The 119,994-nt window shown below is 42.3% G+C and overlaps 3 protein-coding genes, 1 long non-coding RNA gene and 2 pseudogenes across 15 annotated transcripts; 2 read left to right on the forward strand and 4 right to left on the reverse strand.

Annotated features, from left to right (window-relative positions):
* Nucleotides 1-2,873: 2,873 nt before the first annotated feature.
* On the reverse strand, nt 2,874-7,702 carry LOC110350386 (uncharacterized). Its single transcript, XR_015452721.1, has 3 exons — nt 4,785-7,702; nt 4,005-4,085; nt 2,874-3,249 (listed from the first exon to the last, which is right to left on the reverse strand). It is a non-coding gene; the product is annotated as an uncharacterized LOC110350386 (long non-coding RNA).
* Nucleotides 7,703-19,536: 11,834 nt separating this feature from the next.
* On the forward strand, nt 19,537-20,577 carry LOC147827183 (cytoplasmic polyadenylated homeobox-like protein 2; annotated as a pseudogene).
* A 6,173-nt stretch (nt 20,578-26,750) lies between these two features.
* On the forward strand, nt 26,751-41,048 carry Col9a2 (collagen type IX alpha 2 chain). Of its 5 annotated transcripts, none has more exons than XM_013074401.3 (32): nt 26,751-26,768; nt 28,496-28,570; nt 29,682-29,717; nt 29,801-29,863; nt 30,836-30,889; nt 31,002-31,037; nt 31,134-31,157; nt 31,494-31,547; nt 31,881-31,934; nt 32,037-32,084; nt 32,257-32,313; nt 32,398-32,451; nt 32,762-32,815; nt 33,177-33,230; nt 33,330-33,383; nt 33,491-33,544; nt 34,593-34,646; nt 35,057-35,110; nt 35,293-35,346; nt 36,312-36,356; nt 36,695-36,748; nt 37,000-37,053; nt 37,291-37,344; nt 37,428-37,499; nt 37,824-37,859; nt 38,015-38,059; nt 38,145-38,177; nt 38,297-38,443; nt 38,648-38,702; nt 38,986-39,174; nt 39,891-39,968; nt 40,329-41,048. In XM_013074401.3, the coding sequence occupies exons 2-32, from the start codon at nt 28,547-28,549 to the stop codon at nt 40,526-40,528; spliced, it is 1,944 nt and encodes a 647-aa protein (XP_012929855.1). In that variant the 5' UTR covers nt 26,751-26,768; nt 28,496-28,546; the 3' UTR covers nt 40,529-41,048. The 5 variants fall into 5 exon arrangements, with proteins under 5 accessions (XP_012929855.1, XP_004851107.1, XP_012929856.1 ...); XM_004851050.4 differs by lacking the exon at nt 26,751-26,768 and adding an exon at nt 27,310-27,453; XM_013074400.3 differs by lacking the exons at nt 26,751-26,768; nt 38,986-39,174 and adding an exon at nt 27,962-28,244.
* Nucleotides 41,049-45,734: 4,686 nt separating this feature from the next.
* Nucleotides 45,735-99,495, reverse strand: Zmpste24 (zinc metallopeptidase STE24). 8 transcript variants are annotated; one of them, XM_087215221.1, is made up of 12 exons: nt 99,329-99,451; nt 95,333-95,479; nt 80,577-80,663; nt 74,762-74,861; nt 72,212-72,316; nt 70,908-71,024; nt 70,371-70,523; nt 68,181-68,322; nt 62,447-62,631; nt 52,361-52,465; nt 49,872-50,015; nt 45,735-47,212 (listed from the first exon to the last, which is right to left on the reverse strand). In XM_087215221.1, exons 3-12 carry the CDS (start codon nt 80,600-80,602, stop codon nt 46,988-46,990), a joined length of 1,302 nt encoding a protein of 433 aa, XP_087071347.1. In that variant the 5' UTR covers nt 80,603-80,663; nt 95,333-95,479; nt 99,329-99,451; the 3' UTR covers nt 45,735-46,987. The 8 variants fall into 8 exon arrangements, with proteins under 8 accessions (XP_087071347.1, XP_087071346.1, XP_021119067.1 ...); XM_087215220.1 differs by lacking the exon at nt 99,329-99,451 and adding an exon at nt 98,836-99,047; XM_021263408.2 differs by lacking the exon at nt 74,762-74,861 and having other exon boundaries at nt 99,329-99,460.
* A 7,306-nt stretch (nt 99,496-106,801) lies between these two features.
* Nucleotides 106,802-110,832, reverse strand: Tmco2 (transmembrane and coiled-coil domains 2). Its single transcript, XM_004851047.3, has 2 exons — nt 110,028-110,832; nt 106,802-107,199 (listed from the first exon to the last, which is right to left on the reverse strand). Exons 1-2 carry the CDS (start codon nt 110,268-110,270, stop codon nt 106,882-106,884), a joined length of 561 nt encoding a protein of 186 aa, XP_004851104.2. The 5' UTR covers nt 110,271-110,832; the 3' UTR covers nt 106,802-106,881.
* A 4,253-nt stretch (nt 110,833-115,085) lies between these two features.
* Nucleotides 115,086-117,477, reverse strand: LOC147827184 (transmembrane protein 65 pseudogene; annotated as a pseudogene).
* Between the last annotated feature and the right edge of the window lie 2,517 nt (nt 117,478-119,994).

Raw genomic sequence — 119,994 nt, forward strand, 5'->3', positions numbered from 1 at the left:
TTATCATAAAATTGTTTCACATTATAGTTTGCTATCTGTCCTAGCAGCTACTGGAAACAGTTTAGTTGCATTGTGTCTATGGATTTCAGAAAATTGGAAGGAATCAAAGAGTCATATCATATCATATCATGTCATGCTTCACTCCCAGATGATTTCTCTTCTTCATTTCTAAATCAGAGTATTTTTCAACTCCTGCTCACATAAATAAGAAGCCAAGGGCCGGGGATTTAGCTCAGTGGTTCTGCCGCCTGCCTCGAAAGTGGAAGGACCCGAGTTCAATTCCCGGTACCAAAAAAAAAAAAAAGAAGCCAAAAGAGAAATCAGGTTTTCAAACTGTTATATTAGAGTTAACCATGGTAGTAAATGTTCAGAATATTACCCAAAAGGTGGCAAAGTGAATAGTTTTGGACTATTGCCAGAGGAGATTCTCATTAGTGTATCTTCTAGCTAATAGATCAAATCTCTCAGATCATACATTGAACTAAAACTGTTTCAGATCCACTGGTCAGTCACTTTATTAATTCAGGGTGATATTAACAAAATGGGTTTTTCATTAGGAAAGCTGGATAATATCCTCTCCATTTTGCTGTCAGTTCTGTACTATTTATCACATTAAGTGAACTAAGGATCTCAACGAATCACAGTCCATTCACGGGCTGGGGATTTAGCTCAGTGGTTCTGGCGCCTGCCTTGCAAGTGCAAGGTCCCGAGTTTGATCCCTGGTACCAAAAAAGTAAAATAAAAAAACAATAATAATCATAGTCCATTCAATCAACTCTCTTCCAACAACTCTCTAACCTTTTTTAGTGCCAAGAACTTGTCATATTAGTAAGTCCCTACTGCCTTTCAGGGAATGGTGTTTGCAGCCTTGAAAACAGGTCTCCCCCGGAAGCCAGCTCTGGGGGGCTCCACCACCTGCTCCTTCTCTCCTACACTTGCATATGTCCATGCCACAGCCTGCCTCTCTTGGAAGTGCCTCCATTTCCCATTGCTAACAGTGCTCACCTTGACAAAGCCAGTATCTTTCCCAATGATACTGGTTCCTGATGCTCAGGATTCCAGGAGAACAGTGATCAGCAGCCACTGTTCTCTTACAAAGAGAGAATGGCCTTTTCCCCAACTCTGTGTCACACTTTGTCATCTGGCCCCAAACCAGCCCTACTTGTGTGCAGTCTCACTAAGTCTTAGACAGTGTGGCCCTAAGGACTCAGGCCCAATACCAGGACCAGGGAGCAAGATGGGAGGAGACTTCACACTGTGCCAACCCACCTACCTACCATTTACTCCAGAAAACTTGCAGCCCCTCCCTCTACCAAATTTCTCCCTCTTCCCTTCTCTGCCCTGATTGCATAGTGAAACCTCCATGACTGTTCCCTGACAGAGATCCTAGAGAGGAGGCATGGCCATTTGCACCCAGTGTCCTAATCCTGGCTCAGCCTACCACTGAGGCAACCTCAATATGTCATCCACAGGTGCACAATGATGGGCAGGATCCACTAGCAGCTGTATTGTGCTCTATGATGACACAGGAAAATGACATCTACCACAAGAGGTCCTGTATGTTCAGGGCCTAGGAGAAACTGGGCAGGTATACCTGCCAGTGCCTAGTCCAGGGACTCTAGAATAAGAAAATAGAAAATCACCCCACACCAAAACACATCATTTCAAAATAGCACAAACTAGGAAGGAAGGCAAGATCTGAAGTTTCCAGAGAGGAAAAACAAACCACAGGGAAAAAGGATTGGGCATCAGAATAGCATAGAGTTCTCAACAGCAACTGTGGAAGCCAGAAGGCAGTGGAACCAAGTTCCAAACTTCTGAGAGAAAGTGGTCACCAGCCCAGAATTCTATACCAGTCAAATCACCATGCTAGAGGGAGTATGGAGTAAAGACACTTTCAGATGCACTCGGTTTCAGAATTCTACTTCCTGTGCTGGCTTATGTTTTGTTGCCTTCCACATTCTCTCTCTGCCCTTCACCCTGCTCCAGGCCCCAAGAGGTGACTTTGACGGGTAGGGTAGGCTTCGTCCCTGCACACTGGTTTCTCTTTTGTTCAGCTTTCAGGGGAGGAAGAAGAAGAAAGAAGTGTCCCTAATCTTGTAATTCCAGATGCTTGTTTTATCAGGAAAATTGAAGTTTTCCCAGAGGGTCCTCTTATCGGGAGGATAAAGCAGGAGGATCACAAGTTCGAGGCTAGCCTGGGCTACATAGTGAGGCCCTATCTCACACATACACACACACAAAACCCCACTAATCTAATACAAAATTCCCCAATGCCCGTGGTCTCTCAGACATGGCTCTAAGCATTTCCTGTTGACAGTTTTCAGATACCAAGTCAGAGGCAGGAGTAGAGAGAAGCTGAGTTGTTTATTTTTTCCACTTTCTTCCAGCTGGCACAGTGACTTCCTCTAGTGACAGCCAGAATGTCTGGGAGGGTGGCCTCTCCCACAGCCTCGGCTCTCATCACAGACCCATAATGCTCTCCCCTCTTTCCCCCTCAGGCTTTGGGAAGTAATAGCTTTCTGCTGCTGCTAGTCTCTAGGCACATCACAGTTTTCTATAACCTTTGAGCTCTCCTCAATTGCTTGTTTTGCATGGCTATGTGCTTCCTACTGGAGCCCAACCAACGCACACACCTGCCATCCACATTTTGTCAAAAATGACAGGATAGGCCTGGTGTGATGGCTCACACCTGTAATCCCAGCACTCAGGAGGCTGAGGCAGGAGGACTGCTGTGAGTTCAAGACCAGCTGAATTACATGGAAAGACCCTCTCTCAAAAATAATTACATAAATAAAAGACAGTAAACCAACAAAAGAGAAAACACCCAAAATAGAAAATTAACCCCCAAATGGAGCAATTATTGGCTGCAAGAAAACAGAAGGTTTAAGCAGAGGAGGGAAAATGTAACCAACAAATATAAGGTACAACAGTCAATAATATTTAATCAAATTATAAAATTAGCCAGGCATAGTGGTGCATGCCTGTAATTCCACCACTCGGGAGGGTGAGGCAGGAGAATCACCATGAATTCCAGGCCAGCTTAGTGAGTTTCCAGGGTTACATAATGAGTTTGAGGCCAGCCTAAACTGCATGGAGAGCCTCTGACTCAAAAACAAAAATCATAAAATTGACATTAACAAAATATTGTTACTTAACTATATCAGGTAAATGGGGGGGCACTGAGAATATATTCAGTGGTAGAGCACTTGCCTGGCACACATGAGGCCCTGGTGTCAGTCCTCAGCCCTGCAAAACAAACAGATAAGAAAGATACAGAGGATGGAGATAATAAAGCCTGTGTTTAGCATGCAGGAAGCCCTGGGTTTAACCCCCTGCACCAAAAAATAAAAAATATGGGAGAGGAAGTCTGGAGAACAGTATAAAGAAATATAAATCCTCATTGTCCATAGCAGAAAGTGAATAAACAAAGCTGGAGAGGTAATGCTGGTATAAGGATGTCATTTAGATAAATTCATAAATTACAGAAGAAACCAGCAGCTGGGCATGGTAATTCCAGCACTCAAGAGGATAAGGCAGGAGGATCACAAGTTCAAGGCCAGCCTGGGTCATGTAGTGAGGCCCTACCTCAAAAAAAAAATTAACCTAATAAAAAAACTCTACAGTCTCTGTTATCAATACCCAAGGTCTCTCAGAGAGGGTTCCAAGCATTTCCTGTTGACACGATTTTCAGGGCCCAAGTCTGCCAGGTGAGCATCTCTCTGAACTCCTTTCCTTCCGTCCTCACTGCACTCCAGCCCTCAGAAAGTTCAGTATTTAGCTCAACTAATTGTAGCTTAAACAGGGCTGGGGATTTAGCTCAGTGACACCATGCCTGCCTCGAAAGCACAAGGTCCTGAGTTTGATCCCTGGTACCGGGAAAAAAAAAAAGAAAAAAAAAATTGTAGCTTAAACAAGTAGTGGTTTATTTTCTCACAGAACAAGAAATCCAGAGGCTGGGCAGTTGTTTACATGGACTCTGTTACCTGACAAGGCCCAATTACCTGGACTCTGACATTCTGCTCTTCGTCTTCCTGTTCGTGGGTCTCAGAGTGTGGTCTCCAGATAAGCAGCATCAGCATTGCCTGAAAGTTGTTAGATATGAAAATTCTCACACTTGCTACAGACCTATGAATCAGAAATTGAGGTACAGCCCAGAAGTGTTTTAAGAAGCCCTCTGGGTGATTCTGACATACTCCAGTTTGAAAATCATTTCTTAGTGCTAATCACCTCATGGTCACAAGATAGTCCCCACAGCTCCAAACATTACATCATCTTTCAGGGGAGGAAGAAGAAAGAAGTGTCTGGATGCTCATTTTATCAGGAAAACAAAAGCTTTCCCAGAGACTCTCAGCAGATATTTCCTTAAGACTCCATGGCTTGCTGGACATAGTATAATCCTAGCACTCTGGGAGGCTGAGGCAGGAGGAGGATCACAAGTTTGAATCCAGTTTTGACAGCTTAGAGCTTATCTCAAAATAAAAAATTTATAAAAAGGGCTGGGATTATGGCTCAGTGGGAAGGCTCTGGGTTCGATTCCCAGTACCACAAGGGGGTTGTAGGGGGAGGACTGAGATAATGAGTAACCCGATCCCAGCCTACCAGCTAATCCTTAAAAGCTGGCCTCTGCCTTTGCAGGTAGACTGCCTGAGCCTCTTTATCAGTGTGTCCTTCTGACTACTAGCCCAGCTGTGGAGTTCCCGCCTCATCTCCTCTTATCTTTCCAGTAAAGCTCTTTTTTTCCGGTGGGCCCAGGAGCACAGCTGCAGTGGTTTGAGTTTTACCAGAACTTTTCTAGGTGGCAGCCAGTCCTGAGTCCAGGTCCTGAGCAATCAGATCCGCGTTCTTTCTGAGCAGGGTGTATTATGTTGTCCTGCACCACTGCCCAGAATGAGCTCCAGGCAGGGCTGAAGCATAGCCCTGGAGGGTGGTGTGGTTCGGAGGGCAAAAAGGCCCAGACGAGCATGCTAGCACAGAACTCCTACAAGAGAAAGTAGATGTTTTCTGCAGTGGCAAAAATAGTCCTGTTTACAGAGAGAAATTCGAGAGAGGAGAGAGGAAGAGAAAGGAAACTCTAGAAAAAAGTGTTGAAAGAACTATGGGAATCAAGTAAAAATTTCACTGAGAAAAGAATTACTGATTCCAAGTAACTGAATCTGCCAAGAAGCATCCAGGCAATAATGGTGGTGAGTCTGTCACCAGTGTGGCTACAGAGGTTTTTTTTTTTTGGTACCAGGGATTGAACTTGGGACCTTGCTCTTGCAAGGCAGGCATGGTGCATACCGGGGATCAAACTCAGGCCCTTGCACTTGCAAGGCAGGCGGCAGCACCACTAAGCTAAATCCCTGGCCCCTTAAATACATACTTAAAAAAAAAAGAAAAACCATATACTTTTGCCAGGTGTGGTGGTGCACATCCGTAATCCCAGCATGTGGGAGGCTAAGGAAGGAGGATCTCAAACTGGCTACCAGCCCGAGCCACATAGTGCGACCCTATCTTCAATAAATACATAAATGAAATAAAATGAATTTTTGACAGACTTAAAAGACATCAAAGTTTTCAAATGATGGACAAAACTATATGGATATTGATACACATTTTGAAAGTAAAACTATAAAAAATCTATAAAGAAAAAAGCTTTTTCCTGCAAATTTGTGCTTTAGTTTTAATTTCCATTTCTACTAACACAAGGACTTGGGCTAGCTGGTGACAAGAAAATCAATGAGACACAGATACCTCTCTCTTGTTAGTATGGTTGCACTCTGTGGTGTGGTCTTGGTGGCATTGCATGCATTATGCTAGAAGAATCCCTTGCCATCAAAACCTAGCCAGGGAGGGAACAGGAGAGAAAAGAGGGCGAATTGACACACTGGTTTGAAGATAAGTTGTTTTGCATTCTGACACAGAGATTTCCTTGTGGAGATTTGATATTGTGGCTGCTTTGATACTGTTAATCAAACAACTCATCAAAACCCCTGCTTTCAGGGCTCTGAGGCCTGCAGGTGTTGCTCAGTGGTCCAGTGCTTGCCTGGCATACATGAGGCCCTGGGTTTGATCCCCAGAACTGAGCGGGGGAAGTTCTGTTTTGGCACACATGCTACACAAAAAGAAATGCTTAGTGATTAGTGTGCATGAAAGTGCAGAGGTGAGAAAGGAGAACTGTGGATTGTTAAAGGGCCCTGTGCAACATGAACTAGGAGAAACAAGAGAGCAAAGGCCAGAATACTAAGGGTCTTGTGTGCTGTGCTCAGGTGCTTCACTTATTTTTCTTTCTTTTTATTGATTGATTGATTGATTGACTGTTCAGGGTATTTTTTTTTTTTTCAGTACTGGGGATCGAACTCAGGACCTTGTGCTTTCGAGACAGGAGGTGGTACCACTGAGCTAAATCCTCAGCCCCAATTGATTGACTGTTGTAGTGAGGATTGAACCCTTTTTTAAAAAAATTTAAATTTTGGGCTGGGCATTTAGCTCAGTGGTGCCACCGCCTCCCAAGCACAAGGTCCCGAGTTCGATCCCTGGTACCAAAAAAAAAATTTAAATTTTGAGACAGGATTTTATTAGTCATTAAATTGCTTAGGCTGAGGTCAAATTTTCAATCCTCCTGCCTCAGCCTCCCAGAGTGCTGAGAGTAAGGCGTGCACCACCACACTCAGCCCATTTATTTTTCCTGATCCAAAGAGAAATTACTTCACAAAAATTACACCAAGCAGCTGTGCATGATGGGAGCAACTTAGCAACTCAGAAAGACCCCATCTCTAAATAAATAAATAAATAAATAAATAAATAAATAAATAAATAAATATTTAAAAGGTCGGGGATATAGTTCAGTCCAAAGAACTTGGGGTCAATCTCCAATACCACACACACACACACACACACACATACACACACACACACACACAACAACTACAACAACAACAACAACAGAATAAAAAATTGTTTTAGAACAAGATACAGATTCTTCACATGCCTAGACCTGTTCACTAGTGTTATCTGGGTTCTTTCTGAGGAAGTCCTGAGTTTAAGAAGCCCTTTAGGTGCCACACACGATCTCCTCCCAAGTAGACGCCACAGACCAGAAAGCACCTACATTGGCCACTTCCCTTAGGCCCCCGGCCCCGGCCCTGCCCGTCCTAGTGTGCTATCCAACTGGTTCCTGCGCAGGAAGTGGCTCAGATTTGCAAATCACCACCCAAATTCAGATCTGCCCCAGCAACACTGTCTTCCTCTTGGCTTTGTCTCTCGCCAGGAAGCAGATGTGTCCCCGTCAGTGTCAGCCCGCTTTCGGGCCTCACGGTCCTCCCTGCCACCTGGGCCTCATCTGGTGCTGCTCTGCGGCAGAGTGGAGGGCAGGGACCGCAGGCGCACACCGCCCTCGCGCCGCTCCCTGCAAGGCGCTGGGGGCCGACTGGACTTCCCTGCGTCTGGCCATGAGGTGTGGCTCATTCATCGGGAGCCGCTGACCCCGCGCAGGTCCACGACTCAGAAACCAGTAGCTTCCTCTTGCTGGGTCGGCTCGTCCGGCCTGCTCTCCGGCATGAACGATGCCTCCCTGTTGGCTTCGTCGTGTGACCCATCCAGCGCCCCCACCTGGGCAGCCACGCAAATGCAGCTGTTTGAGCGGGAGCCGGTGGCCGCACACCTGACCCTCCTCACTGGCAGGGTGGCTCAGAGAGGTTGGGGTGCTGTCCAGCCCCCACCCAGGCGCTCTGGAAAGGTGGGAGATGGTCCAGCCCGCTGCATTTCCAACCGACTGCCAACATGGAAATACCGCGGCGGGCAAGGTGCTCCTGTAAGTGAATTTAGAAAGGAGGGGAAACTTGAAATGCAGAGAAAACAACATTGAACAAGTTGTGATGAGGACTCAAACTGAGTAGGACAGGTGCTACTGATGCCATTTCCTTGCTGTGTGACTTCAGGCAAGATACTTAAACCCTAGGTGCCTTCATTTCATCTGTAGCATGAAGATAAATGCTTATAAAAATTAGAAAAGGGCCGGGGATTTAGCTCAGTGGTTTCGCCCCCTGCTGCGCAAGCGCAAGGACCCGAGTTCGATCCCTGGTACCCAAAATAAATAAATAAAAAAAATTAGAAAACATGTATATGAGAACTATCTGGGATATTGGCATCTTAACAAATTGCACCTTTTTTTTTTTTTTTTTTTTTTTTGGAGTGCTGGGAATCAAACCCAGGGCCTTGGGGGCCGGGGATTTAGCTCAGTGGTTTAGCCGCCTGCTGCACAAGTGCAAGGACCCAAGTTCGATCCCCGGTACCAAAAAAAACCAAACAAACCCAGGGCCTTACACATGCTAGGCAAACCGGGTGTGGGGCCGCACACCTGTAACCCCAGCACTCAGAAGGCTGAGGCTGAAAGATTGCCATGAGTTCAAGGCCAGCCTGGACTACCTAGTGAGTTCAAGGCCAGCTTGAACTACATAGCAAGACCCTGTCTCAAAAAACAGAAACGAACACATGGTAGGCCAGTGCTCTACCACTGAACCACACCCTAGCCCCTATCATTACTATTGACTATGAACAGCAGGCCTATTTCTTATGCCAGCTTTATGGGTGAAGTCACAAAATTTTATGTATTAAACATAGCAACAAGCTGAGTGGCGTACCACATGCTTGTAATCTCAGCGCTCAGGAGGCTGAGACAGGAAGATCACAAGTATGAGGCCAGCCTGGGCTACATAGCAAGTTCGAGGAGATCCTGTCTCAGGAAAAAACAAACAAACAAACAAACAGGACAAAAAACTTAACCTAAGGTCTTGGAATGTAGGAGTAGCTCAGTGGTAAAATACAGTACTTGCCTAGTGCCCATGAGGCTCTGAGTTTGATCCCCAGAACGTTCACACACACACACACACACACACACACGTGCGCGTGCACAGACACATTTTATCCTAAAGCAATGATTATATGGTAAGCATGATTTGCAATGCTGAGAAACTGAAAACACACGAAAATAGACTTGAAAAAAAAAAGTGCGGGCTGGGGATTTAGCTCAGTGGTTTTGCTGCCTGCTGCGCAAGAACAAGGACTCGAGTTTGATCCCCAGTACCAAAAAAAAAAAGTATGACTATCTTAGAAGACACTGTTACCTGCCACTCATGATCGTTTGCTCCCTGCTCTCTAAGCCTCCAAACAAAGCTGGGAGCTGTGATGAAAAGGCTTTTCCCAGAGCCAGTCCTAGGGAGGAGGAGGGGGCTCGTGTGGTCACATCACCATCTCCCTTTGTTCCAGTGGGTGAGGGACTTTTACAGTAGGAAGAGAGGAAGAACACAGTGAGACATAGGCAACTCCAGGGCCTTTTCATCTCCATCCCTTTCCTCATGGAAGCCACAGTGGACCTGGTGCCAGCATCTGCATACATACTCTGTCCCTTCATCCACGCTAAGGAGGGGAGGAAAGGGGTGCAGTTTCTGCCCTAGGCCTGAGGAAGTTTGGGCAAGCTGCTGGTATCTAAGGAAAATAATTCTATTTTCTTTCTTTCTTTTTCTTTTTTTTTTTTTTTTTTTTTTGGTTTTTTGAGACAGGGTCTCACTCTGTAGCCCAAGCTGGCCTTGAACTCGTGGTTATCCTCCTGCCTCAGCTACCTGAGTGCTGGGATTAAGCATGTGCCACCTAGCAGGAGATTTAGCTCAGTGGCACCATACCTGCTTTGCAAGTGTAAGGTCCTGAGTTTGATCCCTGGTACCAAAAAAAAATCTAATTTTTAAAGTTCCATTTTCTTCTCAACATAAAGTCATAGAATAAATTAACATATATACAAATTTTAATCTATATTTTTTAAATTGTAAACTATATTAAATGTAATTATGGAAAGCCTCAGAAAGGTAGACAAGGAAAGGAAATGGACTCTCCTCTAGAGCTTCCAGAAAAGAACCCAGCCCTGCTCACATCCTGATTTTAGCTCAGTGTCATCCAAGCTTCCAGTCACAGAACAGTAAAATAATAAATCTGAGCTGGACACGGTGGTACACACTGGTAATCCCAGCACTCTGGGAAGCTGGGGCAGGAGCATCATGAGTTTAAGCCTAGTCTGAGCAACTCAGAAACTTAGCAAGACCCTGTCTCAAAATTTAACATTTTCTGAATGGAGCTGAGGATGTAGATCAGTGCAAAGACTTTGGGTTCAATCCTCAGCACCAAAAGAAAAATATTGTTCTGTGTTCAGCCACTAAGGTTTGTGATACTTTCTTAGAGGACGAACAGAAAATGAATACAGGTTTTGGTGCCACCAAATCAGATGCTAGGAAGTGGCAGGAAAAATTCTGAGGTGCATGATTTTTATAAGCCTAGATTGCCATGAACAGACCATTAGCAGAAATGGGAATATTAATGATCGGCTAGTGAAGGCTATGAAGAATCTGGGGAGTGTGGGAAAGAAAATACAAACCAGCTAAGAGAGTCCCTGAGTGGTGGTGAAGAGACTTGGCAGAAATACGGATGTTGAAGCAGCTGCTGATGAGGGCTCAGAAGGAAGTTGTGAATATGTTACTGGAAACTGTGCTCTGCAGTTACATAGAAAGCAGAACTTGGGCTGGGGATGTAGCTCAGTGGCACGATGCCTGCTTGGCAATCCCAAGATCCTGAGTTTGATTCCCAGTCCTGGAAAAAAGAAAGAAAGGAAAAAAAGAAAGCAGAACTTAACAAACCATTAACATGACTCTAGAGCTGAGGAGACTTCCAAGCCAAGTGTTGTAGGGTGTGGCCTGGCTTCTTGCTGCTTATAATAAAATGTGAGGGCACAGGATATATTGAGAAAATAACTGCTAAAATAGCTTCTTTTCAGGACCTGGTGAGTTGGGGAAATACCAGCATATCCAGTTTGCAAAAGATGTTAAAAAGTCAATGTTTGCCGGGGATTTAGCTCAGTGGTTCTGGCGCCTGCCTTACAAGCACAAGGTCCCAAGTTCAATCCCCGGTACCAAAAAAAAAGGGAAAAGAAAAAATATGAGAAAAGGAAAAAAATGGAAACAAAGTCTTTGCAAATAGGGAAGGGTGGAGGGGGTGAAGGGAGGGCGGGGGAAGGGGAAAAAATAAGAATCAAGATACTCATGTAATGGTACAAGATCCCAATGATGAATGCAACTGTATTTTATACCGAAAATGTACCAATAAACTTAATGGGGAAAAAAATGTGAATGTTTACTGTCAGGAAAGTTACGTGTTAGAGAAAAAGCTAACGATACTGCTCATATCTCAGTAAGATCAAAAGATCAGAGTATTCTCTCACATAAAAGGCTTTTTGAAGAGATTGTGTGATTCTCTTATTCCCTCAGCTACCACAGTGGAAGCCAAAACTAGAAATGGGTTATCTAGGGAAACTCTTCAAGGGAATCTTTTGTCTAACGGAGTGAATCCCCAGGACATACACAAGAGACCCACAAAGTTGTTGAGAATTTAATACCAACAGAAACACTGGAGCTTGAACTAAAAGGCATAGAAAGAATATGAAATGAAGGAAGACTGTAGGATCCCCCAAATCCTGCAGGCAGAAAACAGGTTGACAAGGCTACATAGCTGCAATCACATGCTCCCTGTTAGGAAGGAAGAAAAATATCTCCCTCAGCGGACAGGCTGCAAACCCAATGAGTAGAGTTCACACCACAGGTTAGTCCCAGGTCTGGAAACCTAATGGAATTTGGCTTCATTTTGAATTGTTCAGGACTGACTGCTCTATTTCTTCTATTTCCTCTTTCTGTGTAGAGCTGCTGTCCTATGTCAGTCCTACCACTGTATTTTGGGAGTAGATAGTTTGTTTTCTAGTTTCCTGTGTCCATGGATGGAAAGGGATGTGGCCTCACAGTAGAATGTGTATGACAAGTCCCCTCCAGTACCTAATTTGGCTAATTTTGAAGCAGTTAATTTTGTATAAATCTGAGCTTGTCAATTCATAAAGTTGAAGAATGAGATCACAGACAAAAGGAGGGTGTTGGAAGAGTATTTATTGGAAATATGAAGAAGAGAAATAGCTGCTTTCACCAGCAGGGAATTCCAAATGGCAGTCCACATTGTTTTCTGTGTCCTCCTCTTATATGAATAGGCAGAGCAGGTTGGGGAGCTCATTTCAAAAGAAAAGTGTTCAAAGGAAACCAGTTATATTGCATTTCTAATGTTTCTGGAAGTCTAGACTGGAGGTAGGGAGGAACTTCAACTAACTTAGCATACTCTGCATACAAACCTTCTTCCTGCGAGGAAAGGTCCTTATCTCTCCACCCCTCTACACCCCCCCACACACACTGGGGATCAAACTTAGGACCTTGCACTTACAAGGCAGGGATGGGGCCACTGAGTTAAATCCCCACCAGCCCTAATATTTTATTTCGTTTTTCTTGTGTTTTCTTCTTTTACATAGTTAGTTCTTCTAACTAAGCTTAACTTGCTGTTTGAATTAGCTCTTAACTGGGTATATGCTATTTTCTTTTATCCAGCTCTATCTTAGGCTGTCCTAAGCGAAATAGCTAAACTATCACAATTTCAATTTTTGTGGTGATGAGATTTGGATGAATCCCTAACTTTGAACTTTGATACTTTAATGAGTTCAGACTTTTGGGAACCTTGGAATGAGAGAATATATTTTGCACATAGGACAGATATCTATGTTGGGGACGGTTAGCAAACCATGGCAAGCAAAACAATGGCCCTTCAAACATGTTCATGTCCTTAAACCCCAGAACTTGTGAATCTGCTACCTGACATGGCAAAAATGGGCTTTGCAGATGTGATCAAGATAAGGATCTTGGGAAGGGAAGATTATCTTGGATTAACTGCATGGGCTTAGTGTAAACACAAGGGTCTTTTAGGTATAAGAGGAAGATAGAGGAGAGAAGCAGAGGGAGGTTTTACTAATGAAGAATGATCAGAAAGAGATATAGTTTTGTTGGCTTTGAAGATGGAGGAAGGGGGTAATAAACCAGGAAAGCAGGAAGGTTCTAGAAGGTGGAAAATGCTAGGAAATTGACCCTTAGAGTCTCTAAAGAGAAACAAAGCAGGCAACAAAGGGTAAAAAACTGGAAGCAAGGAGTAAAATCAAGAGGCACATGCAATAACCTAAGCAAAAGAGGATACCAGGCTGAGTGAGCCAGTTGAAGTAGGGATGGAGAGAAGCAGGTGGAGTAGATAAACATACGTGCAGTACAGTCCCTGGGACATGGTGATAATACCTCTGGTGGAGGAGAGACAGAATAGTCAAGACTGACATCCATATTTCTGGTTTAAGCAACAGGGCAGAAGGTGGAACCACTGACTGTGTAGACCATATAGGAAGAGGAACAGGTTTGTGGGTAAGAAGATAATTTCATTTGGGACATGGCCAGTCTGTGGTGTCTGTGGATTATTCAAGAGGCAGTTGGATAAGTAGGTCTCAGGGCCTGGGGAAAGCAAATGAGTTACAGTGAAAGTCAACTGAATGGATGAAATGGCCCAGGAAGAGTATGGGGAGTAAAAAGGGAAGGACAAGACAGGACCTTGAAGAATGCTAAGTAAGGGTGTTCCGAGAGAAGAGACTTACAAAAGGGCCCAGGAAGGAACAGTGAGAGAGGCAGGAGGAAACCAAGAGAATATAGCTCATTGTGCCAGCACTGAAGCTTATCAGTGTTGGACCAGAACCAGGGAAGAATCAGATGGAGCAAGGGTGTTATGATTAGATCTAAAATGTCCCCCAAAAGTCTTGTATTCAGAGGTGGGGCCTGATCAGAAGGGGTGAGTTACTGGGGGTGTGACCTAGAAGGGTATATTCTTTTTGCCAGCTCCTCTTTTTTCTCTCTGCTTCCTGGCTGCCGTGAGGTGACCAGCTTTCTTCTGCCTAGCCCTTTCTGCTCTGGACCCGGCTAACCATGGACTGACCCCCCAAACCATGAGCCAAAACAAACCTCTCTTTAAGTTATGGGTGCCAGGTATTTTCTCCCACAACAGGGGACGAATAATATACAGGGTCAGGCCTAGCAGTTTGGAGGGGTCTGGAGGAGCTCTGCCCTATCTGGAGAATGAAGCATAGGTGGGAAGCAGATGTTTGGCATTTCCTGCCTAGGTACCTGAGCACCGCCTGAGTCCAGGTGAGCCAACCTGAGGCCGGAGATTAGAACATGGCCCACCATTGGGGCAAGTAGGTGTGACCCGTCAATCACGAAGATCCAGCCCCAAGCCCTGCATGTGGGACCGATCAGACAACGCTATCTTCTGACATCAAAATGGGGGATGCAAAAGACCGTGGCCCATAACTTTGTGGCCACTGTAAACTCTTTCAGTAGCCCCAGTCTACACTCTACAGAACGTACTCCTTTTCCCACCTTTAATAATGTAAATAATGTAAAACCTCACTACCTTTTGTGTGTTTCTTGTCCTATTCTTTGTTCAGGGCAAGAAACTGGAAAGGATCAGCACCCCAAGCCCTGGTAACAAACCTGCTTGGGACCGAGGCTCAGCCTAGAATGGACAGCTGTTTCCAAGAAGGGGCCCAGTTCCTCTCACATGCTGTGATACCTCCCCCGCTTCAGTTTTGGGGATTGAACCCAGGCCCTGAGCTGCATCCCCAGCCCTCCTGCCTCAGCCTGCCAGAGTGCTGGGATTACAGGCACGGGCCACTATGCTTCGGTTCACGTGCTCTGATTAAGAGATCCATCCCTTGCTTCCTGGGCCTTACCAGCTGCAACTTCTCTTCCTTAGCAACAAAAAGGGATCCACCGTCACCTACTCTATTTTCTGAACACGTGCCCTGTTCCCTGTCCTTGCTTACCACCTTCCTTCTGTCTGAAATAAATGTCCAAAGCTTTCCGGGCGCTGTGTTAAGCATTGTACGGACTCAAAAAGGTACTGGTATTCTCCTCATTCTGCAAGAAGGGTCACAGGCTGGAAGAGATTTGCCCAAGATCACACAATCAGTATGTGGTCGAATTGGTATCAAATTCTAGCTGAATCCAAAGCCTAGGTCTTAGAAGCTATTATACTAGAAGGCATGATCTCTCCATCATTGAGTTCTCAGTGCTTGCTTGATTGGCCTCTCTCCCCTTCCTTCTCCCTGGAGCTCCCGGAGAAAAGTTTTTTGTTTTGTTTTATTTTTACTCAATTTGTGATTGTCTGAATGATGTGCTGTGGACGATGACCATTAGGTGGCGCCAGAGCACCGCCCAGCCAGATTCACAGCGACCGGGGAGCGAGACCAGCTGGGAAGCCAGAGGTCATTGTCCTCCGGCTTCAGCCCTCCATCCTATCAAAACTGAGGAGAGAGATTGGAAGGTTAGCGTCTGGAGGTCTGAGGGGTGTGAAATAGATTTTCCCAGGCTTCAAGTCAAACAGAAGAGTAGAAATGCTTCTCTGAGAAAAGTTAGGACTAGAAAATAAAAACCTGCAGCAAGCTCTCCCACCGCAACCCATTCATTTTTTTGTGCAGAGCCCAAAACCACCACTCTGTGCTGTAGTCTTAGCGGAATGGAAGGACGTGCACACAAGCGGGACTGACCCCAAACCCCAAAGTCCCCAGTGGGCCCACAGGTGTGTGCTCTTAGGAAACACTGCGTTCCTCTGAGCCTCGGTTTTCTTGTATATAAAATGGGCATCATCGAGGGACCTGCTCCCGAGTGGTTATGAAGGATTAGCGGGGTTCAAGCTGGCCATTTAGCCCGCGCTGCCTCTAAGAGAGAGTGATCGAAGCACTCACAGCAGGGATTCGGTGCTCAGGTGTTCAGAGGCCCCCAAGGAGACGGCAGACTGTTACAAAAGGTGTGGAGTCTTATTTGTACAGTTTGCAGTAGTTACAAATTTACCAAACCAAGAATCTCAAGTGGGGCATAGGTCCGTAATGCTAACACCCTGGGAGGCTGAGCCCGGACGATGGGCAAGTTCCAGCCTAGTGGCTTGGCAAGACCCTGTCTCAAAATTTAAAAATAAGGGCTGGGGAGTTAGTTCAGTGGTTCTGGCGCCTGCCTCACAAGTGCAAGGTCCTGAGTTCGATCCCCGGTACCAAAAAAAAAAATTTTTTTTAATAAAATAAAAAGGGCTGGGGATGTAGCTCAGTGACAGAGTGCTTGCCTAGCATATGTGAGCTCCTGGGTTCAATCCCCAGTACTGCAAGGAAAGAAAATACAAAGGTCCTACCTGTGGTTCCATGAAAGTAAAACCTAACTAGGAAATAATCAGCCTTGAAAACTACAGGTAAAAATGCCAGCTCTAACCAGCCTATCCCTGCCTTAACTGCCATTGCTATTCTCTTACTCAATGGCTGTTCTGTAAGTCAATGAAAGCAAAGATAGGCTCCTTGGGGCTGGCATTTTTATCTCCAATTTTCAAGGCTGATTATTTTCCAGTTAGGTCTTATTTTGAGGGAAAGAGGTAGTACTGGAGTAGAAAAAGGTAACAGGTCCTTCAATTCATGAAATTATCCCTTAAGTGAATGCAAAATGAAAAGCAGTTAAACATTTGATAAGAAACAGCCCTTGAAGTTGCCACAAGGATTTCCGACAGCGGAGAACATGACTAACATGTCTCAAGAGCACCGGGCTGGGGCATGGTGTGTGGTAGAGAGCGTGCTTGACCTGTGTCAGTAAAACACTGTGGAATCTCAGGTGCAGGCCTCCTAGAACCTGTGAGCAGGAACCAATTAAGCTTTGATGCCACAGTAGCTACAGATTTTTTTTTTTCAGTATGGAAATTGAGCCCAGGACCTTCACACTAAGCTACATCCCCCTCCCTTTTTAATTTTTTTAAATGTCAAAATAGGGTTTCACTAAGTCACTAAATTTCCCAGGCTAGGCTTCAACTCACAATCCTGTCTCAGCCTCCCAGGGTGCTGGTGTTATAGTCATGCATCACAGATATCAATCACCATGCCCAGCTTGGTTTTTTGTGTGTGTTTTTTTTTAGATAGGGTCTGACTATGTAGCCCAGGGTGGCCTCAAACTCACAATCCTCCTGCCTCAGCCTCCCTAGTGCTGGGACTATAGGCATATACCAGCATGCCTGGCTAGCTTCAGATTTTTTAAAAATGCAAAAATATTTTTATCAAAAGTTGGTGAAAATTGTTTTTATCTTTAAACTATATATATATATATATATATATATATATGTATGTATATAGTTTTTTTTTGAGACAGGGTCTTGCTATGCAGGTCAGGCTGGCCTTGAACTCACTAAGTACCCCAGGTTGGCCTTGAACTTGAGGTGATCCTCCTGCCTCCACCTCCCAAGTGCTGGGATTATAAAATGTATTTTTAAAAATGTGCATAACATACTAGCACAATATCTTTGATATAACAAGTACTCATTAAATATTATAAACACATAATAATTATGTATTAATAATATAAAATATAAATGACAGATATTATTGTTATATTTATTAGGGTTCTCAAGAGAAACAGAACTGATAGGATAAATAGATAATGTAAGAGATTAATTATGGGAGCTGGTTCACTCAATTATGGGGCCAAGACATCCCATAATATGCAGTTGCCTGGGGAACAATGGGGGTGTGTAAGTCTCTGAGTCCAAACGTCCAAAAACCAGGAGCTCCAATGTCCAAGGGCAGGAAGTGGATGTCCCAGCTCAAGATGGGAGAGAGAACTCTTTTCCTCTTTTTTGTCTACTCTGACTGCCAATGGACTCACTGGTGAGGATGGATCTTCTTCACTCAGTCCACAGATTTAAATGCTAAACTCTTTCAGAAACATCCTCAAAGACATGCTCAGAATAATGTCCCATAAGCTCTCCGAGCATCCCTTAGTTCATCAGCTGACACAGGAAATCAGCCATCACACTCACTAATAAGTAGTAATCCCTCTGCCCCTTTTCATGATTGTGCCATTTATTTATTTTCTCAATTATAGACCTGACACATAACAAATTCTCAAAAAATATTTTTGGGATGAAAAGAAGATTTTTGAGATAGGGTCTTGCTATGTCATCCAGGCTAGCCTCGAACTCACAGTCCTCCCTCAGCCTCATGAGTGCTGGGATGATAGGTGTGCGCCACTTTGCTCCACTTAGATGAAAAATTAAACATAGATCAGTCATGATCTCTAGACTAATCCAGTTTATTGAGCCTGGAGAGGCTTTCTGGGTGTTCTGTCTGTTTCTTTTTTGGTGTTGCTGGGTTTGAGCTGTAGGTTCTGCACATGCTAAAGCACATAGCTGCCACTGAGCTGCGACCCCAGCCATTGGGAGACTTCTGGAGTAGACCCTTGAAGGACCCACAGGAGTTAGCCAAGGAGAGCCACACTGCTGCAGGAAGTAAAACAGTGCCCGGGGCAGACAGCATGCTCAGTACATATTTTGGAAATAAGGAAGGGGAAGAGGAAGAAAGGAAAGAAGGAAAAGGGGAAGAAAGAGAAAAGCAAAGAGAATGACAGAAAAGCTCAAGGAGGGCTGAGGACCCGTGAGATGGATTGAGGTACAAAGAGGATATCCAGCAAACTCTTTCTCCTTTTTTTTTGCTATCGTGGGCACCAAACTCAATGTCTTCACACTGAGCTGCACCCCAGCTTTATTTTTATTTTTATTTTTATTTTGGAGACAGGGGCTGGCTAAGTTACTATATTGCCCAGCCTGGGCTTGATCTTGCAAACCACCTGCCTCAGCCTCCCAGAGTGCTGGAATTACAGGATGCGGCACTACATCCAGCTGAATACAGTTTTTTAGAGAGTTGATATCAATACATTTTGTCACCATAGTCCTCCCAGCTTTCCCAAAGTTCAGTACACTTCTGTCTTTCTTTTCTTCCTCAGTGCCGAGGATCCAACAACCCTGGATATCTGTGCATGCTAGGCATGCATTCTACCACTAAGTCACACCCTCAGTCCTTTTTGTTTTATTTTATGACTGGGTCTGGCTAAGTGGTCCAGACTGGTCTTGAACCTGCCATCTTCTTTCCTCAGTCTGAGTGGCTAGGATTAAGGCAGGCACCATCACACCTGGCTTCCATGCTTCTGACTTAGCCCTCAAGCCCTGATATGAGCTCTGCCAAGGCAAAGACTGCACCTGTTTTGTCCTCTATGATACATACCTAGTATAATAAGAAGGCATGAGCTGGGGATTTAGCTCAGTGGTTTTGCTGCCTGCTGCGAAAGTGCAAGGACCCGAGTTCAATCCCCGGTACCAAAAAAAAAGAAGGCATTCATTAGGCCAGGGATTTAGCTTAGTGGTTCTGCCACCTGCCTTGAAAGCGCAAGGTCCTGAGTTCGATCACTGGTACCAAAAAAATAAAAAAAGGTACTCAATAAATGTTAAATTCTTAAATTAGGTTGAATTCTACTTCTGGTAATGGTGGAGTTAGATTGTTTCAAACACTCCCTAGATAACAACAATAAAGTTCATTCATAATATTTAATGACCAAAAAATGAACTGAATTAAAGGAACAGGAAAGTGACCAAAAGTAGATAAAAACTGGAAGGGAAATCGGTTTTTAAAGTAAAGGACCCATACTGGGTGTAATATACATTTACATAGTCCACACTCACCTCACCTGGGACAGCAGTTCTCAGAGCGACCTTGGAGAGCAGTGTTACTTGGAGGGGGTACACTGGATATTTGACATGGCTTCCAAAGGATCTTCAGGCAAAAAAGATGATCTTAAAGCACAAGAAAGACAACGTGGAAGATGGAAAACAAGACCTCCACACCGATTTACAGAGGATGAATTACAGATTCTGAAACAAGCATTTGAACAGAATCCTTACCCTACTTTCACAACCAAGCAAGAACTTGCCAAGCGACTTCACTACCATTTGTATGTCATTCAGAATTGGTTCCAAAATAGAAGATACAGACTACCACCTAGAGAGAAAAAGAGAATCTTTGCCATTTGGAAATTAAATGGGTTTTGTGTCAAAAGGTTTCAGCCCCTGGGGTCCCCAAATAGCCAGGTACAATCCGACAACTCTTCCATGAATCAGATATCCTTGCATGACCAGGAGACACTACTACATAGAGCTGGCTACTCTTCCCTGGAAACACAAATGATTCCCAGTGGTCATGCTGGCTCAGGTGACTCTTTGGTCACAGGCATTAACAGGGAGCCAAGATGTCCCCTGGAGTATAAAGGTGCCCCAGCAAGTGGACCTTCTTCCACCTACACACCATATTCATTTACTTATCCTAATACAGGTATGCAATATTTTGAAAGTGCTGGGTCTGAGGCAGGACAAAGCCACCATGCTCTGCCTTTTCTTTCCTATTATGCTTTTACTGGGCAGGGTATAGGCCAGCAGCAAGAAGAGCACAAGGCCCCTTATCAATATTCACTATTTCAAGGACAGCAGCCAAACCACTGGGGATACCATCTGCACCAGCTGTCACAGCCTCAGTATTACCAAGAGAATTACTAGTTGACATTCCAGGGCCAATTTTTGCCATACCAGAATCCAAGTGATTTAGAGCAACAGGAGCCCAATCTTCCATCAGAGCAGCAAAGTAATGAAGGTGCCCTGAGCTCTCTGCTGCAGCAGGCACTTGTGCAAAGAACAAACAGATCTCCACAACCTCTTGGGCAAGGGAAGCAGCAAGTTCATGCAGAGCATTCCAGGTTTGAAATCCAGCACCTTCAGAATGGGGTTTTTCCAGATGTCCACTGCTGAACCCATAATCGTGGCTCCAGGAAATGGAAGCCCCGAGAAACAGCTGTAGATCAGATCACCCTGTCTACACATAGGGAAGGGAAGAGAAACATCTTCTCCTTTGGAGACACTGTCATTGTCTTTACATGAACCCTTCCAGGCTGACTACTGCAAAGAGCTTGTAAATGTGTATGAAACAGCACTATGTTTTGAGTGACTGAATTGCATATGTATGCCATTACCACATTTGTCAAAAATGACACTTATTTCTAACAGTTGCATTTATTTTATTTATTGCACTGGTGAGAACTACAGTAGAATAAAGAATCAGAACAGTGAGAGGCCTCAGGAGTGTCTGCATTTCCTCATTTCAAGTTCCATTTAACTTGTGTATTATCAATTTCACCAAAGAACCCCTTTGGTTTCTCTTTCAGGTTTTTAGTGCCCTCCATTTGTATAATATTGGGTTTTTAAATGCCTTCTATCTTGTATTGCGAGAATTGTGATTCTTCTTTAAAGTTTCTGTAGTCATTTAAATAGATTTTTCTTACAATAAATACATATTTTTTGGAACTGGATATTGCATACTAGGGAATTCTACCTCTGATATATCAACAGACCCTTTTTTAAGTGAATAACTTGTACCTGAATAATTTTCCCAGGCTGCCTTTGAACTTATCCTTTTCTCTCACTCAGTTGCCCATGTAGCTGGACCTACAGCCATGAAGCTCCATGCCAGCCTAAAGAACATTCTGTTCTAGGGCCAGGGATTTAGCCCAGTGGTTCTGTCGCCTGCCTCACAAGCGCAAGGACCTGAGTTTGATCCCCGATACCAAAAAAACAAACAAACAAACAAAAAGAACATTCTGTTCTGCCATAACTCAATTAATACAAGCATATGTACTTCTGTATTGCTGGATTACTTTTCCTAATATTTTAATTCAAAACATTCCATGTTATGTTCGTAAATAAGTTATACTCAATTTTTTTTCCACTAGGATTATCTTTGGGGTTTGCTGGCTAAGTTAATACGAATTTCACACGTTTTTCACTATTTTCTTAAATTCTTTTACAAAATGTTATTTCTTCATTACATTTTCAAAAAAATATATACATGTAGATAGATGTTCTGCCAAAGAAAATTCCTCAGTCTTCATAGCACACACAGAAAGGGTAAAGCTCAAAAAGAAATTGAGACCCTTACTGGTCTGATGAAACAGAGAACAGAGTTCAGGCTACTGCAGTGGTTGAAACTGAGGGAGAAGCCCCTGACAGGAGCCGCACAGAGGAATAAGCTGGAGTCTGCATTTAACTCCCCTCAGATCCTTGGCCACAGCCTGTGACAAGGGCTGCAAGTAACCCGGGGAGAAGCCAAGCACTGGGAGGGCGAAAGTTGTGAGCACAGATGTTAGTTGCTGCTCCTTCAGGGAGGAGTTTGGAGTTTAAATTCTGCCAAGTTGTGAGGGTTTGATAAAGGATATCCCATAAGAGCTGGATGTGGTGGCACATGCCTGTGATCCTAGCACTCAGGAGGTCAAGGCAGGAGGATCGCCATGAGTTCGAGGCCAGCCTGGGCTACATAGTGAGTTCAAGGCCAGCCTGAACTACACAGTGAGACCCTGTCTAAATAAATAAAGAAATAGTTTCTTAGGAAAATAAATTACCTTTGTTCTTTTCTCTTGAAAAAGCCAATGGACTAGTTAAAGCAAAATTATTAATAATGTGTTGTACAATTCAAAACATGTGCAGAAATAAAATATATGACAAATCAGTGCCGTGAAGAGAGGTGTGAGAATGGAATAATATTACTGTAAAGTTCTTACAGTGTACATGAGGTGGCACAATATTACTGCTAGATGGACTATGGAAGTAAGTATTCCTATTGTAACTGTAGATGAACCACTAAAAAAGATTACAAAGAGATATAGTTAAAATACTAATAGAGGAGACTAAATAAAAGACTAAATATTCTCAATTCTATCAAAAGAAGACAGGAAATAAGGAAAGCCTTTACCCCATCCCCTCACCCCCCGTACCAGGGATCAAACTCAGGACCTTGTGCTTGCCAGGCAGGCGCAGTCCTGCTAAGCTACATTCCTGGCCCTACATGTTATTTTAAAAGAAAAAAAATTTTTAATTTAAGATCACAGGAAACAAATACATGAAAGAAAATTTTGAGTGGGAATCAATAAGATAGAAAACAAACAGTGGAAAAGGAAAAAAAAAATAGTTCTTTGAAATACCTAATAAATTTTATAACTGGTAGGGTAGATTAAGCAAGAGAAAATATGAAATATGGTTGTGGAGTATGATAAAGGGAACATCACTACAGATCCTACAGACAATGAAAGAGTGATAAGGAAATGTCATGCTAATAAATTGTACAGGTTATATTTAATGGATAAATTATTTGAAAAACACAACAAACCCAAGGAGAAAAAATCTGAAGCTGGGCATGGTGGCCAACACCTGTAATTCATCTACTTGTGAGGCTGAGGCAGGAACATTGCAAGTTTGAGATTAGCCTGGGCAACTTAGTAAAACCTTGCCTCAAAATACAAATTTTAAAAGGGCTGGGGATGTAGCTCAGCATTGCTTGGGTTTAATCCCCAGCAATTAGGCAGGAGGGGGAACAAGGGGACAAAGAAGAGGGGAGACATCTAAATCTGAAGAGTTCTATATTATTAGATTAATTGCATTCAAAATTATTTTAAAATTTCCAAGTAAAGGGCTGGGGATTTAGCTCAGTGGTTTCACTGCCTGCTTTGCAAGCGCAAGGACCCGAGTTCCATCTCCAGTACCAAAAATAAAAAATAAAAAAAATTCCAAGTAAATAAATCTCCAAATCCCAGATGACTCCACTGGTGACTTTTATTCAATATTTAAGGAAAAAATACAAACTTTTCAAAAATTCTTTCAAATGCCAGAATAAAAGAGAACACTTCCCAAGTTATTTTATGAGACTACTTTTACCCTGTTATCAATATCTGACAAGGATATATGAACAACAAGCCAGGCGTGGTGGTGCATGCCTGTAATCCCAGCACTCAGGAGGCTGATGCAGGAGGATCACCATGAGTCAGAGGTCAGCTCAGGATACACAGTGAGTTCCAGGCCAGACTGAACTACATAGCAAGACCCTGTCTCAAACAGCAACAACAAGAACAACAAAGAATATACCGACAACAAAATTACCAATTAGTCCTCATGAATGCAGATGCAAAAATCTTAACTAATCAGATACAGAAAAATACCAAACATGATTACACTAAATTATTTGAGTCATAGAAGAAAAACAAGATGTAGTTTTTGGACTAGGGTACAGGCTGGCAAGCACAACCAGAGTGGGATGGGGGGATAAAGCAAGAAGTTCTCCCAGAAGTCTGGCCTACATCTCTCCTGTAATTGACAACTCTAAGCCAAGTGATTTATAAAGGAGAGATCAGTAGGCAAGATCTCAGGAAGGAATTGGTCAGTGTGTGGCCATCGTCATGGTCAGAGCTATCCCTTGTGGGACACAGCATATTCGAGCCCATCCTCATCTTTCAATACCCAGCTCTGGTGTTTCATCCTCGCAGGGCTCTTCCTTAACGTCTACATAAACCAAAGGATCAATATTGCAGGAGCTACAGGAGCTGAGCTGTCTCACCCTTTCTCAGTTGGGATTCCGAGCGCCACCTACACACTGAGAGTTGCAAATGGGATCAAATCAAATTGAAAAGCTTCTGCATAGCAAAAGAAATGACAGAGTGAAGAGACAGCCTACAGAATAGGAAAAAAAATTGCCAGCTATTCCTCAGACAGTGGACTGATATTTAGAATACATAACTAATATTTAGAATATATAAAGAACTAAAAATATTAGACTCCCTCCAAAAATAAAAGACCCAATCAAAATGGACATCTGAAATGAATAGACACTTCTTGGAAGAAGTGCAAATGGTCAATAAATACATTTTTAAAATGTTGAACATCTCTGGTCACTAGAGAAATGCAAACAAAACAACACTGAGATTCCAGCTTATTCCAGAAAGAATGGCCATCGTCAAGAACTCAAATGATAGGGCTGGGGATTTAGCTCAATAGCACCTTGCCTGCCTCACAAGCACAAGGTCCTGAGTTCGATGTCTGGTACCACACACAAAAAAACAAGAAATCAAATGGTAAATTGGGTGTGGTGGTACACACCCATAATCCCAGCACTCTTGAGGCTGAGGCAGGAGAATCACCATGAGTTTGAGGACAGCCTACGTAGTGAATTCAAAACCAGTCTGAACTACACCTTGAAACTTTGTCTCAAAAAACAAAACAAAACAAAAAATCAAATAATAACAAATGCTGTGCGACTACAGGAGAAAAGGAACCCTTCTACATTGTTAGTGGAATGTAAACTAGTACAGTCACAATGGAGATTCCTCAAAAAACTAAAACAGTATGGAGATTATTCAAAAAACCTAAAGCTAGAAATTTCATTTGATCCACCTATTTCCCTTCTAAGTATCTTTCTGAAAGAGTTAAAGACATCATACAGTGATACATGCATATCCATATTTATAGAAGCACAGCTCATAATAACTAAATCTTAGAAGTGGCCCATATCTCCATCAGCAGATGAATGGATAAAAAAATGTAGTATTTATACACAATGGACTACTCCTCTGCCATAAAGGATGCACTTGAGTCATTTGTAGGAAAATGGATGCACCTTGAGACTATAATGTTAAGTGAAATAAATTAGACACACAAGTGCAAATACTGCATGATTTCTCTTACATGAGGAACCCAAAGTATAAATAAATTCAAGAGCAAAATAAAAGATAGATAATAGCAAATAGGGGGATAGATCTTCTGCAAAAGGGATGAAGACCAAGAGATGGTGGGTGGGGGAGGGAAAGGAGGAGAGTGATCAAAAAATATTTAAGATGTGTTACATACGTGCACCAGCTCCCCACAATGAGTGTAATCATTGTGTACTGCAAACATGTAGGTACTGGGTCAGTGGTCCTGCTGCCTGCCTCGCAAGCACAAGGTCCCGAGTTCAATCCCCAGTACCAAAACAAAACAAAACAAAAAAAACATGCAGGTACTAATAAAAAAATTTTTTAAAAATGGAAGTTGAGTAGGAAGGAAGAGAAACAGTTAGATATTTTCTTAGGGAGATGTTTTCTGGGGAGGGGCCAGTGGAGAGAAAGGAGTGTCACTATAAAGGGGGAGGATGAGGGAGCACGAGGGAGCTCTGGGGTGATGGGACAGCCCTCTCCCTTGACTGTGGTGGTTACACTCATCTACGCAGTGATAAAATCGCGTAGGACCATACGTGCATATACACATGTATGCACATATGTAGAATTGGTGTGATCTGAATAAAGTATGAGGAAGTTACTGTCAATGTCCTCCTTTTGTTACGCTCTACAGTTGGTAAGATGTTACCATTGAAAAAAATTGGATAAAGGCTTTGTACGCTCTTTCTGTACTGTTTTTGAAACTTCCTATGAACACATAAATATTTCAAAATAAGAAGTTTAAATTTTTTAATGCTTTACAACTTATCATTACCTACTGTGTGCTAGTGCTATGTTAAACACCTTACAAGCACCCACTCATTCAATTTTTATAAAACCTTTTTAAGACTAAGACTCTCATTATCCTCATTTTACAGTTGAGCAAACTGTAATTTGAATCTGACAAGGTCAGACTCCAAAGGGCTTTAGCAGTATGGCTTAATGAATGCAAGGGAAGGGAAGAGACCTTGGACAAAGGCTGCTAGACAGGTAGGTTTTAGACATTACTCTGAATAAGGTGGTAGTTGTTCTCATGGAGATGGGGTAGATCACTTGGAAAAGGTTAGGACGAAGATACCAGTGGCAAAGCAAAAAGGTGGTATCGTCATGCCTCGAATAATGATGTTTGGTGGGTAATGGTCACATAAGATTATGCAGACTTGTGACATCATAGCTGTCGAGTTTGTGTAACTGCACTCTGATTTGTGATCTGATTACACAACAATCAAATTCACATTAACGACACTTTTCTTAAAATGTAGCCCCTGCTTAAGAGAGAGGTTGGAGAAGAGGGACTGGACAGCGGAAGCTTGGCCGGGAAGACCTGAAGGGCACAATGGCCGTGGGCAGATCGCGTTGCCAACAGCCTCTGCCTGGAAGACCTAAGCGGGTTGGGCCTCACTGGTGACCTCCAGGAGCACAGCCTGCTAGGTGGGCAGAAGCAGGGAGGTGGGAAGGGGTTTGAGGTTTAGAGGCGGGATGGAGTATTTACCAGATGGCTGGTCCAGAAGGGCTTCGGTTTGGTCTAGCAAGGAGAAGGCCCATCTGTCCCTGGAGAGAAAGGAGTCGATGGGGGCAGGAGCAAGGAGGGGAGGGCCGGGAAGCGCCTGTGTTGCCCTCGAACCCCGGGCCCAGGCCAGGCCCGGGCTCGTGGGGACACAGGGAAAGTGATGGGACTGAGGATCGGAGGAAGGTGCTAGGCGAAGAAGTTAAGCGGAGCAAGGCTTCAGGCGGCCCCCTGCCTCCTCCCAGAGAAACCAGATCCTAGTCTCAGGGCCCCACGCGGGACGCCCCTCGGATTTCCGGGCGCCGGGGTCCCGCAGGCCGGAGGCGAGGACCCGAGGGCCGAGGGTGGGCGCGGGGCGGAGCTGGGCAGAGGACTCGGCCTCCTCCCGGGCGGGCGGGCGCTCTCAGGTGACAGCCCCAAAGCCCCCGCCCCGCCCCGTCGCATATTCGGGAGGCCCGGCCCCCCGAGTCCCAGAGCAGCCTTGCCGTCGGTGCGAGCCTGGACCAGGCCCCGCCGCTCCAGACCCCGCCGCGGGCCATGGCCGCAGCCGCAGCCCCCAGAGGCCTCCTCATTCTGCTCCAGGTGCTCGGGCTCGCGCTGGCGCAGATCGTAAGTCCTGGCACCACTCGGGGGCCACGGGGCGGGTCCCTCTGCCGACGCCCGCTCGCCCGAGGGGCCGCCGAGCACAGTCCCGGGCGCGGGACCCTCGGTGACGCCCGCACTGTGCACAGTGCCTCACCGGGAAAGGAGGTGGTTGTGCTGGGAGCCAGGCGCCCGCTCCAGCGATGCTCGGCCTTGCCCAGATAGGCAGCGCGGGGCCCGAGCTGGCGCCCGGTCCTGGCAGCCGGGAGAGCCCAGGTGGCGGGGAGACAATAGTGCCATTCACGCGGCTGCCGAGCCCCCGCCTGGCCGCCCCCCGGGGCCGCCGGCTCCAGCCAGACGCCGCTGTCCACCCGCGGCGGCCTCCGGGCGGGCTGGAGTGACCCGACCGCGCAGAATGCAGGCTGCAGCTTCCCGCCCTGGGGCGGCGGGGACCTGGTTCCCACCGGACCCCTGCTTGGGGCGCAGCTGGCCCCAACAGCGCCACCCTGCGGAGGACGAGGCGGCGGTGCTGGGGGTTCGGAGGGGGATACTCGCTCCCGCTCCCTGCGCCTCCTTTCTCTGCGCCTCCCCTACTTTCCCGTCGGGTTTTACCTACGCCAGGGGAAGGAGGAGATGTCTGCTCACCTTTGATACCTATAGCTCGTCTAAAAATGATAATACGAGCTGCATTCATTGAGGACCAAAGTGGCCTGGGCGCCACCTCGCGCGCCGTCTGTGATTTCCGCAGCCGTTGCCATCTCCAACTAGCCTCCCCACCAAACCGCAACGTGGTACACAGAAAAGAGTCGGCCGATCTAGTGAGCATGGATCTGTAATATTTCTGGGCCTGTTTCTTCACCCTCAAAACTGGTCCCCAGGGGCATCGGCCTTGGATTTCTGAGTATTTGATAAGATAACAATCGCTGTGGCCCACAGTACCCGGTGCAGCATGGCTTCTCAGTGCGCGGGAGTTCTCTGCCTCCAGGACCCCGCTCCCACGGCCACCTGCAACCCCTGACACGCCCAGCTAGCTCCCCACAGTCTGAGCTTTTCTCTCGTGTGTTTTCAGAAAGGTCTGCCTGGAGAGCGGGGTCCTCCGGGCCCCCCGGGGCCACCGGGAATGCCTGGATCGGATGGCATCGACGTGAGTTTCTAAACTTGGGACTGGATAGGGAGGAAGGGAGGGAAGCGGCGGACAAAGAGAAACTTTGTGAGCTCTGGGGTTGGGCGCCTCGAGATGTAGTGCTTTATGTCTCCAGTAGGCGGCGCCAGCCAGCACTACAAGGAGCCTGTTTGTTCAGCAAAAACCTCAAACCAGCCCTGAAATGCAGAGCCTGTTACAGTCACCCCGGGACAAGGGACTGCTGTTCGGTCTACCAGCCACTGCTCACAGACAGTCCTTATCTCCCTTCCCTCCTTTCCTCTCCTTCTAGGGTAGGAGACACCCAAACTTCTTCAGGATAGCTGGGGGCCTTGGCCAGACTGCTGCCCAGCTCCTGTCTCTTCCCTTCCCTTTCTCCAGATTTAGAATCAGCTGGGCTTGTTCCCTGCTCTCTCTGCCATGGTGAGGGTTAAATACCTCACTCTGGAGGCTCCCCCAGGAGGTCAGCACCATGTTTACCGTCTGGACAGACTTCTATTCAATCTGGTGCCTCCCCTCAAACACAGGATGCTGGACTCCAGCCAGGCACTGGCTGTTGCAGGCTGAAACGGCTGCGGGCCTCTCTGGAGCTGAGTCTGACTCCACTAGCCCAGCTTGTCTTCCACCGAGGGGCCTTTGTCACTCAGGAACAAGGTCCTTCCCTCTTCGGGAACATTTTGAATTTTGTCCCCTAATTGGCTCCTTGGTCCCTGCCCCTGCTCCAGCCTCTGCTTTTCCTCCCCACAGTTTAGAGCAGAGCTGCCACCCACCCCTCAAATTTTTCTAAAAGCCCCAGCCTTCTGCCCGCTGTGATCCAAGGGGCAATCCTCTTCCAGCTAACTCCAAAGCCCACGGCTCCATTTTGTGGACCTCATAACAGTCACTTTACCAACATTAACATGTTTAAAACCCACTTGCATGGAGATATCCTCCTCCCCAGCAGGCTGGGGTTGGTTTTCAGACCTTTACAATTTTTTGTGTTTGAGAAAGGAGGCTGTTTTCCTAAAAATTACAAGGCCAAGGGGATCCAAGACTGGCCCCCCAGGCCCTTGGATGCCTACTTGGGGAAGCATGAACCATACATGCAGTACTGTCTTACACTTGTATCTTGCAGGGTGACAAGGGGCCCCCTGGGAAAGCTGGCCCTGCGGTGAGTGCTTTTTCCCTGTGATCTTTCACCTTTCAGGTCCTTGCTGTTATCTGGCTAATATTTGCTCCACTTCTGTTTTTAAGGGGCCCAAGGGAGAGTCTGGCAGGCTGGGGCCAGATGGGCCAGATGGGAAGCCAGGGATTGATGTGAGTGCCTTCGTATCGTGTAGAACAGGGGAGGGCTCCAACTCCTGACTGTGAAGCCTGGTTTGGCTTCCTTCCTTACCTGTTCAGGGTGGAGACCACCCAACTGTGAGCCTCTGTAGTTTTACATGACTTGTGGCCTTACTGGAACCTCACACCCTCCTCTGGGGCACTGAATCACAGGAACTGGGGTCCAGAGGCTTCCACTCTCTGTGAGGTGCACGGTTGTCCTGTTTGTCAGCAGCCCTCAGAGCTGAGTGTCACATTTCTGGCTTATAGGAATCAGACTGACTAACCTGGGTGGGGCTGTCCTTGTGTGTTCTCTTTTCTTTTCCCCAACCCCTCTGTGGCCCCAGGAACAGCTCAGTAGAAGAGCATTGTTTAGTTGATACCACGGAACTCGAAGAAGCCCCCAAGCCTCCAGCCCCAGGGGCATGGGGACAGTCATCTGCTGGGGGATACACTTGTGTAGTCACTACAAGATGAGAGGAAGATGAGGCCCTCATGAGTTGCATCTGTCCCCCTGGCTCAATAGATGTGACCAGGGCTGGGAACAGGGCCTCCCTGCAGATTGCAAAGCCTTCTGCTAGCACAGGGCTCTCACATCCACCCAGAGGGTTAAGCATGACCAACTCATTTTGCAGATGAGAAAACTAAGACCTCCCCCCTCAAAATGGCCAAGGGCAAACATCAAGTCCGTGGCCAATCCAGACCCACATCTAGGTCTTCTAGACTCCTGAACTGGGAGCTCTGAGGCTTGGGTTGATTAGTCCTTCAAAAGAGAAGAATTTTCCTGCCTTCAGGGCCATGCTGGGAACTAGGGAAAGGGAAAAGGAGGCATTAAGGTCCCTAGGCTTTCATGGGGTGCGATGAAAAGAAGCCTGGGCCCAGCCAGGGGAGGCCTCTGGACCTTCCCCACCCTGTGGGTCAGGGAACAGGTTGCCCCTCGTGATCCTACCTTCTCTTTCTGCCCAGGGTTTAACTGGAGCCAAGGGAGAGCCTGGTCCCATGGGAACACCTGGAGTCAAGGCAAGTGGCCTGCTGGGGACTCTGTGGGCAATCTAGGGCCTAGTCTCTGGAAGGGGCTGCAGTGGAGACCAGGACCCCCACAGTCTCTGAGCCTCTCCCATCGTTCCTACAGGGCCAGCCTGGGCTCCCAGGTCCCCCTGGCCTGCCGGTGAGTACCACCTGTGAGGGCTTTGAGGGATCTTCCACAGGTAAGGAGGACAGGTGGAGGGAGCCATGAACCCAATTTCCTTTCCTTCTATTGCAGGGCCCTGGTTTTGCTGGACCTCCTGTAAGTCCTCAGTGGTAGGGCAGGGTCCCAGAACTGTAAGGAAAAGAGGGGACAACAGAAGGACTTGGGAGGTGGGACAGCCATCTTGGGGAGGCGCCAGCATGCTGTGACAGTACCAGGGATGGGTGGGCTTTCTGAGACTTGGGGCCAACCCACTCTGGCCCTATTCACTGACCCCGGAATTCTCTGGCCCCGAGAGCCCAAATCTGTCGGTCTCTCTGGGTCTGGCCAAAAAGTCAGAGTGGAGAAGGGCTTTGGTTGCCTGTCCCTACCTTCTTGTCCTGGGTAGGCTGAATCCCCTGGGGCATCCTGGACATCTGAATCTCTGCTCCCCAGGGGCCACCCGGACCTGTTGGCCTCCCCGGTGAGATCGGAATCCCAGGCCCCAAGGTGAGCCCCAGGCTTGCTCTGTTCACTCTGCCTCCTGCCCTCTGCCTGCAGGATGGGGAGCTGGAGTGGGCTCTTCAGGAGTTTCCAGGCCTGCTTCTGGCCAGAGGGGAGCTCCCCAGGTCTGATGCAGAAGTCTGTCCTGCTGAGCCCACCCTCCTCTTTCAGGGAGGCTAAGGGCTGGCACCATCTCCTGCCAGTCTCCCTGATCTCCCCACACTGGTGACTCACAGCAAGTGCCCTGCGGGGAAGTGGGGGGAGTGCAGTGGCAGGAGGGGGCAAAGATCACCAGGGCTGGGCTGGATGGTGCAATGATTGGGCTCTTCTTGCTTCCAGGGGGATCCAGGACCACAGGGACCATCAGGGCCCCCAGGGCCTCCTGGGAAAGCAGTGAGTGTCCTCAGATGTCCCACGTGGCCATGTGCTCCTGTGGAAGGGGCTTGGGGTGGGGGAAGGGTCAGGTCAGACTGCATCTTCATATGTCTCTTCTAGGGGCGCCCAGGAACCATCCAGGGCCTGGAAGGGAGTGCTGATTTCCTGGTGAGAAGGGGGGTCTGGGGCAGGGACGATGGGAGGCATCATGGGGATAGGGTCAGTGGGTGGGGCAGGGGCAGCAATGGGGACCTCAACCAGAGGTTGGCAAGATGGAGACGCGCTGCCTAGCTGGCCTGGCCAGGCAAGTGACCCCAGGGCCATGAGATTGTCTTTCCAGTGTCCGACCAACTGTCCAGCGGGTGTCAAAGGCCCCCCAGGGCTGCAGGGAGTTAAGGTGAGGCCTCCTGGTCTGTGTCTTGGGAGGGTGGGGCAGGTGACCAGGAGGGGACCTCATAGTGAGCTCTGGCCTTCCCTGCAGGGGCATCCAGGCAAACGTGGGGTTCTGGGGGATCCTGGCCGTCAGGGGAAGCCGGTGAGTGTGAAGGCTGAGGGCTGTGGGCTGGGGCTATGTGGGAGGAGCCTGACTCCTAGTTCATCTCTTCTCGAGTCCCTCTAGGACAGAGCTTTGAGCTGGGAGGCAAGAGGCCTATGTTCTAGGCCATTGTATCTGTGGGCAAGTCCCTTTTCCTCACTCAGCCTCAATTTCCCCACCTGTAGCACGGGACTGTATGGTATCTAAGGGCCTTTCCCGGCTGGTCTTGCTGGGGGTGCTGGCTGGTATCTTTCCCTGTGTGTTTATTTTACCATCTCCTGCCTGTCTGATAGCTCATCCCTGCTCTTAGGGTCCCAAAGGAGATGTGGGTGCCTCTGGAGAGCAAGGCATCCCTGGACCACCGGTAAGGAACCCTTTCCCTGAGCCCAGCCCGTCTCATGCTGGAAGCCCTTACTGGGGTCATTCCCCTTCTCAGGCCTCTAGCTTATGAAAGAGGCCTGTGTCCACCTGGGAATGTTTCCGGGTGGGAGAGGAGGGATTAAGGGGCAGGAATCAAAGCTGCCACCAAAGCCTGGCTGAGGTCCAGGCCGTGCCACTTTGCATGACCCTTGTGAGTACCCTCCATTTCTGAGCTTCAACATTCCATCTATGAGCTAGAGACTAGGCTGCCTACTTCAAAGGGGCATTGTGAAAAGGGGTGGGGTCAGAGAAGGTATCAGGAAGTGCGCCTTGGAATTGCTCTGTCATTTTTTTTGTCTTGACAGGGTCCCCAGGGCATCAGGGGCTACCCAGGAATGGCAGGACCCAAGGGAGAGATGGTAAGTGAATCTAAGGGTGTCCTGCAAGAACTGCAATGACCAGCCCCCTGGTCTGTGGGGTCCAGCCAGCACTGACCTACAAATGTTTCCTCTGCCCAGGGTCCTCAAGGGTATAAAGGCATGGTGGGCTCCATTGGTGCTGCTGGGTCACCGGTAAGCTTGCTCCTGTCCCCCGGCTCTAGGCTGGAGCTCCTCCGGCTGCAAAGCAGGTACTGTTCTCCTGAGCCCATGTAATGTGGATTCCTGTCTGTCCTTGCCAGGGTGAGGAAGGTCTGAGGGGACCACCAGGCCAAGCTGGGGAGAAGGGCGACATGGTGAGTGCTCGGGCACCTGTCACCTGATCAGGGCCTGGACGCAACACCAGGCAGGACTCAGCCCCACCTAAGGCTGGCACGTGTGTGCATACTCGTGTGTGTGTGTGTGTGTGTGTGTGTGTGTGTGTATGTATGTATGTACGCGCGCACGCATCTGTGCCCATGGGTGACAGCTGGGGGAGATCAGATCATCTGGCGAGAGCCCAGGTGACTCTAATCCAGACTTTGGGATCCAGCCCTGTGGTCACTGGGGCCAGGACAATGACATTCCAGCAAATCAACCAGGGGGCTAAGGGGATCTGGTCTGGCTCCCAGTTCTCCTAATTCTTTATTTTTAATTAACAGATAATTTTAGGTTTACAATTTTTAGGTTTTTAATTTTAGGTACAGCAATTTTAGGTTTACAGAAAAACCGAGCAGAAAGTATGGTTTTTTGAAAATTCTGTAATGCAAGTTTTAAAATATACATAAAAGTAGAGGCTGATATAAGGGATCCCATCTGGCAGTCTCGCAGGTTCCACAGATATTGACATCTTGCCATAGTCCCTACGTCTGTCTCCCTCTCCCCTTTCCTCCACGGTTACTGCCTTGCTCTGATGTTTCCAAGCAAATCATCAGCATTACTTCATTTTACCCCTAAACATTTATGAATGTATCTGTAAAAAATAAATGACTTTTCCCCTCACATAATCACATCACTCTCACAAGTAACAAAACAATTATTCCGTGCCCTTACCTAATAACCAGTCTGCCTTCAGTTTTTTGCAATTATCTCAAAACTGTCCACAGTTCTTCAAATCCAGACAACCTCCCTCCCCCTAAAAATAAGCCCACACATTGTCTCTAGTGGTCGTGTTCCTTGGCCAACAGAGCTGTCGTCTCAGTGAATGCCAGCTCCGCCCTCCTCCTTAACTCCAGCCCTTGCACCGTTCAGCTTGTGCCACAGGGAGTCTGGGACCCCAAAGCCACCAGCTCAGATACGCTCCTCTCCAAACAGCCAGGTGGTCTCAGCATCCTGGCAGGGACCTGACCTCTGTCTACTTTGCAGGGCAGCCAAGGTGTTCGAGGACCTCAGGGCATAGCAGGCCCAAAGGGAGCAACCGTAAGTGCCAGAGGCCCAGGCCCACACCCACAGGGACAGGTCAGGGTCAGGTGTGAGTGTCCACAGCACCCAAGGAAGAGGAGAATGGGTTCTAGACTGAACTCTGCTGCAGGCGGGTTGGCTCTGTAATCTCAGCAGTGCCTTCTTTTCTGCACTTTAGTTTCTCCACCTGTAAATAGGAGTGATGCTATGAAAGAGGTCATGGGCTGCTTGTAGCCAACTGGGACACTTTCATCCACCTGAGGAAGGGCCAGGGTCCATCTTCCTCAGCTCCCTTCCAGCAGTGGGCAAGTGGGTTTCCTGAGATGGCCAGATCTGTTCTGTACCTGTACGTTGCAGCTGTCGTGGGTGGATGCCTCAACTCCAGCCATCTCCCCATTGTGAGGCTCCCTGTATTTCTTCCTGAGCAGGGCTCCCCAGGCATCGATGGCAAGGACGGGACCCCAGGCACACCTGGCATGAAAGTAAGAGGGGACTCGGGAATGAGGACCCCCTCTGCTCAGGGCTTTGGGTCCCATCATGTGATCCCGGGGACCTCCAGTGTATCTCCCTGTCTCCAGACCTGTTCCCCACCTGCACTGGGGTGGAGGCCATGGACTCTCTGGCTGGGCTTCTAATTTGTGCTTCTGGTTCTCGGTTTTTCCAGGGCAGCGCAGGACAGGCAGGGCGTCCAGGGAACCCAGGCCACCAAGGCCTAGCGGTGAGTATCAGATGGAGCCACACAGGCTGCTCCATGGTCAGACTGCTTCTCCTTGGGCTCAGAGAGGCCAGGCACTGTTATCCACCTCCCCACGAGGCTGTGAGTGGCTGATGAGGTAACAATCCACACCTGGGCTCTCGCTGTGTCACCGCCTCTTGCTTCATTACCACCTCTGTGCCCTATGTCTGGGCTTAGCCTTCATTATTTGTACAACTGCTTCAGCTTTCTCTGTTATTCCAGTCCTTCTTGGTGGCTAAATGGAATCTAACCATTTCCCTGCTAAAGCACTTTCCATGGCTCCTCTTCGCCTCCAGGAAAGTCATCCAGTCTAGTCATTCAGTGAATAGTTATGGGCACTTGAGGCAAACAGTTACAAACAGCACAGACAGATGCAATCCTTACTTCACAGCTCATCTAGCATTCAACGACCACCATAATCTGAGCCCAGCCTACTTTTCTTACTCCATTGGCCACTATCACTGTCCTCACCTCTTCTCTATATGTGTGGCTTTTCTGTCTGCACACTGTCAGGCTTTTCCTGGACCCTCTGTTTGGAATACCCTTCCTTGTTCTCTCCATGCCTTCTCCGAATACAGATCCATCTCCACCCCCTACCTTCCGGAGCCCAATCCTGGGAGCACCCCTGCCTGCTGGGGGCATGGACTGGCCAGTCTGCCGAGCTATGCATGTGCAGACTTGAGTTCCTGTACACACTCACGGTGTACCCAGGAATCCCTTTTGCCCACAGTCACAGGCCTTACAGGCAGTGTTCCCCTGTACCCTGTACCCCACTCCTCTCCCACCAGGGCACTGGGAAGGGGTTGAGAATACAGTCATGTTCATGAACCCACAGCTGGGTCTCCCATAAGGTGGAGGAAACCTGGATTGGGGATGGGAGGCAAAGCAGCAGGTGCATGGGGCTCCCCCATGCCAGGGCAGAAACCGACGTCAACTTCTGTCTGCAGGGTGTGCCAGGCCAGTCTGGAACAAAAGGAGGTCCGGGGGACAAGGTGAGATGACCCCAAGCTGGGGGCAGAATTGGTCCCATCTGAGCAGGGGAAGCACAAGGCAGAGACCAAGGCATGACCCAGGCCTCACCCCAGACCTGAGACAACCTGAACACCAGCCACCTCCCTCCTGCCACCCCCCACCCCCTCCCACACCCCTCAGCCTGGCTTAGTAGAGACAGGATGGATGGCTTTAAATCCAAAGGCAATACAAACACAGGACAATCAGTGGAGCCCAGAGAACTTGCCAAGAATACCCTTTCCCTTTGGCCACTCATTTGGCTGCAGACTGTTCAGGGTCCATGGGGCTTAGCTGACTGACCTGAGCTGTTTTCCTGCAGGGCGAGCCAGGCCAGCAGGGCCTCCCTGGATTCTCTGGTCCCCCTGGGAAGGAGGTAAGTGGCCCCCTCCACTGACACAATGTGGCTTTGGCCCTCCCAGGCCTGAGGGCCTGCTCTGACTACAAAGCCAGGTTGGAGCCATGGGTGGAGCCCCAACCTAGGGATCCACTGGGTGGGGAAAGAAGCACTGTCTCTTTTCTAGGAAGCCAATTAGCTGAGATCTAAGAGTGGGGAGGAGTGAGCCAGGTGTGAAAGGGAGAGTCCCACCAGGCCTACCCCTTACCCTGGATTTCTCCTGTCTCCAGGGAGAGCCAGGGCCTCAAGGAGAAACTGGTCCCCGGGGCACTGTGGGGGAGAAGGTAAGTGCCTGTAGCAGGGATCCCTCCCTCAAGGTCCTTGCAACAGCTGGCACTGTTGGCTTCAGGGGCTGGGTCCTCTGGCAAGGCCTCAATTTGCTGGTTTGTGAAATGGACCAAAGGTCCCCCTGCTGCTGACAACAAAACTGGAAGGCACCAGAACTTGCCACGGTCTAAGGAGTGGCCTGGGGAGGCTGCCCCTGCTGAAAGCATGGGTGTGACCTTCTCTTTCCATTTCAGGGTGATCAGGGTGAGAGGGGGCCCGTGGGGCAGCCAGGCCCTCAAGGACGACAGGTGAGTGCAGCCCAGCAGGGGTGGGCGGTGGGGAGCACATCCGGGCGCCTCGTTTGATTCACTCCTCTGTCTTCTCTTCTCAGGGCCCCAAGGGGGAACAGGGCCCCCCTGGAATTCCAGGGCCCCAAGGCTTGCCAGGCATCAAGGGAGACAAGGTGCCAAATGGGGCTGGAAAACACCAGGAAAAGGAGCTCACGACTGGGGTGGGGGTGGGGTCGCTGGAGCTCAGTTAGATTTTGAGTTCTCCAAGTCTCCGGGTTCCTCTGGGGAAGTATAGTGCTTGCTTAGCATGTGCGAGGCCCCAAGTTCAATCCCCAGTACAAAAAAAGGAAAGAAAAAAAGTGCTGGTCCCAGGGATCTGGTCTGGTGGGCGAGGTGGGGCTGGCGAGAGGGGTGCGGTGGGGAGCCGGGTCAGGGGACCCCTGCACCACTCCTGCCTGGAGAGGGAACTGGCAAGCCCCTCATCTGCTTTTCTCCAGGGCTTCCCAGGGAAGACCGGGCCCCGCGGCGGAGTGGTGAGTCTCAGCGCCCGCCCACTGCCCGCCTCCAAGCGTCTGGCAGGCGGGGCGTCCGGCCGGCGGGGCATCCGGTGCGCCCACCCCGGGTTGCGACGCTTTCTCCTCCGTGCTGCTATCGCGGGCCTGACCCGCGGTTCTCGGTTCTCTTGCAGGGAGACCCAGGAGTGGCCGGCCTCCCCGGAGAGAAAGGCGAGAAGGTAAGCGCGGCGCAGGTGGTGAGGGGAGCGGGGGCTGGGCGCAGCGGTCCCCACCGTTCCGTCACTGCCCTCCCTGTGCCTACAGGGCGAGTCTGGCGAGCCTGGGCCCAAGGGACAGGTGAGTCCACCCTTCCCCGGGCCGCTAGTCTGCAGTCCCTACTTCCGGGCCCCTCCCCTCCTCCAGCCTCCCGCCCTGGCCTGCTCACCTTTGCCTTTCACCCACCCGCCCCCTGGCAGCAAGGAGTCCGAGGAGAACCTGGCTACCCTGGCCCCAGCGGGGATGCAGGTGCCCCAGGGGTGCAGGGCTACCCTGGGCTGCCCGGCCCTCGAGGACTGGCTGGAGACCGAGGTCTGCCAGGACAGCCCGGGAGACAGGGCGTAGCGGTGAGTTACCCCAGGGCAGGGCGATTCTGGTTGATTGGAGATTCGGTGGTATGGGGCCCCGGATTCCTTAGGTTAGTTCCACACTCAGATAAGAGAGGATGGGGTACCACGTGCAGCTCCTGGGAGAGGGTGGGAACAGGAGGGTCAGAGGTTGCAGGTCAGCCCCGGGGCCCAGGGGTTCTTCCTAAAGACCTCTGCTTTCAGGGCCGAGATCCCAGTGACCAGCACATTGTGGACGTGGTGCTGAAGATGATGCAAGGTGAGGGGAGGGCGGCCACCCTCTGGAGCCTCGCCAGGGTTACCTGGGCCCTGGAGTCCCCGATGGTCTTTCCAGCTCTGCTTCCAAGGGGCTATGGAACCCTTGGATAATAAATCACTCTGCATCTTTAACCAGTAAAACAGGGCCTGGGGAAGGGAGAGAGCAAACCCCAGGCTTTTCTGTCTGCAAACCTAGGGGCCAGGAGCTGTCAGGATGCCTTGCTTCTGAAGTGTTGAGGAGTTGACACCTGTCTCACAGACCTCTGTCCCCCTCCTCCCTCTAGAGCAACTGGCAGAGGTGGCTGTGAGTGCCAAGCGGGAAGCCCTAGGTGCAGCAGGGATGATGGGTCCTCCAGGACCCCCTGGGCCACCTGGGTACCCAGGCAAGCAGGGACCCCATGGGCACCCTGGCCCTCGGGGGATTCCTGGTGTCATAGGAGCTGTGGGTCAGATTGGCAACACAGGACCCAAGGGTGAGTACTGCTCTTTGAAGGGAGTAGGGCTGGGCAGTGGGGACTTGGCCAAGGGCCACCCAGGGGCCTCGGGTGGCTGAATGCGCAGCCTCCATTGTCCCACTAGGTCTCACCATTCTCGTTCCCAGGATGAGACTGGGCATTTCCCCATCCCTCAGCAAACTCTCCAGGGTGGAGATGAATGGAAATGAACATACTATTTTACAGCTTTGGATGTTTTAATTTGTTTCATGGTATCTCATAGACATCTTTCCATGTCTCTGGGCCTTAAATTTGTTGTCTGTGGAGTGGAGACATTAATAGTACCAACCTTATAGTGTCAAAACATTTAGAGGTGATTTATATAGAATTGTTAGTTCACTGGTTGGTACGTGGTAAATACTAAGTATTGTTGTTGGACACTTTGCTGTAATAAAATTTATCAGATACATAACTGTCCATCCTTTGTCTTTACTTCCCTCTATTTAACCAGCCTTCCTAGGTCATTTATAACCTGCCCCCCCCTTTTTTTTTTGGTACCGGGGATCGAACTCGGGACCTTGCGCTTTTGAGGCAGGTGGTCGAACCACTGAGCTAAATCCCCAGCCCCAACTTCCCCTTATTTTAAACTAGCACAGTACTGGAATAATACTTGCGTGAAACAAATTAAATAACAAACAAAATGGGAAGATCATTTTTTAATCTGGAAAAACTGAGACTCACTTTTTTGTCTACAGGAAAGCGTGGAGAGAAAGGTGACCAAGGTGAAGTAGGACGAGGGCACCCAGGGATGCCTGGTCCCCCAGGGATCCCAGGTAAGACCTTGGCCCTGCACAGCTACCATTCTGTCCTTGAGCTTGGGGATTCAGGACCCACAGACACCGGGCTCTCTTCCATGGAGGCCTCACACTCAGCCCAGTCTAGCTGGGAACTGGAAGCTGGGACTCTGAGGACTTCCTGGGATGCACCACAGTCACTTCACAGAGGGGAAGGAAGAGCATTCACTGATTGGGAGTTGTGAGGAATGGAAACTACAGAATCTGTTTTTGGGGCAGAGCTCCTTCTTCCTATGCTGTCCTTGGTCTTGTTTTTCCCACCTGAAAAATATCCCAGCTTAAGAATGCTAGGGCAGGATAGGAGGAGGCCCTGATGCCTTGACTTTGTCCCTTTTACAGGACTCCCTGGCCGGCCTGGCCAGGCAATCAATGGCAAGGATGGAGACCGAGGGTCCCCAGGGGCTCCAGGAGAAGCAGGCCGACCTGGCCTGCCAGGCCCTGTGGGGCTGCCAGGGTTCTGTGACCCTGCAGCCTGCCTTGGAGCATCAGCCTATGCCTCTGCCCGCCTCACAGAGCCTGGATCCATTAAGGGACCGTGAGCCGCAGTCCAGGACAGAGCCTGCCAGCATCCTGGGTCCTCTGCAGGTGGACATGCTCCCCACCCAGGGACCTTTGGTAGAGGTCCTGAGGACAAGGAGTTCTAAAATGCAAGGGAAGGGAAGGGAGGGCATTAGAGTGAAAAGGTGAGGCCGACAGAGCGAGTGTTGCTGGAAAGTCAAAGCTCTGAGGCAACAGGGTCACTGTCCTTCCTGGAGCACCACCAGATGTTACGAGATGTTTCCTTAATCTGCACCTTTTTCCATCTCATCACTGGGGCAGGTGGACTGAGGTCTCTGCTGGTTCCTGACCTCCTTCTCTGGACTTACTGGGTGACTGCTGATGGGTGACCACCCTGAGGTAGCCATCTTTAAGCCAGTCCACCCCTTCCTTCCTGCTTCCTATCTGAGTATTTAAACACCCATCTCCTTTCTCTTTCTGGCATTACTCTCCTACCTCCTTCTCCCCATATCCATTCTGGTCTCTGTGTAAATAAAAGCCCTCAACTTGGGTACAAATCAGGATGTGAGTTGCTGGGCTTGGTCTTTTGGTGAGTGTGGTGGAAAGTTACTGAGCCTCAATTGTCTGGACAGAGTGGTCAGGGGCTCTGGAAGGGAAGGAAGGTGTGGGACTCCTTCATCTGGGGACATCCTGAATGGTGAGCATTGGGACGGCATAGCCTGTTGAGGACCATCCTTGGGGACAGCCTGGGGCACAGGCAGGATGGTGATCTGCTGTCTAACTTTGGGCAAACCATGCTGAGCCTTTGTATTGCTATGGCAAGGATTTAGTTGTGCCATCACCAGATACAGCACACCCGCTGTCTCACCAGAGTCTGGCAGCTGGGAAGTGAGTTTCAGTATGCAGTGTGATGACCCTGGAGCAGAAGCTTGGCTGTGGCCTTCCAGGGGCTCCTAGGCCTGTGAGAAAAACAGACATGGGCCTGGATGATGAAAGTCTAGGGGAGGCTGGCTTGGATCTGATATGTACCCTCCTGGCCTATTGTTCTATAGTCCAGCCAGGAGTTTTTGAAATTCAGGGAGTGATCAATTCCTTTGCTCCGAGATTGATTTGTTGTTTTATTTATTTTTAGAAAAAAACATTTATTGGTACATTTTAGATATACATAGAGATAACATGCATCATAGGGAATTTGTACCAGTACATGATATATCATTTGGATATGTGTTGTTTCCCAGTGAAGCCCTCTGCCAACCTCAGACTTACTGGAGGCAGGCACGCAACTCTAGCCTGAGGCCCAAGCATCTGCTAAAGCCTAGGCCCCACCACCTCTCACCACAGACTGGCCCATCCTCACTTCTCCCTGCCCCTCAACATACACATTTTCCACTAGGGACATCTCAGCTCTCTTAACCCAACCCAGTCATAGCCAAGAAGGACAAGGTGCAGTAGTACCGAGGGGCCACTAAGTGGTTATCTCCAGTCCCTTGGCAAACCCTGAGTTACAGTGTCTCAGGCCCCACAGAAGGCCCTGAGCTGTGTGGCTGCCAGGGAGCTCAGGGATGTGGAGAATCCAGGGGCCAATGGAGGAAGAGAAGAGGATAGTTGCCCTAGCTCAGGGCACTCCTGTGGCATGAGAGGGTTCTCATTTCCTTAGGGAGGGTCACAGTCTTGCTCCTATCCTAACTCTTGGATTTAGGGTCTACTCCTTAAAGTTGCCCACACACTGGCCCAGGGATCCTCCCTCCCCTGTCCCTTTCTGTGACTTTCTGAGACTGGGCCGCAGAGAAGCTGATGATTCACAGATCTCAAAGAGTTATACCTCATTTCTTACAATTCAGGTAGTTGAAGGAGCTGAAAGGGAACTAATTCTGATGGACCAGGGGCTGCTACGTTTTAAGACTTCCTGGTAAATAAATGTCACTCTGATCACTTAGTGCCATTGACAAGTCTCCCATGTGCCTCTCTTATCTTCTGACCACTGTGTGCTCAGACCCTGGTCCATTCCACTCCTGCAATGCCAGCCCTGAGCTGTTCCTCAAACATGATGTCGCATGCTATGCCGCTGTTTGGAATCCCTACAATTTTACCACTGCCAGCCTCCTTGCTGCAGATCTTTCCTCTCTACCCTGATATTCCAGATCCTCTCCCAAGCTTGACTGTTTCTCCTCAGCACTTCTCACTGTCCATACAAGACACTAGAGTATGAGCTCCGCCAAGACAGGAACTTTGATCTCTTATTTCCTCTTCTTTCTCCAGCACACAGACCAGTGTCTGGCACGCAGCAGGTGCCCAATAAATGTAATCTTGTCAGGATGCTCAAGAAAAAAGACCCCAACAATCATAACCCCAGGAAGGAAGGGACTTGTACTCAGTTTGTGTGTGGCTGAGGTGTGTTCTAGATGGCCTGAGTATCTGGTTATTCTTCCCACTGCCGAGAATAGGGACTGGGCCCTCGACAACCAAATCTTGAAAGGCCAAAAAAATCTAGTGCGACATTAATGAAGTAGGAAGTCAACTCTCCTGTTTGCACTTAGGAAAAGGAGGATTTAGGGAAGCTTAACAGAAAGGACATTGCAGCAAGACAGCCCAGCCCCTTCCAGAGTTCAACACCGCTCCTCCAGGATACAGCCTGACCCCTGACCACCACTGTAGCCTAGCACCAGGACTTCTTGCCAAAAGCAGAGAAGACCTACCAACGAGTCCCTTTGTTCCTAATATAGAAGCCAGAATGAGTCTGCTAAATTCAGTCAGATCATGTCAGCTTTTGACTCCAAACCTTCCATGGCTTCTCACCACACCCAAGTAAGGCTTGAATTCTTTCGTTTGTTTTTTGGTACTGGGGATTGAACTTGGGACCTTGTGCTTGCGAGGCAGGCATCAGAACCACTGAGCTAAATCCCCGGCCCTAAGGCTTGAATTCTTAACATGGCCCACAAAGCCCTACAAAATCTGCTCTCTCCCAACTTTACCTCCCACTCCTCCCCTCTTGCACACAGCATCCCAGACTCTCTGGTCTTTGGTGTTTCTTCAACACCAAGCTGGCTCCCGCATCAAGGCCTTTACACTTGCGCTTCCATGACACCTGCTCAGGCAAGTCCTATTAATAGTTTTTTTCTCTAAAATTTACCTTATAAATTAGGCACAGTGGGCCAGGGATTCAGCTCAGTGGTTCCACCACCTGCCTCGCAACCACAAGGTCCTGAGTTCGATCCCCGGTACAAAAGGGAAAAAAAAAAAGATTAGGCTATAAATTAGACACAGTAAGAGGTTAACAATTACTACTAATAAAATAAAGCAATTATTATAATATACTATAATGAAAGTTACATGAATGTGATGTCTCTTGAAAGCCTCAAGACAAATACTAGTATTTTCGCATCGTGGTCAGAAAGCCTGCTGTGGCTTACCTGTCACTATCATCTAGAGTCAGAGGGCTCTGACTGAAGGCAGGGCAGTTGTCTCCTAACCAGGTGTAAGCAGTCTGGAAAGCTTCTTAGATAAAAGAAGAGCCCAAGATTCGCCTGGCCATGTTGTCTGAATATTCCAGAATGTATTATTTTTGCTTTACAAACAGACTATACTTGGCCTGACCCACACATGCTTTCAAGTTACTTGCTCACGTCATTGCGGGTGTATTATTTGCAGTACTGGAATCAAATCCAGGGCCAGGCAAATACTGTACCATTGGGCTATATCCCCAACCCAATTGTGGTTTTAAATCAAGTTTTTTGCTGAGCTGGGGATATCGGTCAGTAGTAGAGTGCTTGCCTAGATGCATGAGGCCCTGGGTTCAATGCCCAGCACCCCCCCCCCCAAGTTTTTTGTTACAAATTTAGATACAAATTTTAGATTACAAGTTCTTGGTAATTTTCTTTGTACAGCCTCTGAAGACAGAACTTCAGGAGGCCTTCAATTGCTATTTAGTAAGTTTCCTGCTAGTGATAGAATACTCAAAACAAAAGCTAAAGTCAAAAGCTAAAGGATATATGTACAAAAGTATGCAAAACATTGATGGAAAAGACCATCTACACAAAGGATAGGCAGTAATGGTGAGCATATAAAGTATAAGGAGAAAGCTGAGACATCAGTGGTACTAAAATCAATTTACTTCAGCATTTACTAGCAGCTCTTAGATTTCAGCAATGGGTCAACTCAGATAAAGGCAGTACATAGACACAGCGCAGACTCCACCTTGGAATCAGAGATCAACCTTGCCAGAGTCATGCCTCTTCACACAAGATCTGAGCTACTCAACCCTGGTTGTACCTGTCTGCCAAGTCTTAGAGTGCAGAGTGCCACTCTTTCCTTCCTTGGTTGGCTTCTCTCTTCTTTCCCCGATTGGCCAGTATCTCAGGACCCCACCAGTCTTCTTTTACCCTCCCTGTGCCTCTGCCACCTGGACACTGAGGGTGACTAGGGCAGTCACATTAAAAAGCTAATATCTGGGCCGGGGATTTAGCTCAGTGGTTCTGGCACCTGCCTCAAAAACACAAGGTCCCGAGTTTGATCCCTGGTACCAAAAAAAAAAAAAAAAGCTAATAACTGCGGCCATACTTGTAAGTCAGGAAGACCAGAGGCAACTGGAGCACACCAGGCAGGCTGAGATAATTTGAAATTAAAAAATGGAGAAGGAATGACTCCAAGTGAATCTTCTCAGCAAACATCAGCAAGAACCACTGTCAATGGAGGGAGGAAGTCATGAAGAGGACTCTGTGAGGGCTGGGGACAGTGTTGACGCCATTCAGCATTAGGGCTATTTCTTCATACGGCTGACTCTTCATATACTAGCATCCCATTCTTCTAGGGTTAAAAAACACACATGTAGGGGCTGGGGATTTAGCTCAGTGGTTCCGCCTCCTGCCTCGAAAGCGGAAGGACCCAAGTTTGATCCCCGGTACCAGAAAAAACAAAAACAAAAAACACAAATGAGGGGGCAAGGATTTAGCTCAGTGGTTCCTGCCTTGCAAGCGCAAGGTCCTGAGTTTGATCCCCGGTACCAAAAAAACTCTACACATGTGGGGAATACATGACACACAAATGACATCAAATTAAAGACAAGGTACACAAGTCTACATTGCCCATTTTTAATATTTTACTTGTGCAGAACTGGACTTTGCATTTAAAGGCACAGAAGGAAGAGAAGGCAGTTCTCAGAGCCTGAAGTCACAAGAAAAAGACACTGGATAACAACCACAGGGGCTGCCCCACTTTAGCTGTAGGAAAATAAACAATGCAATACTAAACTAGATTTTAATTTTTATTATATTTCCATGTGAAGACATCACTCAAATGTCAGCTGAGCAAAAGACTTTACAGCCAGATACCAAAGGTACATAGTTAATCCCACTTTGGAGTAAATCTCCAGAAAGTAAACGTTATCAGTGAAAGGGAGACTTAGGCACAAAATAAGTTCTCATTCAGAAAGTGGACAGATTTGAAGCAGTCAAACATACAGCTTTTAAAAGCAGGAATCTTTCATGACAATTTTTTGAAAGTAAACATCTGCATATCAAGAATTATTAATTTTTAAAAATGGCACCAGCCCCAATAGTACTTATGACTATTGATAAAAATTATAAAAAACCAACTCTTCTGTCCTTGAAAGATAGAAAACTATATTTTTCCTGTAATATTCTAAGAGAATCATTAGTATGTCCCTTATGTCTCCTGAAATGTAATTTCTTTTTTTTCCATATTCTGCCACTTTTAACATTACAAAACCTGTTCAATATGGCAATTTCTGCTAAATGGAAGAATACGCTATTTATTGAATAAAAGAGAATGAATGAAAAAAAGCTAATATACCCCTAATGGGACCATACCTATAAGGTGGAAGGAAAAGCAAAAACTGAGATTTTATTTTTTTAAAAAATCATTGATTAAAAACATCCTACATGTAATTTCTAATTTCAAAGCTCTATTAGAAATTCCTGATCAGTGGGCAGCAAGAGAGGGAAAGAAAAGATTTGAAATTTGGTAGAACAGAGCATACTTCTGACAACTTTATTTAAATAACACCACCCTTACCAAACATTATCTTCCTCATTGAAAACACTGATTGGCCAAGTTACATCACAACAGGATGAAGGTAAAAACAAATTTCAACCTAGCCGTGAGCTCAGTGATTCAGGACTGTCGCCTTGCAGAAAGGATCCGAGGAGGTACATGCACCCCACACACCTTACAAGCAGACCCATATGAGTGAATACATAAAACAAGTTCTCCACTTTCTTAAATAAACTGATGGTAAATCAGATGCCAAAGATAAAACTATGCCTTTAAAAACATCAAGCTTCAAAATTATATCCAGTGTTTTAAGAAACTGATTACTAAAATCATTTTTGAAATGAGATATTAAATGTATTTAAATCTGGGCTTTTCTGTACCTAATTGTTTCTCTTTCTCTTAAAAAAAAAAGTTAAAAAATATCAAGAGCAGAAACATGCTGCCAGGACGGAAATAATCAGAAATATCTTCGGTCACAGACCCTGGGCATCTCAGTCTTGTTTCATATTTTTCAAAGCCTGAAGTCTCTCTAATAGCGGAGGATGAGAATAATGCCACATTGAAAACAGCCAGTCAGAGACAGGGAATCCCAAATTATCTTTGTTTAGTTTGATCAAAGCAGAATATAAGTCTTCAGCCTTTCCAAGTTTCTTGGCAAATGCATCAGCTTGAAACTCAAATCTGCGGCTCAGGACTGTGAGGCAGAAAGAAAGAACCTGGAAAAGGAAAGCAAAGGGCTTTAGTGGGCTCTGCTGTTACTGAAGGGCTCCAAAGCTGCTGACTATTGAGGCCTGTGGGTCAGCATAAGAGAAAGGCAGGTGAATGGGGACTAGGGTGGGGTGATTATTATCAATTGAGCCTTTTGTGCTACAAGCAAACAGACCAGAAACAGATACATAAATACGAATATCATCCTTACTAAAACAGCTGCAGTATTTTTTAGTTGGGCGTGGTGGCACATGCCTTTAATTCTAGCACTCTGGAGGCTGAGGCAAGAGGATCACTGCGAGTTTGAGGAGTAGCTGGGCTACACAGTGAGTTCAAGGCTAGCCTGAACTACAGAGTGAGACCCTGTTTTTGTTTTTTTTTAAATGCAGGGCTTTAAAAAAAAAAATTGTAGTTTTTGAGACTCTGGCATGCACCAAACACTGAGGCAGGCATTTTATATGTTCTCCAGCAATCTCTTACTTCTGCTCTAAGGCTGAGGCAGATAAAGCTCAGAGACATCAGACAGCTTTCGGGAAGCCACACAGCTGGGTGTGCTGCTGCCCTTCTCAGGGACTCCAAAGCCAATGCACAGACTTGCCAGAGTCAGACAGAAGTCCTGGTAATTTGTATGCAGACTTCGGGCTGGGAATGCAGGCTCAGTGGCAGAGTCCACACATCATGTGCAAGGCCCTGGGTTCTCATCACCTACCCATATCTAAAGGAGACTGACAGTCTTCACTGAGACTATTCCAAAAAACTGCCACAGCCCCGATAGCCTCAAAACTCAATTTTCTGACCTATGACAGTATCACCAGAATAAGTACACAATTTATGAAGACTATTATGACATGGAAATTTCCATCTGAAAATATAAATCCTGCCAAGTGTTGTAGCACATGCCTGTAACCCAGCACTCTGGGAGCCTGAAGCAGGAGAATCGTGGGTTCACACCCAGATAGTCCAATTTAGTGATTTACTGAGACTCTATCTCAAAATAAGAAAAAATTATAAAGGACTAGGATGTAGCTTGGTGCAAAAGCCCTGGTTTCCATATCTGGTGGAAGGAAGGAGGGAGGGAAGGAGGGAAGGAAGAAACCAGAAAAGAAGGGAAGGATGGGAGAAAGAGAAAAAGGAGAGAGGGAGGGAAAAAAGGAGGGAGGAGAAAGAAAATATAAGTTCTGAGGGGACAAACTTCTCTATAAACTGAAGTACTTCAGGTACTTGAAATATTTCAACATAAAAAATTTTAGAAAGGTTAAAAAAAAAGCAGCTATTAATATGTCAGTAGCAGAGTTTCAAAATAGTCTGGGAATCCCCTAAATACTTTCTAATTTTGTCTGAAATTTCCTTTCAAATCTTGATATACTTTTTGGAGCAGAATCATTAACTGAGCTGGGCATGATGGCACCCGTTTATGATCCTATGTAGCTGGAAGATGATAGAGTGGTTGGTTACTTCTGTAGCCCTTTTTTATTTTGAGACAGGGTCTTGATAAATTGCCTTGGCTGGCCTTGAACTTGTAATCCTTCTGTTTCAGCATCCTGAGTAGCTGGGATTACAGGCATATACCACTATGCCTGGGTTTAATTTATGCTTTTTTGAGACAGAGCTGCACCACTTAGTTCAGGCTGGCCTCAAACTCTTGATCTTACTGCCTCAGCTTCCTGAATGCTAGGATTATACTGGTAAGCAAGTGCCCCCATACCTGACTTAGATAATTTTTTTTGTTTCTTCCCTTGTTGAGCTGATGATTGTCACTACTATCAGTGTGATTTCCCATGACAGTCTGTTCAGTTTTCTTCTTCTTCTTCTTTATTTGAGACAGGGTCTCACTATGTAGTCTAGGCTAGCTCTGAACTCACTATGTAGCTCAGGCTGGCCTCAAACTTTCAGCAATCCTCCTGCTTCAGCTTCCCGAGTGCTGGATTACAGGCATGCACCACCACACCTGGCCAGTTTTCTTCTTTAACTGCCTTATAGTGGACTGGGAAGTCAGGTAACTGAGCTCATTAAGTAATAGCTGCTAGACTCCAACTGAACAGGCTGGTCTTCTCTAAGTAAAGGTGGGAGTGTTGCTGCTGATTATCCTTGGTGACCTCTGCTTGCATTGCTCAGAGGTGTTTTTCCCCACTCCCCTTATATTCAGTAGTTGAGTTCACTTCCAAAAATACCTAAATAAAGATGAGATATTTGAGCCATTTTAGGCAGGAGGTCATAAAACAATCAGAGGAATACAGTCATACAGCCTCTCTTAATCTGGCCATACTTATACTCCATTATTATTGGTTTTGTCCCCTCACACAAAAGACTTCTGCCCATGCACTGGTGAATACATGGCACAGGGCACCTAGGACGTGGCATCTCAAGGGTTAGTCTCCATTTACTAAATCTCTGAGGTATGTGTAATATCAAGGTTTTCACCGCCTAAGTCTAAAAGTCTAATTCTCTACCCCCCCCCACCCCAACAGCATGCAAGCATTATTTATTTGTGCTTGTATTTTCCTGTTACTTTTTCATTATGGCCTGTCAATCAAGGGACTAAAAGACTATTTCAACTACTTGTTAAGGCTGTATAGCTTTGTTGATTTCTTTTTATACTACCCTAAAGAGCTTAGATTTGCAACAGGCAAAGTGTTACTTGAGATAATTTCAAAGATTATACATTACCTCATTGTAAGGTGAAAAAATAAACTGGAAGATGATCAATAGTCCAATTAGAGTAGGTTGGCTATCATAAAAACCAAATGCAGCAAAAAGCTCCTTTCGACGAATTAATACAGCAAACAAGAAAAAACATAGGAAAGAATTCATCTAGAAAACAGGACATGAAGTTTTAGTTGTTGCTAAGCATTTCATTGTGGGATAAGTAGCACCAAAAAAGCACAACAGGAAATCACAGTGGAATTTTAAGTAAGATATTAGTGTGAACATAGCAAAAATTATTTAGGTAGTTGTATAGTTTCCTTTTTTTCCAAAGGGAAAATAAAATTTCCATAATGTTTAAATATCAATGTTAAATGTTTTCTACAATGGGAGGCTTCAGTTGATCTCTTATAACCGAAGGTCTGATGTAATCAATAGCAATGGGATATTTTCTTTCCAAAGTTAAAGAGCTAGAATGATTCTGGATTTGTTTCATAAGACCACAATCAGACACAAGGCTTCTGACCCAACCATAATGTGAGGCTCCAAAGCAGCAGGTTTCCCTTGAGTCCTCTTTAGGACTACTGGAGATGTATGGAATAGTTAGAAAGATTAAAGAAAAAAACCCCAATCCTTACCAATACACAAGAAAGGGGGAAAAAAATTGAAAGCATTTACCAGACCAGAAACTTCTTCAAGTAAACATGGAGAATGAATACCATTCTTTTTGTTTTGTTTTGTTACCGGGGATCAAATTTGGGACCTTGCATTTGTGAGGCAGACACCGGAACCACTGAGCTAAATCCCTGGACCAAATGCCATTCTTTTAGCAAGTCAGAAACTTGGAGATCACACATAACACAATTAAGTGCAATCCTCCAAGCCATTTACCAAGTTAATCTAGACACTACTCTTAGCACAGGACTGAGAAAGAAAGAAGCTCACCAGGGGTCCAGCCTCTGCGACTCAGCCCCAGTCACACAGTGGGTCCATGTGACAAGCTCCAACAGAAAACTCACAATGAAGATACCCAGATGTATAGTTTGTCTATTTTTATCAAGTAACTTTTTTTTTTTTTTGGTACCGGGGATCGAACTCAGGTCCTTGTGCTTGCTCCGCAGGCAGTGAAACCACTGAGCTAAATCCCCGGCCCTATCAAGTAACTTTTGAAAATAACATTTGGGTTGCTACTGGGCGTTCCTAGCTTGAGACTGAATTGCTGACCATGGGATATCTGAGTTGCTCCTCCTGAGCTTGATGCTATGTGGAACCACCTGGCCAGAAACTGGTATGCCCAGGGCATCCATCACCAAGTGAATGTATACACAAAGGTGTGTAAATGAAGCAAAGCAGAAGGCAGGAGTAAGCTAACAAGCAGGGGTTCCTACTCTAATATGGGGATTCCTGATGCTGTTTTACCCCTCAATCAATCTTTCCTCATGGGGAGTGCCCTAGTCACTCAATTGAGGAAAGGAAAACACTGGAGCCTGTTATACACACAACAATACAACATGCCACCTTGGAAGGCAGTAAGGGAAGCACTCTCAGCCAGGGCAACTTTAAGTAGACTGTCTCACTGTCCACTCAGTGACAGAGACAGGGCCTGAGCTAAGGACATACAGTGATTTACGGACAGATGGATGAGGGCTTTGGAACAAACTAGAGCAGTGACAATAAATCTTTTAGAGCTTTCAATGATAACAGTGAAATTACTTTGAAATGAGAAAAAAATTATTAAAAAGTATGTTAAAGGCTGGGAGTGTAGCTCAGTGGTACAGCGTTTGTTTAGTGCGCCTAAGGGCCTGGGTTTTATACTCAGCTCTGGGGGGGGGGGCGGCAAGCATTTAATATCCAATTTATCCATGCTTGCTCCTTTTGATTGTCACAGCTCTTACATCTGAGCAACTCTGAATGTGGTGACAATGATGCTGAAAACAATAAGCATTCATATAATAGTTACCTCATGCCAGGCACACCTCCAAACTCAGTACAGTATGACTCATTTAATTCTTAGTCCTATGAGGTATCATCATTCAGTGAAGGAAGAATGGCTGAGAGAAGTTAAGGAACTTGCCTGAGGTCACAGAGGGAATTAAGGCAGGGAGCCTCAATGGGAGTCTCTGCAGGAAACCTGGCTATGAAGTTTGTCCATTTTTGTGGTACCTGGGATTGAACCCGGGGATGTTCTATGACTGAGCTACACTCCCAACCCATTAATTTATTTATGTTTTTATGGTACTAAGGATTGAACCCAGGCCCTTCATACTAAGCTATATTCCAAGACTCTTTTTTTTTTTTAAATTTTGAGACAGAGTCTTGTTACATTACCCAGCCTGGGCTTGAACTTGTTATCCTCCTGCCTCAGCCTCCTGAAAAGCTAGGATTACAGGAATGTGCTGCCACCCTGGGCTCAAGTCTGTCTTAACCTCTCCAGTATATGACCTCTTGTGCCTGCCATACTTCTAAATTGACCACAATGCTGTAAAAATAAATAATTGTCACTCCAAACTTACCTGGCTAATAATAATATTTTTGACTGTGTGTCCCAACTTCCAGTGGCCCAGTTCATGGCCTAGTACAGCAAGCACCTCCTCATTTTTACATCCTTGTTTCTTAATCTGAATCAAAGAGTAAAAGGAAATTAAATTATCAACAATCTGCAAAAAGCTTGTACCTTCTAGTTTAATAATATCTCTTCATAGACTTTTGTGCTTAACAAAAGAGTCCCTAAACCACCATTCCACGTGAAACATGGGTTAAGCAATGAAGATACAATCACCCACCAGATAGATATTCCCTGACTTTGCTAAGATTATAGTCTATAGCAGTGGTGGTGAAACTATGCCATGTGTACCACAGTGGGCTGTTTGTTATCACTGAAAGCTCTAAAAGGTTCATCACTGGTCTAGAGTAATTTAGATTCAGGAAAAAAAAGGAAAACATGTAAATTTTTATCAATAATCAAATCAATAAAATCATATGAAGACCGTATTATAAACTCTTTAGAATTTTTTTTTTTTTCAGTACCGGGGATCAAACTCAGGACCTTGTGCTTGCGAGGCAGGCTCGGCACCACTGAGCTAAATCCCTGGCCCTAGAATTTTTTTTTGACAGCTCATACTTTTCTTTATAATGATTTTAAATTACTGACAAACAAAAAAATCTCCAAAAGACATATGCCAATGGCACTGTTTTATTTAAGCAACTGGCCATATTATAAACCCATTAGAAATTTTGTTTTCAAAGGTTGTATTCTGACATAGGGAATTGCTCGTGATATATACAATCAAATTACAATTATACAGAGGTTGGGCCAGGGATTTAGCTGAGTGGTTCCACTGCCTGCCTCACAAACATGAGGTCCCGAGTTTGATCCCTGGTACCGAAAAAAAGAGAAAAAAACCCAATTATACAGATGTGATCAAAATATACCTGAATCTTTAATTTAAAAATTATTACAGTAAAAGATATTGCCATTAATCTCCCTCAAAATACTCCCTGTCACTTCAAACACATTTATCCCATTTGCTTGCCACTTTTCAAAGCAGTTCTGAAGTCCCCTTTCATGAGTGTTTTTACAAGATGTGATTAAAAAATATGGTGAATGCTGGTGCTATGTGCCATCCAACAGAAAAGCAGGCTCAAAAAACACTACAGTGTGTCCTCATCCTTATTCACTGGATCTGACACTGTATGACTTCTGGCTCTTCTCCAAAGTCAACAATGGCCACAAAAGGTAAATATTTTGAATCAATTCAGGATATCATGACAGCCATGACAGTACAACTAAAGTCACCCACGAAAGAGGACTTCCAAAATTGCTTTAGAAAATGGCAAGGATGATGGGATAAGTGTGTTTGAAGGAAAAGGGAGTATTTTTGGGGGGATTAATGGCAATGTGTCTTTTACTGTGATACATTTTAAAAACTTAAACATTCACTGTATTTTTCAATCATAACTTGTACATTTGTTAGAAATGTTTTCAAAGATGTTCTCAAGTGGGAAAAAAACTAACAAAGTGTAACAAAGTATTAATAGTTATTTCTATATGGTTAGACTATAATAATGTAAAACTATTAGATATCTATTTTTCAAATTACAGTGGACTCTCGAGTTACAATCAGCTTGACATATGAACAACTTGGGTTACAACTGGAATTTTAGTTTTAACTTATGAACAAAGTCTTGAGTTATGACCCGAATGCTGGCTGCTTGTGCTTCCAGATGGTCACAGATACAGATTTAACTCTTAAAGAGTTCTGGAAAGAATATTACAACAATCTTTCTTGTGTGGGGTTAATAGAGAAATCCTGGGCCAATGTCTCTCTAAGGACACAGATCTGCCTGTATATAGGAGAGAGACATTGAAGGCTGTGTAGAGGAACCTGAGCCTTCAGTTGACCATCTTGAGTTACAAACAGCCCTGGGCATGTTGGTGTATGTCTGTAATCCCAGCACTTGGGAGGCTGAAGCAGGAGGATCGCCCTGAGTTCAAGGGCAGCCTGAACTACATAGGGAGACTTTGTCTCAAAAAAAAGGGCCGGGGGTTTAGCTCAGTGGCACTGTGCCTGCCTCATAAGCACAAGGTCCTGAGTTCAATCCCCAGTACCAAAAAAAAAAAAATTTAAATCTAATAGGGCTGGGGATTTAGCTCAGTGGTTCTGCCACAAGCACAAGGGAGTTCGATTCCCAGTACCAAAACAAAACCAAAACCAAAAACAAAAACAAACCCCAAAACAAAAATATAAGAAAAATAAAGTTAAAACTAAAAAAGATAAATTAGATAATGGTTTAGAAATTAAGGACACACACATAACTAAAAATCTTACATGAATTTTACCTAAGTAAATTTTTTTAAAGAAAAAGGATGACATCCAGCAAATATTAACCATTAGAAAGATGAGGTAGTGGGGCTGGGGATTTAGCTCAATGGCAACACACCCGCCTTGCAAGCACAAGGTCCTGAGTTTGATCCCTGGTACCAGAAAAAAAAAAAAGCTGTACTAATATTACTAATATTAGCTGTACTAATAAACTCAACTTAAAGGGAAAAAGCATTATTAAAGAATGTTACAGTCAGGCTTGGTGGTACAGCCTATCCCAGCTACTGGGTTTGCTGAGGCAGGAAGACAGCAAGTTTGAGGCCAACATGGGCAACTCAGCAAGATTGTCTCAACACAAAATAAAAAAGGGCTGTAGTGCAGCTCAGCACTAGAACCTTTAAGACAACAAACAAAAGAAAAAAATTGAAACATCAAGAAAATATTAATATAAGTTTGACCTACTAGATATATGTAGTACCTGACAATAATCAATAGAAACTATATCCTAGAAAACGAAGGCTAACAGTTTGGAAATAAAATTCAACTACTCAAAAGGGTGAATTTTTCTAAAAGAAGAAAAAGATGAATACGGAATCAATTTTGTTTTGTACAGCTTAGAAAAATAAGACATACAGCCAGGCGTGGTGGCACACACCTGTAATCCCAACACTCCAGAGGCTGAGGCAAGAAGGTCACCACAAGTTCAAGGGCCAGCCTAGTCTACATAATGAGTTCAAGAGCAGCCTGAACTACATAGCAAGACACTGTCTCAAATAAATAAACAGGAAAAATAGAACAACCTAATGGGAACACAAGATTTACTGGAATCTTGATATTTTATTACTTTTCCTTTCACCATGTTTAAGGAAAATAACCATTTAGAGGGAAGGGAGCAAGGAGGTTCATATGTATAAGAAAGAGGGACATACATATAAATTTGCAAGATAGTGGGCCGGGGATGTAGCTCAGTGGCACACCTCTCCTGCCTTGAAAGCACAAGGTCCTGAGTTCGATCTCCAGTACCACAAAAAAATAAAATAAAATTGCAAGATAGTATTGACAATTACAATCTCTTTTCCTTTTAAATTTTAAAGTTTTGAACAAAGTACATTTGGCAGAGAAAGAAAAGACTCACATAACTAACCTCCTTCCTTAAATGGTTAAGAGACACACAGGTACCTGTACCCTCAGGAAATGGCCATTAAGGAGCAATTAGAGCACCTATTAATAGACATCTACTCTATGAGGAAAATTAAGAGTACAAATGAAGATTTATACACATACCAGGATACTCATGGAAGGAAAATTTTAATAGCAAAAATCTGGAAGCAATCCATATATCCAAAAAGAAGAGAATGAATGATAATTAGAAAGACTAAAAATATATCTACTAAGGTACTCATTGTTTTTCAGGACTGATTTTTGTTTTTGATATTTTCTGACAAGCAAAGCAAAATTATAGCTAATGTGCTTGGTTAAAAATAACAATGACCCCAATGAGAAATGTAATTGTGTTGTATACCTACAATGTACCAATAAAAGAATTTAATACAAAAAAAAAAATAACAATGATAACAGCTTCTACTTACTAATGACCTATATATCAGGCACTATATATCAGACATTTTAGATACGGTTCAATAATCTTCACTACTATAAAGCAGGCATTATTAGCCTTTTTGGAGGAGGGTACTGGGGATTGAACCCATGACCCGTGCACTGAGCTACATCTCCAGCCCTTTTTTAATTTTTAATTTTGAGAAAGGGTCCCTCTAAGGTACCTAAGCTGAGCTCAAACTTACAATCCTCCTGCCTCAGTATCCTGCAGTGCTGGGATCACAGGTGTGTGCCACCATGCCCAGGTTCTTAGCCAAAATATATATACATACCTAGTCCTTAGGCTCCTGTTTTTTTACCAGTCACCTGTTTTTGCAGTATGAATTTGTCAGGCCTGGCCTAAACAAACAGAACAAAGCAAACAGGCTGCTTTCAGCAAACAGCAGCAGCTTCTCAGTAAATAGGCCAAATGAACTCAAAACAAAGTATACAGCCCCCCTGGTGCCAAAAAGTCCAGTAACTGTCTACACACCTGAGCAGGCCACCCTTGGGCATCCAAGTCATAAACATTTTATCCCAGATTCCTTAGCCCCTTCAATACCTACATAAGCCTAATTCTTTCCCCAGTTAGTTGCTAATATCTCTCTCTCCTAGTGTGACCCCATCCACTCAAGGATGAAATATCTCCCAGCTAGCTGCTCTCTCTCTCCCAATGTCAGCCCATCCATTCATGGATGGCTTTTCCCAGCTAGCTGCTAGAATCTCCTGATTTTAGTCCCTGTTAACTGGAATAAACTTTTCTTTCTCTCACAACAAAAAGGCCTGTTTTGACAAGTTGATTCTTTATAACAGGATTATGAGTTCTTTTATAAAATAATCAATCTTAGCTCAGTATAGGTTTTTATCTCTTGGTTTGATGCCTGGGTTTAGACAACATGGGAGTCACAGTCAAAGTTATGCTGATTTAGAACAAAGATAGCTTCATAAGGGTCACTGCACAGAAAGAAAACTTACTGATTCAGTCTTAAACTGAACTGGATTTTCTTTTTCTCCCACTAATTTTACATGAAAGAACAGAAATGAGTACCCTTGTATTTCCTTTATAGCAATTTCTGTTATATAAAATTCATATACTGCCTCATTTGACCTCATAACACCAAGCAAGGCAAGATAAAAAATATTATCAGGGGGCCGGGGATTTAGCTCAGTGGTTTTGCCACCTGCTGCGCAAGCGCAAGGACCCAAGTTCAATACCCAGTACAAAAAAAAAAAAAATTAAAAAAAAAAAAAAAAAAAAATATATATATATATATATATATATAATCAGTATTTTAGAGATGAAGGAAAGGAAGCTGAGAAATGACAATGCCTTGCTGGTAAACAATAGGTAATTAGATGGGTAAAGCCTGCTTCTCTATGGAGTTTGCTTCCTTTCTATTATAGTTAACAGCTGGACTTCCACATAACTAGCACTTGCTGGGAAAATATTTGCTTTCTTATACAAAAGGGTAGCTTTTATACATTTCTTTAAATTGCATTATTCTTTTTTTTTTTTTTTTTTTTTTTGGTACCGGGGATCGAACTCAGGTCCTTGCGCTTGCAGGGCAGGTGGCGTAAATTGCATTATTCTATTTGTCTTCTGAAGGGTAAAATTTCAGAGTAAATTTCCCAGGTATCTCTTAGAATAGCCAGGATAGAGACATTCATCAAAATGTTAATAATAATTACTTACTCCTAAGTAGTAGTTACCCTCTCCTAAGAGGGGAGATTCTAGATAATTTTAGTTTTCTTTTTTTTTTTTTGGTACCGGGGATCGAACTCAGGACCTTGCACTTGTGAGGCAGGTGGCGCCACCACTGAGCTAAATCCCTGGCCCAATTTTCTTCTTTTTTTAAAAAAAATGTTTATTAGTTCATGTTTGTAATACATAATGACTACATTCATCATGGGGAGTTGGTACATGTACATAATACATCAACTGTTTTTATGTCCAAATTTCCTTCTTTAAACTTGTTAAAAATAAAATGCTTGGGCCAGGTGTGGTGATATATGCCTATAATCTCAGCTACATGGGAACCTAAAGCTGGAGAATGGCAAGTTCAAGTTCAGCCTGAGCAACTAAACAAGACTCAGCCTCAAAATAAAACTTTAAAAAGCCAGGGCAGGAGGATCATGAGTTTGAGGCCATCCTGGGCTAAAGTGAGTTTGAAGCCAAAATGATCTACACAGTGAGATCGTGCCCCCAAAAAACAGGACTGGGGATGTAGCTCAGTGGCTAGCATGAGGCCCTGTATTCAATTCATAGTACTTGGGCCAGGGATTTAGCTCAGTGGTGCCACCACCTGCCTCGCAAGTGCAAGGTCCCGAGTTTGATCCCCGGTACCTGACTAGCATGTGTAACCTGGGTTCTATCCCCAACTCTGGGGAAGGGAGAGGGAGCTTCATCTTCTCTAATAATCCAGGCTAAAAACTGTCATTGTATCCCCCACTGCATTGTACATAGTAGGCCATCAGTAGCAGGTGCTAAATAAATCAGATTCTTAAACTTGTCACATTTGTGTACTTTTCACTTATTAATTCCATCCTCTCTCTGCCACCCCACCCCATCCCTCTCTGCTCTGGATCAAACCTAGAACCTCACACATGTTGGAGAAGTACCCTACTATTGAGCTATATCTCCAGCCCTTTATTTTGAGATAGGGCCTTGCTAAGTTGTCCGAGCTGGCCTCAAAATTGTGATTTTCCTGCTTCAGGTCTCTGAGTGGCTGGGATTATAACATACACCACTACACCCAGCCTTAATACCTTTAAGTAAATTTATTTATTTTTTAGTACCAGGCATTGAACTCAGGACCTTGTGCTTGCAAGGCAGGAGTGGCACCATTGGGCCAAATCCCCTGCCCCTTTATCTTGTTTTCGCTGACTTTTTTTTTTTTTTTTTTGGTACCGGGGATTGAATTCAGGTCCTTGCGCTTGCAGGGCATGTAGCGGAACCACTGACCTAAATCCCCAGCCCTTTATCTTGTTTTTGAAACAGGGTTTAAGTATATAGTTCAGGTGGGCCTTGAACTGGCAGTGATCCGCCTGCCTCAGCCTCTGGAATACTGGGATTACAAGCAAGTGCCAGTACACCTGGCATAAATTCACTTTTTAAAGCATTCCAAATAATAATGTATGTGAAATCATGTTTGATATGCTAATTTCATCTTTTTCCTTATGTATGTTAATAGACATGTAACTATTCAAATTTAAAATACTGTCAGGCTACATAAAATCATCTCATCAGTGGTACACACAATGGAAAGCAATACTTTCTACGGAGTGGAAAGTTAATTGTTGTTGAGTCACTCTTGTCATCTCTTAACTTCCCTAACATCAATCACCAAGTACTTTAAAATAATACATCCTTAATAATGATTTTTGCACTTATTCTGACCTCGAATTCTAGTGTAAGCCCTCATTATTTTCTGCTTGAGGCCCTGGAAGTCTCCCTGCCTACAATCTTTGCTCAGTCTTCTGAAAACAAGAACTGCTTTTACCCAAATCGATCTCAACCCTCCAGGCCACTGGAAACAACCACTTTATGTCTTTAGGAAAATGTATTCTACAAACTGGACCTGGCCTACCTTCCTATTCCCATGTGTGCAAATCCATTTTTTTTTGTTGTTTTTTTTTAATTTTTTTTTTGCAAATCCATTTAATCACTAATTTCAGAGCAGGAATTATTTTGTCTCCCTGGCTTTATTCATTCCTTATCTTCATCCCAAAAATCCTATCCCCAAGCCAAACTTCTGCCTAGTTCATACATCTTCTAAGAAACTTATTTGAAATAAAGAGATATACTGTACTACAAAAAAAAAAGAAACCTATTTGACTATTAAATCTGTATCAGTACTTGAATTTCCAAAAGCTACACTATTTCAGGCACTTACCATATTTACTACACTATACCTAAAACATGGGCATTTGCTCATTAGTGTGGGCTACATCTAATGTATCTATCATATAACTTGCATGTAGATGCTAAAATATTTATAGTTAATGAAATAAAGCAACCTCTTCAAGAAGCCAGCATAAGAAATCAAATCCCATTCAACACACTACCAATGACCAGCCAATTATTATGTTGTTTGTTTGTTTGTTTGTTTTTTGGTACTGGGGATCGAACTTGGGTCCTTGTACTTGCGCAGCAGGTAGTGAAACCACTGAATCCCCAGCCCAAGCCAATTATTTTTGTAGTCAAAGAAAACTGTCTTCATAGATATTTTCATTACACTGCTTGAAATTAGTAGATCACTAGCTGATCACTAGCTAATATCTAGGTTTAACTATAATGTAACCCACCCTATATGTGGATGCTAAACTTGCATGAATCTCCAGTGTTATCACTGAATTAGTGAATTACCTTTTTTGGATTGCAGTTCTCCTATCTATAAAAATGACCTTAAAATCTATTTTCAAGCTTTAAATTCTATTATTTTTGTGCAGACCAAAGTGGCTTTTATTCAAATATCCCATCTAGCAGGATAATGCCACTTAAAAATAACCCTGTACAATGCTACCTAATTCCTCCACAGAATTTTGTTTCATATAGATATTTAGAATAGGCTAGGCACTTTACTAGATTATCTTTTGAGTCAAAAGAGATGCTCAAATGATAATCATTATTTTCTGGTACTTAAAATATAGAGTATATTTTACATATTTTATTTAAATCGCACAACCCTAAAAGGTGGGGATCTTTAGCACAGTATTTCCCAACAAGAAGATATCTTGCCCCCTTACCCACACACACTTCATGGACATCTGGTGTTATCTGGAGATAATTATGGTTTTTTGGGGTTTTTTTGGTACCGGGGATCGAACTTGGGACCTTGTGCTTGTGAAGCAGCCACTGGAACCACTGAGCTGAATCTCTGGCCCAACAATTATGGTTTTTATGGGGGGAATCAGAGGAATTGTCACTGGTCTCTAGTGCAGACAGGCCAATGATGCTGCTAAATAGCCTCTTACATACCAGATATCTTCCACAACAAGAAAATTGCCCAGGTTGAGAAACTTTTCCAGCCTCATGTTCCAGCTAAGAAATGAAAGATTTAGCAAGCTTAACTTACTTACTCAGAGCCATACAGATGATAAATGAACAGATCTAAAATCATCTCTGTACGTCAACAAAGCCATCTCCATACCAGCACAGACACAAACATTGGTGATGGCTTCTGCTGAAGTTTGTATTATTTGACATTATTGCCCTCTTTCTTCCAACTGCTCTTGGTACTTTAAATGTCACCAGTAAGCATCAGCAGGCCTCATCCAGGAAAGGATTCAGAAGCAGCGCTCTCAGACTTTCAGGTCAGATTTAAGAACACCTTCTTTGTGCTCCCATGTGCCCAGTATCTAAAGCTTCCCAGCGCAATTCCACATAAGTGGACTTGTGTGACTGTGTTCCCTTTACACTACAAGTTTGTGAAGGTTTGCATCTTTACTTTTGTATTCCTAATGCCAAGCTAAGTATCTCTTCACAGAGGACACATTTCCTAAATACATGTTAAACAAATAAAACTGACTAAATTATATAATATACCAAAGGGCACACAGCTACAAAAAGACAGAACCAGGACTGAAATCCAAGTCTCTCCATTGACAAGGCTGATAATTGCTATCTCACAGAAGCTAAAAATTAGATGTTTATCTTTTCTTTTATCTTGCCTGTGAGAATTCTTTGATCATAAACATATCAGGAATATATACATAGCTTATTATCATATGAATTTACCTATCTTACAAGAACTTCCAATTTTAATATGTACATTCTGTAAAATCTTGCCAGCTAGCTAGTAATCTTTACCAAATACCAGAACTATACTGGAGCCACGTTGTTTTTATTTGGTAGTCTCCCTGAATTAGACAATCACTGCTTAGAAATTGGCGTTACAGGGGGCCAGGGATTTAGCTTAGTGGTGCCACACCTGCCTGGCTCAAGGTCCTGAGTTCAATTCCCAGTACAAGAAAAAAAAAAAAAAGAGAGAAAAAAGAAATTGGCATTATTATGAGTTGTCACAGACACTGTCTAAAAACTAAGACAGGGCTGAGGATTTAGCTCAGTGGTTCTGCCGCTTGCCTCTCAAATTCAAGGTCCCGAGTTCAATCCCCGGCACCAAAAAAAAAAAAACAACCAAAAAAACTAAGACAGAGTCTCTTAGGAAAAGAAGAACTCACTTTAACTTTAGCTTTTATTTCTTCACTGTCCCCTTCTCCATCACTGCGGGGTTCCATGCCAGATTCCTCCTGGATGTCTTTGTTAGGTACTGAGTACTCTTCTAGTAGGGTGTCAAACAAAACTATTCGCTTGTTCTTGAAGAAGCCATAAAAATAAGCATTGCTGTGGGAAGAGCGTTTAGATCCTAAGGAAAAGACAGTTTAAAGCATGGAATATAATTAAAAAGTTTGGGGTCCTTTGGAGAGACTCTTAGAAATTGAACTACTGGGAAGGTCATTAACATTTTGAAATTATTTCATACCTGAAAAGAAATTGTATCAATATAAATCACCACGAACAGTGGAGTGTGTGCTTCCCTGCATTCCTGTCAACAAATACTTAATGATTATCACAGATATTTTACCTATTGCTATAAAGCTATAGGTAAAATAAGCCTAATGACTGTAGAATGATTAAATCATGGTAAAGCTATTAAGTGGAATTTTAAGCAGTCAGAAAAAATTACACTTTCAAAGAATTTTAACAAGATAAAGAACATTAATATATTGCAAAGGATACAAAACTTATGAGGTTCCAGAATTGTTAAGAAAAAAATGTAAATAGAAAAGCATCAACACAAGCTTATGAGGAAATATACCAAAATACTGAAGTGTTTATCACTGGGTTCCAGAATGGATTTTTATTTCCTCTTTTATTTTTCTCTTTTCTAAGGTTTTTTAAAATAGGCATACTTATTTTTATAATTAGAAAAACATTAACCACTTACCAGTCCAATTATTTAAATATAGGATGAGCAAAAATTGCATTTTTTCATTAATTTTTATATGATAATAGGAAATATAAAAATGACAATTTAATCAAATTTATTCAATACAAGAATCGACTGGTTGAAATGACACCTGTCCAAGGAACACTCAGGATAGTCAGTATGTAAACAAATTCACTGCTCGAGTGATAAACTGCTCAGGGTAAACCGTTAAGTGATTAAAGTTATCTTTCTAAAGACTGAAAGAAAACACCTAAATTTTTAACAATGGCTAACAGTAGCTGAACTACGGTTGTTTTTCTTTCCTCCTGTATATATTTCTTTAATTTCCAAATGTCCTTCAATGTGCAGAGTTTAGTTGTTAAGAGCATAGACTTTGGGTTCAAATCTTGGCTTTACCATGTATTAGTTGTTGTTACATTTAGAAAACTCTAAGCTTTAGTTTCCTGTTTATGAAGTGAGGCCAACGTCTACCTGATGAGGTATTCTAAGTAGAGCAATTAGTACATTGCCCAATCCACATAAACTAGTATTATATGCTTAAAAGAAAAATGATGAAAGATTTACTCCTCTTGAGAATATGAACTTTGCTTCTACTCATATTACTAATATTAAGAACTTGGCAATATGTTTAGAATATGTAAAGTTTTGATAAATACAAACTTTTATTGACTGATTGATTCACTGATTGCATTATCATATCAGTTTTTGGCTTGGTTGCTTGGAAATTAAGAGTCAAACATATGGTCCAATTTTGTCAATAAGATAGGACTTTAGGCTTTAGAAAATTGTGTTACCATTCTAAGGTCTCACACTTTTAGTGTATCCATCTTCTCTGATCCCAATTTTTAAATTTATTTGAAAATACTTAGAAGCTTTCTGAAGTTATCTCTGGAAGTAGGCAGACTGTATGCAAATAAATACAATCCATCTTCCACTGATCAAGGCATCTCAAAGTATGGCTCAAGGAATACCTACACCAAAATCACCTGGGGTGCTTGTCAGAAACAAATATAGGAAATACCTACTAAGTCAGAATTTCTAGGAGTGGAGGCCGGGAGCCTGTCTTTTAACAAAGTCTCTAGTGACGCCAGGCGTGGTGGCGCATGCCTATAATCCCAGCACTCGGGAGGCTGAGGCAGGAGGATTGCTGGAAGTTCGAGGCCAGCCTGGGATACAAAGTGAGTTCAGGGCTAGCCTGAACTACAAAGGGAGACCCTGACTAACCCCCTGCCCCCCCCCCCGCCAAAAACCCCCCAAAAACAACTCTCTGGTGAATTCTTAAAAAGTTTAAGAGTCCCTGTGATAGACTGCAAATTTTTTTTTTTTTTTTTTTTTTGGTACCAGGGATTGAACTCAGGACCTTGCGCTTGTGAGGCAGGCACCAGAACCACTGAGCTAAATCCCCAGCCCCTACAAAATTTTTGTATTGCTATGCCTGGCATAGAGTATATCTGCAATAATGTTTGTTTATTGAAGGGGCTAATGATATCACTTGAAAAGTAATGTATTTGAGAACTCTGAAAATCAAAACATTCCATGCAAATATAAGCCACTGACACCTCTGTCTTAATCCTTTGCCTATGATGTCTCACCTTAACCTCTAGGCAACATTTAACATGGGAAACCCCTTCCTCCTGGAAACACTTTCTTCCTGCTTTTTTTTTTTTTTTTCTTGGTACCGGGGATCGAACTCGGGTCCTTACACTTGCGAGGCAGGCGGTGGAACCACTGAGCTAAATCCCTGGCCCTTCTTCCTGCTTTTGAGACATCATTTTCTCCTGGTCTTACTACCTCAATGTTCTCTTCTTCTGCCTCCTTTGCTGGCTGTTCCTCCCTCGCAGACTCTCATCCTGGGCCCTTTCTCCTCTCTAATTCCCTCATCCATGGCCTTAAACTTCATCTGCATGCCAAATAGTTCCACTCTATATTCCTCACCTTGACTCATCCCTAAAACTCCACACTCATATATCCAGTTGCCTGTCTGATATCTCCACATGGATGTCTACAGATGTATTTATTGTTTGTATTCTTATGTACTTTTTTCCTGTCCAACATTGGAATCTCCTTTTGGAGTCTGGAGAATTTCACACCGTGTAAGTTTTGTGAGAGATCACTTCTCTTTGAGAAACCTAAGAAGCCAGGCATTTGCTTCCCCTGCACTCCTGGCAGCTAGCCTCATGGCCTGGCTGGATCAGTCAGATACATCTACTGAGTAGTCAGTAATTACACAAAGAAGCAACACAGTGAAGAACTAATTACAGGTGCTAGTGACAGTAACAAGAGAGGTATGAACCCCTGAATCCACTGTTCTGAGGTGGCAACTTAATGTGTTCCCCAGACTGGTTTGGCAGTATTATTGAGTTCCTAACCTATGTAATGATCCATTTTACAAGGTTGGTAAACTTCCTGGAGATTTTGTAAACTACCACATGTTTCATAAGCAAATTTTCTGCTCAAATGAGCCACTGCTAGTTGTTACTGCTTGCAAACTGTGACTAATAACAATATATTTTTTTAAAATCTTAATATGCAGAACACTTTTCCACAAACTTGCACTTCTCCCATTTTTTCCCTCTCAATAAACTAATCATTTACCCAACTGCTCACATCAAAAATCTAGGCAGTTATCTTTGATGCTCTTTTTGTTATTTCCTGAAATGCAATTTATTATGATTCCATCAACTCTACCTCTAAAACCTATCCCAAATGCAATCACTTCTCTCCAGCAATTACTGCTGTCCTAGCCAAAGAAGCCATTATTTCCTACATGGACTACTGCAATAGCCTCCTGACTGCTCTCTCTTCTTCCACTCTTGCTTCATCACTCCCTATATAGCATCCCAAGATAGTTTAAAAGTACAAGCTACACTGTGTCATTTTCTACTTTCAATGGTTTCTCCTACTGAATTTAAAATCCAAACCCCTTGGCCTGACTTACCCAGGCCTTTATGGTCTGATTCTTGTCTAGGATTTTATCTCATAATACTGTACTGTCCTGCTTTGCTGCAGCCACACTGGGCTTCTTCACAGTTCTCGAAGACACTAAGCTTGAGAAGGTCTTCCCGTGGATCTCGATGTATATGGCTCCTACCTTCAGGTCTGAGCTTAACAGTCATTTGCTCAGATAAGTCTTCTCTGATAGCCCAATCTAAAGCCATCCCATCACACTAGTTTAATTTTCTGCACAGCACCTGCTATCTGATATTTTTTAAGAGTAGGATTCCTGGCGTTTCATTGTAATGTCCCTGTTAATTTATGATTCTATAGTGTGTGCTATCTTATTAGTATCATTTATTCATTCAAAATATTTTTGAGGAGTTACTATGGTTAATAACAAGAAAAAGATGTGTTACAGATGAATAAACTGCTATTTAGCAAAAGTAAGGTTGCCCAAAGACAGATAATTGATGATAGAGCTAGGATTCAAACCCAAGCCTACAGACTTCAAAACCTGACTACAGAAATGCTACCTTCAACCCACTCAAATCCTGATTTTCCATAAAGTCTCAGCTCATTTCATAACCCTCCAGAAAGCCTTCCCTAAGTATTTCCTCTACAATGGAAAACAGCACTGATATATCATCAAGCACATATTTTATCGATTACCTCCATTGACCTCCATTAGCTACTGCTTCATGATACCTGAATATAATTTAAGTGATCAACAATTTAGAGCCCCTTTAGTAAAAGCCCCTCAGAGTCTGTTCTACTGCATTAGTGTGCCACTACTTTAATATTATCCAAAAATACAGTGGTTTCAGAGGCTAAGAAAATATGAAGTGGCTTATTCTTTTACCATTTCCCCCACAGAATCTTAAGCTGTTCTGATTGTGCCTTTAGTTGTCTGTATAGCCTCAGAAACCACTAAATGTCTGTCTGAGACATCTATATTCTTCTAATTGCTATTAATTCACTCTTTTCAGTTGAGACCATCTTTATTCTCCCCTCACTCTGCAACTGCATCTCAGTTTCTTCTCCTTCATCTAATGTAGCTGCTTCTCACTGGTGATATTTATAACAGGTGTCAGCAAACTATGACTTGCCATCACAGTGCTTATTTTTATAGTTGTATTTGGAATAGAGCCATGTTCATGTGTTTATGCATTGTTTGTAGTTTCTTTTGCACTACAACAGCAAAGCTGTATAGCCTTAAATATTTACTATCTAGCTTTTTATAGAAAATATTTGCCAAACTGTAGTTTAGAGAAAGTGCAACTGAAACCCAGAGGGCTGATCGGTCCGAGATCCCATAGCTAGTAAGTTGCAGAGGTAGAATCAAATATATTCATTTGTATAGATTTTAGGTTACAGATTTTCAGTCATTGTACCTTACAAAACAGTCTTTCTCTACATCTTTGTAGGCTTCCTTGAGGCTTTATTAGTCTTATGTAAACTTAACTCTCAAAGGCAGTTATCAGAAAAGCAGAGTATAACTAACCTGAAGTACTTGATGCTACTTACAGTTTTTGATAGTCTACAGTTAAACAGTCCTCCAGAACACTAGATGTTTGTTGGAGGAGACAATGTCAATAGTGTTGGTTTTGTTTTTGTTTTAGACCCTCCAAACTTGTGCTAAATGAAATTTGACTATTCAAGAGTCCATCTCAATTACCTAAAGGAGCCATGCGGGTAACAAAAGTGAATAAATCAGTTTCATATACAAAATAATACAACAGAGTGTGAAAAAGGCTTGGCCAAAGATTAAAAATAATACTGTAAAGTTAATCAAACATAGCTTTAGGCAAGAATAGGATTTGGCATCGGGCCACCAGTTTCTATCCCTGGACTGTATCTCCAATTTCTATAAACCTTAAAAAGCCAAAATATAAAATACTATCCTAACATCTAAATAACAAATTTAAAAAGAAAACAATAAAAACTGACCTGTTATTCCATTAAAAATTTAAGAATAAAGTCTCAAAACAAGCCCCTTGGAATAAAACCTTATCCCCAAATAGCCTTACCTTCAACAACATACACCTTAGTCAAAGGAAAATCAATATTCTTTGCCATTACTTCAATTTCTTGTTTAAGCTTTCCCTCAGGCAGAGGTGTGAATTTGTCAAATAAAGGGGCAATATAATCAGCATAGATTGTGACAAGAACCTGAAAAGTAAATGTTGGAACAACCTATGAATACATTCTTGATGAAAAACTACTCATTATTTCTCAGATTCAATTGTGTTGAAATAACTGCATCCATCCTAAACTTGAAAACACAGAACTTACTTGCTCTGGTATTCCCAGACCCAAATAGTCCCAGACAGTAAGAGCTTAGTATCTGTTTGATAAATTAAGTCAAAGTAAGAGTCTGACAAAACAGTACACCTGTCAATTTTATCTTAGAAAATAAAACTGTACTACTAACAGTGATTAAGATCTCTGGGTGGTAACGGTCCTTTCAATACTGTCTTCCTGGCACTTTATAAGCCAATTATAAATTGTAATTCTGACTTTTAGAGTAATTATAATAGACTTGAAGTCTTTACTATATAAGCATTACAAGAGTTTGACTGTATGTATGTTTCTTTCTTTTTTTTTTTTTTTGGTACTAGGGATCAAACTCAGGACCTTGCACTTGCAAGGCAGGCTCAGGCACCACTGAGCTAAATCCCCAGCCCGATATGTATTTGGGGGGGGGGGGGGTACTGGGGATCAAACCTGGGTCCTTGCAGTTGTGAGGCAGGCAGCATAACCACTGAGCTAAATCCTCAGCCTTGTATGTATGTTTTTATTAGAACTATTAATTGGTTGGTAAAATTACCTGCAATTCATAACTGTATACCCTAGTTGAAACAGCATCCTCTTTCCTCTTACTTCAGTTTTCTGTACAACAGACATTTGTAAATCCAACTAGCACCCATTCCCAAATCTTGATCCCAGGGCTAGGGATTTAGCTCAGTGGTTCTGCTGCTTGCCTTGCAAGCACAAGGACCCGAGTTCGATCCCTAGTACCAAAAAACAAAACAAAACAAAACAAAAAACCAAATCTTGATCCCACCAGTAGGAAGTAGAGCAATGAGTATCAAGTAATTCAGATTAAAATAAATCTCATTATCAGTGTTATTGGACTGATGTTTTGAGGACTGATTGTGTTGGAAGCAGCTTAAAATATGAGAAAGAGAGAAGGAAAAGATGTGAAGGCTAGGAATACAGCTCACGGGTAGTGTTTGCCTCAGATGTGTGAAGCCCTGGTTCAATCCCCAGCATTGAGGAGAAGGAGAAGGAGGAGGAGGAGGAAGAGGAGGAGGAGGAGGAAAAGAAGGAGGAGAAGGAAAAGGAGGACTAGAAGAAGAAAGGAGAAGAAAAGGGGAAGAAGGAAAAGCAAAAGGAGAAGAAAAGGAGAAGAAAAGGAGAAGGGGAAGGAGAAGGGGAAGAAGAGAAAGAGAAAGAGAAGAAGGGAAAAAAGAGGTAGAAGAAGGAGAAAGAGAAGGAAAGAAGAGAAGGAGACAGAAAATGTGAAGGAGGAAAAAGGAGGAGAAAAGATTGAAAAGAAGAGGGAGAAGAGAGAGGAAGAGAGGAGGTGGCAATGGGGAAGAAAAGGAAATAAAAGGCTAAAGAATAGGTAAAAGAGGGCTGGGGATTTAGCTCAGTGGTGCCACTGCCTGCCTCGCAAGCTCAAGGTCCTGAGTTCGATCCCTGGTACCAAAAACAAAACAAAACAAAGAATAGGTAAAAGAAGGAAGGAAACAGAAAAGGGATAAGAAAGGAGGAAAAGGAGAAGGGAAGGCAGAGGAGAGCAAAAACAAGCCAGTTAAGTGTATGCTTTCTTTTTCTTGTCGCTCTTAAATCTCTATTCAAAACATTCATGCTTTTTAATGTACTGGAGGTCATTTAAGAGTCATAAAATTATCACATTCAGTTATCCATTTGGTGGCAACACATAAATATACAGCCTGAAAACACCTAGCAACTGGATCATTAAAAGTGACCAACAACTATTTTCTACACTCTATAAAAGTTAGCATCAAGAGAGGAAAATTTATGAGTCAGTCGGTTCTCTTGTATCTATACCCAAAAGCAGAAACCAAGAGGAAAATTTACGAGTACATCTTTACAGTTCATCCTCTTCTTAAGAGTTGTTTACATACTAATGAGGATTAAATCACAGTAATCAAGAAACCTTTGTAAAACATAATGAAGATTTTACTCACCAGAGAAACAACTAATGTGAACAGCCAGGCATAAATAAAAAAATAGTCACCCCCAATTTTAATAATGTAAAGCAGAAGTGAAGACACAGGCAATAAAATACACTGAGTCACAAGAAATTTCTTAATTGCATCTTTCATAAAAAAGTCCAAAGTCTGAAAAAAGAAAACATTGCCATGAGAAACTGAGAAACTGGTTTTCCTTTTTAAATAAATAGTAAGTGAATAAAAAGAATGTATTATTAGAGCAATTTAAAAAATTAACATGCAGTGGGACTGTATTATATGATGGTAGGTAGATTGGAAAATAAGTAAATGCTTGTATTTTATAGTTTGAAATAAATTCGTTTAAAAGTATTGCTTAAAAAAAAAAGCATTAGTGCTCAAAGAGTTTATAGCAAGACTTTAAACCATGATCTTTACCATATCTGTAGTTCCTTCTTTCTCAATCAATTCATGTTCTGAAGTAGCAAATTATTACCAGCCCAGAAGCAAAGAAAATCTTCACATTAAAAAAAAAAATTATATTCTCTGTTTTACCTGATGATTGAAACCATGCTTTTCTTCTATCACAAATGTATTATAAAGACTCCATGGCAAACCAGTTAATGCACTGAAAAGTGTAGCCAGCAGCAGAAACACCAAGGAGTGAATGATCTAAACACAAGAAGAAAAGAAGATGACAGTTTTTATGATGTAACATAATTCACTCGTCAGATTAACTACTGGGGAACAACTCAATAAGGATTTCCTGAATACTTATCCTAAATAAGGAATGTGCTTGATCCCATGGGTGACAGAAGGTCTGCCAGTATCCCTGCCTTCAGAAAAAGTTTACTTGCAAGGAAAAGAGTAAAAAATGAATAAAACAATCCTCTTTATTACACAGGCCTTGTATGAAAGTTATCTTAGGTCACACAGATAAAGCAGTTAAAAGAATTCAGAAAAGAGACAGCAGAACTTGGTGAATTCAAGGAAGGCTTAAGAGGTGATGAGACTTGGGATGCCACTTTGGAGAAAGCGAAATTACTGAGATAGGAAAGAAGAGGAAATGAAGAATTTCAAGAAATTTTCAAAAGTTTGGAGAGAAAAGAGCACCCAAAATGTGGAAGACAATAAAATGACACACCTGGTTGGGACCAGGAAAAGAAAATAGGGACTCCAAAAAGTTGAATCAAGCCAGATGGGGTAGGGTACACTCAATTTTTCATAAAAAGCCAAAAATTTGATAGAGAAAATTATCTTCAAGAATTACTTTAACTGCCCCGGGCACGACGGCCTCCTCCCTGGGCATCGGCCTTGGACTCAGCCTCGGCCTTTGAGGGCTGGGGACCTGGGGTTCGTGCTTGGCACCTCCGGGCAGCACAGGCATCGGAGCTCCCAGAACTTCGCCGCCAGATGTGGAGGACTCATACCCTCAGGATCACCACGACGGGAGGAGCAATGGAACCCTGTGAATCCCCCACCTCTCCTCGGCCGGGCAACACCTCTGCAACCCCGCGCTGCCCTACTTTCCGCCACCGTACCAGCAGCTGGGATACTCACAGTCGGCCGACCCCCTACTCGCATCTGGGAAAAGCCGCTGCCATCAACCCACTGCATCAGCCGGCGCCCACCAGCAGTCAGCAGCAGAGATGGCCAGGCCACCAGGGCCAGGAGGGGCCAGCCTGCCCTTGCACCATGGCCGCCCCGCTGGCCTGCTCCCCCAACTTGCAGGGCTGGACTGGAGTTCGGTGAGCTCCGGTAGGAACGCCTACCGCCGCTCAGACCTGCTGCTGCCCCATGCGCACTCCCTGGAGGCTGCGGGCCTGGCGGACAACCTGGGGCTCCATGACATGGCTTACCCGTTGGACGAGGTGCAGAATGTCTGCGATCAGCACCCGCTTCTGCACGATCAGACTAATTCGAAAAGGTCCCGTCACGATGACCAAGAACCCCCTGAACCTTCCCTGCAAGAAGGACCCGGTGGGAGCCGTGATGAACCCAAGCGAGGTCTTCTGCCCGGTCCCTGGAAGACTGTCTCTCCTCAGCTCCACTTCTAAATATAAAGTGACGGTGGCTGAAGTCCAGAGGTGACTGTTAACGCCTGAATGCTTGAATGACTCCCTCTTGGGTGGGGTTCTCAGAAAAACTAAATCCAAAAACAGAGGCCTCTTGTTTGCAGGAGAAGCTGGATAAGATAGGATTGAATCTTCCAGCAGGAAGACTCAAAGCTCCGCATGTGACACTCCTGACTTCCACTTCCTCGTGGAAGGCGAAGTGGTTCACTCGGCCGGTGACTTTGCTAATGTCTGTGAAGCTGAGTTTCCTAGCAAACTGGTGGCCGAGTATTTAACCAGACTTCATCTTAGAGGATGGAATGAGATTGCAAATAGGAAGAATATGCTTCTGGCTGTACAGCAAGTGTGCAAGGAGTTCACGGACCTCCTTCATCAAGACCGGACCCCCAACCAGAACAACAGGCCCATCCGGGTCTTGGAGGCGAACATCCAGTATGCTTGTCTCATTTCAGCCTGATTACCCTCAGCTTCGGCAGCCAGGCCATCTGCACTGCTCTGTCTGCAGTACAGAACTACATCAAAGAAGCCCTGATTATGATAGACAAGTCCTATATGAGCCCTGGAGACCAGAGACCAGAGGATTCTAACAAGGCTCTGGAGAAAATGGAGAAGCGACGCAAGTGGCAGTGAGTGAACAGAGGGCAGGAGAGTTGGGAAAGGAAAGGACTAGAAGATTGATCCTTCTCTACTCCGGACAGTCTGTGGAGCCCTTGCACCTGGGGAAGAAGAGGTTACCACCTACCTGATCTATGCCTAGGTCAGGGCCATTCTGATTTTCTCTCCTGGACTCTTTGATTTCTCAAGCATTGAAGTCTCTCACTCTGGACATTAGATCCCAAGGTGACAGGTGCTGGGTTTGGCTTTTGTTACATATTAAGCATTTATACTTTGGAACCCCAATCACCCTTTCCCTCAAAGTTGTACTACAAGTTTTAAAATCAGTGAACTGCCGGGGGCTCCCAAGAAACCCTACACTTGGCTGTTGTAATGTCAAATTGATGTGACATTAACAGATTGACAGCTTTTTTTTTTCCAGTGTTAAGATGTAATGGCTGGTTTTTGCATCCACTAAATATCTTTAAAAATGAAAATTTATCTAGGTTCTTTGGTGATCACATCCTCCGGTGGGAGGCGGAGGTTCTGTGTGCTTAGCAACTGGTTAACGGGTGGTTTTTGGCATACTTTATACCTCAAGTTCAAAGGGGGCCTTCTGGTTTTAGAAAACTTGTAGAAACAAAGCCTGCTGATTTCATTTTTCTAACTTTGAAAGTTAACTCTTTAAATGGGAAAATCTTGGAAATGGACCTCTTCCTATAAGGTACTAAAGCTTTGTTTGCATATTTATTTCAGATGTTGATTTTTTTTTTTTTTTTTTTTTTAGTAAACTTGAAAAGGGTATGCATGAAGCCTGACAGAGCTGCCTGTCACCCCAAGTCCCTGTGGAGCTCTGTTTTTTTTTTTTTTAATTGGTAATCTTTTTTTGGTACCGGAGATTGAACTCGGGACCTTGCGCTTGCAAGGCAGGCGCCGGAACCACTGAGCTAAACCCCTGGGTGTGGAGCTCTATTTTTGAGAAACAGTCTGTTGTGTGTACAGGTTTTATTTAAGCATAATTTAATGGGGTCTGTAAATACTGGTATACTTCGTATGACTTTTTGACAAATGGGATTAGACTTTAATATTAACTTTTAATGGTGATGGGATAATCTATACCATCTTTAGAGTTTATTTATATGTACACAGGGTCTTAAGAATTGAGAAGATACCAGGATTCGCTCTTGGTTTGGAAGATTCTATTTAATGGGAGCTCTCAGAAAGCAATAATTTCCCATCTCATTGCTGAGGACTCAACCCTGAGATTCGAGTGTGGGGAGAGTTTGTGTGGGTGAGGTGTAGACGTGGAACTGAACTCTATTCCTGTAAATGTGCCTCAAATAATTGCTGTGTATGGTACTTATATAATAAAAGTATTCTTGGTAGAATTAAAAAAAAAAAGAATTAGGCAAGGTGGTGAATATCTAAAATCCCAGCTACTTGAGATCCTGCTGCAGGAGGATCAGAAGTTCAGAGGCAGCCTGGGTAACTTGGCAGGACCATCTCAAAATAAATAATGAAAAGGCCTAGGATTCAAACTTTATACCTCAAAAAATTTTAATATCATTTCCTTTAAATGGGCCATTAAGTGATCAAAGGCCAAGAATTGTCTAGTCTCTTTTCCCTGGGACAGTGAAAGAACAGGCCTATTACTAGGAGGGAGATGGGGGCGGGGACAAAGAGCAATGAAGCAGGCTTTTCTCCTGTCCCCTTATCCCACCCTGCCACCACTCCTCTCACCTCACAGTGTAAAACTGAATGCTCTGAAGGTGAAGGTGATATACCACACGCTGCCAAGGTATACTTGATTTGGTAGCAAACAAATGGCCAACATAAGTTTCTAACCACAGGAGGAAAAGAGGGGAAAAGAAAAGGACATTTGTTAGGCTACAGTATGCAGCATGGTTTCTTCCAGCATTTGTTCTCAAACAGGAAATAAGAACAAATTTTAAAAATAGACTCCACGACCTTCCTTGAAACTAGTGAATAAGAATCACTTGTTTTGTTTGCTTTTTGCAGTGCTGAGGAACCCTGGGATTTGTGAATGCTAGATAAGTGCTCTCCGCTAAGACACATCCCCAGCCCTAAGCGGTATTTGAATACCTGCTTTTCTCACTTTACAATATATCGTGAACAACTTTTTATAACAATATATATCTACATCTTCATTGTTAATAGCTCTAGAGTATTCCACTGTATAAAGGCACACAGGTTATTTCCATTAAAGCATTCATTATAATGCTATATCAAACTCCTTTATAAATACATTCCATGTATTCATTCTCCATAAAGTTATAGAAGTGCTTAATGTCAAAGGATATGAATTTTTAAAAGGTATCTGTACTGCCAAGTTGTCCTCAAGAAAAACTACTAGTTTTTATTTGTCAGCAGCGTAAGATTATCTCCCTATCACTCACCAATTCTATCCCATCACTTTTTTCCCTTTCTGATGTGATACCTCAAAAACAGACAAACATATAAACAAAAACCACACAAAAAACTCTAGTATTTCATTGTTGTTTTAAAATATATTTCTATTGGTAGCATGGGCCTTTAATTCTAGCACTTGGGAAGCTGAGACAGAAAGATCAGGAGTTTGAGGCCAGCCTGGGCTACATAGCAAATTCATAGCTAGCCTGAACCACACAGTAAGGTCTTGTCTCAGAAAACCTAAAATAAAACATGTATCTATATCTATCTATCTAACTATATGTATATATATATTTCTTTATTAGAATAGACTTATAATTTTGTGTACTTAATGACTATATGAATTTCTGCCTTTGTATTTTTCCACTTTGTCCATCTTTTTACTGAAGTATTCAACTTTTTCTAGAACATTATTTCTATAAAAAATTCTTTCTATATTAAATTAACTTTTAATTTTATTTAGCAATTTCCCTTGGTCTATAATACGCCTTTTAAATTTGTTGGGTTTTTTTTTTTTTTGAGACAGGGTCTTGTTATATAGTCCAGGGTAGCTTTGAACTCACTATGTAGCCCAGGCTGGCCTTGAACTCCCAGTGATCCTCCGGCCTCAGCCTCATGAGTGCTGGGATAACAGGCATGCACCACCACACCCAGTCTGCTAATGCCAGTTTTAACAAATTTTATCTTCATGGTTTCTACCTTGGCATCTACTTTGGCATTAAGCTAATTATATCAAAAATGTATTGCTTTTTGGGACCAAGGATTTAGACCCGAGTTTGATCCCAGGTATGAAAAAAAAAAAAAAAAAAATATATATATATATATATATGTGTGTATGTATTGCTTTTTGTGGTTTTTTTTTTTTTTTTGGTACCAGGGATTGAACTTGGGTCCTTGTGCTTGCGAGGCAGGCAGCGGAACCACTGAGCTAAATCCCCAGCCCTATGTATTGTTTTTTGTATTAGTACATTCAAGGTTTGTTTGTATTTAAATATTCAAGTCACCTGAGATTTTTTTCTTGTAGAAATTCATTTTTACTCAGTTGTCCTAAGAAAATTTACAGTTTACATTTTTATCACTGATCTGTCACCTTTATCATAAGCCAAGATCTTATATATATTTAGGCCTGTTTCTTGTATCAACGCACACTTTAAGCTTTATGATACATTTTAACATCTGACAGTAAAAAATTTCACTTATTACTTATTCAGAATTCTTCTGACCATTCCTTTATCTTTATTCTTTCAGATTCTATAAAACATCTCATCTTGTGCCCCTTACAAGTTAGTCTATTCTTTTTTAAAGTTCATAAATCTATTTTTTAATAATGCATTATATAATTCTGATAAAGCATTAGTCTCAAGTTTAGCACTCTGCCAAAGAACCTACCATTTTCTCCTTTAGAGAATCTAGTTGCCCATTTAGTGTTTTAAAACATCCACCATTCTCTCAAATTTATTAACATATGCCAAAATTTCAAGTTCCTTCTGTACACTATTATGAAAATCATCTATGTTTAGAGACTTGAATTAATTTAAAACAATTTTTTTTCAGTACCAGGGATCAAACCCAGGACCTCGTGCTCGCCAGGCAGGTGCAGCGTCACTGAGCTACATCCCTGGCTGCACAGTTTAAAACAATTTGATTCCTTCTTTTTTTTCTGGTACCAGGGATTGAACTCAGGACCTTGCACTTGCCAGGCAGGTAGGGCACCACTGAACTACATCCCCAGCCCTTTGATTCCTTCTTAGTAACTCACTTTTCTTATACGTAAGTCCTGCTTTAAAATGGTAATTCTATCAACAAATCATTTTACTTGTTTAAAAAAAATGAACAATGAGTCTGCCTTTTTCTTCAATCAACAAACTTATTCCTTTCTAAGATTTTAAGTGCTTTTTAAACTCTTTTGCCTGAATCACTAAAATGGCATCTTTAAAAATTATCTGCCTACAATCAATCACTTTCCTTCCAATCCAACCTACATACACTCCACATTACTTTAAAATTCCACCTGTCTACTGAAAAACTTAAATGGCTCTCTAATACAAGACTTCAAATTCATGACATTTTTAAGTATTTTCATAATCTGGCCCCAAATGCTCCTTTCTACTCCCCTCTCTATGACCCTTCTTCTTTCTTCTTTTTTTTTTTTTTTTCTATATGACCCTTCTACTCCTAACAAGCAACCATGAGCTAGAATTTCCAAAGGTGACTGAATTAAGGAAAGGACAATATTTCAGCTGAAAAAAAGGAATTATGGCAGGAGAGTCACCCTGGGAGAACACAGAATGTACAATTCCAGCACCTTTTCTCAGAAAGTTTCTAAACCAACCCAGAAAGGAGAAAATATCGTAGGAACAAGGTCTACTGGGCAGTGAAGAGAAAGGGTTTTAACCCATTGCTTCTCAAAAAGGTAACAAGATTTGGGCTCTAACATCAAGGCTGGTCAACATCAAGGCTCTGGGCTCTAAATCAAGGCTTGGTCAACATCAAGGCTCTGAGAAACAAAACATTAAAAAGTCTTGCAACCTGAGGAGGGACTCCGAACTACATATCCTGAATAATGGCATGATCTATCCTATGTCTGATACAAACCTAATATATTCATGATGTGTCAACAAAACTCATCAGCATTCTGAGTCACTGAATCAATTACTTGCTAAGAATGGCAGAGCTATATCCCACTGTCCAAAAATAAAGACACTGATGATGAGACCCCTTATTGGTAGTTTGGAAAAGCAGAAAGTTCTGCCAAACAACATACTGCCTATGCCCACTATAAGCTGAGGTCCACCTACTTTTCTTTTTTTAAACATAGAAAAATGGTTTCAGATTATACAAGAAGTACATTCTCATCGCTAAATTTTCTCAAAATAATCAAAATTAAAATTGCCAAATTTCCCCAAGAGAAAATAACTTTTGGCATTTTGGTATATGCTATTCCAGACTTCTTATAGTTGTAGAATATGTGAACAAAGATAAATATATAAGGGTGCACATTTTATGATTAAGAAAAACCATCTTAATTTAAATGTTCATCATTAGGACACGAGTTATATAAAAAAATCTACATGAATGTTCACATATACTTTGTTTTGAGATAGGGTCTTACCCAGGGTGGCTTTAAACTAGCCATTTTCCTCCCTGAGGCTTCCAAGTGCTAGGATTATAGGTTTGTGGCATTGTGCACCCCTCACACATACTTTTGTTATCTTGCCTTATAACCTGACTTTTTTTAATTCAATAAGCTGAATGAAACAACAGCCCAAAGTCAGGCATGGTGGTGCACACCTGTGATCCCAGCACTTGGGAGGCTGACGCAGGAGGATGGCCAAGAGTTCAAGGCCAGCCTGGGCTATATAGTGAGACTCCGTCAGGCCTATAATAGCATTCTGAGATTATAGGAGGATTACAAATTCAGCCCCAGCCTGGGCAACTTAGCAACTTGGCAGGATCTTGTCTCAAAATAAAAAATAAAGGGCCAGGGATTTAGCTCAGTGGTTCCACCGCTTGCCTCGCAAGCTAAGGACCCGAGTTTGATCCCCGGTACCAAAAAAACTTTAAAATTTTTAAAAATTTTTAAAATAAATAAAAAGGGCTGAGGGTGTAGCTCAGTGTGAAGGGCATGGGTTGAATACTCCATACCACAAAAATAAAACAAAACAAAGTGAGAACTACCAGGACCATGCACCTACTGAAGAAACAAAGGGCTATATAAATGACATGAAAAGATTTCTAAAACTTTGCTAAATGCAAAAATCATGACTTAGAACCCTATATAAAATGATTCCATTAAGATAAGGAATACTTTTTATAGGCATATGTATGTAGGTTATGTTTATTCAGTCAATAAAATATACAATGCTGACTCTGTGATGGGCATTGTTCTAGGCATTTCTAGCAGTGAAGAAAATATATGATGTCTCTATTTCCTTAAAGCTTACATTTTTGTCAGGGAGAAAGATTACAAAGTAAGCAAATAAACAACTTATTTGCAGATAGTTGAGCCTTTATTAAAAAAAAAATAATGTGATGTGCCTCACTAAAGTGATAGCCAGATGTTATTTGAGATAGTCAGTCAGGGAAGGCCTCTCTAAGGAAATGATATCTAAGATGAGAATTCAACAAGCAGCTAGCCATGATATACAAGAAACCACCATAAATCATTTCTGAAACAAGGCAGAGAAAATATAAGTAAACTGCCACACCACATATGCAAGTCAGACTGTAGAGTCTGTGCAGATAGATTGCATAGAAAAAGGGTTCTTACAAGTCTTGCTGGTTTAGAAAAGGGCATACAGAAAGGGACACAAATGAGCTGAGTTAAAGCCGAGAAAGAAGGTAACAGACTTGGAAATTTCCAAGAGAAAGTCAGAGAGCGATGCTGTAGTATTCATTATAGATGAGAAGCCTCAGATTTTACATTTTGCCCAGTTACTGGAGATCCTGGAAGAATAGATGGTCAACTTAAGTAGCTCAGTGGAGATTCTGGGAGGTCAGCTATCTGTCTTTGTTTGAAGTATTGCTAGATGTGTGTGTGACACAGAAGCATCTATTTAGTGTGTATTCAACAAAGTTTATGCTTTCCTTTTCATTGCTTTGCTCCTAAAAGCAGCTACCTAACCAAAGGTTATATTTCCCAGCTCCCTTACATCTGGACAAGACCAAATAACTGATCAATGAAATGTTAAGGCAAAGGGCTGGTACCACTTTGGAGCTAGAGAAGGTAAGAGAGTATACTCTTTCCACTGTTTCTGGGGCACTAGATGACAAGTCCATATGAAAAGAAACTGAGGGGCTGGAGATGTAGCTCAGTGGCGCCGTGCCTGCCTGGTAAGCACAAGGTCCTAAATTCGATCCCCAGTACCAAAAAAAAAAAAAAGACTGAGCCCCTGGCCTACCACATGGAACAAAGTCAACTGCTAACTGAAAATACTCATACCAGACTATTATGTGATTAAGAAATCAACTGTTGTGATGTCACTGAAACTCTGGGACTATAGTAACTAGCACTATTCTAATACAGGCACAGATTAGGACTGTGCAGAGAATAGGAGCCAAAAAGATAACTTTAGTATAAAGCTTGCCAAAAAAAAGGACAAATATATGGTATTGAATCACATACCTCATATTCTGGTCCAAAGCCAACATAACCACAGAACCGTCCAGAAAGTCTCCAGAGGTAAGGGATTCCACCAAAGAGAAGAATAAACTATAAAACAAAGCACAGTATGGTCACAGTTGAACAGTACTAGAAACCACTGAGATATTAAATTTAGTTTATCAAGACATTTTTACCTGTATATTATATTTGAGTGAATTGTACAGTATGTGATTTATATCTTAATAAAAGCTATTTTTTTAAAAAAAGAGAATCTTACTTGTTAAAAGTAAATAAATTGATCTTATAGAAAAGAGTAGAGAATAGAACAGTGGTCACTAGAGACTGGGAGGGGCTGGTGGGAGGAATTAAGAGAAATAGGTTAAATAATGAGTATCTAAATAGTGTTAGGGGGAATTAGTTGTGTTCTATAGCAAAGTAGGATAAATATAGTATACAACAATTTATGATACAGTTAAAAATAATTGTGAGAGTCCAAAGGTTCCTAACATATAAATGATAAATGTTAGCTGAGTATGGTGGTGCAAACCTGTAATCCCAGCTACTTGAGATGCTGAGGCAAGAGCTTTGCAAGTTTGAGGCCAACTTGGGCAACTTAGCAAGACTGTCTCAAAATGAAAAATGGTGTGGTGGTGGTAGTGCAGCGCTTTTGCACGTGTGTAAGTGGTCAAACCCTTCCTTAACAGTGAGGCACCCAGGGTGCCTCGGCATCACAGGGGATTGTAAAGGGCTGATCAATTGCCACTGAACACAATCAAAACAAAACAGGAAGATGGCAGCAAATCCTTCAGGGCAAGGCTTTAAAAAAAAAACCAGAGCTGTAATCTTGGCAGAACTGGATAAAGAAAAGAAAATTACTGAAGCAGAGCTAATCAACAAATCATCCTGGAGCTAGCATTGGACGCTCTAGACCTTCTCTTAATAAGTACTTCATGGCCTGGGGCTGTAGTTCAGTGGCACTGTGCCTGCCTGGCAAGCGCCAGGTCTGAGTTCAATTCCTGGTACCCCTCCCCACAAAATAAACAAAAATAAGGACGTCATGCTGAGCAGCAGCATATTGCAGCCCAATAAAAGGCAGCTTTGCAACACGTTCATGCACATTCATCTGGATCTTCATAATTCAATTCTGTATTTGGGAATCTTAACTTTTCCCATTTTACCTCGCCTTGACCCAGAATGAAGAAGATGTCTGTGGTGAAATTGACTTTGTAATTTCAAATGCCAAAGCTACTCTTATTCACTGCTGCACCAACTGTGACTTACAGAATTCTGATGAACTAACATTCTTTGCTTCTTTCAGAAAAAGGAATATGTAAGTGAAACCAAAAAGAAGGGGAACCAGTATGATGATGAGAGCTTTGGAAGCTTTATTTGGAAGCTTTATCATTCAAGGAATTGGTTATGGTGCCCATAAATATAATTTGTTTGTAATGCCATTTGCTTTTTGGGGGTTTTTTTAAGACAAGGCCTTGCTATGCAGTTCAGCCTGGCCTTGAACTCAAGGCAGTCCTCCTGACTCAGCCTCCCAAATGTGATTATTGGGATGCACCACCACACCCAGCTGCCATTTGATTTTTAACTCTAAATTGGATAGTCACATAAAATGAGCCTCTAGACCCCACAAGTTGTACTGAGTGGTCCACATCCACAATTTCAAAAACTTGAAATTTATATTACTTAACTTTAAAATTATGTTTTTAAAAAATGTTAACCAATAGGCTTAAATAAGAAATTCATATTTACAGTTTATGGAACTGATGTGATATATCTTTTGAGTCAAGTCAGAATATCATTTACATATCTTCCCAAAAGAATTAAAAGCATCATACCACAGCAATATATGCACACCCATGTTTATAGTGGCCCAGTCTGTAATAGCTAAATCTTGGAAACAGCCCAAATGCCCATCAACTGATGAATGGATAAAGAAGAGTTGAGGTTTTTTCTATAATAGAAGACTACCCTGCCATAAAGAAGGATAAGCTTGAGACATCTCTAGCTAATGGATGCACCTTGAGACCATACTATTAAGTAAAATAAATTGGACACATGTTTAAATACTGCATTGTTTCTTTGGTGTGAGAAACCAAAAGTGAAAATAAGGACCAAAATGTGTAATAGATACTGGGAAATGAGAAGAAAATGGTCAAATAAGAAGAACAAAGGAGAGGGGAAGGAAAGAAGAGACAAGGAAAAAAAGAGAATAAAAGGAAAATATGGCTTTTGTAAATAAGGAGAGGAAGAGTGATCAAGGGGAGAGGAGGGGAATGAGAAAAAAAGAAGAATCAAGATATATCAGGGCTGGGGATTTAGCTCAGTGGTGCTGCTGGCTGCCTCACAAGGTCTTAAGTTTGATCCCTGGTACCAAAAAAAAAAGATATTATCATGTACAGGTACAAATTCCCTATGATGAATGTTATCATTACATATATCTAAAATGTACCAATAAATGTTTTGCTAAAAAAATCATCCAGAAATATTCTTTGTGAATTCCTAGTTATAATTTTCAGTTAAAAAAAAACCTCAAGATAAAACTAAATTACTAACCAGTTTTTAATCTTTTATAAACAAATAGCACTACAAATGATGTAACTAAATGCTATTAAAAACAATGATAAGAAAAAAAACAATGATAAGAAAAAATGAAAAAGTTGGATGTGATAACACATGCCTGGAATCCCAGCCCTTGGGAGAGTCTCCATGAGTTTGCCTGGGCTACATAGTGAGTTCAAAGCCAGTCTTAACTATACAGTGAGACCTTATCTCAAAAAACAAATTAAACAAAACAAAAATCCAAATGAAAATGAAAAGGGCTAGTGATATATAGCTCAGTGGTGGGTTCAATCCCCCATACTACACTTAAAAAAAAGAGACTGAGAAAGGAAAAAAAAAAAAGAATTGCTCAATGTTTGAGGAGATGGAAATTCTAATTATTCTAATTTGGTCATTAGACATTGTATACACACATAAAATAATTATGCTATATAAATATGTAAAATATTATATGCCATTTAAAAATTTTAAAAAATAGGAGGAGAAATGGGTAGAGATTAGTTAGCAAGTATAAAATTGAAGTTAGAATAAGTTCTGGTGTTCTTTTGGAGTTAATAATAATGTATATTTCAAAATAGCTAGAGTTTGATCCCTGGTACCCCACCCCCCAAATAGCTAGAATAAAAATTTTTTAATGCCCTTATCACAAAAAAGATAAATGTTTGGGCTGGGGATTTAGCTCAGTGGTTTCACTGCCTGCTACACAAGCGCAAGGACCCAAGTTCGATGCCTGGTACCAAAAAAAAAAAAAGATAAATGTTTATAGTGATGGATATGCTAATTATACTGATTTGGTCATTACATAATGTATACATATATTAAAAATGTTATACCCCACATATACATACAATATTATGTGTCAACCATAAATAAAATGTTTAAAGTAAATAAATAAAAATTTTTTGCCAAGAAAGCACATTAAAAGCTTTATGAATCAGGAACTAAGTTTAAACAACATAGCCCAAATCCCACAGCTAATGAAAGAAAGAGATAGAATTTGAACCAGACTATGTGGCCCTCTAAGCCTCTTTTCCATGAAAGTAAATGGTCCTTTTCAGTTAGGATAAAGTATTAGGTTTTTTTATTCTTGCTTTCTTTTCTTTCTTCTTTCTTTTTAAAGACAGGGTCTCACTATGTTGCCCGAGATGGTCTCAAATCCATGGGCTCAGGTGTAGTGGTGCACCCCTGCAATCCCAGCACTCTAGAGGCTGAGGCAGGAGGATCACTGGGAGTTCGAGGCCAGCCTAGACTGCATGGTGAGTTCAAGGCCAGCCCAAACTACACAGCGAGACCTTGTGTCAAAAAAAAAGAAGAATCAAATCCATGGGCTCTAATGATCCTGTCTCAGCTTCCCAATTGCTAATGTATAGGTGTGCACCACCACGCCCAGCTGAAGTATTAGTACTGATATAGAAGTGGAGAGTCAGGTCCACTCACCAAATTGTGTAGCAGAATGAAATATCTGTGCCTTCGCCAGTTAGACAAAAGTGAATCCTGAGGTAGGAGTCAGGGTTTCATATGAGGAGGCCCTTTCCTCAGCACCACCCCTTATCTTGGGCAGCTAGAGTGAACACAGACATTCACCAAATCACCAGAACATAAGAAAAACAGAAGGAGCTCAGAATGTGAAAAGAAAGAACACTTAAAAACCTCTATTTCCAAACTGGGTGCCATGATGCATACCCATAATCCCAACACTCTGGAAGGCTAAAGAGGAGGATCATAACTTCAAGCCCAGCCTGAGCAAGTTAGTGAGACCATGTCTGAAAATAAAAAATAAAAGGAAAAAATAAAAAGAGAATGGAAGGAAAAAATGCAAGCAAAGCTTGTGTAAATGAGGAGGGGAAGAAGGGCTGAAGAAAGAGGAGAATGGGAAAAAAATAATTTTTTAAAAAACAGCAATAAATAATAAAAAAGTACTAGAGATACAGCTCAGTGTGAAGGACCCAGGTTCAATCCCCAGAACTGCAAAAGGAAAGAAAAGAAAAGAAATTTTATTTCCAAGTAACCTACTTCCAAAGGAAATACCAAGTTTGTGGGACTTATTTTGTCAAGAGAAATCATTTTATTTTTTCTCAAGGTAGGACCTAGGAAAACAATGATCAATCACACTCCATGGTTAGAAGCACTAAATTTCTACTGGTTCAGAAATGATCACTCATGGCTTGAGGGTTTGCTTTTTGTTGTGTTGTGTTGGGGAGCAAACTCAGAGCCTTGAATATGCTGAGGACATGTTCTACCACTGACCTACACCTCTACCCCTGGTTTGAGCATTTGGACATTATCATATCTCATGGGTAGCCTTAGAATCTTCTTTCCATCTTTCCATCTTTGAATAACAGTGTCTTATGTATTTTAAGGACTGTACATAAATGACATCATACTGTATGCATTATCCCACAACTTGATTTCTGAACTTTATTTTTTTAGATCCTTCCATGATGATCTTTATTTGGTATTAATAGCTTATTCTCTAAAGTGTTTATACTAAATTACCTTCACCAGCAGTACCTAAGTGTTCCTGTTTCTCCTCAACCTCATCCCATACTTTACACTGTCTATCTTTTAGATTTTTACCAGTACTTTGGACTGGTTTAATAGGAATGTGTTAGGGCTGGGGCTTTAGCTCAGTGGTTCTGCTACCTGCCTCAAAAGCACAAGGACCCAAGTTCGATCCCTGGTACCAAAAAAATAATAATAATAATAGGAATGTGTTAGAAATGTTAAGTCTCAGGCACTGATCCAGAACTACCGAGTCAGACACTGCAAGTAGGGCCAAGTAGTCTCCAGGAGAATCTGATGGACGTCAACATTTAAAAATCATTGTTTAAATAAATTGCTTTTCTAAAAGCTTCATTAACTCTATATCTACTTTAATACAATGAACTCAATCAGGATGTAAGTAAACCTTGTTCCCAAAAGATATGCTTTGGCACCACTATCTGGCCTATGCTCCAGCTATTGAGCTAATTGATCTGAGATGGCATTTCTTTCATCCTAGTCCCAATACTAATAAATAATGTAGAATTAAGGATTTATAATGCTTTTGGTGAAAGGCTAAAAGTCCAGCTTTTAAATAAATACAAAGGGTACTCTTAATATTTCAACTCTGAATGACTGGTGAATGAATTTAGAACTTGCTATTTCAAACCTTGTTTATGGGGCTGGAGCATTGCTCACTGCAGTGCTCTTGCCTAGCATGTGCAAGGTTGGGGGTTCAATCCTCAGCACCAAAATTAAATCAAACCATGTTTTGTTTACTTCGGGGACTCAAAAACAAGGCATGGTGAACTATAAACTTTCTGTATGCTGATAATCCCACTGAGCACACTCTTGGGGATGTCTTAGGACAAGAATTAGTAAGTCAAACAAAAGCAATTCTGTGCTTTTAAATATATTACTTCACTGTAGTCTTGAAAAGCAGGTATGATGGGGAGTATAATCATCTCTATTTTATAGAGGAGACAGCTAAAACTCAGAGAGATTAAAGTAACTCATTCAAAGAAACTGGTATTAAGTAGTACTTGGTGTGTGCTGAGTCCTATACTAAGTGCTTCATTTACATTATCTTACCTACTTAGTCCTTTCCATAAATCATACAAGGTATGGCTTAATGTCTACCCAGTTTTTCATTTCATTTTCTTTTTTTCAGTATTGAAGATTGAATCCAAAGCCTCACTCATGATAAGCAAATACTCTACCACTGAACTATATCCTCAGCCCATTTTTATTTTGAGACAGTGTCTCAATAAGTTACCCAGGCTGGCCTCAAACGTGCAGTTCTCTGAACCAAGCTATTGAACAAATGGACTTAATAGATGTTTACAGAGTGTTCCACCCCCACAAAATCAGAATACACATTCTTTTCAGCTGCACACGGGTCATTCTCCAAAATAGATCACATGCTAGCTCATAGGGCAAATCTAAGTAAATGTAAAAGAACTGAAGTTATCCCCTGTATATTATCAGACCATAGTGCAATAAAATTGGAGATCAATAACATAAGAAACCCCAAAACACCCACAAACACATGGAAATTGAATAACACCCTCCTGAACAGCTAATGGGTCACAGAGGAAATTAAAAAAGAGATTAGACAGTTTCTACAAGTAAATGATAATGCCAGTACAACACCATTCCTGTTCAATATTGTTCTGGAAACATTAGCCATAGCAATTAGAAAAGAGAAAGAAATAAAAGGAATAAAGATAGGAAAGGAAGAAGTGAAACTGTCATTATTTGCTGATGATATGATACTTTACATAGAAGACCCAAAATACTCTGCCCAAAGACTTCTAGACTTAATTGACAGAATCTGTAGAGTAGCTGGATACAAAGTCAACACTCAAAAATCAATAGCCTTCTTATATCCAAATAGCAGACCCATTGAGAGAGAAATTCGGGAAATAATTCCTTTTACAATAGCATCTAAAAAAATGAAATATCTAGGAATCAACCTAACAAAGGAAGCAAAAGACCTCTACACTGAAAACTACAGCACTCTGAAGAAGGAGATCGAAGAGGATATAAGAAAATGGAAAGATATCCCTTGTTCCTAGGTAGGAAGAATCAATATAGTGAAAATGGCCATACTTCCAAAACTACTATATAGATTTAATGCAATACCGACTGAAATTCCAACAATATACTTCACATAACTAGAGAAAACAATCCAAAAATTCATTTGGAAGCAAAAGAAACCTAGAATAGCAAAAGCAATTCTAGGCAACAGAGACATGGCTGGGGGTATCACAATCCTCAACTTGAAACTATACTACAAAGCTACTGTGATAAAAACAGCATGGTACTGGCAAAGAAACAGACCCAAAGATCAGTGGAATCGATTAGAAGATGCAGAAACAACTCCAGACATACTCAGCCACCTCATCTTTGACAAAGGAGCCAACCACCCTCATTGGAGGAAAGATAGCCTGTTCAATAAATGGTGTTGGAAAAACTGGATTTCAACCTGCCAAAGATTAAAACTAGACCCATACCTATCACCGTGCACTAAACTAAGATCAAAGTGGATTAAAGAGCTAAATATCAAGACAGAAACACTAAACTTGCTAGACGATAAGTTAGGTAGAACTCTCAATGACACTGGCATAGGAAAAGACTTTATGAACAAATCTTCAGTAGCATGGGAGCTAAAACAAAGAATCAACAACTGGGATCTCATCGTATTAAAAAGCTTCTGCACTGCAAGAGAAACTACCAACAGAGCTAAGAGACAACCTACAATATGGGAAGAAATTTTTAGCAGCTGGACCTCAGACAAAGGTCAACTATCTAGAATATATAAAGAATTGAAAAAAATCAGACCCCCCAAATTCAAAGACCCAATTCAAAAATGGGCATCCGAAATGAACAGACATTTCTCAGACAAAGAAGTCAAAACAGCAAATAAATATATGAAAAAATGTTCAACATCACTGGTCATTTGAGAGATGCAGATGAAAACAACACTGAGATTCCACCTCACCCCACAAAGAATGGCTGCTATCAAGAAATCAACCAATAACAAATGCTGGCAGGGGTGTGGAGAGAAAAGAACCCTTTTCCATCGTTGGTGGGAGTGCAGACTGGAGATACCTCAAAGAACTAGGACTAGAGGTCCAATCTGACCCAGCTATTCCCCTACTGGGTATCTTCCCCAAAGAATTAAAAGAACTGTACCACAGCAACATATGTGCACCTATGTTTATAGCAGCACAGTTTGTAATAGCTATAACAGCTATCTGGAAACAGCCCAAGTGCCCATCAACTGGAAACTGGATAAAGAAGATGTGGTTTTTTTATAAAATGGAGTACTACTCAGCCATAAAAAACGAGAAACTAGAGTCATTTATAGCTAAATGGATGTATATTGATGCCATACTCTTTAAGTGAAATAAATAGGACACACATGTAAATACCGAATAGTTTCTCTAGTGTGAGAAACTGAAAGTGTAAATAAGGATGAAAATGATTAAAACGAATAATTGATAATTTGAAATAGGAAAAGGTCCAAAGGTGTAGGGGTGGTGGGAGGGGAAGGGGAAAGGGAAGAAGGGAAAGGAAAAATTATGAGGGAAAAAAAAAATGGAAACAAAGTCTATGTAAATAGGGAAGGGGGCACAGGTAATGGGGGAATAAATAAGAACTAAGATACATCATGTTCAGGTACAAACACCCAATGATAAATGTAAATGCATTGTATACCTAAAATGTACCCAATTAATATATAAAACAAAAAAACAACAAAAAAACCCCGTGCAGTTCTCCTGGTTCAGCCTCCAGAATAGCTGGGATTATACACTCATTTTAAAATGAGGCTGAAAAAAGTGAAATTGTAAACCAGGTGTAGTGACACATGCCTGTAATGACACATGCCTTGAGCCAGGAGGATCCTCACAAGTCTGAGGCCAGCATGGACTACATAGTGAGTTCAAGGCCAGCCTGAATTACATGAGACCTTGTGTCAAAACAAAACAAAATAACAACAAAAAAAGTGAAATTGCTCATCCAAAAACACAGAAACTGGAGAAGCAACAAGTTGAACTTTTCTACTCTGCCTTTGTCCACTTCTAGCCATTCAAGTTCTTGATAGAGTCTCACTCTGCTGTCTAGGCGGTTCTCAAACTCCTGGGCTCAAGAGGTCCTCCTGCCTCAGCCTCCCTCATAGCTGGGGCTACAAGTACACACCACAGTGCCTGGTCATTCCATTTATAGAATGGGTTTTTTATATACATCCGTGAAATATCAGGGAAAATTTGTCTCCGATAATGGACATTTTTCTCTTTGGTTTTTTGTCACGTTTATGTGATACAGTGCCACCAATAATTGGTTACATAAGGTCTCTGCTTAGTCTACCTCAAATAGATAGCACTAAGGTAAAAAACAAAGACCCAAAAAAACAAAAACAAAAATACTCTGGCTTAATCTCATGCAAGTCTTTGTGACCTAAACATGGAAATCTATTAATTTTAACCAAGATAAAAGAGGAATTAATTTGTTTTCAAAAAGAACAGGGTTCCAAAGCAACACAAGATTTACTTCCTATCCAGTGATAATGCAGCTACTAATGGCAGTACTTAGGGTTTCAAAAATGGTTTCTTCAATGTAATTTTAAAAGCTCAGAGGAGCAGTTTGAGGCCCAGTTCTCCCACTTAATTGAGCATCACTTGGCCATTAAATGGGCAAGCCATTTAATTTTTCTGAGCTTTACTTCCTCATCCATAAAAACAGAATAATAATCCCTATCCCTTTTATTTCATTGCTGTAAATATAAAAACAATATAAAAACTATATGAAGTGAAAATCATCATGACTATTACTGTTCCCAGCCTTAGTCCAAGAGTACTGCACAGCATATTGCAAAGCTCTCACTTTATGCACATGTTCTCCTTCTATCATTTCCTAGAACAAACTAAGCCATTCCATAACCACCAGCCACAATTACCAGGCTCTTGCCCATCTTTCCTAGAATTATATACTACCAACACCACGGAGACTGAAAATACTATTTCTATAATTTTATCATGGCCCTGGGGGTAAGTCAAAGAACTCCAAAGAAGCAAATATCAGGAGGTATAGCTCAATGGTAGAACACATGCTTAGTATCCACAAGACCCTAGGTTCAAACCTTAGCACCACTACCACAAGAGGAAGAGGAGAGGGGAGGGGAGAGGAGAAGAGGAAAAAGATGCAACCATTAGAGAAGAAAGAAGATGGTGTCTTAATTCATCACTTCTATTTCCATCTTTCTCTGAAGGCTGAGTTCCTACTCCAGCCCTGTCCCTATCAGAAGTAATGTGCAGATAAATGAACTGAAGCCAAATATAATCCACAGTAAATGCTCCCTCTCCTGGCTTGATTGGAAAGAATCAAGTTTTAATACTAATCTTCAATATCACAATAATTAAATCAGCCTTGGATTACTAAAAATATAATTAAAAGGTCATTATTGAAAAGACTAGCCACTAGAAATAGCTGTACTCCAAAAGCCAATGCAATTTTATTTTCCACATCATATATTAATTTTTCTAAAAGTACCAAGATTAGCTGGGTGGGGTGGTGTATACCTATAATCCTAGTACTCTGAGAGATTGAGGCAGGAATATCACAAATTCAAGCCTGGCCTGGGCAACTTAGTGAAACCCGATCTCAAAATGAAAAATGAAAAAGGGCTGGGGATGTAGCTCAGTGTGAAGACTCTGGATTCAATCCTCGGGACTGCAATAAATAAACATAAACATATCAAGATTTAATTCTTCCAAAATCTTTGCCATTTGCTATCATCTTGAGGAAATGAGAATAATTTCTACTAACTTGGATCTGATTCTGTCTGCCTGTCTGTCTATGCTGTGCTGGATACTGAACCCAAGGGCTTGTACATACTCAGCAAGTGCTCCACCAAGTTACATCAGCAGCCCTTTTTACTTTGAGACAGGGTCTTCCTAAGTTGCCCAGGCTGGCCTCTGACCTGCATCCCATCTATCTCAACCTCCTAAGTAGCTGGAAGTTCAGGTGTGCACCACCACACCTGGCTTCTAACCATACTAGTCTTAATAGCTCATATTTATCAAGGAAAATTGTGTGACCAATTAGGCAATTTTATCATCATTTAACAAAGATACCCAGAGTTAACATCTTTATTTCATGAAGCAATTATACAAATTGGAGGACTAATGTTGGGAAATGGAGAAATAGATCTTTTGCAAATGGGAAGAAGACCAAGAGATGGAAGGAGAGGGGAAGGGGATATAAAAAGAATTAAGATGTGTTATGTACCATTCATAACATCATATATACATTCATTTAACCCTCACAACTACACTATGAATATGGAACTATTATTACTACCATTAAGCTTTTTTTGTGTGTGACAGGTCTTGTCATGTAGTTCAAGCTGGCCTTAACCTCACTATGTAGCCCAGGGTGGCCTAAAACTCATGGTGACACACCCACCTCAGCAACCCGAACACTGGGATTATAGGTGTGTACCACCATGCCTAGTTTTATCATACCACTTTTAAAATTTCTATTAGTATATATTTGCAGTACATAATGATTACATTCATCATGGGGGGTTGGTACATGTACATAACAATCTTAATTCTTATTACTTCTTCCTCTTCTCCCTCCCCTTTCCTTTATCTCTTGTTTCCCTTCTACAACACCACTTTTTCATGGATGAGAAACAAAGGCACAGAAATGTCAAGTGACTTGCTTGAAGTCATGTAGCTGGTGGGGTAGATTCAGCTGAGATTCAAACTCAATCCGATAGACTTTAGAGTCTGCTCTACATCTTTACACCATGCACTTTCATTATTCTTGGGGGTAAAAAAAACCTTACCTTTCTTATGTTTCAAGCACAAATATGCATACACATAGTACAGATATATTCTGATATATAATACTACTGATATATACATAGTTTTAAAATTTCATGAAGGCAGCAATTAGGAAAATATTGTAAAAAGGCTACAGAGGAAAAGTCAGGGGAGATCATAAAAAAAGGACTACAAAAACCCCATAGCTTTATCCTACACAGCCTTTCTTTTTTCAACATGGAGCTAAGAATAGTTCTCTGTTTTGCTAAGTGAAAATGGCCTGTCATTCATTGTTTCATTGACTAAATATGAATTATTATATCATCATAATAATGTCTGAATTATGTATCAGGTATTAGATATAAAATGATGAATAGATCATAAAGTACCCTTTCTTTAAGAAACTATCAGCCTGCCAAATAAGCAGACAAATTCAACACAATGTGGGCCAGGGATTTAGCTCAGTGGTTTCGCTGCCTGCTGCACAAGCGCAAGGACCCAGTTTGATCCCCGGTACCAAAATAAAAAAAAGAAAAAGAAAGAAAGAAAGGGAACAAATTCAACACAATGTGATACATTCTAACCAAGCTTGAGAGGCAGGGACAGTTTCATGAAACAGATGTTGTCTCAGCTGGATCCAATGGAAGAGTAGAGATTAGCCAACGTCAAGGGAAAAGATGAAGGACGGAAAGAATGGTGCCTCAGGCAGAGATACCAGCATGAACAAAGACTCAAAGTCAGGAGGACCTCATCAACCAAGCAAAGAAATCTTCAGTTTACTTTGAGGGAAACGGCAAGCCCCTGAAAGGCTTTATGTAGAATTGTGCTTCAGAAAGATTCCTTTGGCAATGTAAAGGACATATTAGAAATGCAAAGTAAACCTCAGTTGCCCGTGAACTAGCACAAACAAGCAACAAGTGGGATCTCTTCTTATTAAAAGGCTTCTGCACAGCAAGAGAAACCACCAGCAGTGTGAAGAGACAACCCACAATGTGGGAAAAAATCTTCACCTGCTCTTCCTCAGACAAAGGTCTACTAGCTCGAATCTATAAAGAACTTAAAAAGATCAGACCTCCCAAATTTAAAGACCCAATCCAAAAATGGGCATCTGAAATGAACAGACATTTCTCAGACAAAGAAGTAGAAATAGCAAATAAATACATGAAAAAATGTTCAACATCACTGGTCGTTCGAGAGATGCAAATGAAAACAACGCTGAGATTTCACCTCACCCCAGAAAGAATGGCTGCTAACATGAAATCAACCAATAACAAATGCTGGTGAGGCTGTGGGGAAAGAGGAACCCTGCTCCACTGCTGGTGGGAGTGTAGACTGTTGCAACCACTGTGGAAATCAGTATGGAGATACCTCAAAGAACTAGGACTGGAAGTCCCATTTGACCCCGCTATTCCACTGCTTGAGATCTTCCCCAAAGAATTAAAAGAATCATACCACAGTGATATATGTGCGCCCATGTTCATAGCAGCACAGTTTGTAATAGCTAAAACTTGGAAACAGCCCAAATGTCCATCAGCTGGAAACTGGATCAAGAAAATGTGGTTTTTTAATAATGGAGTACTACTCAGCCATAAAAAATGAGAAATCAGAGACATTTATAGCTAAGTGGATGCACATTGAGGCAATACTCTTAAGTGAAATAAATAGGACACACATGAATAAATTCCGAATAGTTTCTCTGGTGTGAGAAACTGAAAGTGTAAATAAGGACTAAATGTATAATAGGTAATGTGAAATAGGAAGAAAAGGGGCAAAGGGGAAGGAAGTGGGAGGGCTAGGGGAAAGGATAGAAGGGAATGGGATTAATATGAGAAAATTGAAAAATAGGAACAAAATCTTTGTAAATAGGGAGGAATGGAGGGGTTCAAGGGAGGGCTGGGCAAGGGTGAAAAATAAGAACCAAGAGAGACTATGTAAAGGTGCAAATTTCCAATGATGAATGTCATTATATTGTATACCTAAAATGTACCAATGATTAGAATGAATAATCGAAAATATAAAATAGGAAGAAAAGGTCCAAAGGGGTAAGGGTAGCGGGAGGGGCAGGGGAAAGGAAAGAAGGGAAAGGAAAAATGATGAGAAATGGAAAAAATGGAAATAAAGTCTTTGTAAATAGGGAAGGGTGGAGGGGGTGAAGGGAGGGCTAGGAATGGGGAAAAAATAAGAACCAAGATGCATTATGTAAAGGTACAATTCCCAATGAGAAATGTAATTGTGTTGTATACCTACAATGTACCAATAAAAGAATTTAATAAAAAAAAAAAAAGAAAAAGAAATGCAAGGTAAATACAAGACCAATAGGAGGCTATTATAAAAATAAAACATAATATATAGTGGTTTTTTGTGTTTTTTTTGGTAGGGGATGGGGTTGTACTGGGGACTGAATCCTGAGCTATATCCCCCCACCCCCATTGTTTTGTTTGGTGTTTTTTTTTGTACCGGGGATCGAACTCGGGAGCTTGTGCTTAGGAGGCAGGCAACAGCACCACTGAGCTAAATCCCCAGCCCAGGTTTGTTTGTTTTTTGAGACAGGGTCTCACTAATTTGCCCAGGCTGGCCTTGAACTTCTGATCTTCCTACCTCAGTTCTCCCAAGTAGCTGGGATTATAGGTATGTTCCACTGTGCTCACCCATAGGTTCTTTCTCATACCTGGCTAGCAGGTGACAGTTACTATATTCTACAAATTTCAAGTGATTAAGCAGTTATGTTTCTGTCTCTTTTACTCCACATCCATTACTAACAATAATAAAGGTTAAAATAGCCTTCTGGGACTTGTAGGTCTTGTGTCACAAAAATACAAAACTGAAAACTTGCATTGCAAAGTGTTAAACAATTTGAAAGATTGTTCTCCAAGAAAGTCAATTACTTACAGTGCCTTCAACCTCTGAATAGAGTCCTGACCAGAAGCTGAAAGTACTTTTATCCAGCTGATAGAGTCGAGATTTCTCAAATGTTTCAGAATCCATGATCTGTTCTAACTCCGGTGGTACATGAGTTGTTGTTTTATATATCCTTCTCTGAAATATTTTGAAGAAAGCATTTTAGTGAAATATTTATTATAATAGGAATTTATGATCAAACACTGGGTGATTAATGTAGCATTAACTTGTCAATTAAACCTGCAGAATGTTTCATACATACACAAATACTGCATTTGTCAAGTACGGTAACCACAGAAACAAGTGATGCAGACAGGTAAAACCAGAACAAGAGGATCTGAGGCTAGCTGACTAGGCAGAATTAAAGTCGAGGTTGTTATCATACTCCAGTTTGTCAAACAAAGTTGTAACATCCCAAGAACACTATTCACTGTATGATACACATAGTATAATACAAAAAACTAATTTATGAAAAAGAAGTAAACCTGCCAACCATGAGTATTAACAGATATTGTGGTTGGTCATTAAGGGAGATTTGAGAAACAGCAGAAACTATCAGGTCTCCAACACCACTTTTCTCATAAGATTCTAAAAAATAATCCCAGCCCATGGGACATAACACAGGGAACAAATACCAAAAAACCCCAATAAACTGCATCTTCTATAATGATTTTACAACACATGCTTTCCTAATATACAAGGTATGATCAAAATGTATGTTCAACTTAAATTTTTAAAAATGTATTAAAAGACATTGCCATTAATTCTCCTCAAATTATCCCTGCAAATTATCTGGCTCTTCAAGAGCCAGAAGTTGCATGCGCCAGATCCAGTGAATAAGGTAGGTAAGGATATACTGCAATGTTTTTATTTGACAGAAAATGCCAGCCAGGCATGGTGACACATGCCTGTAATCCAACCATTTGGGAGGCTGAGGCAGGAGGATCACTGCGAGTTTGAGGCCAGCCTGGGCTACACAGTGAGTTCAAGGATAGCCAGAAGTACATACTGAGACCTTAACTCCAAAAAAAAAAAAAAAAGCCATAAATGTTTTGAATCAACTCAGGACATTAAAGTAGTCATGAAAAGACATTCTCAAAAGAAAACTCCCAAAACTGCTTCAGAAAGTGGCAGGAATGATGGCATAAGTATGTTTGAAGAAAGGAACCCTGTTTTGAGGGGGATTAATAACAATGTGCCTTCTACTGTAATAATTTTATTTAAACATTCACTGTAGTTTGTGATCATACCTCATATTGTATCAATAGAAGCTGAAGGCATTAAAGCTACTCAGTAAAGATACTACGAAAGAGCTGGGCATGATGGGGCACACCTGTAATCCCAGCAGTCTGAGGCAAGAGGATCACAAGTTCAAGTTCAAGGCCAGCCTGATTACATAGTAATTTCTTTTTTGTTTATTTTTGAGACAGGGTTTCACTGTTAATTTAGGCTGGCCTTGAATTCACCATGCAGCCCAGGTTGGCCTCCAACTCATGGCAATCCTCCTGCCCCAGTCTCCTGAGAGCTGAGGCCACAGGCGTGCACCACCATGCCCATGCCCTACAGAGTAAGTTCAAGGCCAGCCTGATGTACAAAGTAAGTTCAAGGCCAGCCTAAACTACAAAGTAAGATTCTGTCTCAAAAAACAAAACAACAAAAAGGTACTACCAAAAAGTTGTCGATGGAATAGTAATTAAAGACAGATGTTCAATATCTCACCCATCAATTTTGACATCACATATGTACTGTGTGTTTTTTACTTTTTTGAAAGGGATCTTCTACAGACTAGCAATATTCTGTACTAAGGAAGCTATTCAACAGCTCTGTTGGAGTATTTAATTTTACAACTCAATACCTATTTGAATATACTGGACTAACGGTAGATTGACATATAATTTAGACATTGACAGAGAAAAATTAAAACTTTCAGTGTAAAGATTCATGCAGAATGCAAACTGACAGGAGAAATTTGCAGAAGAAAAACACTTATATTCAAGAAAAAAAGAGTTCCAGCAATTAAAAAGAGAGAGGTTTTCGTAACCATCATTACTGACACACAGTTAAGTCCCAGATTACGATTTTCTGTGCCAGGAGAACATTCACAAATCAGATTGTTCATAAGTCCTACAAAGTGAGTCTCATACACCATTAACACAAATATACAATGTATATTGTTTTGCACTCTCCCCTCCACATCACCACTGGTTTTCCTTTTGCATCCAGACGTCCTGGGCTCTGACTGAGCACTGTACTACTGTACACTACCATACTGTGCGTAAGCACAGAGCAGCGCAACTGTGATAATGTCCCGCAGACACCAGGGCTACTTCTGCAATTTGTTCATATCTAATGCAAGCTCCATTAGGATCTGTGAAAGTTTACAACTCAAATGTTCCTAAGTCTGAGACTTAATGTATGTAATTCAGTGACAACATAAGCCTAAGAAAAGCAAACCACCTGGGTGTGGTGGCACACACCTGTGATCCCAGCACTGGGGAGGCCAAAGCGAGATGATTGCCACAAATTCGAGGCCAGCCTGTGCTACGTAGCCTGAACTAGAGAGTAAGACCTTGTCTAAAAAAAAAAAAAATTAAGAAAAGCAAACCAGCAGTGACACTGCAATAAAACCATCAATTAAACTTATTTTCATTTAAAATTCAGATCTCTAACCTATCAAGCTGTTAACTATGGTTATCCCCTGGGAATTGTAACTTTCACTTTCTTTTTTAAAAAATTATTTTATTTTATTCCATTTCCCCTCTTAACTTTCACTTTCTATTTCACTACTTTAAAAAAAAAAAAAAAAAACTTTAACCCAGGGCTTCCCGCGTGCTACTAAGCTACATTTCCAGCCCTTTTTAGTCTCTATTATGAGACAGGTGTCATTAAGTTGGCCATGCTGTCCTCCACCTCTCTCTCTCCTGCCTCACCCTCCCAGTACTAGGGATGACAGGTTTGGGGCCACCGTGCCCAGCTATTTAAATATTTTTATACAAAAATAATGAAGACTCATGAAAAACAATAAAATGCTTTTTAGTCATAAATACATGCACTGTGAGATTTAAAAAATAGTGCAAGTCCTTACAAGAACTGCAAAATCTTTTTTAAAAATGGTTTCCTGACCCTGCCACGAGGAAGTTGTAATTCCTTTTGAAGTCTTGCACCAAAGAAAAAAGAGGCCAAGTCTGGAACCAAAGATCCTAAAAAGCTGGAGTAAATACAATCTCGAGCTTGACGAGGAAGTAACCCTTCCTTCCCTTTCTAAGGCTCAAACAGGCTTGGGTCCCATGTTAACGTTCGAAAAGCTTCCCTGCGGAACCAAGAACCCCTCAAAGCCACAGCTCGCCGCTGGGCCAAATTAGGGGGCTCAGTAGAGACTACAGGGTCGAGATTGGCCCTGGGGCCGGAGCAGGCATCAAGGGACATAAGGTCAAGGCCCTGGCTACCTTAGGGCTGACCGAGGGCTGGGGTCAGTGGGTCCTGCCAAGGCTCACCTGCCGCTGTGCTAGGAAGGTCTCCCAAAGATACACTGTCCAGGAAAAGAGCAAAACTGCCCCGAAGATAACCTTCTCCGCCGGCAACTCCCACATCGCGTCCAACGACGCCCACATCCCCATGGCCACCCCGTTCCGCCCGCTTCTTCAGCGTGCACCGGTGCCACACCAACACCCGTCCCCGCAGAGCGTCCTTGCGGTGTCACAGCGATGTCTGTCCCTTCCGAGTGCCTCTACACTAACACACGCCCTCATCCCACGTCCTCCGGCTATCCGCAGCGTCACAAAAACACTCTTCCCCTGGCCTTAAGGCCCCGGAGTTTCTGCTAAAGAAGGACCGGCCCCACCTTCCTCACTTCCGGCCCGAAATGGTTGGGAGACCGGGCTCCAAGTTCCGGCCCGCGGGCGGTGGCCCACCGACTCCTTCCCCCCCTCCCCCCGGGGTTGTGGCTTTCATAACCCAACTTTGCTGTCGAGGCCTCCGCTTTCTCACCTCTGCAGCGGCAATTCTCTTGGGTCCCTTGGGTTGGCGGGTTGCCCAGAGAGGGGTGCAGTATCTGCTGTCCTTTCCCTGGCTGGAACAAACCAACTGATAGTCAAGGGTTTAGCGGGAACTGACACGGAGTGGGCGGGGAGAGGCGTCCACCCCCGCCCTCCGGTAGCTGGGAAGACAAGGGAGCGACCCCAAAATCGTGTCTCGACTGGCAATTGCTGTTCAGTGCATCCCTGGGATGTCTTAAGAGCGAAGCGAGACGTTACTAATAGAGCATTTGGGTCTGGATTGGGGCGCTCTGGTTCCAGGCATACTAGAGAGCTGAAAGTGACGGTAGTGTTCATTTTCGTTTACAAGTCTCTTATCATCCAACCCAAGTGTAGTCAGAGGCAGCTTTTTGCGAGCAAGGCTGGGATAGCGTGGTTACAAATTCCTGAAATGAGAGGCCCGTGTTTAATCTAGGAGAGAAACTCCTATCAAGGTGCAGTGTCATTTCTGTCCTGGAAATCAGACGTGAAATTCCTGGAATGCTTGTTAAATTTGTTTCACTTGAAAAGCCAGCTCAGAATTTTTTCTAACCAAAAGTAAATCTGATGTGGTTAATGGATTTGATAGCATGGTGTTGGTAATTTGCATAATTGTTGTCTCGGATAAATTGAGCTAAATCTGTAGCTCCGACTAAAACATTTAAATTTCAGTGATATTATAATGCTGAAGATCTGTTAGAATTGATAGTGTCTCAGGCTTCTCAATACTGTCTAAATTCCTCTGAGAGTAATCAGTCAGTATAATTAAATCACTTAAAGTGAATAATGAGTGTAACAGGATAATAAATTTTTGCAAATCAAAGGTTTTCCAGTTCTTTTGTTTTCAACAAAATTAATAGTGGACCCATTAATTGGTCAGTTAATGAAGGAACAGTATTTGATTTTTGCACTATAACTTGGAGAGAAACCAAAGGATTGGTTGACATTACTAAAACTACTAGCATTCTCATCTATTTAATATTTCTTAGTACTGATATGTATGAAAAACAAAAAGGAATAGAAACTGAACCCTGTTGATTTAGCAGTCAGAAATATTCATCAAGAGATATGAGTTGATTAGTGTAAATGCCCTGTCCATCCTACTTTGAGATACACTCTCAATAGAATCTTACTTTTATGTTTATATACGCTCAGAATTTGTAGTTGCGTCATTTTGACAAAGTACTGTACATGCTAAAGATAATTTCAATTATAATTCAAAAGAATTACAACACATAGAGCCATAGTTACAGAAAAATTTTAAACCTTTAATACATATATATCTTATTGCAAAGAAGTTATCAATAAAAGGTTTTTCAAACATCAAAATATTACATCTGAATAACATTGTCTTTTCTGAATAACACTTCATTGGAGAGTAGAACCTAAATATAAATTAGAGGTGATAAAATAAGGTTGAAAAGCTCATTTGTGTATTTTTTATTTAATTGTTATCATATGTAGGTTCTTTGGATAATTTATATAAGCAATTTAATAGTTTTATCCTAAAAATGTCAATTTGCCAGGATTTGCACCTATTGCAACTATTTAAATTTATAATGAAAAATTTAATTATCAGCTTAAATATATGAAGCAATAAACATCTTCAAAGTTTTCTTGGCCATTGTTGCTATGCCCCCTTTATTCTTCTTTTCTTCTTCTGTGAGTCCCACGCCTCGCAGAAGCTTTCACCACCCAAAATTTGTAGCTAAGAACACAAGTTTAGTGTTAGGCTGCTTGAGTGCCAGTCATAGTTAGATCACATAGCTCCTTAAGCCCTCTGTGTATCAGTAAAACAATAATGGTACCTATGTCCTTCTATCGTTAGGATCAAGAGAGAAAATGTATATAAAGCTTCTCACAGAGTACATTGGCCTGCATAAGTGTCCAGTAAGGTTAGCTATTGGCTCTTCATGTTTGGGAGAATGGCAGCAGAGCACTGATCCATGTGTCTAAAGAGACAGGAGAAGAAACCAAAAGCTGGTATGAAGTTTCAAAACACCAAGACTGACTGGAGCACACTTTCAAGAAATGTCTGCAAAATACCCAAAGCTTATGTTCTTACTGGACTAGCGTGTATGGAATGGTAGATGATAAGCAAATACATCAAAGGAAAAGTAGGGGTAGTGATAAGTGCTATGAGGTAAGAGCAGAGAAAGGGGGAATACAGCATGTCTGTGGGAGAGGCATTACTTTACCTAAGATGGTCAAGGGAGGTCTTTCAGATCAGCTGATGTTTGAGCACAGACCCCCCTACACACACAAGTAAAAGAAGGCATGTGGGTATCAGTAAAATGCCAATCAGAATAGACAGAAGATGCAAAGACTTTGGATCAGCCAGTGCTTAACATATCTAGCATATCTGAGGAATGATAAGAGGGCATGGAAAGAATGGAAGCAGTAAGGAAGGGAGAGAGTGCAGGTAATGCCATCAGGCATAGTCTCTAAGTTAAGAACCTGATTTTTCTTTCACTCCAAAATCAGGAACAAGACAAGGATGTCCACTGTCACCACTCTTGTTCAGTATAGTTCTGGAGGGCTGGGGATTTAGCTCAGTGGTTCCAGCACCTGCCTTGCAAGCTCAAGGACCCGAGTTCGATCCCCAGTACCAAAAAAAAGTTCTGGAAATGTTAGCCACAGCAATTAGACAAAGGAAAGAAATAAAAAGGAAAAAGGATAGGAAAGGAAGAAGTTAAATTATCATTATTTGAAGATGACATGATATTCTACATAGAAGACCCCAAGAACTCCACCAAAAGACTTCTAGATTTGATAACCAAACTCAGTGGCATAGCTGGATACAAAGTCAACACTCAAAAATCAATAGCATTCCTGTACACAAATAACAAACTCAGTAAGAGAGAAATTAGGGAAACAACCCCTTTCACAATAGCATCCAAAAAATGTAATACCTAAGAATCAATCTAACAAAGGAAGTAAAAGACAACTACATTGAAAACTACTGTACTCTGAAAAGGGAGATCATAGAGGATATATATATTAAAAAAAGGAAAGATATCCATTGTTCTTGGATAGGAAGAACCAATATAGTGAACATGGCCATACTTCCAAAACTGTTATACAGATTTAATGCAATCCCAATCAAAATTCCAACACCCCCCCCCAAAAAAATTCCAACACCCTATCTCACAGAATTAGCAAAAAAATCCCAAAATTAATTTGGAACCAGAAAAGACCTATTAACAAAGGCAATTCTGGGCAACAAATACAAGCAGGGGGTATCACAATTCCTGATCTGAAATTATACTACAAAGCTACTGTGATAAAAACAGCATGGTACTGGCAAAAGAACAGACATGAGTATCAATGGAATAGAGTAGAAGATGGAAAACCAACTCTAGACATATCCACATAATCTTTGACAAAGGAGCCAAACACCTTCACTGCACCAATAAATGGTGCTGGAAAAACTGGCTTTCCACATGCTGAAGATTGAAACTAGATCCATAACTTTCACCATGCACTAATCTAAAATTGAAATGGATCAAAGATCTAAATATTAAAATGGAAACACTAAATCTGCTGGAAGAGAGAATAGGTAGAATGTTTGAGGACATAGGAGTAGGCAATGACTTCATGAACAAAATCCAGACTGCACGGGAAATACTACAAAGAATCAACAACTGGGACCTCATCTGATTAAAAAGCTTTTTCACAGCAAGAGAAACCACCAACAGAGTGAAGAGACGACTCACAGCATGGGAAAAATTTTTCTACCAGCTATTCTAAAAAGAACTTTAAAAAAAATCAGACCCCTCAAATTTAAAGAACCAATCCAAAAATGGGCATCTGAAATTAAAAGACATTTCTCAGACTAAGAAGTAGAAACAGCAAATAAATATATGAAAAAATGTTCGACATCACTGGTCATTTGTGAAATGCAAATTAAAACAACGCTGAGATTCCACCTCACCCCAGAAAGAATGGCTGCTTATCAAGAAAGCAACCAATAACAAATGCTGATGGGGCTGTGGGGAAAAAGGAACACTTCTCCACTGTTGGTTGAAGTGTAGACTGGTACAACCATTGTGGAAATCAGCGTGGAGATTCCTCAAAAAACTAAAACTAGTGGTTCCATTTGAGCCAGCTATTTCTTTCCTTGGTATCTTCCCAAAAGAATTAAAAGCATCATACCACAGCAATATATACACACCCATGTTTATAGCAGCATGGTTTGTAATACGTAACTCTTGGAAATAGCCCAAATGCTCATCAATGTATAAAGAAGATGTAGTTTATTTATACAATGGAGTCCTACTATTCCATAAAGGATGAGCTTCAGACATTTCTAGATAAATGGATGCACCTTGAGACCATATTCTTAAGTGAAATAAATCAGACCCACGTGTTTAAACCTGCATTGTTTCTCTGGTGTGAAAAACTGAAAGTGGAAATAAGGACCAAAATGTATCATAGATATTGGGAAATGGGAAGAAAATGATCAAGTGGGAAGGGGAACAAGGGAGGGAGGAAGGAGAAAGGAAGAAAGAAACAAGAAAAAAAAGTGAAAAAAGGAGAAAATGGAAACAAAGCTTTTGTACATGGGGAGGGCTTGAAGGGAGTGGGAGGATAGGAAAAAAGAGGTGGGATGTACCATGTACAGGTGCAAATTCCCTATGATAAGTGTTATCATTATGTATGCCTAAAATGTACCGATAAATGTTTTGTTATAAAACAAATTGACTTTTGTCCAGGTGTGGTGGTGCATGCCTGTAATCCCAGCACTAAGGAGGCTGAGGTAGGAGGATCACAAGTTCAAGGCCAACCTGGGATACTTAGATATGTCTGAAACAATAAAGGGCTGTGGTGTAGCTCAGTGGCAGAGTGCTCCTGGGTTTGATCTCCAGTACTGCAAAAAGAAAAATATCCAGGTGAGAGAAGATGGCTTAGACTACTTCAGTAGAGACACTTGTTCCTATTTACAGGAAGAAAGTGATAACATACTTTCTGGCTGGTCTGTGTAGAGTCTAAAATGGAGAGCTTAGAAGCAGCCTGTTTGTAAGACTGCCAGTGGAGAAAGACTGAATTTAGTGAATAAAGGGTTTCCTCCCTAGAGTGGTAGACAGTCGCATCTTACCTGAATGAAAAAAGAGCTCTCAAGCTCTTTTGATTCTCTGCTTACCAAGCAGCCAAAGTTCCTCAATCGATGCCCTGGATACTGTAAGTATTTTGTTCTCAAGAAAAAGAATGACACTCATTAGGTATGAATATTTGATATCAATCTCTTATGACTACAGTATGAATCACACAGACACAGACACAGATACATGCACATGCGCGCGTGCACACACACACACACACACACACACACACTTTCTGAGCTGAGAACCAGAAGAAAGTGATTCCATCAGATTGGACCATATTGTGTACCCTATTGGGAGGAGCTGGCCTATTTTCTATTTTGCTTCTAGTTTACTCTACTTTCTGTCTCCCATGTAAGATACTAATTCTGTATCATTCCTCTGCATGTGACTCTTCAAGGCCCTTCTAAACTCTTTCCTCCCATGTATTCCCCAGGAAAATAAACAAGACAGGATGACTGCAATGAAATTTAGACAGCACAATGACTCTGTGGGTGTCCTTGTGCATGTGTGTGGTACGGAGATTGAATCTAGGGACTTTACACCGAGCTACACCCCCTTTTAAAAATTTTCTATTTTGAGAGAGGATCTAGCTAAGTTGCTAAGTTGCCCAGGCTGGCCTCAAACTTGCAATCCTCTTGCCTGAGCCTTCTAGAGTGCTGGAATTACAGGTGTATGCCACAATACCTAGCTGAGACAGACTTCCGAAGATTGGTATGGCACTGTTTGAAGCATGATAACCAAATTCTACTTAAATTGTTGGATAATACACATTGTCAGCTCCCATGAGTTCACCATACCATGAATTGAAACTGATTTGAAGACAATGTTAATGTGCCTTGCCATGAAGCAAAAATCCTTAATTGTAGCTCTGGAAATAGCCAGTGTATGACCACCCTGAAATTTTCCTTGTTCCCTAAGCAAGTCTCTCTCTCTCTCTCTCCCTCTCTCCCTCTCCCCCCCCTCCCCCCCCATGAAGATCCCTAGGAAGAATATCTTCTCTTTCATTGTCTATGTAATGTTTTATGAGAGAGTTCAATGTCATTTTCTCTGCAAAGCCTTTCCTGGGTCTACCCTGTATTCAATCTGTTTTTGTACTTGCACACTGTGAAAGGAATTTCATCTTAACAGGGATTGCATTTTAACACCAGTGCATAGGCAGGAATTACCAATGGTAAAAATTACCCTTGGAAATCCCTTTGGATGAGGCCACCAGGAGACTGCTCTATTTTATTGTCTTTTGTTGATCAGCATAGCCAGTTTTTCTCCAACATGGCAACAATCACTGTTTCTTTATTTGCACACTAAATGAAAAAAACTTTTTTGAGATGAGGTCTTGCTATGTAGCTCAGGCTGGCCTTGAACTTACTACGTAATTCAGGATGGCCTCAAACTCATGGCCTCAGCCTCCCGAATGCTGGGATTACAGGCTTGGGCCACTATTCATGGCATGAAATATTTTGTTCAGATGCCCAATAGGTGTTTCACATGATCATATTTATCATAGCAAAAATAGACATACCGCAAGGCTTGGGTAATCTTGAGACCTGCTAAGAGATCTGTTTATGCCACCTCCCCTGCAGGGCCCTCTCCTCTCACTTTCCCTCTCTCCACAGAGTATGCATTCATCGAATGGAATGTCCCTCCTTTTCCCTCCCTGGCAAGATGATATGATCTAAAACAGTGCTTCTGAATCACTCAGGTCAAATCCCTAGGGATTATCACAGTGCTTATCATAGAGTAGGTATCAGGAAATGTTGGATAAAATTAAATAGTCTCCTTTATGTCTATCATCATCCTTGCTCAATGCTGAGTAACTAATGCTGGAGGCCCCTGGGATGCACATTTTTCTTATGCCAAGGACCAGCACAGGCCAGTCTAGTTCTGCAAGAAAGTCTACAGCAGTGGTGGTGAACCTATGGCACCCATGCCACAGTGGGCTGTTTGTTATCACTGAACCCTAAAGGCTCACCATCACGGGTCTAGAGTATGGCCCTCAAACAGCACTTCCATTTTGTTATACCCTGTCCGACTTCTTCAGCATGGACCTTTAGACAGTAGTCCTAATCTCCCTCTCTTCTTTTCCCACCCTCTTCCATTCCAATCTATCTTTTCCTATATGGCTACTTACGGTCTTCAGCCCGCTGAGCAAGCACCATAACCCCAGGGAATTTTTTGATTGCGGGGGCAGGGAGGATAGTACCGGGGATTGAATTCAAGGCTTCATGCATGCTAGGCAAGTGCTCTACCACTGCGCCACACCTTCAACCCCCAGACACAGTATCTACTGCTGGGCACCATGTACAATCTGGGACCCACTGAATAGACAGCCAGCCCTCAAAGGGTAATTTCAATATAGTTCTCTGTTAATTCACCACCACACACATGAGGGAAACAGTGGTTCTCTGGAAAAGATTGGAGTCCATCACATTTCAAGTGTGGAAGTAAATCCTGATGTGGGCAAGGGACTCTGGCAATCGGAGCAGCTGCAATAGTGCTCAGAGGAGCAATCCCTCTTCATGTCAGGCTTTTGGGAAATGATCATCCCCTCCAGGTCTTTCATTTTGTTTTCCACCATCTGAAGTTTTTTCAGAATTTTCTCCTGCAGACCCAAGGACAGGAAGACGTCACTACTGTCTTGAAACTGGCGTTCAGCCTCTTCTGGATTGGCTAGCAAAGCCTGAAAAAAATCTGAGCCCTTCTTGTAAAGTTGGTAGAGTGTGACTATAAACAACAATATTTTCTAAAACAAAACACAAAAGTTGAGTGTTACTTGTTCGTTCATGTGAAATGCCAATTTACCATAGATGTGAAACACAGCCAAAGATCTAATACAGTAGTAACAAAATTCATACCTTTGCCAAGCCCTCCCTTTAACAAAACATTTGCATACCTATTTAATCTTTTGGGGTTTTTGTTTTTGTTTTATTTGAGCCATACAGGGTCTCACTGTGTAGCTCAGGCTGGCCTTGAACTCATGGTGATCTGCTTGCCTGTCTCCTTAGTGCTGGGATTACAGACAGTACCACCATGCCCAGCTATTTAGTCTTTTGATTATTAGCATAAACTGGAGCAATAAGCAGGTCATATATTTTATTTGCATTTAATTAATAAAGGTTATAATAATAAACATCACTTGGTTAAAGTCTGTCACATCCTGGGCTCTATGCTAGAAGCTACCTCGCCCATCCATGCATGACTTATTTCTGCAGAAAAACACAGAACAAGATAACCATTTAGATACCTTCCAGTTTGGACCCTGTCATTATCTAAGGTCATATGTTGGAAATGATAGAGGCAGGAGTGGAATCTAGTATAATGATCTGAAAAATTAAATTTTCTGGTCATGTAAAAAAAGTTTTAATATACTAGGACAGATTCTTGCTGGGATACGAATAAAACAAACCATCCTTTTCCTTATCATAATAACTAGCACTGTTTATTGGATGTGCATATGCTAAGTTTTGTACATGTTCCATCCCCTTTAATACTTACAACAACTTGTAAGAGCAGTCCTGCTAGCAACCCCGTGTTACAGGAAACTGGGCTTAGTGATTGTTCTCAGGGCACAGAGCAAAGTTCAACAGATTTAGGTCTAAGCAATCTGACTCTAGAGCCCACACTCCAAACCACTCTTACACTACCTCCTTTATTGCCTGGGGTGTGTGAAGAGCTGAAAGCCTATCTTTTCGATTGAGTAAACTCAGAAAGTTTGCTTTCTTACCTTATATCCTCTTATTAGTTAATTAAAATTTATATATACACACACTCCTGTTGAGTAGTCAGTTGATTATACTAAATGGATTTGGGGGAACTAAATTTAGAGCCCTAAAAATTGTGTTTGAGAGCCAGGTGTGGTAGTATCTGCCTATAATCCCAGCACTTAGGAGGCTGAAGCAGGAGGATCTCAAGTTGGGATATGAGAATAAAATGGACAGATGAGAAGGGGAACAAAGTGGGGGAGGGGAAGGAAATAAGGAACAAGAAAAAAAAGAATAGAAGGAAAAAATGGAAACAGAGCTTTTGTAAATAAGGAGGGGAAGAGGGATCAAAGGGAGGGGAGGGGAATGGGAAAAAAAGAAGCAAGATATATCATGTACAGGTACACATTCCCTATGATTAATGTTATCACTATGTTTATCTAAAATGTGCCAATAAATGTCTTGTTTCAAAAGAAAAAGTCTGAAGCCAGCCTGGGGTACATAGTAGACTTTGTCTCAAAAAAGACAGAGGGAAGGAGGGAGGGAGGGAGGGAGGCAGAGAGAGAGAGAGAGTTTAAATCCCAGTTTTACCAGCTCTGACAAACTATATGAATTTGGGCAGTTGATAACAAAGTTACTTCATATGAAAAATGGATGATGATCCCATCCTTGCCTACTATGCTGGGTTTGGAGAATTTAAAATAGAAAATGCATGTGAATATGATTCCTAAACAATAATAATATATGAAAATAAGCAAATGCTAGAAAATAATCCAGTAATAATTTCTTTCATTATCAAGGTTATTTCAGTATAACTTTCATTTATCAAGTTAACCACTCAAGAAAGCTCTTTTCATCCTGTTTCCTTAAATTTTCATTGGACCTCAATATATCCGTTTCCTCATTTGTCACATGAAAATAACCTCTGTCCATGTCATCCATTAATGGGATTTCCCTAAACACTTTGAGCATATTATAAATAAGCTATTATTATTGATGATTACACAGAAGTTACGTAAAATACTAAATATTTATTACAATCCCAGCTAGTTTGTTTTTTGTTTTTTTGGTACCGGGGATTAAACTCGGGACCTTGCACTTGTGAGGAAGGTGGCAGAACCACTGAGCCAAATCCCTGCAATCCCAGCTAGTTAAAGTCATATTCCCAAGAGAAGATTCTCTGTGTATTTATGAAGGTCTTATTAAAACAATGAAAACAGGGCCAGGGATTTAGCTCAGTGGTTCTGCCTGCCTTGCAAGCTCAAGGACCCAAGTTCAATTCCTGGTATCAAAAAAAACCCCCAAACAAACAATGAAAACATTGTGATGACTTAATGAATACAAATAAAGCACAATGGCATAGTAAGAGCAGAAAGGCCATACCCAATATCCCAGTTAAACACCGTGTCTATTCTATACCATGCTAGGCACTCAAAGATGAATACATAATCAGGTAAGTTTGGGGATAAGAATGCCTTCTCAGGTAGTGGGGTTTAGAAATCTACTTTATGATAGCAGACAAGCCAAAGATCATTGTCAAAAAAGAGCATTTTTATGCTCAAATCCTAATTGGTAGAGGTTTTCAAGGATAACTTAGTTTCAACCAAGTTAAGAGACAAGGGTTCATCCTTGCCTATCTACATAGTCTTAAAACTGGGTGGCAGCAACATCGTAGAGAACTAATCAAAATTCAATTATCCTGGGTGCAGTGGCATATGCCTGTATCCCAGCACTCAAGAGGCCACCCTGTCTCAAAAAAGGGGGTGGGTTGGATGCAGTTCAGAGGTAGACCACTCCTGAGTTCAATCCCCAGTACCACAAAAATTCAATTTATAACTATTTATATTTATCTATAGCAAAAAATTACAACCTGAAGTGACTGAATGCTTCGTTTCCATAAGGCAATTAATCCTATTCCCAACAAAATAAAAAAGGTAACCCGTAGGATGACTTGGACAACTGAAGCAAGATTATCTATCAGCCCCAAATTTGTTTGCTGAGGCATAGTTGTCTCTCCCAGAAAAGTTGTTTGTATCCAATTCCATATCATGTTGAGAGAGAGAGAATCTAAGAGGCTGTTCCAGGTAGAATATGAAGGTGAAGATGATGACATTTTAAGACAATAGCAGTTCCAGGAACTACATGTGCTGAGGTTTCAGGGCTTTAGACCTGAGTTAGGAGGAGCAGTCTTGCAGTCCAAGTGTTCTGGAGCCATTGTGAGCTGTGCTTTGTGATGTCACTTTTCCAAAGGTTGGCTCGCTTCTCACTTATCCAGTTAACCTTCTCACTCAAACCAGCCACTGGTCTGTCTTTTCACTTCATTCATATTACTGTCACTGATTTTTGGCTCTTTTGCCTCCAGCACAGCACTGCCCAATAGAACTTTCAGCAATGATGGGAATGTTCCTTCTCTGCCTCATCCAGTGTGGTGCCCAGAAGCCATTTGAAATGAGAATAGTGTTGCAGAAGGACTAAATTTCACATTTTAGTTTTAATTAGTCACATGTGGCTAATGGTTACCCTCTTGGACAGTGCAATTACAGAACTTTCCCAATAATTCCATAAAAATGGAAAGTAGGTATTTTTACATGACATGAAAAAGCTGAGATGCATCGAGGCCGAGAAGAAATCTGAGGAGACAGGATTTAAAAAGCACTTTCTTAAATAGTAGGTAAATAGCTGGGTCAAATGGGACATCTAGCCCTAGTTCTTTGAGGTATCTCTTTACTGATTTCCACAGTGGTTGTACCAGTCTACACTCCCACCAACAGTGAAGGGTTCCTTTTTCCCCACAACCTCATCAGCATTTGTTATTGGTTGATTTCTTGATAGCCATTCTTTCTGGGGTGAGGTGGAATCTCAGCGTTGTTTACATCTGCATCTCTTGAATGACCAGTGATGTTGAATATTTTTTCATATGTTTATTTGCTGCTTTTACTTCTTTGTCTGAGAAATGTCTGTTCATTTCAGATGCCCATTTTTGAATTGGGTCTTTGAATTTGGGGAGTCTGATTTTTTTAGTTCATTATATATTCTAGATAGTAGACCTTTGTCTGAGGAACAGCTGGTAAAAATTTTTCCCACATTGTGAGTTGTCTCTTAGCTCTGTTGGTGGTTTCTCTTGCTGTGCAGAAGCTTTTAAGAATCATACCACAGCGATATATGTGCACCCATGTTCATAGTGGCACAGTTTGTAATAGCTAAAACTTGGAAACAGCCCAACTGTCCATCAACTGGAGACTGGATAAAGAAAATGTGTGTTTTTTTTTTTTTTATAAAATGGAGTACTACTCAGCCATAAAGAATGAGAAACTAGAGACATTTATAGCTAAATGGATGCCCATTGAGGCCATACTCTTAAGTGAAATAAACAGGACACACAAGTGTAAATACTGAATAGTTTCTCTGGTGTGAGAAACTGAAAGCGTAAATAAGGATCAAAATGTATAACAGATAATATGAAATAGGAAGAAAAGGTCCAAAGGGGAAGGGGAAGTAGGAGGAGTAGAGAAAAGGAAAGAAGGGAAAGGAATAAATATGAGAAAAGGAAAAAATGGAAGCAAAGTCTTTGTAAATAGGGAGAGATTGACGGGAGGGCAGGGGAATGGGGAAAACAATAAGAACCAAGAGAGATTATGTAAACGTGCAAATTCCCAACAATGAATGTCATCATATTGTATACCTAAAATGGACCAATCAAATTAATGAATGGAAAAAATTAAAATTAAATAGTAGGTAAATGTGGATAGTGGTTAGGACCAGATCATTAGTAGTGTTCCCTTCCTTTCATGTCACTATTAATTAGAAATTGGGATTTTTAGGAAGACTTTTCACATATTTGAGCCTCATTTTATTTGCAGATGAGCATTCTACTTCCTTTACAAGATTTGCATTAGGAACAAAAGGTATATTTTTCCAAAGCATTTTGTAAACAATAGGATGCTACACTGTAACCTATAGGACATATTATCAATTATTCACTGATAGTACTCATCTACTCTGCAAGGAGGTGTTAAGACTGAAAATATATGGCCTGTTTCCAAAAAACTGTCATTAAGAAAAAAAGTTCACAAACAAGTATATGAACTGTGAGATCAAATTGCAAAGACATCAAGAATTCAAGAGTTCACATGAGGAGTAAGTGCACAATCAGGAAGGAAAATAATGGTCAGCTGTGACAATTTAAAAAAATATATTGTCTAACAAGATGGAGACATAGGCACCATATGTTTTAATTTGTTCATTCTAGCTAACTTAGAGAAAGAATAGAAATAGAGAAGCCTAGTGAAGAAAGAATGTTTTGTTCTGACAGGAAATAGAGGTGTTATGGTAAATTGCTTGAGCAATCAGAGCCACATCAGAAAACGGGGCCTAGAATGCTATTGGAAATGGAGTGTTATGTCAGAGCAAAATGACTGTTTTAGGAGTGACTGCCATTCATGTTTTGGGTTTTTTTCATATACCAATAGCATTTATTGTTTTGGTAAAAACAAGCAATGTTAGTAAGATTTCACTGTGAGGACACAACATACCCTACATTATTTTCTGATGAATCCACCAGATTCCAAGATCACCTTTCCAGGCTTCTGGACTACTTCCTTCTACTGCTATCAGTACACAGACACAGAGTGTTAATCTTGACATTGAAACAGTAGTCTTTAGGCTTCACCAGACAACATTAGCAACATAAAATAAGAAAACATACACAAGGCATCCCAAAGTGAGACAGTCCATGGGTCTAAGATTTTCTAAATATCAGTTCCTTAGAAGGCAGTGACGCTTCTCATCTTTGGTATCTGCACTGTTCATGCTCTTGCTTCTTCAGATCTACTGAACAGCCCCATCTATGACCACTCCTACTTCTTACCCACCTTACCTGTTTCATTTATCATCTCTGAACTTACTATCCAACATTAAAACAAAAAAATTAAGTACAGACTTGTTTTTCTGTGTTTTCTTCCCCCATGAAGATGGGATATTAGTGCCTAGCACATGATACACATTCCAAATCACATAATTTGCTAATGAAACTTGAGGCTGTAAGCACAATTCCCCTGGCCCATAGATGAGAAAATAATTCATCTAAGGGAATCTGAAGGAATAAAGCAAACTAAAGAGAACAGACCTTACAAGGTCCTTGCAACTGATGTCCCTGCTGCATAGTAGTGATGAACACAGGCCATACACATGGACAAAGCTGGATTCCAGATCACTTATTAGTGACAACATGGGCAAAATCACCTCTCCACGCCTCAGTTTACCACTATGAAACAGAGATGATAACAGCACCAACAGTGTTATTAAATGTGGCAATGGGTGTGAAATACTACAGTATATAGCAAAGTGTTTACACACCTGAACAAACACCATCACTACTGCTACACTCATCTCACTTAGGCTCCATAGCTTACTTCCTAGTATCTCCCAAATAATTCATGCTGAGACTGGTTATCTACTAAGTCCATACAACTGAGAAAGAAGGAGATGGAAGAAATAAAATGTTCCCATAAACAAGAACAGCAAAAAAGGAAGAAAATGAAAAATTGTAAAAACCAGATTCCCAAGGTTCTGCATCACAGCTCGCACCAGTCCATGAAGACACCTGGCCTCAAGGAAAAGGCTCAGTCACATCTAATATACTGTTTGAAGATGGCAAGAAAATATAATTGTAAAATTAGGTACGTTAACTTCAAAATTTATGCAATCTTTTGCATTAAAAAGAATCTTTCCTTTCCTTCAGAGTTTACCTTTTAGAGAAACGGGAAAAAGTAAATGAGACATATTATGTGAGTGGCCTGGACAGCTCTGCTGTAAATACCCAGTCTCCCTACAGCCATGTTTGCTGTTTTTGGTGAGATCATTCTTCCCTCAAGTCTCTATGCCAAGTGTGGACTTCAGGAAAGCAGTTAACAGTTCCATGCACTGTCTCAATGACACTGCTACCACCTTGTAACAAGTCTGTCTTTATTAAACCTAACTTCCTTTGGGAACAGAATAAGAAAGGCCCTCAGATTAGTTTAAAAATTGAATGTTAAAATCAAACCCATATTCCAAATTTCTTAAAAGATATTTTTTGTTCAATTCTTTTGTAAAAACATTGGTCACCATTTAACATACAGCAGCAACAAAATGCACCCAGTTTACATGCATCAAGTCAATAAACGGTAATACATGGACAACACGAATTTCAAACAGTACTAAAGTGGTAGGAATAGCAAATATGAGAAACAAGAAGTTCCAGTTTCAGTCTGAAATAAGATTCTTTGTGTAAGTAACATGAAACAATGGCTACAGATCATTCGCCGAAAAAGAACCATTCTTCAGAAATCGCTTGTGCAGAGCACCATATTAGAGCAGGACAAGATCCTGAAAAATGTCCACCTCCAAGTTAATGACAGAAGGGCTTCTTTTGAAAATTAATTCTCTATGATTCAAATTTTTTATTGTGACTGTAAAATAAATTATCTTTCAGTATGAAGGTTCTATAGTCCATATTTCGGCAACTTAAATAATTCTGCAGATTTTCAATTAAAGTGACAGATTCTGATAACTATTCTGTAAATAATATAAATTCCATTAATAGTAGAACTGGATTATTTTTAAGAATAAAAATAGAAAACAAAAGTTCTTTCTAAACTTATAGGCCAAGTTTCTGGATATGGGACTTAAATTAGGCACCAAAATTTAAAAAAAAAATTTTTTTAAACAGAAAGTTGAGAACAAAAGCATTTATACATTTACCAAAAAAATTAAGCACTCTAATCCTAATAGGATCAATAATTGATAATTTGATAGACTGATAATCTGAAGTATAAGATACATATTTTGATGTTTGTATGTGATATAGGGAAGATATAAAACACAGTTTTAAGACCTTAAGTTAGGTAATCTTAATCAAATGAGAATGTCACTATACACTATTATAATATGTGTATAATAAGAATTTTATATTTTTATTTTATAGAGTATTTTCCTTTTCCCTCAAAAGTCATGACTAATGGATATCATTAAATCATTCTGAAATGCAGAGAATTTATGACATATGTTCTCATGAAAGAAAATCTCCTCTGAAGAGCTCAAAGTAACTATGTGTAAATGAAACTTCAAAGTAATACTCCTGTAAAGATAGTAACCCTACAAGTTTGTCTTCTCATGCATCTACTTAGCAACACAATTTCAATAACCAAAATAGTAACTTTTAATTTCTCTTTTCCATGATATGTCTACTCTGTTAAAAACAGAAGTAATTTTTTAGCATGTGTATAGATAAAATGCTAAAAAACTTAAAAGATTTAAAATCTATGAGTCATATATGATTACATATACAGACTGGAAATGAGCAACTTTAACCAAGCATATGCCTTAAGCACTTGCACAAAAGAAAAAGGCCAAAAATGGGAGAAAATATTTCTCCTTATGTAACTTTTGACTAAATTTTATAGCAGAAAAGCAAAATACAAGATATTTAATTTTCACTTCAAAAGAAATTATCCAGAAATGAAATCACTAAACATTAGATAAGTGTGGAGTATTCAGATTCATTCTATTCAGATGGAAGATAATTTGTATCTCATTTACCTTCCAAACACTTCAACTTTACTACCTATACCATAAGCCTCCTTGACAGTTTCCAATTCTACCTCTCTAAAAAAAAGAGTTTAGACTCTTACATTGCAAGTGTTATGTCCAATTCCTTAGATCCCCCTAATTCTATAATCTTTATTTTAAAAGGCTATTAAATAACCATTTTCTATCTTTCAGAAGTCAAAATCCACCATGTCATTATTCATTTGGGGGAAATTAAAGATGAAAAATCAACTGGAAATAAGTACACTTGTTAGCATATATATATGGTTGTATGTAAGAAGGAGACTATGTAATTGCTCTTTCTGGTTAATCTCTGGCTCTTACGACAGTATGGTCAGAAAATCAAAATGAGTAATATATACTTAACATTTGAATTTGTTTTGAACAGATGAGAGATAAGAAAATTACTGAAATTACATGATTGTAAATGTTTACTGTGAAACAGTACAAAATTGATGCTGCCGAAAAGAGAGTAAAAAAATCTCTAACTGATATTAACCTTAAGAAATTTGGGAAAGGGCCGGGGATTTAGCTCAGTGGTTTCGCCTCCTGCTGCACAAGCACAAGGATCCAAGTTCAATCCCCGGTACCAAAAAAAAAAAAAAAAAAGAAATTTGGGAAAATCTTAAGTTTGAATTGTAACTATCAGGGAATAACAACACAAATGGTTTCATACATGTACACATGTTAAGTAACAACAAGCAAACCCCAAGTCAGTACAGTACATCAATGACCGAAATTTAAATAGTATTTTGCTATATAAAGAAAGAGAAGGAAAAGATAAAATGTGGACTGCCATCGATGAAAAAGCATTTCAACAGTTTACACAAACAATACTAAATAGTTTTTTAAAAAAAGATGTCCTAAGAAGACCAAGCCACAATAAGTTAGTGTTTTCCATAACACATGCTGAATTATTTGATCCCATATCTATACAAGGTTTCTGTCTTAATTCTTAAATGTTGTGACAGCATGTTTAATAACGGAGGTACATTAGTTTACATCTTTTTATAGGTATCCTAAGAGGACTAATTTTTCTCTTCCAGTTTTTCATCTTCTTCACCTCCTCCAAAGAATATCAAAGGGAACATTCCTAGAATGCAGCCAATAGTCACTCCAACAGCTTTGCCCAAATGCGTACTAACACGTGTCTGCCACCTGTCAACTTGCTTTGGTGTAAGATCAGGAATTGATAAGCCTAACCTGGAAGCCAAAGCTTCAACATAGCCTGCAAGTCCAACTCCAGCTAAATTTGACACAAGATTTCCCAAGGCAGCAGCTCCCATCGTTGAAATTCCCAAAATAATTCCAATAGACAACTCAATCTGGGTTCCTGCAACAATCATAATTGCATTATCCAAAAAGCCAAACCCTACGAAAGGTATTGCATTGTGGAAGAATACATATCTCAGCTGTCCTCGGGTAGGTGGTTGAGCTTCCAATTTTTCTTCGGCGATGGCGATGGACTCGAAGCGGTGCGGCTCCCTGAGCAGGCAGCTGCGCTCGGTGGAGTGCAGGCTGTAGATGAAGTCGCGCGCGCCCTGCGCCGTGTTCAGCGCCTCCACCGGCTCCTTCTTGGGGTGCGTGCCCAGCCGCCGGGAGCCGCCGGGGGCCGCCGGAGGCCGCCGCAGGGCGGAGGGCGGGGCGCGAGGGCGGCGGCGGCCGAGCCTCAGGCTGCGCGCGGGCTGGCGCCTCAGCAGCGGCAGCAGCCGGGACATGGCGCGCGCGGGCGGGCGGCGGCTCAGCCCGAGCGCCCCGAGTCCTCCGTACGGGCAGCCGCGGCGCCGGGCACCGTGCACGCCGCGGCGCCCGCTCTGCGCGAAGGGCCGAGGCCCCTGCCGCCGCCGGACAAACTTTCCCGGGGAGGCCGGGCGCCAATCTCGCAGGGGCGGCGGCGGCGGGCGGCTCCGCGAAGAGCAGCAGCCAGGCGGGCTCGGCGAGGGTCTGCGTCCTACTGCCATTCATGTTTAACCCACAGCCCACTGGTGACTGACCATAGCCAGAATCTAGCAAGCAATAAAAGTTAGTCTGATAAAGACTTAGGGTTTGACTAGAACAAGTAAAAGACAAGTCAGAAATCTTAAGGAATGGCAGCCAGAAACTTAAGAGACAGGGCTGTGACAAATGAATCATTTCCCAAGACTCCCTACACTAGATTAGGTAAGGGGAGGAAGGGTTATGTGGCACCTTACATGTTTACTTTCCCAAAGCACTCAACATAATTATATTTGTGTGCAATTTTGGATTTAACATGGCTTCTCTATTGTAAACTCAAGGAAGAGTCCAACCATTATCTATTTTATTGACTAATGTATCCACAAAGCTTGGCACATAGAAGATATTATTATTATTTTCTGGTACAGGGAATCAAACTCAGGACCTTGTGCTTGCCAGGGAGGCATGAGGCATTAATATTTTTAAATGAATGCGTATAGACAAAACTGTTCATTCACCAAGTGGCTATATTTGTGTATTTGTTTAGACAGAAGCATTACCGTGTATGTTAAAATAGGCCTTGGGAGTTGTCAATGTAGTTTAGTGGCAGAGTGCCTGCTTAGTTAGCACAAGGCCCTGGGTTCAACCCTCAGCACCAAAACAAAACAAAACCAAAAAAAGATAGGCCTTGGGCTGGACATGGTGCCATATGTTTGTGCTATCAGCTACTTGGGAGGCTAAAGTAGAAGGATCACAAGTTTGAAGTCATCCTGAGCAACCTGAGACCCTATCTCAAAATTTAACAAAGGGCTGGGCATGTAGCTCAGTGGTAGAGCACTTGCTTGGCATGCATAAGAACCTCGGTTCAATCCCTAGTATTGGAAAATAAATAAAGCAGGCCTTGGGAATATGATGGATCTGTGGTTCAAACTTTGGCACTACCATTCATTAACCTTGTTAACTGAGGTAAGTTATTTAACCAAAGGTTCACTATCTTCTTTTTCAAAGTAATTCCTATCTTTTTTTTTTCTTCAGTACTGGGGACTGAACTCAGGACCTTGCACTTGCCAGGCAGGTGCGGTACCACTGAACTACATCCTTGGCCCCAGTAATTCCTATCTTGTAGAGTTGTAATGAGAATTTGATAATTTGTGTAAAACAATCACTCCACATATATAAAGACACCTGTTATTAGTGACATTTCTGACTAAGTATAACATACTATAAATCTCAAAAGTCCTCGAAAAAGAATCTAGTCCAGTTTTTGACTCCTCTCTTGGACATCTGAACACTTTCAATGGTTAACTTACTTCCTTACTACTGTACATGGAGGCATTTCAGCACACCACTAAAGGTGTCACCCACCCATCCATCATCCATCCACCCACCACTCAAGTCACTTCCACTCAGCAGTCAAAATCACAACCTGTTAGCATTTACTAATTTAAGGAACTCCTACTCTCAACCCTTCAATAGATTGTTCATTGCCTTTTAAACAATATCTTAACCTAGAACATGGCTACAGGGCACTAAAATTCCTGGTCCCCATTTATCTATTCAACCTTTTCTCCTTCTCCTCCATTTATTCTCTCAATTCAAATAGTAGTCTTGTCAGTCATTCAAACACGAACATGGTGCTCCACAAAGCCTTTGCACATAATAGGATTATCCCTTCTTTACTTGGCTAACTTCTTTTGATTCAAGAGGAAGCTTTTGCTATGTTCTTTATGGGTCTCCATCTAAGGAGTAGTTTGGTTTTTTTTTGGTACAGGGGATCAAGCTCGGGTCCTTGTGCTTGCACAGCAGGCAGCGAAACCACTAAACTAAATCTCCAGCCCTAAGGAGTGTTTTTTTTTTTTTTTTTTGGCAGAGCTTTTACTTATCTGTACCATTTTGTTCAATGTCAGCCTTTTCTACTGCATTGGAATCTGCAGGATACAGGACAATTAAATCCGTTTCAACATCCTCATTAGAAGCTAGCAATGGTATGTGCTTAGTTAATTATTTCGCTTCTAGACAACTATTCAGATAACTTTCTTGGGTCCCTGGTCCTCACTTTTCCAGGCTAAATCTGCCAAATGTATGTTATGGTAGTTTTCCTTTTTCTTTTTGAGCTGAGAATTGAACCTAGCATTTTGCATATGCTAGGAAAGTGCTTTGCCACCGAGCTACACTCTGATCCATTCCTAGGTTTTAAAATCTCCTTCCTATCCTAGTTAACTTCCTCAGAGGGGCTCAGACCTCCAAATGGAGTCACTAGTCCACCTGGAACTCTGAACCAAGCAGGTCAGAATAGAGTAGGCCATACTTTCCTG

The sequence above is a fragment of the Heterocephalus glaber genome, unplaced genomic scaffold, assembly GCF_053883595.1.
Source record: "Heterocephalus glaber isolate CG9 unplaced genomic scaffold, H.glaber_assembly_v1.0 deba00001452, whole genome shotgun sequence".
In the NCBI taxonomy this organism is placed as follows: Eukaryota; Metazoa; Chordata; class Mammalia; order Rodentia; family Bathyergidae; genus Heterocephalus; species Heterocephalus glaber.

Coding starts and splice junctions, on each gene's coding strand:
- Tmco2 (XM_004851047.3), bottom strand. CDS start 110,270: ATGTCATCATCTTCACCTTCATATTCTACCTGGAACAGCCTCTTAGAT. Junction 107,200..110,027: donor GAAGCATTCAGTCACTTCAG/GTTGTAATTTTT, acceptor GTTTTGTTTTAG/AAAATATTGTTGTTTATAGT.
- Col9a2 (XM_004851050.4), top strand. CDS start 27,382: ATGGCCGCAGCCGCAGCCCCCAGAGGCCTCCTCATTCTGCTCCAGGTG. Junction 29,718..29,800: donor CTGGGAAAGCTGGCCCTGCG/GTGAGTGCTTTT, acceptor TCTGTTTTTAAG/GGGCCCAAGGGAGAGTCTGG. Junction 31,548..31,880: donor TCGGAATCCCAGGCCCCAAG/GTGAGCCCCAGG, acceptor TCTTGCTTCCAG/GGGGATCCAGGACCACAGGG.
- Zmpste24 (XM_021263406.2), bottom strand. CDS start 98,958: ATGGGGATGTGGGCGTCGTTGGACGCGATGTGGGAGTTGCCGGCGGAG. Junction 80,664..95,332: donor ATTCAGAGGTTGAAGGCACT/GTAAGTAATTGA, acceptor TTTGTTTTATAG/TTTATTCTTCTCTTTGGTGG. Junction 70,524..70,907: donor AGCATGGTTTCAATCATCAG/GTAAAACAGAGA, acceptor TTCTTTTTTCAG/ACTTTGGACTTTTTTATGAA.